Source organism: Mauremys reevesii, unplaced genomic scaffold, assembly GCF_016161935.1.
Source record: "Mauremys reevesii isolate NIE-2019 unplaced genomic scaffold, ASM1616193v1 Contig7, whole genome shotgun sequence".
NCBI lineage: Eukaryota > Metazoa > Chordata > Testudines > Geoemydidae > Mauremys > Mauremys reevesii.
The window spans coordinates 295,280-432,889 of NW_024100884.1; the positions used below are offsets into that span (position 1 = coordinate 295,280).

The 137,610-nt window shown below is 48.7% G+C and overlaps 1 protein-coding gene across 1 annotated transcript; it reads right to left on the minus strand.

Annotated features, from left to right (window-relative positions):
• Positions 1-25,605: 25,605 nt before the first annotated feature.
• LOC120394601 (butyrophilin subfamily 1 member A1-like) lies at positions 25,606-91,913 on the minus strand. Its single transcript, XM_039518828.1, has 9 exons — positions 91,808-91,913; positions 84,478-84,825; positions 54,442-54,723; positions 43,742-43,774; positions 43,404-43,436; positions 36,283-36,303; positions 34,084-34,089; positions 33,955-33,981; positions 25,606-26,159 (listed from the first exon to the last, which is right to left on the minus strand). Exons 1-9 carry the CDS (start codon positions 91,911-91,913, stop codon positions 25,606-25,608), a joined length of 1,410 nt encoding a protein of 469 aa, XP_039374762.1.
• Positions 91,914-137,610: the final 45,697 nt, after the last annotated feature.

A 137,610-nucleotide genomic window follows, 5' to 3' on the forward strand; every position in this document is an offset into this window, starting at 1 on the left:
AGACCCAGCCGCCACAGAGACCAGACGTCTGTGACCGAGCTCCCTTGGGGGAGACAACAGAAAGCCGCCGATGGCTTTGTAATGGTTGTTTTTTTACTAGCTAAAACATTCTCATAAGGATTTTTACCTTTTAGTTACTCATTTGATTTCAACTTCCCTTTTATGAACTTGTGGGGTTTGTTTGACTGACAAGAACAGTAGAAAGAGAAGAGAGTTACACACCCCACACATATATCACAACATCCAACTAATAAGCAAAACTACAGTATTCTTACCTCCACTCCTTGACCTAATTAATAAATGTAAATTGCAAAAATTATCTCCCAATGGCATATAAATCTTCACTACCTGCTTTATAAAATTAATGAGCTCTGACATTGTATAATGCTGAAACAAGGTGAATGAGGTAATATCTTTTACTGGACCATCTTCTGCTAGTGAAAGAGACAAGCTTTCAAGCTACATAATGTTCAGGTATGAAGAAGATCTGAAGAAGAGCTCTGTGTAAGCCCGAAAGCTTGTCTCTTTCATTAACAGAAGTTGGTCCAATAAAAGATATTACCTCACCCACCTTGTCTCCCTAATATCCTGGGACCAACATGGCTACACAACACTGCAAACTACTCTATAATGCTGTCAGTTATTTTCCCTAGGAGATGATAATCTAGGGGTATGTCTACACTACCAGAGTAGTTCGATTCTACTTAAATCAAATTTGTGGAACCGATTTTACAAAGTCGAACGAGTGTATCCACACTAAGGACAGTCATTCGACTTTGTGAGTCCACACTAACGGGGCAAGCGTCGACATTGGAAGCAGTGCACTGTGGGCAGCTATCCCACAGTTCCCGTCGTCCCCGCTGCCCATTGGAATTCTGAGTCGAGCCCCCAATGCCTGCTGGGGGAAAAAATGTGTCGAGGGTGGTTTTGGGTAACTGTCATCATTCAACCATCACTCCCGCCCTCCCTCCCTGAAAGCGCCGGCGGCCAATCAGTTCGTGCACTTTTCTGGTGAGTGACAGCGTGGACGCCACAGCACTGCGAGCATGGAGCCCGCTGCGATCATCGCTGCAGTTATGACCGTTGTCAACTCCTCGCACCTTATCATCCACCTTTTTCACAGTCAGATGCTGAGAAATCGGGCAAGGAGGCTACGACAGCGCGGTGAGGACATGAAGTCTGAGAGTGGCACAGACCTCTCACAAAGCACGGGACCCCGCGCCATGGACATCATGGTGGCAATGGGTCATGTTCATGCTGTGGAACGGCGATTCTGGGCCTGGGAAACAAGCACGGACTGGTGGGACCGCATAGTGCTGCAGGTCTGGGATGAATCACAGTGGCTGCGAAACTTTAGGATGCGTAAGGGAACTTTCCTTGAACTGTGTGAGTTGCTGTCCCCTGCCCTGAAGTGCAAGGACACCCGGATGTGAGCAGCCCTGAGTGTGCAGAAGCGAGTGGCCATAGCCCTCTGGAAACTTGCAACGCCAGACAGCTACCGGTCAGTAGCAAACCACTTTGGCATGGGCAAATCTACCGTGGGGGTTGCTGTGATGCAAGTAGCCAACGCAATCGTTGAGCTACTGCTCTCAAAGGTAGTAACCCTGGGAAACGTTCAGGTCATCATAGATGGCTTCGCCGCGATGGGATTCCCAAACTGCGGCGGGGCTATAGATGGAACTCACATCCCTATCCTGGAATCAGACCACCAGGCCAGCCAGTATATTAACCGAAAGGGCTACTTTTCAATGGTGCTGCAAGCACTGGTGGACCATCGGGGACGTTTTACCAACATCAACGTCAGATGGCCGGGCAAGGTTCATGACGCACGTGTTTTCAGGAACTCTGGTCTGTTTAGATGCCTGCAGGAAGGTATTTTCTTCCCGGACCACAAAATAACTGTTGGGGATGTGCATATGCCTGTAGTGATCCTCGGGGACCCAGCCTACCCGCTAATGCCCAGGCTCATGAAGCCCTATACAGGCGCCATGGACAGTGACAAAGAACTCTTCAACTACTGGCTGAGCAAGTGCAGAATGGTGGTGGAGTGTGCTTTTGGACGTCTCAAGGGGAGATGGAGGAGCTTACTGACTCGCTCAGATCTCAGCAAAACCAATATCCCCATTGTTATTGCAGCTTGCTGTGTGCTCCACAATCTCTGTGAGAGCAAGGGGGAGACCTTTATCGCGGGATGGGAGGTTGAGACAAATAGCCTGGCTGCTGATTACGCCCAGCCAGACAGCTGTGCAATTAGAAGAGCCCAGCAGGAAGCGCTGTGCATCTGGGAGGCTTTGAAAGCTAGGTTCCTCAGTGAGCAGAGTAACCTGTGACTATTAAGTTTGTTTACAGAGAAGCTGAACCCGCCCCCGTTTCTTTACCCAGCTAATGTTGACTATCTTCTGCAGTTACATACCCCGTTCACCCCGTTCCCCCCCTTCCAATGCACGCTTAAAAATAAAAAGCATGGAACTTTGTTAATTAACACCATTTTCTTTATTACTGATTTCGTGGTAAAGGGTTGAAACTGGGACGCAGACTGTGGTGGGTAGGGTGTGTAGTGATGTAAAGACCGCTTCTAAACTCGAGGAATGACAGGCTCCTGCTCCTAGAGCGGTCCGCAGTGGCGGACTGGTTGTTTCAACGGAGCCTGCCACCCCTCCTTTTCGGGACTCTGTGTGTGGTGGCTATGTGACTTTGTGGCGGGGGAGGACAGTTACAGATCCCCTGCTGCGTGGCTCTGTGATCCAGGATAAGGACCGATGCATAAGATCTCTAACCGCCCTCCCCCGCCACAAAGTCACATAGCCCCCCCCAACACAGAACATGAAAACCACCTCCCAGACTGACCAAGGTGCCTAGTGACTGCACTGTGTGTGTGACCTGCTACTGATCCTGCCCCCGTGTCTGTACCCTGGTAAAGGTGATTGTCCTGTGCAATTACCAACCCCCTTCCCCCCCTTCTAACACAGTCTCCTCTAAAAGAACATGACGGAAACAGTACTTAACAGAAAAGTATTTTTTATTATCAACTAGACAGTTAGGGGATGAAACTGGGACAGGGGCTTGGGTGAGGCGGGAAGGAAAGGACTTATCAAAATTTTGGGAATGAGAGCCTTCTTGTACTTGAGCACTCTGCAGGGGTGGATTGACAGTTTTCACGGCCCCTGCTGCCCATCCTTCTTGGTACTTTGGGTGAGGGGGGTATGGGACTTTGTGGCGGGGGAGGGCGGTTAGAGATAGCCTGCAGTGGGGCTCTGTCCTCCTGCCTGCGGTCCTGCAGAACATCCACAAGGCGCCGGAGCATGTCCGTTTGCTCCCTCATTAGTCCAAGCAGCGTTTGAATTGCCTGCTGGTCTTCCTGCCACCACCTGTCCTCCCGTTCGCTGTGTGAGCACTGGTACTGCGACATGTTCTCCCTCCACTGGGTCTGCTGGGCTGCCTCGGCTCGGGAGCAGCCCATAAGTTCTGAGAACATCTCGTCCCGTGTCCTTTTCTTTCGCCGCCTAATCTGCGCCAGCCTCTGTGAGGGGGATGCTGGGGTAGGTCGGGAGACGGTCACAGCTGTGTGATGGGAAAAAGGGAGTGAATTCCTTACAAGGATACATTTTTGCGAACAATGAACATAGTCTAGTCTGTCTCTGTGAACAAGACCATGCACAGCACCTATCTCATGCGCACTCAGGACAAGTTCGAATTTTCGGATTTCGCATTCAGTGCCTAGGGTCTTGCAGTGGAGATCAGACAAGCGGGGCAGGACAGCAGAATTCGTGTAGCAGGGAGACATGGTAAGCCGTAGACTTTTGGCTGCTTAAAACTTAATTTATAGCAGTGCCCTCCTTTCACGGTCAAAGCAATGCTCCTAGCGTTGGCCAGTTCCTGCTGCCGGCAATCCGGAAAGCATGAACTCTGCCCCTGTCCCACCCTCTCGCGGCTGTCCCCGGGAAAGATCCCTGTATGCTGCCCCTGTCCCGCCTCCTCCAAGTGGCTGTAAATGGCCGGTTATAGTTATGTAAAGGAACAGGCAAGCAGTCCCAATACTAACATTCCCCTAATTCAAAGCAGGCCACCATGAGCGAGATAACCCTGATGAGGATCAGTGACACAGATAAAGACCGCATGCTGCATGAAAGCCAGCAAAAACCAGGGCCCTATGCCGCCATGCTCGTCAAGGCAATGATACCCGAGTACCTGATGATAGCCTGGCCCGGAAAAGTGTGCTACCACGGAGGACGCAATAAGGCCGCTCTCCCCAGGAACCTCATGCAGAGGCTTTTCAATTACCTCCAGGAGAGCTTCGTGGAGATCTCCCATGAGGATTTCTGTTCTATCCCCGTATATATTGACCTTCTTTTCACATAGTTAATATTCCTGTTCTGTTAAAAATAAATGTTTACATGTTTAAAGCACTTACCGACTGATCATTCCCCTGATTCAGGGTCCAGGATAACGGCTGGGGAGGGTTGGTAGGGGATCTCCGTGAGGGTGATGAAGAGATCCTGGCTGTCAGGGAAATCAACGTTGTAACCGCTGTCGACTGCCTCGTCCTCCTCATCTCCTTCCTCATCTTCCCCGTCTGTGAACATCTCCGAGGAACCGGCCGTCGACACTATCCCATCCTCAGCGTCCACGGTCTGTGGTGGGGTAGTGGTGGTGGCCGCACCTAGAATGGAATGCAGTGCCTCGTAGAAGCAGCATGTCTGGGGCTGGGATCCGGAGCGTCCGTTTGCCGCTTTGGTCTGCTGGTAGCCTTGTCTCAGGTCCTTGATTTTCATGCGGCGCTGCGTTGCATCCCGGCTATATCCTCTCTCTGTCATGGCTTTGGAGATCTTCTCGTAGATCTTCACATTCCGTTTTTTGGAGCGCAGCTCCGAAAGCACAGACTCATCGCCCCACACAGCGATCAGATCCAAGACTTCCCGGTCAGTCCATGCTGGGGCCCTCTTTCTATTCTGAGATTGCATGGACACTTCTGCTGGAGAGCTCTGCATCGTTGCCAGTGCTGCTGAGCTCGCCACGATGTCCAAAGAGGAAATGAGATTCAAACTGGCCAGACAGGAAAAGGAATTCAAATTTTCACGGGGCTTTTTCTGTGTGGCTGGTCAGAGCATCCGAGCTCGGACTGCTGTCCAGAGGGTCAACAGAGTGGTGCACTGTGGGATAGCTCCCGGAGCTATTAGCGTCGAATTCCATCCACACCTAGCCTAATTCAACATGGCCATGTCGCATTTAGCGCTACTCCCCTCGTCGGGGAGGAGTACAGAAATCAAACTAAAGAGACCTGTATGTCGAACTAAATAGCTTCGTTGTGTGGACAGGTGCAGGGTTAATTCGATTTAACGCTGCTAAATTCGACATAACCTCCTAGTGTAGACCAGGCCTAGGACAGAAACAATGAGGAGTCCTGTGGCACCTTAAAGATTAACAAATTTATTTGGGCATAAGCTTTCATGGGCTGGAACCCACTTCATGCATCTGACAAAGTGGGCTCCATCCTACGAAAGCTTATGCCCAAATAAATGTGTTAGTCTTTAAGGTGCCATAGGACTCCTCATTGTTTTAGCTGAAACAGACTAACATGGCTACCCCTCTGAAACTTGTCACCTAGGACAGTTGTGGCCTTTTCCAGCCTGACACAATGTACCCCTGCGTTCACACCCTCTACACTATTGTAATAATATTTGTACAAAAGACGTGTCTTCTAAGGTATCATTTGAAAACTCGTAAGATGTTGGTCAATATTGTCCTGATAAAATATGTGTGGCAACATTGTGTGAGAAGTTATAAGAGTCCCTTGTATGGTGTTATTAATACATGTTCCAAACCACAGCCCTGCCCAAAGAGAAGCTGGCAAAGTTTGGTCTATTCTAAACAAAGGAATTACACATAGACACCCTGTCTCCTGAATCTCAGCTGGAAATGCTTCTCAAAGGGGGGACAGGACTATCAAAAGAGGGAAACACCCCAAGACACCCACCTCTCTCTGCCCATCGTAATCACCAAACTGTAAACGCTGTATATGATGGAAACCATTTCAAGCCACAGGGTGCGGCAGCACCTGCAGTACCCCTCGTTCCAGCACATATGGCATGCTGGGGAGAAAAGATCTGAACTTGGGTCTTTCCCCATTTGTGTGAGTACCTTAGTGTCTGGTCTATGGGGCAGGTCTCTCAGTGTTTCACACAGCTGAAGCTGTTCCACTGTGTATGAAAACTGAAATAGTCCTTAGGCCAGGCAGAGAGTGAGACTGACTCTAGATCAGTGGTTAGAGCATCATGTGGGAAACCCAACATGCCATCCCCGTGCTCCAGTGCAAGGTGAATTATTGATACATCATGGAAGAGTTTCAACAGGAGAGACTGAGGGAGACCCACATCAGAGTAACCAGGCAACTCAGCCCTCTCTTGGTCGTCAAGTCCCTTCTCCACATCAGGAAGAGGGTAGAATTGAACCAGGCTCTCCTACGTGCTAGAGGAGTGCTCTAATCACTGGATTAAAGGTTGGGGGTGGGGAAGGTCACCCCCTTTTCTGTTTTTTGGGAGAAAAAGCTAACACCACGAAAGGGTGCACAGCTGTGAATCTCGCATGAGGAGAAATGCCTCCCTCCAGCCCAGACTCAGGCCTCTAAATCCCTTTGAGGGGCAGCGCTTAGGAAACCCCCCTTTCCTCAGCATTTCCTATTGGCTAATTTAGAGAGCTTCCTCCTCAGCATGTGGCTTTTGTGGATCCCATTGTCAGGCACCCATCTCTCCCCATGCAGTGTACATGGAGCTTGCACACCTCACTTGGGGCTGTTGTGGGTTCCATTAGGCTTCAGGGTGCCTATGCACTAGGTATTGCAATGCTAAGTCCAAGTCCCCTTTGTCCCTGTCCTGGACTCTGGGGAAGGCCTCACTCAGGGCTGGATTCAGGCAGAGAAGCTCTATGCTCATGCATGGGCTCTGGTTCCTTGGGACCATGGCAGAATCTCAGCTTGCATTTAAAAAAAGAATAAGTCTCTAGCTCTTATGGTTGCACATAAAAGCTTGAAAATGTGACTTGAATGGGATTGGGACTGACACAGTGATGCCTGCCTGAGTCTGCAGAGAGCCTGAATATAGCTATGAAGAGGGGAGCTGTCCCATACAGTGCAAGGGGAGTTAAGTCCCAGCTCCTCTGCTCTGGGGTCCTTGCCAACCCCTCCCAGCAGGGGGCTCTGTGTGTGCCAAGAGGGCAGAGCGCAGTGGGCCTGTCCCCCCACCAAAGAAGAGACACCCTGGCTGCTGGGAAAGTACTTGGAGCACTCAGCCACCCCCCCCCCACCTCTCTGAGTTCAAAAGGGGACCCTGCTTCTCCTGAGAGGGGCCCTGCTGCTACTGCTCAGAGAGGGAAGAACGGAGCCCCAGGGCCCTATACCTAAGGGATGGGTCTCTGTGCCACCCCCACTCCAGGTGGCAGAGCCATCAAGAGCTCCATGTTGTGGTGCCTAGATGAGACCCAGAGAGATTCAGACAGGAGAAAGACTGACCTGTGACTCCACCTTCCATGTTTCTGAGGCATCTATTCAATTTCCTTCATCTATAGTGTAAGCTGACCAGACCGTGATTCCGCTGCTCTCTGTGTAAAAGGTTGTGAAATGATGTTCCTCCATATTTCTGGCAAACGTTAGCTCTGTTTGTAGTGTCAAACCCTTGGGGCTCAATTCCTTTGTAGAAATAGCGTCTGCATTTACTGAAGGTGGGGACCAGTTCAGCCAGCGCCAGCCCAGCCCAGAGCGAGGCAAAGCCCAGCAGTGCGAGGGGCCCCATGGCTCACAGTGTCAGAGCCAGTCCCTTTGCAGCTGTTACTTATGTCATTCATCGGAGAGCCACCTCCACTACCCATCTTGGGCTGAGTAATCTGTGGGCTTCCTGCCATGGCCTTCCCAACGGCTGGGCTGGGCCACGCCGTGCAGTCACGGTCCTGAGCTGGCACAATGCCAGGCTCGACAAGGGCTGTGCAAATATTCAGTTCAGTTGAAGATCCCGCAAACAGAGGGAAAAGACTTATTTTGGGTCAAGCCCAAATGAAAATGTTTCAATTTTTTTTGGTGAAACTAAATGTTGCAAAATGTTTATTTCATATTGAACAAAATGTTTAATTTCAATTTCATGGTTTTAAAAATATATTTAAATAGTTTAAATAGTTGTTTAAAAAAGAACATTGACAGGAAATCCGAAACAAATGTCTGTCCAAAACAAAAAGTCGAAACAATTAGTTGCGTAAAAGTTCCGAAAGAAACTGTTCTGACATTTCCCCACAGTTGTTTTCTTTTTTCCTTTTTTTTTTTTTTACTGAAACAATTATACTACAGCAGCTCAGAATCTCAAATTGTTTTGGTTGACCTGGATCTGCATTTTTCGAGGAAAAAAGGTTTTGCATTACAATCTTCCCAGCACAAACCTTCCAGGAGCTGAAGGCCATGCAGGGAGCAAGCAGCTCATTTGCTCTCTGCAGCTGCAGGTTCTCTGCAATGGCTGACTCCTATGGTTGACGTGTGTTCAGTGGAGCCCAGGTCCACTGAAAATACAGTACTTTTTTGTTCATTTAAAGTTAAGATTTTTCTGTACATTTTTAAAATTTACATTTTTTTATACATTTTGTAAACTTTTGTATAAGTTTATAAAAGTGAAAGCATATAACATTTAGGAACTTACGTCACCCACCCCTGGGCCAAATGTTACAGTGTCTGTGCAAAACCACTAGAGGTGCAACAAACCAGAGTCCTGTGCCCAGACAGTTCCCCACAGCCAGTTAAGGAGAAATCATTCACTATCCCCACCACTGACCTACACCGATCACCCAGCAGTGGGTGCTATATACATCCACACAGACATACTCAGCCCAGCCGGACAAACACCCTGGGGGTACATCAGCACAACAATAAAACCCCTGTGGTCCTGAGGGCTTGTCTACACTGGCAAGTCACAGCACAGTAACTTGCTTGCTCAGGGGTGTGAAAAATCCACACACACACCCCTGAGCGCTGTAATACGCCAGTGAAGACAGGCTCAGAGCGCTGGGAGCTGCACTCGGAGCTAATCCCCGCGTGGAGGTGGATTACACAGAGTGCTGGGAGAGCTCTCTCCTAAGTGCTCGCGGGTGACCACACAGGCAGATCAAAGCGCTGCCACCGGAGCGCTCCCCTGGCAGCGCTTTGAGGTTTGTGGTGTAGACTTAGCCTGAGTCTCAGAGCCTTGGTCAGCTGACTCTGGCCATGGGCTTCGGCTGCAAGGCTAGAAACAGCCATGTAGATGTCGGGGCTTAGGCTGGAGCCCAGGTTCTGAGCCCTCCCGCCTCACCAGGTTTCAGAGCCTGGGTTCCAGCCTGATCCTAAACGTCTACATGGCTATTTCTAGTACTGGGAGCCCGAGTCAGTTGACCCAGGCTCTGAGACTCAATGCTGCGGGGTTTTTGCTTTTTGCTGTGTAGACGTACCCTGAGAATGAACACACGGTCGCCCAAACAAGAGACTCCCAAACTGTCCTAAGCTACTCACCATGAGAATTATGCACCCCATCAAGAGAGCATAACACACAGGCAACCCCTACCTATGTCACAGTTCCTAGTGGGCTGCACCATCCAAGCCAGCCCAGTTCCATGCACGTGGCATGAGAATGATGTTCTGGGAACATGGCCTTTAAGTGTTTAGCTGAAAATCCCCCCAAAATTCCAGCAAACTGAGAAGCTGACAAAAGTTTCATTTCGGGTTGACCTAAATGTTTTGGTTGACCCAAATGCACCTGTTCATTTAATTTCAAGGCACTTTTTAACATGAAAGCAAAGGAAATAAAGGGCTAAAAGAGATCCACAAAATGGCCTGAAGAGGAGCCTCCATTATAATGTTTAGGCCATTGGTTAGGGCACTCATCTGGGAGACCCAGGTTCAATTCCCTCGTTGCTTGACATAGAATAGGTGTTTGAACTGAGGTCTCCCTCGTTGCAGAGACTGCCTTAGCACCTGGGCTGTTCTGGTGGGTGGTTAGCGCCTAGTGATGCTGTTCCAGTGTAAAGAAATAACCGCTGGAGCAGGGACATGAATGTGGGTCCCCTAAGCATTGGCCTAGATTGTGATTCTCACTCTCTTGACCTGTGACTATTCAAACATTTTATACAAAGCGGAACAGCTTCAACAGGCAAGACTAAAATTAACCCACCCCAGAAAATCCTATAGGCCAGAGAATTCTTCTGCTGGGGGGGAAACCAGGGTTCAAATCCTGCTTTATTGACTAATCGTTTACACACATTGGAACAGCACCATCTCAGGCAGTCCCACAGCCCCATCACTAATGCACTCGCATACAATATAAGGGACCCACATATAAATCCCCACTCCACCTCAGACTGATGGGGGAATTGAAAGCTGGTTTTTCACATTCCAGCTGGGTGCACTAACCTCTGGGCTACACGTTACAAGGAAGGCCTTGTCTGCGCTGGCAATTTTCTGAATGGTGCCCTAAGTCCCCTTTTTTGGCCAAAAGCATTCAGCAAATCAATGTCAAATGTCTCAATATTTTTGGGTCAACTGAAACTTCATTTTTCAATGAACAAATGGTGCAAAAATTCCACCCAGCTGTAACGAGGAGCCTTTCCTTTTATTTCAAAGAGCTTTAGACAAAACCCTTGGACGTTTGATAATGACAATCTGGGTCAAAAGAAGAGATGGAACAAGCTTCTTGCACTTGTCTCTGAGTTTCCAGTGGCTGTAGGAACAGACTTTCTCTCCGTCCCACACTCCCCGGAGGGAGCTTTCTGATCATGCTACTGGTTTTGGCTTGTGCATTTTTTTTAGTTGATTGTATGCTCTTATCTAATGAAAGGGAAATACTCCTGCAGGAGACAAGAATTTACATAAGAGATTTCTAGCCCTGTGTTTAGATAGGCACAGGAGATCTCTCTCTAGTACAAACATAGTGTATGTTCCTCATGCCTGTTCACTTCGCTGTAATTCTGACTAACACAATAAGATAATACTTGTCACTGTTTCTTTCTCTCCCAAAATCTCGATTATTTGATTTTTTGGAAACAGCCCTGATCTTGTTCCTGAGTACACAGAGATGAAGAAGAGGGTTATTAACAGGCTCACTAATCTTCTTCCTTATCGTGACAATGACTAGCCTTCTCCTGAAGAAATTAGGGTACAACAGAGGGTAACGCAGAGCAGTGCAGCAGAGACTTACTGTTAATAGCTGGGAATCATTCATCACACATGTGATTTTCTTTTTTGTATGCATATGTCAGCTTGCCAGGATACAGGGACTCTCCTAGGGATGTGTGGGGAAGGGAACATTTGTGTCCTTCTGAACAAAGGCAAAGACAACAGAGATCTAGATCACAATCTGACTGAACATTTACACTGCCGATCCTTGTGTAACCCCTCTGGCAGGTGGGGTCAGCAGCAACAAGAGCCAGGTCCAGTACCTAGGAGTTCCTCTTAACAATGCAAAACAGAACTGGCTCTATTCTGGGAAAACTGAACTCCACCCCTGGGCGCCTCTAAGAAGCAATACTTCCCCTCTCACAAACACTGAGTGTGTGTATAACAAAAACAAAACCAACGATTTATTAAACGGGAGAGGGAACCTAGCAATTTGGGAAAACACCACAACCACAATTCAAAAGCAGGTAACCCTAAGTAAATACCCACCTCAGATTTCATTGGGCAGTGGTCTTTGCCTCAGTTTCCCACCTTGTGGGGTGAGAGTGTGACAAACAAACATCCCTTTATACACCACTCACTTTGTGGCACCCACTCACCGATGGTCAGTGAAGTCCCAGAATTCACTGCCACTGCCCCTGCTCATCTTTGCCACTGCTCACCCCTCCACTGCTCTCTGCCACCATTCTCTGCTGCTGCTTGCTTGATACTGTTAACTCTGCCGCTGCCTGCAGCTGCTCGCTGCCCTCTTTACCACGCTCACCACTGCTACTGCTCACCCCTGCTGCAATTACTGCTGCTACCGCTTGCATCTCGCTGACACCTCGGCACTGCCCTGCTCTGAGGTTCCACCACTTAGCTCAGTTCTTAGTGATTTCAGTAGGTAGTTGGGACCTCACTGCTACTGTGCCTCTGTGTTGGCTTTCACTGCAGCACTGTCCCCATGCTAGATGTAAGACTACTCCCTAGACCCCCATTCCAGATACTTACGTGTAAAACACAGTGTGAGGAGCTACAGAGAGATCTCACAAAACTGGGTGACAGGTCCACAAAATAGAAGATGAAATTCAATTCTGATAAGTGCAAAATAATGCACATGGGCAAAAATAATCCCAACTACACATATACAACGATGGGGTCGAAATTAGCTGTTACCACCCAAGAGTCACCATGGATAGTTCTCTGAAAACTTCTTCTCACTGCCCAGCAGTGGTCAAAAAGGCTAACTATGTTAGGAACTGTCTGGAAAGGGATAGAAAATAAAACAGAAAATATCATAATGCCTTGATAAAATCCATACTCCTACCAGACCTTGAATACAATGTCCAGTTCTGGTCGCTCCATCTCAAAAAGGGTAGAGTGAAACTGAAAAAAGTTCAGACAAGGGCAGCAAAGATGATCCAAATTATGGAACAGCTGCCATATGAGGAAAGACTAAAAAGATTAGGGCTGTTGAGTTTAGAAAAGAGACGACTATAGGGCTGCCAACTCTCCTGATGAAACTAACAGGCTGCAGAATTATTATAAGCAAGAGGAAGTATTTTTTCCACACAATGGACAATTAGCCTCTGGAACTCATTGCCACTGGATATTCTTATGGCCAAAAGAATAACTGGGTTTAAAAAGAATTGCAGAAGTTCCTGGAAAATAGGTCCATCAGGGGCTATTAGCCAAGATGGTCAGGGATGCAAACCCCTTTTCGGGGTGACCCTAAACCTCTGACATCCAGAAGCCAGGACTGGAAGACAGGGGTGGATCACTCCATAATTGCCCTGTTCTGATCACTCCCCCAGAAGCTCTGGTATGAGCTGCTACCAAAGAAAGGACACAGGGCTAGATGGACCATTAGTCCATGACCATTCTGATGTTCTTACAGTCAGCCCTACCCATGCTCTCTCCACAACAGGCCAGGAGCTATTTCACACTCTGCTGCTGACAGTGCTGTTGATGGAAGCCCTTTCCCCACCGTACTCTGCACCGTGTCCCCTGGCCCTTAGCTGTGATGATTTCTCTCCTGTATGGCAGCTGCTGCTGTTGGGAGCCAGTAGCCTGCTCCAGGGGCAAGCACATAGCTGCCTCCTGGGCTCTCTCTGACCAGGGGAGCCTGGCCCTTGTCCTCCTTCCAGGGGCATTCTCACTTGCAGTGCAGTGGGCTGCCACTGCCCGGCGCCCAGGTCCCATCTCACAGATCATCTCTCTCCCAGTTTCCCCAAGGCCAATTGAACAGCACACTCTGTGGGGCTGCTGCCTCCCCTCCCCACTGAACTTGCCAGCTCTTTCCATCTCCAGATCAGGAGACCGTGCTCCGTAACCCAGTCCTATCTCTCCTATGAACTGGGACTTCCTCCTCAGTTTCTCTCATCTCTCCTCTGGGGCCCTGACCTGCCTCTGCTCTGAGCACCCCTGTCAATTCCTCCTCAGTCTCACTCATCTCTCCTTTGGGCCGAGACCTTCCCAGTGGCTGCTGTCTTGTGTTCCCTGTGGTCCACTCAGTGGCCTGCAGGCTCCCTTCTGGTCTCCTGCCTCCCACAGTGCAAGAACTGTCTTCACTTCTGCTTCCTTCACTCTCCCCAGGAGATTAGAGCCTCCTCCTGTCCCTAGGGCATCCACGATCACAAGGGCTGCCAGTAGCACCTGGGCCCTGCGCACTCACAGCTGCACCTGGGGATACTTTAGCATCTGTCGACCATGACCAGCTTGTCCTCTGAGCCTGCATTCAGGGGAGGGGACACCCTGGTAGCTGTTAGCCCCCTGACCCATGTGGCCTTGCACCCCCACTGCCATTCAGCCCCTGACTCAGCACTGTCACCCCACTAATTCCTGAAGCTGTGCCCCAGTCAGTGCGCCCCACTTGCCATTCTGAACCCCAGTCTGTGACCCGCCCAGCAGCCCCATGTGCCCCGCTCTGTCTGTCCTAACCTGGCTCTGAAGGCAGGGTGCTGTGATTAACTTCTACTCCTGGGGGGATTCTGTGACACTGAGCATGCCCAGAATTTTTTTTTCCTGCAGAAAATACATTCTGCCCAAGACTCATAGAATATCAGGGTTGGAAGGGACCTCAGGAGGTCATCTAGCCCAACCCCCTGCTCAAAACAGGACCAAACCCAACTAAATCATCCCAGCCAGGGCTTTGTCAACCCTGACCTTAAAAACCTCTAAGGAAGGAGATTCCACCACCTCCCTAGGTAACCCATTCCAGTGCTTCACCCCCATCCTAGTGAAAAAGTTTTTCCTAATATCCAACCTAAACCTTCCCCACTGCGACTTGAGAAGTGTTGCAGTTCCACCTTTTGCCCACCAAAAGACACTGTGTTCCTAGAAAGCCAGCTATTATAGCCATGCTGCTGGACCATAGTGGCCTCTGGTGAGCAAAAGGCAGATCTGCAGCTGTCATAAACAGATAGTTAAGGGTTAAGGTCTCTTTTACCTATAAAGGGTTAACAAGCAGTAACCTGATGAACACCTGACCAGAGGACCAATCAAGGGACAAGATCATTTCAGATCTCTGTGGAGGGAAGTCTTTGTCTGTGTTCTTTGGTGGGGACTTTGTTCTCTTTTTGGATCTAAGAGAGACCAGACGTATATTCAAGCTCTCCAAATTTCCTGAAGTATTTTCTTCTATTCAGTATAGTGAGTATTAGAAAGGCGGACTAGTCTTATAATTAATTTATGCATTTGCAATTGTGTGTTTGCTGGAGGAAATTCTTTATTTCTGTTTGCTGTTACTTTGATTATTCTGAGAAAGGAGGGGGGAAGTCTCTCCAGGTTTATAAGTTAGACCCTGTAATTTTTTCCATCCTGGTGTTACAGAGATAGTGTACTTTCTTTTCCCCCCTCTTTTAATAAAATCCTTTTCTTTTTAGAATCTGATTGATTTCTTCCCTTATTTGGATTTTCAAGGGAAGGGAAGGGGGATAGGGAATCCCTCTTTGTTTGGTTCAAGGAATTTGAATCCAGGTATCTCTCCCAAGGACTAGGGGAAGGGAGGGGGAAGAAGGTGTGGGGGGGAGGAATGGTTTATTTCCCTTTGTGTTGAGATTCAAGGAGTTTGGATCTGTGTTCCCCAGGGAAAGTTTGGGGGAACAGTGAGTGTGCTAGACACTGGAACGTCTAGCTGGTGGCAGCTTTACCAGATCTAAACTAGGATTTAAGTTTAGAGGAGTCCATGCAGGTCCCCATCCTGTGAACGCTAAAGTTCAAAGTGGGGAATAAACCTATGACATGGTAGGCAGTGGTGGGATGTTTTAAGAGCCATTGAGAGCTGTTTTCTCCTTCTACAGCAGGAAATCAGGCTAGCAGGAGGAGATTTTTTTTAGAAACCAAAGCAAGAGATTTTTTTTCCCCTTTCTGGCTGCTTGGAAAAACAGCTAGGGAAGAGGTGTTAAGTTTTCTAACAAGGTTTGTTAGAAAGGACCCCAACTGAGAGAGCATTAGCAAGTTGCTAGAAACAGGACAAACCAGATTTTCTGGTTCTCTGTCAGCGAACAACCAGCTACACATTTGCAAATGAAAAGTTTTGTTTTCTTTTTATTCAGTCGGTGATAGAAAGGTTAGGAACTTGTAACCCAAGCAACTGAACAAAGCAACACAGTTCACTGACTGCAGAGGGGTGTGGCCAGCACCAGAAGGCACACAAACATGAGTAGCAGTGAAACACTTGACAAACTCAAACTGGCTAGACTGGAAGCCGCAGAGAAAGACAAAGAACATCAGAGACAAATGGAACTAATTAATGCACAAATGGCCAGGGCAGAGGCTGACCACAGGAGACAAATGGAGTTAAAAGAGAAAGAACTGGAATTAGAAAAGGCTAAGCAGAATGTTCCAGCCAATTCTATCAACCCTTCTCCAGGAACTGTTCCCCATCCCAGGAAATTTCCCACCTACATGGCAGGTGATGACACTGAGGCCTTCTTGGAAAATTTTGAAAGGACCTGCCATGGGTACCGCATCCCTGAAGACCAGTACATGATAGAGCTGAGGCCACCCTCAGTGTACCCTTAGCAGAGGTGGCAGCTGAAATGCCTAAGGAAAACATGAACAATTATAAACTGTTTCAAACAAAGGCCAGAATCAGGATGGGGCTAACACCTGAACATGCCCATCGGCAGTTCAGAGCCCTAAAGTGGAAACCAGATGTGTCATTCCCCAGACACGCCTTCTACATTAGAAGGAATTGGAATGCATGGATGTCAGGACTAAAGATGCAATCTCTAAAAGACCTGGCCCACCTGATGCAAATGGAACAGTTCTTAGATGGTGTTCCTGAGGAAATAGAACATTACATCCTAGATAGAGAACCCAAAGATGTAACAGAGGCAGGGGAGATTGGAGGCAGATGGGTGGACCTAGCAGAAAAGAAAAAATTACAGGGTCTAACTTATAAACCTGGAGAGACTTCCCCCACCTCCTTTCTCAGAATAATCAAAGTAACAGCAAACAGAAATAAAGAATTTCCTCCAGCAAACACACAATTGCAAATGCAGAAATTAATTATAAGACTAGTCTGCCTTTCTAATACTCACTATACTGAATAGAAAATACTTCAGGAAATTTGGAGAGCTTGAATATACATCTGGTCTCTCTTAGATCCAAAAAGAGAACAAAGCCCCCACCAAAGAACACAGACAAAGACTTCCCTCCACAGAGATTTGAAATTATCTTGTCCCTTGATTGGTCCTCTGGTCAGGTGTTCCTCAGGTTACTGCTTGTTAACCCTTTACAGGTAAAAGAGACCTTAACCCTTAACTATCTGTTTATGACAGCAGCACTTCTCAGGCAGAATATATTGTCTCTGGGGAAAAGAAATCTGCGCCAGACATGAATTCTGCACATGGGCAGTGGCACAGAATTCCTCCAGGAGTTGGAATTGGTAGTCTGCATTCTTAGCTCCCTTTTAAACTCCACCCTTGAGTTATCTGGGTGCTGTGAACATTTCAGAACTGCTCCCTATTGTGTAGAGAGCAAAAGACATAAAACTTCCCTTCCAGGAAATTCCTTGAGCTGGGGATGCTGTAACTCAACTTGCCAAGCAGGTCTCCATGAAGGAAAATGGCCACCTTGATCCATCGGAGCAGAGGATTATGAGATTTGTCTAAGAACTCCCAGAATTGCAGGTGGAAGAGGCAGGGCTTCATGAAAATCATCCAGGATGCTGTGCATTGTAATGGCATTCACTTTCTTTCTCTCCTTAGGAATCCACTATCTCTCTTTACCATAAGACAGTGTGACAAAGTTCCTCCTCTCCTCTAGTAGGTCCTGCACTTATTGGTGGATTTCCTCCCCTCAGTGGTTTTCCCCTTGGATGAAACCCAACAGTCTGGATCAACTCCTCCTATGTCTGATTAGGAGTAGCGAGGCTAGGGGGGAACCTGGGCCCGCCCTCTACTCCGGGTTCCAGCCCAGGGCCCTGTGAATTGCAGCAGTCTCTATAGTGCTACCTGTAACCACTGCTTGACCGCTACAGCTCCCTGGGCTACTTCCCCATAGCTTCCTTCAAACACCTTCTTTATCCTCACCATAGGATCCTCCTGGTGTCTGATACTGCTTGATTGTATGGTGTCTCCTCAATCCTCCAGTAGTAGCCCCTCTCAGTTCTTAGTTCCTTGTGTCTCTGGCTCCCAGCTCCTCATACACACTTCCTTCCTCTGGCTCCTCCTCTCTTGACTGGAGTGAGCTCCCCTTTTTTATACCAGGTGCCCTGATTAGCCTGCCCTGATTGGCTGCAGGTGCTCCAATCAATGTAGCTCTCTCCGGTGCCTTCTAGAAAGTTCTTAATTGGCCCCAGGTGCCTTGATTACCCTGGAGCAACTGCCATTTTGGTTCCCATGGTCCTAGGGATTTGCTTAGCCTGGGGCTAACATACCTGTTCCTCAGTACTTTCCTGTAGCCATCCGGCCTTGCTCCATCACAACAGTTACACACACACTTAATTTCAAATGCCTTTTTATGAATAACACTCCAAAAATAATCTGTTATATCACTGCAGTTACAATGCCCCCTAACTAGACCAACATCCCTAGCTAGAGATTTGTTATTTCCCTTCAAAAGGAAGACTATAACACAGGGTCTAGACCCAAAAATATATACAATAGCTTACAAAATAGGTACAAGGATTGAGACTTTCAACTATCAGAGATCTTCCGATTTCACATAGGCTCATCCTGGATATTATATTGACAATTGAATAAAACATTTAGATTATAGTACAACCCCGTGTTTCAGCACCCATACTATTGAGCACAAACACAGCTTTGAATAAATCAGATTTGACAATTGCAGTAGCTGTGAGGCTCATACACTGTGTTGGGTTCAGTGATGTGTAGGCAGGTCTGAATGAGCCCCCTCCCCCCCCTCCCAATGCAACATCTAGTGCTGAGCTGGGCGGGAAGACTTCAGGGACAGACTGCATTTGTATAAACACACCTACTCTGCATAGGTGTGCACCAGCGGGAACTGCTTCAACAAAGTGATCAATTATGGCTGTTTTTGGGTTCCAAATCACTTTATTACTGAATGCAGGGGTAGTGAAACATTATCCTTATTGTATGAGTAATGGGCAGTGAAGTTGTGCTTAGCCTGCCTGAATGAGGGGGGTCACCCTCAGCTACCTGAGGGAGGACAACTGCTAGTGTAACAGAAAAAAATAGATATAAGTAGGGTCTGCCCAAAGAATTTTTCTAGACATTATTTAACTCTTCTGTTTAAAAACAAAGCTGATTGGACTCAGTGGGGAATCTTTGTTGTGTGAAATGATCACTAGAATTAAAATGACTAATAACTGATAGCTGACAGTGTGAACACATAGCAGCGTTTCCCTGCGGTGCTCTCCGAGGAGTGCTGTAACTCCCGGCATTACAGGAGTTCATACAAGAAATTGTGCAAAACAAATGTCCTTCTTGGAATAGACTTAACTTTACAAGCCCTCCAATGAAGTGGACCTGAGTGGATGGCTCCCTCTTAAATCAAACACTTTGCATCTGTCCCCATGTTAAATACATCTGAAGTGTTTTTAAACATTAGCCAAGCGAATTGTTTATCATTTTCTGTATTTATTATTGCTGCACAATAAAGCCTCTGATGAACTATGACAAGTGCACATGTGAACTAAAGGATGACACAGGGCAGCAAAGACTTCTATTGCCCATTGTGCTGGAACACTGTATTTATGCAAGTTTTCAGCTGCAGAAGTTTGGCCTGTATTTATTTACTTGTGAAAAACACCAAAAGTTAGATTCTGACTGTGTGGAGACATCAACTACTATAGAAACCACATTATAAAGTTTACTTTGCTTACTATGTATGGGATTATAATAAAAATTTCATAAGAAAGATCCAAATGAAAATTCTAGCCTGTGTTCTTGCACATAAGTTGTTAAACCCTGGGAAGTTCTGGGAGAAGATTAATCAGGCTATATCCAGTCCCACAGATGGGATACCAGTATGTAGTGACAGCTACAGATGATTTTTCAAAATAGTGAGAAGAATTTCCATTTAGTAATTTGGGTTTGGAAGGTGTGACGTTATCTCAATGAACTATGACCGTATACATCATCATTGCAACCCCTGTCATATAGTTGCAACAAATCTTGTATAAAGATGGTCAAGTAAGATATTGATGAAAGGTTGTAGTTTGCCGATTGTGATTAAACTACTTGTATGTGTGTAGCATTTATGTATTTGAAGTGATGAGTATTGGCTATGTATCTGTATTTCAATGTGTTTGATTCTAAGTAGCACCAGTGAGGCATTTGGCCAGCTCATAGAGAAGGGACTATTCAGATTAAGTGCCCCATCAAGAAACACTTAACTGACAATGGACCCTATGAGACTCCAATCCACATCTGAGGAGCCTTCCTGGGAATGTTCAAAGTAGCATGTGAGCAGTGGCTGCCACCTGCAACTGAATCATGCATGGACATGTGACTTGCCCATGTGACTTCAAACTCCATCTTCTGCTGTGATTTTGCACAGTAAGAACAATGGGGATCTTCCACATGGTAGAGGATATAAAAAACAGGGCCGGCTCCAGACCCCAGCATGCCAAGCGTGTGCGTGGGGTGGCATTTTGCTGGCAGGGCGGCCGGAGGGTCCGGCGGACCTTCCGCAGTCATCCCTGCGGGAGGTCCACGGGAGCCGCGGGACAGCGGACCTCCCGCAGGCATGACTGTGGAGGGTGCGCTGGTCCCGCGGCTCCCGTGGACCTCCCACAGACATGCCTGCGGATACTCCACCAGAGTTGCCGCACCAGCGAACCCTCCGCAGCTGCGGGAGGTCCACTGGAGCCACAGGACCAGCAGATCCTCCACAGTCATGCCTGCGGGAGGTCCGCTGCTCCCCCGGCTCCGGTGCACCTCCTGCACGCATGACTGCTTGGGGCGGCCAAATTGCTAGAGCCGCCCCTGATAAAAAGGCCCTGGAAGTCCGCCCATGTTGTCTTCAAACCTGCTTCTGATCTCTGGAAGAACTTTGCTACAAACTGAGGCCTGGTCTACACTAAGCGTTTAAACCAGTTTTAGGAGCGTAAAACCAATTTAACGCCACACCCGTCCACACTGAGAGGCCCTTTATATCGATATAAAGGGCTCTTTAAATCGAATTCTGTTCTCCTCCCTAATGAGAGGAGTAGCGCTAGTATCGGAATTACCATATCGGATTAGGGTTAGTGTGGCCGCAGATCGACGGTATTGGCCTCCGGGTGGTATCCCACAGTGCACCACTGACCGCTCTGGACAGCAATCTGAACTCGGATGCAGTGGCCAGTAGACAGGAAAAGCCCCGCGAACGTTTGAATATTTCCTGTTTGCCCAGCGTGGAGCTCCGATCAGCACGTGTGGCGATGCAGTTAAAAATCAAAATAAAGAAAGAGCTCCTGCATGGACCATGCGGATGTGATTGCTGTAAGGGCAGGCAAATCTGTTCTATCAGCGCTCCGTTACAGAAGACGAAATTCAAAATCATTTAAAAAAAATCTCCAGACAGACGCCATAGCAGGGACTCAGCGCACTGCTGCGTGACAAGCGTAACGGAAAGCCAAAGAATCAAATGGACGCTCATGGACTGGAGGACTCAAGCTATCCCACAGTTCCTGCAGTCTCAGAAAAGCATTTGCATTCTTGTCTGAGCTCCAAATGCTTCTAGGGTCAAACACAGTGTCCGCGGTGGGTCAGGGCATAGCTCGGCAATTTACGCACCCCCCCACCCACCCCCAGAAGTGAAAGGGAAAACAATCCTCTCTTGACTCTTTTACATGTCACGCTATCTTTACTGAATGCTGCAGATAGACGCGATGCTGCAGCAGTCAACACCAACATCCTCGCTCCCACCCCCCCACTATGGGTGGCTGATGATGCAATATGGCTGATATCCACCATCATCATCAGCCTTATGGTGCAGTGCAAAAGGGCTGGTAACCATGCTGACTAGCATCAGTGAGATCAATCAAGGGTGCCTGCTCCTAATTTTTCCTGGAAGATGGTGCAGTATGGTTGATAACCGTCTTCATCATAGCAACAGGGGGCTGAGCTCCATCAGCCCCCGCCCTTCATGTGTAAAGAAAAGATTCAATTGCTCCTGGATTAGCAGCAGGATGCTGGGCTCCTCTTCTCCACACTGCTTAATGTCCTGTCTGGACTATCATAGCAGCTGGAGGCTGCCTTCCACTCATTTCTCACTAACAGGTCACTGTGTCTTATTCCTGCATTCTTTATTACTTCATCACACAAGTGGGGGGACACTGCTACGGTAGACCAGGAAGGCTGGGGGAAGAATGGAATCAACAGGTGGAGTTGTTGCAGGAGCACCCCCTGTGAATAGAATACAGCTCATAATTTCTGCAGGATCTGACACAGAGCAGCTGTGCTCTCTGGTTCTATGATACAGTGGTTCTCTAGTACACTTGCCCATATTCTAGGCAGAACTGATTCTATTTTTAGATACCAAAAAGGAGGGATTGACTCAGGGAGTCATTTCTAATTTTGGCTTTTGCGCCCCTGGCTGATCTCAGCCAGGGGCACTTATGACAACAGCAAATGGTGCAGTGCAAAAGGACTGGTAACCATGATCATCTTATTACCAATTTATGGTATGGTAGATGGTACAGTATGGCTGGTAACCATCTCTGCTGTCATGCAAAAGCAAAAGCATGCTGCTGTGTAGCGCTGCTGAATCTCCTCTGTCAGCGGCATCTAGTACACATACGGAGACAGTCACAAAAGGCAAAACAGGCTCCATGATTTCCATGCTATGGCATCTGCCAGGGCAATCCAGGGAAAAAAGCCGCGAAATGCTTGTCTGCAGTTGCTTTCCCAGAGGAAGGAGTGACTGACGACATTTACCCAGAACCACCCGCAACAATGATTTTTGCCCCATCAGGCACTGGGATCTCAACCCGGAAATTCCTAGGGGTGGGGGAGGCTGTGGGAACTATGGGATAGCTACGGAATAGCTACCCACAGTGCAATGCTCCAGAAGTCGACGCTAGCCTCGGACCGTGGACGCACACCACCGATTTAATGTGTTTAGTGTGGCCGCGCACACTCGATTTTATACAATCTGTTTTGCTAAACCGGTTTATGTAAATTCGGAATAATCCCATAGTGTAGACGTACCCTGAAACTCTAAACAAAGGACTGAAGGACTCATCCAAATTTGCGGGTGTACTCCAGAGACTTGATTTGAGGCAGCAGTTTATTCCATCACTGCTATAAGCCTGAACCAAGAACTTTTCAATTGTTGTATGTATTTGATTCCTTTAACTGATTTTAACTCTCATATATATTTCTTTCTTTTTATGAATAAACCGTTAGATTTTACATCCTAAAAGATTGGCAAAATTGTGATTCTGGGGTAAGATTTGATTTTTATATTGACCTGGGTTTTGTGGCTGGTCCTTTAGGATCAGGAGAACCTTTTAATTGGGGACACTGGTTTTCATAATCAGTCATCCCTATAAGGAGTGCTTCTGGTGGCACAAGGGAACTGGAGTACCTGAGGGAATTGCTTGTATGACTTCTGGTTAGCCAGTGGCATGAAACCAAAGTGCTCTCTGTTTGGCTGGTTTGGTGTGCCTTAGAGGTGGGCCTGAGGCTGTGACTGCCCTGTTTCTCAGCAAATTGCCCTGAATTGGTACTCTCAGAAGTGTCCCACAAGAGTACCCCCTGTTGCAGAAGGGCAGAGGGGATCACTTGCATCTGTAGGGAGCCTGATGAGGTCACTAGCTCAGCACTGAGAGGAAAACAGCAGTACAAAAGGCTGACTCAGGGAGCAGGAAGGGGGGGCTCTTCATAACTCCTGCTATTCTGTGATGCACCATAAAATGTAATAAAGACCCTTGGTGGCAGTTCCCTTGCAGCTTGGAGGCTGCTTACTTCACACAGAGGTCTGCTAGCCCAGGGTTGCTGGAACTGATGGGGGAGCCCATTCATAGTTAAACATTTAAAAATGAACATTGCCTGCAATCTCTTCATGACATTTCATGCTGTAAATTGTTAGTGACAACACATTATTATGTCTTGTCGGATAGTAAAAACCATGTTGTATATTAACCTATTTGTCAACATATTTTCCCATGTAATACCACAATAAGATTGGATAAGAAACCACAGTAATTACACATAATTCAGTGAGAAATAGGGAAAGGATTGCAGATATTTCTGAAGGAAATTTTAGGGAAAAATTATCTATTTTTAGATTAACATTTCCCTGTGTTAAAAACTAGGAAAAAACACATAGCTTCAGCAGCCCATTGCACGTAGACACCAGCAGACTGGATAAAAACATGAATGAATCCATCAAAAGATAAACTTAGAGTATTTATTTTAAAATAATCAAAGTAAGTTTAGGGCCCTCTGACATTGAAAATATTCATAACACATCACGTTTAAAACAAAAAGTAATCCTAGCAATGCCATGCAATGTGCCTCCCCTCATACTCTGCACAGCTAGCTCTTGAAGAAATTAGTTCAATGTCCAATTTGAAGGAATTAGATCAATGTCCCTATTTTTACAGAGTATGCCTGAAGATGGTGGACAGAACCAAGAGGAACTGAGATGAATTTCCTGGAACAACTTTATTTTCTTTGTACTCTAAATCTCAGATGACAACAAAATATCACCCTTTCAACTGATTTATGGCCGAGAAGAAAGCTTTCTTAATAAAGCATCACCAAATTTCATGTTATGTGTCATCAAGTGCCAGTGTCTTTAATACAATTAACTTAATTTGTGATGATTCAGTAAAGGAATACAACCCTGTCTCTATTTCTTTACCAAAATACATTTGTTTCATCCTTAGAACCAAGAACATAAAGAGCCCAGCAGTACATTGAAATCAACAGTGGACACTGACAGTACATTGCCTGCAAATAATATTTCTAAAGAAAAATAAACTAAGAAAAGGATATTGTAGAAGAGATTTCTACACATAGGAAGATAGTGTTTGAGGTTCAGGACCATGTTTTCTTAATTGATGTGAGAACAAGAAAAGAAGGGTCATATCTTGATTACCGATTATATGAAGCTAGAAAGTTAAAAATCACATGATTTAATACTAACAGAAGTTCAAAGACTATTTTATAATCTTGTGTGAGTTAACTTAAATATGTTGCTTAATTAATTCTATCATTTTTTCACCAATTAATTGTCAAAGGTGTAGTGAAGGAGGTGGGTGTATCTGCCCTGCCTTCCAGAGAGAACCAGTCAAGACAATAAATAGAGGAAAAGAGAGTGAGAGCAGCTGCACATGTGTGTAGTTGTGATGTTTATGACATATGTACATTGTAACTGAACAACCCAGTCTGACAATTTAATAATTGTTTTTGTTAAGATAAATATTTTGGATTTCTTCAAATTCCACAGCTGAAATACAAATTATACTATTTAGATTTGAGGGAAAATTAAAAAAATAAATGTAAATAATTCCATTTCTAAAAATATGTTTAGATGCTTGTTTTTGAAATGCTGTTGAAATGTAAATGAAAATGTTCTTGCATTTACACCTTGTGACAATAATATTTTCTAAATTAGAATAATCTTTTTTATTTCATATTTTACATTGAGATTTCACAGGGATAGAATATTCTGACAGGAGTGAATGATCCCCATCCACCACCATTTGCTACCCCTGGGCAGGGGATAGGGAAAGGTGAGGACAGCAAAAACTTACCGGCATCACCCTGTGCCAGGGGTGGAGCAAACACAGAGGGAGGGGGGGAAATCTGTCTTGCTCCTTCCAGCATGTAGGACACATTCACCCAGCCAGGGCTGAGGTTGCCAGGTGTTCAGTTCTCATCTGGAACCTCCAGTTGAAAAGGGACACTGGCAGCATGTGGTCAGCACAAAAAGTCCAGTTGTCTGCAGTAACTGGCCGCCACAACTGGGGGCGGAAAGAGCAGCAGTACTGGGAAGAGCCAGTCTGTGCTGCGGGGTCACTGTCAGGAACCAAGATTCTCTCCGTCCTGAGCTGGGACAGGGCAGATTTTCAGGGGAGCCGCGTTTGTACCCCAAACATAGTAACCAGGACTGAAATAAGGGTGGAGCATCCCGGAGAAGGTGCCAGTGAAAGAGAAGAGACGGGACCTGTCAGTCACATTGTAAAACGAGACCTCACCTGCCTCATAGTCCAGGAAAATCCCCACCCGGCTGGGCTTGATGCTGACGGGGAGGGAGGTCGAGGGGGAGGTGAGGGCCTGGTATACTCCACCTCTCAGCCACACGACCCAATATCCATCCTCAGGTGTGAGTGTGACCTTCCCCTTCCTGCTCACAGATTCCCTACAAACCCCCAGGTACCAGCCTATCTTGCCTCCCACCTCCACCTCCCAATAACGCCTCCCACCCGTGAACCCCTCAGTGCCCAGGACCCAGATATCATGCTCAGCTCCCTCAGACTTGTTGGGCGGATCCCAGTTTCCATGTGTCACATGTTTCCGATCCGCAGACAGGACGAGGTTGGGATTTGCTGTGTCTGGATCCAGAGTCACATCCACTGGGGAGAGAGTCACAGAGTCAGTGCCAGGGACAGGGGCTGGTCACTGAGATCAAAGAGAAATTAACCTGCGTCCCCATCACTCCCCACTGTGCCTGTCCCTTCCCTCGCACCCCCTCTCCCTGGCACCTTCCCCTTAGTTCTCCCCCCTGCCCTTCCCCTCGCCCTCTACCCCCCTGACATCAGCACCCCTCACCCCCCCTCTAGTGCCCTGGTGCCAGCCCCTCTGTTCACTCCTCTGCCCCCCGAGTCGCATCTCTAACTTTGCCCCCATCTGCCTCTATGGTGCCTGCCCTTCCCTTCCCCTCTTTGGACCCCTGGTGTAAGCCCTTTCCCTCACCTCATCTCTGCCCCACTGGTGCCCACCCCTTCCCTCACCCTCCCTCTGCCCCCCAGGTGCTCACATCCCCACACCCCTCTCTCTGCCCCCTGTGCTCACCTGGTCTTTTGCCCCTAATCTGCCCCCTGGTGCCCATCTGCTCTCCTCTCCTTGCATCTGCCCCTCTGCTCAGTTGCCACATCCCTCCTGGTGACTGCCCCTTCCCTCGCCCCCCCCCTCTGACTTCCTGGCACCCACCCCTCATGCCCTTCTCCACTTTTATGACTGCCCCTTTCCTTTGCTCCCCTTTTGACCACTGGGGTCTGCCCCACCCCTCACCCGCCCATGACCCTCTGGCACCCACCCTACCCCTCACCCCTCGGTCGCGCCTTGTCACCTGCACCTTCCCCGATCCTCTCCTTTCCCCTGGTGCCAGCCCCTCCTTCTACCCACCCTCTGCCTTCCCAGTGCCTGCCCATCTGTTCACCCCTTGTGTCCCCTGGTGTGAGCCCTGTCCCTCTCCTCCCGTCTGAGCCCCAGTGCCCGCCCCTTCTCCTGCCCCCCTTTGGCCCCTCGTGCCCTCTCCTCCCCTCATCTCCAGTACTGCCCCTCATGCATAATCTATGGCCCTGATGCCTGACCCTCCTTTTCCCTCTTAACCCCCTCCCTCCAGTGTCCATCCCTCCCATCATCCCATTCTTCCCCTGGCACCTTCCCCTCCTCTCACTTTCCTCCGCCCACTGGTGACTGCCTCTGCCCCAGCCAGCCCCTCTGCCCCAGCCAGCCCCTCTGCCCCCAGGCTCCGGCCTCACTCTGTGTCATAGAATCATAGAAGATTAGGGTTGGAAGAGACCGCAGGAGGTCACCTAGTCCAACCCCCTGCTCAAAGCAGGACCAATCCCCAACTAAATCATCCCAGCCAGGGCTTTGTCAAGTGGGCCTTAAAAACCTCTAAGGAAGGAGATTCCACCAATTCCCTAGGTAACCCATCCGAGTGCTTCACCACTCTTCTAGTGAAATAGTTTTTCCTAATATCCAACCTAAACTTCCTCCACTGCAACTTGAGACCATTACTCCTTGTTCTGTCATCTGCCATCACTGAGAACAGCCGAGCTCCATCCTCTTTGGAACCCCCTTTCAGGTAGCTGAAGGCTGCTATCAAATCACCCCTCATTCTTCTCTTCTGCAGACTAAATAACCCCAGTTCCCTCACCCTTGCCTCATAAGTCATGTGCCCCAGCCCCCTAATCATTTTTGTTGCTCTCTGCTGGATTCTTTCCAATTTGTCCACATCCCTTCTGTAGTGGGGGGCCCAAAACTGGATGCAATAGTCCAGGTGTGGCCTTACCAGTGCCAAATAGAGGGGAATAATCACTTCCCTCGATCTGCTGGCAATGCCTGTACTAATGCAGTCCAATATGCCGTTAGCCTTCTTGGCAACAAGGGCACACTGCTGACTTATATCCAGCTTCTCGTCCCTGTAACCCCTAGGTCCTTGTTCCTGGTGCCTGCCCATTTGCTCCCCCGTCCCATGATCCTGGCACCTGCCCCACTCCTCATCCCTTCCACCTCCTGGTGCCCACTTCTCTTGCCCCCCACATTGCCTTTGTGCCTGCCCCTCCCGTCTTCCCCTGCCCCCCTTCTGCTCCTGTCACCTGCCCCTCCCCTTTCCTCTCCCAGCATCATCCTGTCCTAAGGTGACCAGAGGTCCCAATGTTATAGGAACAGTCCCGATTTTTGGCTCTTTTTCTTACATAGGCTCCTATTACCCCCCATCCCTTCCTGATTTTTCACATTTGCTGTCTGGTCACTCTATCCTGTCCCCTTCACCCATCCCCCACTGACACTTTCCCACCCCTACCCCTGCTCCCCCTGCCCTTTCCCGGCTCATTGTCTCCTCACAGGCAGACAGGCCAGACTCCCCTCAGAGGTAGGGTGACCAGACGTCCCTTTTTCAAAAGGACAGTCCCATATTAAACTCTCCTGCCGGTCTCCCAGCTTTTTTTTTAAAAATGGGCAAATTGTCCTGTATTTTCTGACTCTGCCCCATCGGTATTTGTGGGTCCTGCTGCTGGCCATATCCCTGCTCACCAGACACCCACTGTCCACCCACCAGCAGTGGGGAGGAGGTGGCCACTGGCTGACGATGGGGGTGGGTTTGCAAGGCTGGTGGTGGGATGAAGATGCAGAACGCAGGGCTGGACTCTCCCCCTGCTGGTCCATTGGCGCAGCCCCCACTGTGTGCCAGCTCTGAGCCAGCAGGGTCCTGCCCCCTGTCCCATTTCCGGCTAGTGCTGGCTGCATGCTGTGAGCTGCAGTAGTTGGTGAGTGCAGGCAGGCACCAGGTGGCAGCTGGTTACATGTTGCCCCTGCTTCCCCCTTACCTCGGCCCTTTACCTGCTCCCCCTCTCACTGTCCTCTCCCTGCTTTGCCCCTTCCCGCCCCCCAGCCCCACTGCTCCTCCATATCTGCTCCCCCGCAGCGGGGCATATCCTCCTCCCAGCACTGTGTGAAGAACCAGCCCCTGACCCGAGTGCTCAGCAGCTCCCCAGCAGCCTCGCTGGCAGGCTCTTTCCTTCCCCCACTGCCTCTGGCTGGGCCAGCACTCAGGGAAAACCCAAGACCCTCCAGCTCAGGGCACTGGCCAGGAGGAGCCGAGCCCTGTATGTGCCAACCTCCCCTGCCCCCCCTGCCCCCCCAGCGCTGGCACAAGGAAGCCTCTTCTCTCCATGGTAAGCTCTGGAATGGGGCAGGGGAAGCAATTTCCAGCCTGTTCATGCCCCATACCTGCAGGCTCCACAGCAGCCCCCGGGTAAGGTCCTGCCCCCAGGGAGTGCGGAGCTACTTAATCCCTCAGGCACCCTCCCCTGCTGAGCCACCCATTCGCTGAAGCCCCTGCAATCAGATTCTCTGGGCCCTGGTGCACAATGCATCCTTAGGACTTAACCCCTTCCTGCCTGCGCTAAAGTCAGAGGAGGCTGGCTGGGTTATGTCGGTGGCCATCCCCTGCCGTAACCCCTTCCCTCACTGGGGTTATGGATGAACAGAGGCAAGGGCCAAGTGGTAATGTGGAGTCGCAGGCACCTGGGAAGCAGAGGCATACGAGGGATGGGGCAGACCCCAGGGAATCTCTGTTGCTTTGGAGGGGGGATTTCCTCACTTCCTGCCCCCTCCATCTGGGAGAAGGTGCATCGGGTGCCAGTCCCAGCCCATACCTGTGCAGTGCATCTGCACTAGGGGTTTGCACCAGGGCAGCTACATCGGTGCAAGGAAACCCCGGCAGACACAGCCTGAGACACTGCTGTGCCAGGGGCCGTAACCCCTCCCCTCACTGGGGTTATGGGTCAGTAATTACAGGAGCACTGGGGCAGGGGAGCTGGGCTCTGGGCTCCCTGGTGGGGGCCCACCACACTGGGCTGCAGAGTCATTCTCACTCCCATGCTCTGGTCCAGGCCCATGGCAGTGTTTAGACACAGGGAGCGTCTTCAGCAGGAGAGACTGAGGGAGCCCAACATCAGACACCCCGAGCCCACTGGTTCCAGCCCTCACCTGAGGGGAGGAGACCCACATCCTAATTCCCGCCTCACATCACACAGGGGGCACCTTTTCCTGTTCATTGAAACTAGTCAGCAAACTCAACATGGATTTGGGAATCGTTTCAATCGAAGCAAAAATATAAACTATTTCTCCCAGGCTCACTTCAAACTTGTCTGAGCAACTTAGGAGTCCAAACTCCAGAGATGTGCACTGTCAACATCCCCAGAAACACACAGTTACAGGCAGGCCAGTCTCAGGGTGTCAGCTATGAAACACTCCAGAGCTGCTGTTAAATTTGCCCTCGCTAGAAAAATTCCATCCCCAGTTTCCTGAGGGAACTGAGATTGTTTAGCCTGCAGAAGAGAAGAATGAGGGGGGATTTGATAGCTGCTTTCAACTACCTGAAAGGGGGTTCCAAAGAGGATGGATCTAGACTGTTCTCAGTGGTACCAGATGACAGAACAAGGAGTAATGGTCTCAAGTTGCAGAGGGGGAGGTTTAGGTTGGACATTAGGAAAAACTTTTTCATTAGTAGGGTGGTGAAGAACTGGAATGGGTTACCTAGGGAGGTGGTGGAATCTCCTTCCTTAGAGGTTTTTAAGGTCAGGCTTGCCAAAGCCCTGGCTGGGATGATTTAGTTGGGTTTGGTCCTGTTTTGAGCAGGGGGTTGGACTAGATGACCTCCTGAGGTCCCTTCCAACCCTGAGATTCTATGATTCTATGATCTCACCCCCACATCAGGCTGAAAATGGAGTCTTGATCCCAGCCTGAACTCTCTGCCCACAGCGATTTGTCCCCTGGACTCTGCCAGCAGCACAGACCCTCTGCAGCTTCACCTGGGCGTCTCCCAGAGTGGATAATCATCACAGAAACCATCTCAGATCCTTAGGGGCTCAGGTGTCTCCATCTAACGACTGCACCAGCCACCTCCTTCACTCTCATTAACCGGCCCTGGGTCAGACACGCTGGGAACTTTCACACCCAGACTCTGGAGACACTTTGGGTTTGTCTACACAGCAGCAAGTCTCAGAGCCGGGAGAACAGACTGAGGTTGGTGGGGCTCCTGCTATGGCACTAAAAAGAGCCGTACAGACCTTCTGGCTCAGTCTGAATTTCAGGTTCTTAAGCCCAGGAAGCAGGAGGGGCTTCAAACCTAAGTTCCAGCCCCAGACACAACATCTACACAGCTGTGTTTAATGCTGTAGCACAAACCCCACAAGCCGATGTCTGTCACCCCGGCTCTGAGACTCACCCAGGAGGGCTGACAGAGCAGCACACAGGGGCAGTGTAAGGATGTTTGCACCCTAGGCAAAACTTTCACCTTGTGCCCTCCTCCCTCCCGCCCCCCACCCTGAGGCACCCCCCCCAGTGGCAGCTCCCCCCTCCGCCCTGAGGCACCTCCCCCGCCCCAGCTCACCCCTGCTCTGTCTCCACCCCGAGCACACTGTTGCCGCTTCACTTCTCCCGCCTCCCAGGCTTGCGGCGCCTACCTGCCCCACCTCCACCCCAAGCACGCTTAGGCGCCGCAAGCCTGGGAGGCGGGAGAAGTGAAGCAACCACGGAGTGCTCGGGGAGGAAGCAGGGCGGGGGTGAGCTGGGACGGGGAGTTCCCCTGCGTGCCGTGCCCTCTCTTACTTGCTGCAGGAGGCCCTCCCCGTGCTCCCCTGCCCCAGCTCCCTCCAACTAAATGCTGGTGGCGACCGGGGTGGCCGAAGATCTGGCTGCCGTGGTCGCTGCCGAAGAAAATGGTGCCCCTCAAATCCTAGTGCCCTAGGTGCCTAAATGGTTGCACCGGCCCTGGCAGCATGGCACAGACACCTTCCATTCCGGAGGAACATTCACTCTCCCAAGCCAGCAACAGCCAAGGGTGTTCCAGCTCCCATTGCTGGAAGTGCCCAGGCACCCACAGTGACGCACTGAGGAAGGCCAGTGACTGGAAAATGTCACCTTAACCCACTGCAGACAGGGCTGGTCCAATGCTGTGCACTGACTGTGGGCAGGATGGGCACATAAGATGGGGCTGCCTCCAGGAGCAAGGATGGGGAGACTGGCCTGGTTGCCCAGAACACTCGGGGAACAGGGGAGTCCCAGGTTATTAAAGACACCTGCCATGGGGAGGTCAGGCCCAGGACTGTGGGAACCCCATTTTGGGCTGGAAAGAGTGACCCCCCCCAGGGTTAATTTATTTTGACTTCAGGGAAAAGGGACACATAAAAAGATGATGCTCTACAAGAACTTTGGATTTGGGGCAGAGAGGCTGTTGCTATGGGGCAGTGAGAGTTTCTAGTACTGATATAATGGGTTGTTAAGAAAGCAGGCCCTGGGGTAAAACCTTCAGAGGGAGAGGCCAGTCATGGGTTTCAGATGTCCCTCTGCTTACCAGGGATACCTTAGCCTCCCTCCCAGATTCAAAGCTTGGGAACTGGGGGTGTTTGAGCAGCTTCCCCCAAGAACCTGAAAGGACTCCCTTGGAAAATGATCCAACCAGCAGCTCTAGGGGACAGCCGGCTCTCTGGGCCAGGGGAGCTGGGGCAGAAGCAAAATGTGATGCAGCATTTCTGGTGGTCCCAGATGTTGGAGATAAAGCTCCAGCACCCATGTGAGCCAAGAACTGCTGTGATTATCTATATTCAGGAGAAACTCACAGCTGCTGAATGCACCAAGCACCAGGCACCACCCCACAGGGAGGAAGTGGCAGTTGGAATTGCCAATACCCCTGGTCAAGGAGCCCTGGCCCTAGAGGAGAAGCAGCACCTGGAGACCAGAATAGTTCAGCCAAGGGAGGAGCAAAGCAACAGGGAGCTGGGGAACAACAGTCTCAAGGCAGCCAAGGTGCCGGCAGCCAAGGTAGGAAATGATCCATGAAAGAGGAAAGTTACCCAGGAGCCAAAACTGAAAGGGCTTGAACAAGCCCTAGGCCCTGCGAAGGAGGGCCCCAGGAAGGTCTACAGTGAGGGGTGTGGCTGGGAAACTAGAGCAGGGTTTGCTGGAACACAGGAGCCTGCCACACCGGTTAGAAGGAAGAAAGTTGGAGAACTGGAAACAGAGGGTGTCTGCAACTGAGCTGGGAGGTGAGATTCCCAGCTCACGTAGACGTACCTGCACTAACTCTGCTCAGTCTAGCACACTGAAGATAGCAGTGTAGCCAGGGTAATATGGGCAGCTCGGGCCAGCTGAAGCTAAAGCTGCCACCTGTGCCATCCTGGCTTGTCTACATTGGGAAAAGCCCTGAGCAGCTAGTGCAGAACAGCTAATCAGCACTGGCTGCCTGTGCGGACACTCTGATTCCATGCTAAGAGTGCCCGTGTCTGCTTTGGGATAATCCCCATTGGAACTGAGTGCCCTCCCCCCTCTGCTGCAGACTGAGCTGGGATAATAGAATAATAGTGTCCACACAGGGAGTTAGTGCAGAATAGCTTTAAATTCACACCCTCACTATTATGGCACAGAACAGCGATTCCACACTAGCCATGCTGGGCTCTTCCCTGTGAATTCCCGACACCGACAAGCCCTCGGTGTGGAGAGAGGAGGTTTGAATTCTTTGTTCCTCATCCCAGCAACCCTTCTAGAGCCACTAGCTGCCCCTCTGCCCTCCACCCACTCTCTGCCACTGCATCCAGCAGGGTTGGATAAGCTCATCGACTGGATGTTTCTGCCAAAAATGGTGAGCAGTGAAATAAATAAATAATTGACTAGAGGCTATAACATAGCAACAGAGAGCAGTTAAACAATTGCCTGTGGCACCAGCTTCCCTCTCACAGCAGGTGTTGTGTGTGTGTGTGTGTGTATTCTCTATTCTCTCTCTCTAACTTTCACATGGACAATGACATCTTGCCCGATCCCTTAGTTACTGTGAGAGCTGTAAGAGGACTGAGCAGGGACCGAGTATCCCAGGGGAATGGGACTGAGAGGGACTGCAGCAGTATCAGCTTTAGTTACCTGCATATCCTCGGGCTCTGGAGAGTCCTGAAATAATCAGACATGAGAATTTACACAAACGAAATGCAGACTCAGCAAGTCACAGACTGAACAAGTCACACTGTGAAAAACAAACAACACAGAACTTACCCAGTTCTGCCAGAGGGTCCATGGGAATGAGAGGGGAGAAAAGGGAAAAAAGAACATAAATGAATCAATAGGAGAGATTCTTAGTAACAAAAGGGCCCAGTTCTAATCCCGCATTACATTGGCCTCAGTGGCAATTTTGCCTGAGTAAGGACAGCAGGATTGGGCTCCTAATCAGTAGTTAGGGCTTCTCCTTTATCGCACGTGATCCCGCAAAACCTCCCCCCAGAAATCAATGGGGCCGCACCTGTGGGGATCACTCATGTGAGTCATGGGGGAAGATAAAGGGCCCGGTTCTCTCCCTGCTCTGGTCACTGTGTGCTGGGATAGTGCAGACTGGCTGGGACCAGGCCTTGGACATCAGAGGATTTCCCTGGCGTAGGGAGAGCCCAGTTGGGGTAAAACAGTGTAACTGGCTCCTGTGCCAATTGCCCCCCTCATCCTGGTGTAGGGGGAGTGTCAGGGCCAGGACTGAGGGGCTGGGGTGTGTCCTGGGGCAGGGCAGGGCACATCACCAATTCTCAGGGACCACGGCCAGCTGGAGTGAATCAGAACAGCCCCTGGGGCAGCCTGAGAACCAGGGAGCCATAACCAGCTCCCGCCCTGCCCCCGTCCCCCACCTCACAAGTCCTGGCCCAGCAGAGAATCTGGGCCTGCAGCTCAGAGAACTCTTCCTTCATAAGTGTCTCCATCCTCTGGGTGATGCCGGTGACCCCAAGGGGTGCTGAGCGCCTACAACTCCTGCCGGCTTCAGTGTGATCAGACCCATGTGCCTGATCCTACAGCTGCTGTGTGTGGTGTGTGGAAACCAACAGGGCTCAGAGGGCCCGATCCTGCTCCAAGGGAACCTATGTGTGCGTGAGAACATCCATGGAGAGTTCTCAGGGTGGGCCCTATTCATGTAAACTAATTATTGTTCTCGTTAAAGGAGATCTCTGGTGTCAGTAAGGGAAGTGTGTTTGGTTGTGTTTACGACTGTATTTCCAAGGGTTAATGTGAAAAATAAAACTATTAATATTAGGGTTGCCAGGTGTCCAGTTTTTGACTGGAACACCTGGTCGAAAAGGGACCCTGGTGGCTCCAGTCTGCACTGCTGACCGGGCCAGTCGGAGATGCAGTGCGGCTAAGGCAGGCTCCCTGTCTGCCCTGGCTCTGTGTGACTCCCGGAAGCAGCCAGCTTGTCCCCATGGCCCCTAGGTGCAGGGGTGATCAGGGAAGCTCTGCACACTGTCCCTACCCTGAGTGGCGGCTCCACAGCTCCCATTGGCCGGGAACCAGGGCCAGTTTGAGCTGCGGGGGCAGTGCCTGTGAGCACTGAGGCACCTGGCCGACCCTGCGCCTAGGAGCCGGACATGCTGGCTGCTTCCAGGAGCTACGCAGAGCCAGGGCAGGCAGGGAGCACTGCTGACTGGGAGCTGCCTGAGGTAAGCGCTGCCAGGTTGGAGCCCGCACCACAAACCTTCTCCAGCACCCCCAACCCCTGGCCCCAGGTCAGAACCCTCTCCTGCACCCTAACTCCCTCCCAGGGCCCACACCCCAAACCCCTGCCCCAGACTTGAGCTCCCACCAGCACCCAAACTCCCTCCTGGAGCCCCCTCCTGCACCCCAAACCCCTTCTCCAGCTTTGAGCCCGCTTCCACACATCAAACCCCTGGGCTCTAGCCCGGACCCCCTCCTGAACCCCAAACCCCTCATCCCTGGCCCCATCCCAGAGTCTGCACCCCCAGCTGGTGCCTTCACCCCCTTCTGCACCCCTGCCCCAGCCCAGAGCCCCCTCCCACACCCTGAACCCCTCATTTCTGGTCCCACCCGAAAGCCCACACCCCAGCCAGAGCCATCACCCCCTCCCACACCCCAAACCCTTGCCCCAGCCCAGTGAAAATGAGTGGGGGTGGGGGAGAGCGAGTGATGGAGGGAGGAGAGATGGAGTGAAAGGGCGCAGGGTCTAGGGGAAGAAGCAGGGCAGAGGGTGGGGCAAGGGTGTATGGTTTTGTGTCATTGGCAACTGTAGTTAATATTCATATTTCAATACCACAAATTTTCCATTCATTATTACCGGGAAATATCTGGATTTCCCATTGTCATGTACTTTACCTGTAACAGTAACACATTAATTTTTACTCTAACATTTCTTTGCACACACAGCTCTGAGTATTCCTTTCCAATTTAAAGCATAATCAAAACTAGTAAAAACACACATACCTTTCACTGCCTCGTATTCGCCTGGAAAGTCAAAGACATCCTGAGTTAACGCTGAGTCTCAAAACTTAATGGGAAATAGTCCAGCGAAAAGCAATGTCTCCCTCACTGGTGATACAAATGTTTTGCAAGATTTGTCCATAAGACACTAGGCAGAGCACAGCACAGGAGCCGGCTTCTTATGGAGGCAGGGACCCAACCTGTCCTGCCCCAGCTGTTACATGTACTATGTTATACACCTCAGACACTGCACAGGTAAACCTGGACCAGAGAGCAGGGCTTCCTGGCTCCACATCACTACTCTCACTCCCTCCCATATTGATCCCGAAACCCTCCCCACCCACTCCTGTTCAGCCCCTGTTCTCTGCACAGACACACATGCCTTTAAGTAGAGTTGCCAATTTTGGTTGGATGTATTCCTGGAGATGTCATCACATGACATAATCTTTAATTAAAGATTGATCTTTAATTCCTGGATACTCCAGGCCAATCCTGGAGGGTTGGTAACCATACCTTTAAAGCCCCACCCAATGTCATGCCTGCATATCCCAGGGCCAGTCTCCTGCCCCACTCCACAGTGTTATTTGCATTCCAGTTGCATCTAGAGGTTACACTCAGAGCTGGGCCCCACTGTGCTAGGTCTATACGCACATACTCAGGCCTGAGCCCCATGGCACTAGGTCCTGTACAGGCCCCACAGCCAGGGCTGGATTAACTCTTCTGGGGGCCCAGGGCTAGTTGATTTTGGGGGAGGGGCCTAGGCTCCAGGGTTGGGCCAAAAATGAGGGGTTCAGTGGGTGGGAGGCAGTTGTTGGGGAGCAGGCTGGGGATGGGGGTCGGGTGGGAGGTAAGGTGCAGGAGAAGGCTGGGTCTGGGGGGTCTGAGAGGAAGGCAGGGTGCAGGAGCAAGCTGGGGGGTGGTGGTGTGGGGTCTGGGAGGGAGGAAGGGATGTAGAGTGCTGGAGCAGGCTGGGTGTGGGAGTGCGGGGTCTGCGATGGAGGGAGGTTCCAGGAGCAGGCTGGGGTGGGGGTGCAGGGGCTGGGAGGGAGGGATCTAGGGTGCCGGAGCAGGCTGGGGTGGGAGTGAGGGGTCTGGGAAGGAGGTAGGGTGCAGGAGTGGGCTGGGAGGGTGCAGGGTCTGGGAGGGTGTAGGAAGGGGCTGGCGGGCGGGGCGCTTACCTGGTGCTCCCACTTTGTGCGGGGGGTGGGACACCTGCAGGAACCACCTCACGTAGCTCCCATTGGCCCTGATTCCCAGCCAATGGGAGCGGTGGGGGTGGACCGAGCAAAGCACTGGGACAGGGAGCTTCCCTGCACTAGCGTTGTCATGGCTCCAGCCTGGAGCGGGTGTGGGAGAAATGGGTCAGCAGTGCACAGAGCCGCTTCCCCACCTCCAGGCAGAGCCGGCCAAGAATGCACCACGGAGGGGCTTTAGTGACTGCAGCCCAGGCCCCCCTGCTTAGCCCAGGGCCCTGGGCTACAACCCCTAAAGTCCCTTTCTTAGTCCGGCCCTGCCCACAGCGCTAGGACCTGTTCACACACACTCCAGACTGTAAGAGACACAATCCCTACTCCAAAGAGTTTACAGTCTTGGGGCCTGACCCTGCAAATATTTATGCCCAGGTCTAACTTTACCCACAAACCTCGTCCTCTTCCCCACCCACCCCTCTAACTGCTGCCCCATCTCCCTCCTCCCTTTTGTCTCTGAACTCAGTGAACCCAGTCTGCAAACACTGCTTGTGTCTCCAGCTCTCCTAGATCCCTTCCAGTCTGACTTCCCACTCCACTCGAACCGCTCTCACTGGGGTCCTTAGTGATCAGCTTGGCCAAATCTCAGTTCCCACAACCTTGTGGTTATTTTTGGTTCCTTCCTCTGCACACTCAGGCCATTTCCAAACACTGCTGCTGCCTCTTGAGCGTTATCTCCAGTATCTGCCCTTTTCTCTCCATCCCTGTAGCACAATCTCTCTCTCAGACCCTCATTATATCCTGCCACAACTAAAACAACAGCCTCTTCTATGGCTCCCAGACACACCCACTGTCCCCCTTCTGTCCACACAAACTGCATCTAAGAAAGTGACAGTCCCTGGCCCAGGGAGCTCACCCTCTGCGTGGCCGACCGGGTACAACAGGGGGATGAAATGGACAAGTGGGGTGTAGGGGTTGGAAGGGGGAGATAACGATAAAAACAAACCAAAGCCCAGCTCAGCAGGTGCCCAATGCCAGACAGGAGAGATTCCAGGGGCACAGCACAGCTGGGTTTGGAGGAGGGATTGAAGAGAGAAGGGGGCTTCAATTAGCTTTACTAATACTGAGAGGATGTTTTTCGGTACACGGAGCGGGAGGGGGAGAAAACACTGAGGTGTTTAAGGGAGAAGCAGACAGGTGGGTGACCCAGGCTGTGGGTGACCAGACACCCCAATATTATCAGGACCATCCCAATATTAGGGGCTTTGTCTTATATATGCAACTATACACCCTACCGCCAAAAAAAAAAAAAAGTCTTGATTTTTCACACTTGTTAGCTGGTCTGCCAGGAGCAAAAAAAAAAAAAAAGCCCAGCAGCAATACGGCTCCCCATGGAAGAGGTGCTGAGGGTGACGGCCCAGCACGTCCACCCATAAAACCGGCCCTGCAGGCTGCCATCACTGGCAGAGGGAAGGTGGCACCAGTTGCGCAGACAAGGTGGGACTAACTGGTGAGGGACCTAAAGGCAAAGACAAGGAGCTTGTTCTGGAGGGGTTCTCAGTGGAACTAAGTGGTGGAGATGGCAGGAGAGATGAGCCTGAGGGCTGAGCCTAGCAGCAGCCGTGCTTTGGGTGCAGCTGAGGGGACAAAACGGCTGGCGTCAAGGCTGGACAGGAGGAGATCACAGCAGTGGAGGTGTGAGATGAATGAGAGCCTGGGCTGTCAGAACAGACACAAGAGACTGTATCTGTGATGTGTTATACACGCAGGAGCAGGGAGACTGGGATGAGGTCAGGACATGTGGGCCCAGCGAGAGGCTGAGTCAGAGACGATGCCCAGATTTCTGGCCTGAGTGACTGGGCGGATGGAGGTGTTGTTAGGGTGGCCAACACTGTATTTAAAAAATACAGGACAGTTTTTTCTGCCCTGCCTCCTCTGTTCGCCCAACTCCCAACCCAGGCCAACATCATGGAATGGTTCTCCCAGCCAGGGCAGAGGAAATGGCCCCGGTCCCCTCCCATAAGGAGCCACCTTGAGCAGGGCTCAGACCCCAGGCCTCCCACTCTGCTCTGGGCTCCTTCCAGTCAGCTCAAGCTTCACACCTCACCTCAGGGCTACAATCTCTGGACCACATGAGAGGCAGAGATCCTGGTACCTAGCTCAGGGCAGACCAGTGTGCGGGATGGGAGGCAGGGAGGGAGGGGGAGCAGCCACAGTCCTTTGAGAGGGCTCATGGTGTTATCCAAAGAGATGAAAAAACTAGGAAGTGAGGAGGGCTCTGAGGGGTGCAGAAGAGATTAAACACTCAGCTGTTGAACCTAAGCTGCCCTCTGGACATTGATGAGGAGATGTCAGACAGGCTGAGATGTGGGAACAGTCTTTAGTGGAGAAGAAGTTTGAGAGACATTGGCACAGAGGTTGTATCTGAAGCTATGCATGTAGGTAAGAGCTACTAGAGGCAGGGTGTGAAAAGAGGAGAGCAGGAGGCCAAGTACGGGGCTCTGGGGGGCAGATGTTCTCTGAAAGAGGGAGACAGGAAGAGACCGACTCAACAAAACAGACACCAAAGAAGTGATTAGAAAGGCAGGAGGAGAACTGGGAGAGGAGGGAGCTGTGAAAGCCAAGGATTTAATGGAGAGGAGTGGTCTGTCAATGATGTCAGAAGGAGGAGCATGAAGCTAGCACAAGGAGAATGAGGATCACACAGAAGCCATAGAATCTTTCCAGGAAGGTCATTAGAGACTTTGGCGAGAGTGGTTTCAGGGGAGTGCAGGAGACAGAAGCCGGATTGGAGCAGGTCTAGGATGGAATTGGAGGAGAGGAACTCCAGACAGCGATTGTAGACGGAGCTTTCACTGAGCTTAGAGATGGACGGCAGAAGGGGCAATAAGTAGACTGAAAACTGGGATTGGGGATGGAAAGTGTGAAGATGGGTGAGACTAAGTGTCACGGGGTGTCTGTTCTTTTAAGAGGAGTTGGGCCCAGCCCCACCCTGTGACTAATCAGCTGATGTTGAGACCAGGGATCAGGTGACTGGCCAGCAAGTCCCTCAGCTAAGGAGAGCTTCAGGGAGCAGGAAGATACCTGCAGGACACCCTAGGACAGGGAAAAGAGCCCCGTTCATGTCTGATTGTAACAAAAGCATGAAAACAAAGTTTTAACAAGGTTTCAAACAGGAATTTGGATGGGCATCCAGATCTTCGAGGCAGCTTCGAAAGCCTCAGCCTCATTGGCTGGAAATTCGTAACTCCATTCCCTGCACCAGCCTTCTCACATCCACTGTGAGTAGAACTGACCAGGGGGTGAGAAATACCTTGTCAGACAGTATAGTGCCCTGCTAACAAGTATAGGCTATAGATTGTGTTTCTTATACCTGTAACTTTATGTTTCCAAATCTACACTTGCTTTTATTAGAGTCTCTGTCTGAGGCTCTATTAATTAAACTTCAAAAACTTTGGTTTTACTGTAGATGTGTCTAAGTGCCTGGTGCAAAGGAGGGTGTTGAACCAAGGGGAAGCCAGTAAGTGGGGGTGCACTGCTTCCACTTAGGCAGCAAATGGGCGTGCATTGCTGGTGTCCAGGAGAGAAGGGACTGAGCACACGAGTGTAACAACACGGCTGCTACTCTGAAAGCTGAGGTGTGAATTACTAGCCTGCAGAGAGACACGGCGGGGCTCATGGAGCCCAGAGCACAGCATCTCGTGTTGCCTGTAACCAGTAGCTTTGGGAGAGTTTCCCCCAGTGGGCACAGACAAGGCTCCCACACTGCGAGCAGGTTGCAGCAATTTACCCTGGGGAACTCATGTAATCCCAGAGACATCTCAGAGCTCCCGATACAATGAATGAGGAGAAGCAGGCGCCTTAGAATGGGATCCACAGAACTCAGTGTGTTAGGAGCCATGTAAGCCAGCCAATGGGAGAGGCTGACAAGAGGGGTATGTGCTAAGCCCCGCCCCTCTCCTGACGGTGGTGCCTTTCTCTGCCAGCAATCCACAGCCAGGAGCCCCTCTTCTGGAGCCAGGCAGATGAGGCATCTCCATGTGTCTGTGAGACAGAGTAAGGTGCGGGCCACGCTCCACACAAGATGGCCAAAAGGCAGAGGGGTGTTATAGAGTGATTCTGAGTTAATATTTAATTAAAATGTAACAACTTGAACAAAAGAGACAGAGGGAGCCTCACATGAGAATGTCCCACAGCCCAGCATTGTCCTGAGAGGTAGAAGATCCTTGTTTAAATGCCTTCTCCTCATCTGGCAGAAAGGGGGGACTTGAACCAGACTCACCCACATCCCAGGTGGGTACCCTAACCCCTGGGCTAAATGTTACATGGGAGACTCACACTTTCTCCATCTCCCACCTCATGCTGTGTGCTGTTGGGTGACCTCTGAGCACATCTACTGGATCAGGCCCCACGAGTGAGCTAGATGCTCCTCCCCTCAGTTTATGTGTCTCCAGGGGCACAGGTGGGAGATAGGTGCCTAAATGTCTATAGCAAGGCAGCCATGTGTTCTGTGTGCCCAGAGGCAGACACTGAGAGAGCTTTTACACCAGAGATTAATGCCCCGAGTCAGTTTAGGCACCTACAGGGTTGGGTTTCAACCAAGTGGGGTTTTGTGGACGATGGGGCCTAAAACTGGGATTGAGAGGCTTATGTCTGGGGTTTCTTTGTAGATCCGGGCCATAATGCACAATGCAATTCCCAGATAAAAACTACATTAAGGCTGAGGAGACGTACTTGTAACTTAAGGGTTAAACACATTATAGGAGGAATCTTTTAATTATTCCCAAACCAAGTGTTATACACCCAGCATATACAAATTGTGCTTAAATTATAAAAGAAATCTATGGTCTAGAAATGCAGCTGAGGCACCTAAACAACCTTAACTCTGCCCTGTAGTAAGATAATGAGGGGAAAACTGAAAAACACTGTGCCTTTAAAAATCAGTTTCATTCAATGTAGAACCACACACACTGCTCTGCACTGATCAGACCTGTATGGTTATTGTATGGAGTCACTGGAGGGTGGAGCTGAGGTTGTGGGTGTGAGTGGTTACTGAGATTGAAATCCTTTCCCCACATATCACATGGGCACAGAAGGGTCAGAACACAGGGGGTTCCCAGGTGAGGGATCCTGTCAAACACTGGACAAGTCTCTCCGGGTTCATCTACACTGCAAAAAACCATGTGTCAGTGGGTCTGAGCCTGAGGCAAGTGACTCGGGCTTGCAGCGCTCGCTCTACAGGGCTGAAAATAGCAGTGTAGAAGTTTCTGCTCGGGCTGGCACCTGGGTTCTGAAACCCAGTGATGGGGGAGGGTCTCAGAGCCTGGGCTCCAGCCTGAGTGGGAACGGCTACACTGCTAGATTTAGCCCTGCAGCACAAGCCAGTCAGTTGATCCAGGGTCTGAGACTCGCAGCCACAGGTGGTTTTTTTGCACTGGACACGTACCCACAGTCTCCAGCAATGAGACTGACCAAGCTGGGCTGGTGTATTTAGGGACCGGGGCTCAAGGTGCCATTTCTGTAATTCCCATGGGGTTTATTAGGGCAAATGGGCCCTTCACCCTTCAGAGCCTCTTTGTGTCAGTGTGAGCAGCCCTGAGCTCCCTGCTTGGGCTCTGGTGCCAATACAGAGACATTCCTTGTCACTCATTCAAACAGGCTGTAACTCCACTTGCTAAAACTCAGCTAAAGGTGTTAAACGGTGACTGCAATGGCAGTAAATGTGGCTTTCAATTGAGTTAAGTTGGCTCCACTGAGCTGACTTGACTGACTTCACATGAAATCTTCAACGCATCCCATTGGTCCCAGACACTGACCTTTCTGCCTCTTCATCTCAGATCGCAGAGCCTCTAGAGGGAGAAAAGAGGAAGAGGTGAGACTTCCCCCTGTCGTGTTTATGGGGATAATGTTAATTTTGTAACTGGCCCAGACACTGACCTTTCTCTTGTTCCCGTTCAGACAGCAGGGTCTCTAGAGAGAGAACAGGGTGAGAGATGATGCATCAATTCATAGATTCCAAGGCCAGAAGGGACCATTGTGATCACCTAGTCTGACCCCTGCATAACACACGCCCAGGGGCTTCCCGACAATAATTTCTAAAGCAGATCATTTAGAAAAACATCCAATCTTGATTTACAAACTGCCAGTGCTGGAAAATGCACCACGGCCCTTGGGAAATTGTTCCAATCATTAACTAATAATGGCGAGATTTCACCCTATTTTATTTATGGGGATAACTCTACTGCCAGCTAATGTGATGGGATCCAAACACTGACCTTTCTCGCTCTCCATCTTGGATCGCAGAGTCTCTAGAGGGAGAAAAGGGTGAGAGGTGAGATTTCACCATCGTGTTTATGGTGCAGTTCCAGATATTAATATAATTGTGCTGTAACTATGGAAGCGAGGCAGACAGACTGACAAACAGGATGCACAGACAGATCTGTCTCAACATCTTTGCACTGACCATCCCTCACTTTCCTCCCCCACTGACCATCACCTCTAGGAGCTGCTCTAAGTGTCTGCCCCAGGAGCCATCCCCGCTTCCTGGGACCCGTCACACTCCTGTCTGATCTGGCTGTTGCGGGGGAGAGGAGAGAAGGTCTCTTTTTTAATTCAATTCCCTGTTTGCTCCCCTCTATGCCCATCCCTTGAAAAGCCCCAGCTCTCCCCAGCTCCTGACTGTGGGGATGAGGGAGGGAAGTGAGTGATGGGAATGGGGCATTGACCTGAGCTGGATACGGGACAGGGTCTGATTGGCTCCATCATAGGTCAACTCCTGGCCATGTATCACTAGGGTCATGCCCATTGCCTGATCCTAGTGATATCTGGGACCAGTTCCTTCTAGGGCCTGGGCAGATGGGGTGCCCCAGCTAAGAATGGGGTGGAGGATGGGCTGTATGCTTGGGTCAGCATGAACTAGGGAGGGGTGTGTGGATGGGCCCTACAGGCATCGCCTCTAAGATCAGTTCTTTCCCACTGGGAGCTCGTCCCCTTGATGCATCAACCCTGAGGTACCAACACTGAAGGAAATGGAGGTAGCATCATGTCTGACAGTCACTGCTGAGCACAGACTGAGTGAAACCATCTTGTACCCCAGTGTGAGCAGCGTCTCAGAACAGCTGTGCAAGTCCTGAGTGTGTTTGTGTTATTACAGCATCCTAGCCACAGCTCACCAGTGCGGCTAGTGCAGAGAATTCTCTGCAAGGCCCAGGGAACAAGACAGTGATAGTTAATTTTTCTGATTTTTTTAGTGCTTGGAAATAAATGATAGAATCATAGAATATCAGGGTTAGAAGGGACCTCAGGAGGTCATCTAGTCCAACCCCCTGCTCAAAGCAGGACCAATCCCCAACTAAATCATCCCAGCCAGGACTTGTCAAGCCTGACCTTAAAAACCTCTAAGGAAGGAGATTCCACCACCTCCCTAGGTAACCCATTCCAGTGCTTCACCACCCTCCTAGTGAAAAAGCTTTTCCTAATATCCAACCTAAACCTCCCTGACTGCAACTTGAGACCATTACTCCTTGTTCTGTCATCTGCTATCACTGAGAACAGTCTAGATCCATCCTCTTTGGAACCCCCTTTCAGGTAGCTGAAAGCAGCTATCAAATCCTCCTTCATTCTTCTCTTCTGCAGACTAAACAATCCCAGTTCCCTCAACCTCTCCTCATAAGTCATGTGTTCCAGTCCCCTAATCATTTTTGTTGCCCTCCGCTGGACTCTTTCCAATTTTTCCACATCCTTCTTGTATTGTGGGGCCCAAAACTGGACACAGTACTCCAGACGAGGCCTCACTAATGTTGAATAGAGGGGAACGATCACGTCCCTCGATGTGCTGGCAGTCCCCCTACTTATACAGCCCAAAATGCTGTTAGCCTTCTTGGCAACAAGGACACACTGTTGACTCATATCCAGCTTCCCATCCTCTGTAACCCATAGGTCCTTTTCTGCAGAACTGCTGCCTAGCCATTTGGTCCCTAGTCTGTAGCAGTGCCTGGGATTCTTCTGTCTTAAGTGCAGGACTCTGCACTTGTCTTTGTTGAACCTTATCAGATTTCTTTTGGCCCAATCCTCTAATTTGTCTAGGTCCCGCTGTATCCTAACCCTATCCTCCAGCGTATCTATCACTCCTCCCCATTTAGTGTCATCTGCAAACTTGCTGAGGGTGCAGATGAGCCCAACATAGCTCTCTCTGGACACATAGACAAATTTTACATATGACTGAAAATGAGTGAATCCCGGTGTGATGAGGCGTATCAACCCTGCACTGGTCCAACAAGGGTTGAACACAGCTTATGGGTGCAAGAGGCCATGTTTCCTTGCCCCTCCTGGACACGCTCCAACTGGACGCTGGATATACAAGGGAGCAGTTCAGCCCAGTCTGGGCTGACAGTTGAAGAGAGCATATGCACACTCTAAGCTCCTGCAGTTAAAATAAGTTCTGTACATCAAAAGGCCATCTTTTCAGGTAGCTGCTAGAGCTGCAAACTGTGGCAGCTGAACACACCGATTCCATGGCAAGACCCTAGTTGACCACAGAGACAGATGAAGACAGATGGCTGTTTCTGGTGGAGGAAATACCGTCACTGGAATCATGGTTGGAATCTGAATCTGAAACCAGGGCTACTAGTTTCATAGGGCCTTGGGTTGGGACCCAGTGGAGCAGCGTGGGTCTGGGTCCCCCTACCCCTTCCTGCACCTACCACTGGGTGCAGGGGCCACCCCAGGGATTGGGTGTTTCTGTCCGAGATGGTGACTATTGGGCGCTGCTACTTGTTAAAGCCTCGGATTGATTGACTTTCACTGCTAGGCCTCGCTGCCCTGAGGCTGTATTGACTCTGGCCATGGGGCATTACTGCCTTGAGAGTGAGGGCAAGGGCAGCCCCATATATTCTGGTCACAGGGCCTCTCTGCCCTCCACACCCACCCTGCCTAGGTGCACAGCATGATGGGATTGCTTGCCCAAATGATCACTTTTGGCTGACGGATTTAGTTGGGGATTGGTTCTGCTTTGAGCAGGGGGTTAGATTAGATGACCTCCTGAGGTCCCTTCCAACCCTGAGATTCTATGATTCTATGTGGGATCCCCCATCTCCTTGTTGTTGGGGCAGGAGTAATAAAGAGTTATTATCTTGGTGTGTGAAACAAGGGCAGCAGAACTGTTCTTGACATAACTGATTGAAGGATTCACCTTCAACTAAATGGCACTTGCTAGTCAGGGGACATGGGCTCCAAAGTCTAGGGAGGCTGGCCAGCCAGCCACCCATTTGATCCTATACCTCTGCTGTGTAATAGCAAAGTTAATTTGGACTCAATTGAGAGTTTTGTTACACACTCCAGAGCTGAAATCACTGATATCTAGGTCTAACTGTTAGACCTGCTTTGGGACAGTGTCTCTGATGTAAGAGACTTCCTAGTGTGCACCAGCCACTAAGGCTCCCACACTCTAACAGCTGAAATCATGAGAGCTCTATTAAGCGGGGGGGACCTGAAAACATCCTGGTGGATTGGGGTAGTAATTGGCCAGGCGGGTGTCCAGGGAAGAGAAGCAGAGGGCCAATTGTCTGGCAACGAGGAGTGGAAAGCAATTGCCTGGGCAGCAGAGTTACTAATGTGCCTGCTCACCCCCTCTCCACCCAGGGTGGGAGGTGAACTCTGCAGATGCACCTCTGGACTCTGGGTCTGCGCTGACCCAGAGCAACTGTGAGTGGGGTGCAGAGAAGGGATGGGCATGTTAAAGGGACATTTGGCTGCTGGACTTAAGAACCTGAGGGGAAAGGACACTGCCTAAGTCTTTGGCTCATTGTTTATGTTTATGAACCCTGTTTGTGGTGTTTTCCCAAATTAATGCTGTGTTATTTCCCTCCTTTTATTAAAAGTTTCTTTCTACACTGAGACTTTGTGCTTGCAAGAGGGAAAGTATTGTCTCTCAGAGACACCCAGAGGGTGGTATATAATTGTCCCAGTTTACTGGTTTTGTGTTGCATTGATGAAGAGAAACCCCTAGATATCGCACCTGGCCCTTGTTGCTGCCAGTTCCAAGAGGCAAAAGGTTTACAGGTGACAGTTCTAAAGGTATAACAGCCAGTTCCAGCTTTCACAAGTACAAAGCACAGCTCCTCTCTGCTTCTCTGAATTACCTGCTTCTGTCCTCACTGGGAAATCATTGTAACAGACATTTCCTCTTCCAAATTCTTCAGATAGTTGTAAATTCCCACACAGCACTTCAGGTGAGAAAACCCTGACTGGGATGTTCACAGCTGCCTTGGGGAGTTGCACACTTGGTGCCCATTAATTTAAACAAAAGTTGAGTATTCAGATCCCTTAGGCAGCTTTGAAAACCCAGCATTGCTAGAAATGGCCAGATCACTGAAGGCCAATTTCTGCCCCTTGTGATCAGAGGAAAACCTACAGCTGAGCACTTGTATAACGACAGAGAGTTTATTGCCCTGTCCCTGTAGCAGGATTTCAGGGCCTGTCTACACCTACAGCACTGCAGCTGCACCAGTACAGATGCGCCGCTGGAGCGCGTAGTGGAGATGCTACCTACGCTGACAGGAGAGCCTCTCCCATTGGGGTAGGTACTCCACCTCCCCGAGAGCTAGGTCAGGATCACTGAGTTGCTCACGGGTGAGGATTCCTCACACCCCCGAGTGAGGGATGTAGTTCTACTGACAGAAGTGTGCAGTGTAGATCCACCCTCAGGCTGAGCACAGCAAGTTTCAGCGCAGTAACTTGCCAGTGTAGACAGGCTTCCCCCACCAGGAGCTACGCCCCTCATGGAGTGGTTTTCCTAGAGCACAGGGAGAGCTGTCTCTGGGCACTGGCACGTGACCACACTGTAGAGGAGGTAACCTCTCCATTATCACTGCTTTCCCATTCGCAGCTCCTACTCATCTAGATGGGGAGGGGGAGGGACAGGCACAGACCAGGGGAGGGGCAGAACTGGAACCAAAGAAATCCCCTCTCTCCTCCTCCTTTCTTTCGTTTTTTCTTGCCAAGTTACAAATGTCAGCGCTCCAAGCCCAGCTCACTAAGCCCCCCACGGGTGTTTCAATGTAAGCAGGGCTGATCCCCACAGAATAGTTCAGAATCCCATTCAATTGGGATCCTTTCGTGAGCTTTGAAGGAGTGAATCCATTTGACACTTCGCAGCTCAAATGTGAAGTCATCGTTCACCCTTCTCCTGCCACCTGTTGCCTGAAACTCTCCTGAACATGGAATCAAAGCCCCTTAATCCTGGTATCTTTACTTTTGTTTTTCATTTTTATCTCTCCCCCCACCCCAAATTCCCCCCACCCCTCGTTACTTCACCTGTTGCTCTGTGTCGCCTCCAGAAGCAGTAACCGGCCAGGGCCATGAGAACAGCCTGGAGACCCAGGATCACGCAGAGAGCCACTTGCGAGGGATTGACCCTGGGGAAAAATGGCTCTGCAAGAGAAAGTGCCATTGACTTGGGAGCAAACATGTGCAGAATGAAGGCAGGACACTGCAACAGTGGTGACACTGAAGAATCTCACTGGGAAATATACCGTGAAATGTGGCTCCTTTGTGCTTTATTATTGAGTCAATGAAAGTCCAGGCTTTATTCTTCTTACTGATCATAGTTCGTTAATGGGAGGGGGCGTGTTGGAGGTAGGGAGGGAGTAGAGACAGGATGTGTTACATCTATCCCCCACTGGCATAAATTCAGGTATTCCTTAGGCTGCTCTAACTGATCCCCAAGCTGCAGCCAGTGCAGACTGGCCCTGAGAATCAGAGAGTTGTGACCAGCTCCCTGACACCCCCAACTCCCCTGTGCTCAGAGGGGCTCAGCCACATGAGAGAGTCTGGCCCAAAACATGTTTTTGCAGGATTTTAATACAAACAAAACTTGAGCCTGGAGAGTCAGATTAAAAATTCCTCCAGATTCCTCTTCTCTGGACCCTGGGGTGATGCTGATGACAGGGTCCTTGCTATGTGGTTAGTGTGATGTATTGAAAACTATGTAGAAATCACAAATTGTCACTCTGAATCCTGAGAGCTTTGCAGGCTAGAGGGCTCTGTAAGGAGCATGCAGTGTGTGGCCTCTGCAGTCACTCTGCACAGAGCCTGGTGGGCTGTGTTCTGCCTCCCTGCCTCAGGGAGCAGCCTGCTTTGTCTATCTCTGTAATTTGGCTGTTGTGTGTTAGAATTCTGGATTCCTGGATAAAAAGCAGCGTTACACTGCAACCTTCCAGGAAGAGTATTTGTTTTGTTTCTAACTCTCTGTTGGTATGCTGTGAACACAACAATCATGTGATACTGGACACACCATATGCTTATCAGCAGTGCAGCACTATGAGATCTCAGATGACTAGTGATTAACATATAAACATTGTTATTATTAGAGTGATGAACTACTCATTCTGTATTAACAAAGTTATTTAATAGATAATACAGAAAAAATATTTACCTTTTTTCTAGAAATCAAGATGCTTTTTAGCTAAAAGTTTGTTTCTGCATGTTTTGGGCCTGATCCTTTATTGTTAGCACTGCCAAAACTCTCATCAACCTGGTTATGCAGGGAAGGTAGGATCTGTCCCACTGTGACTGTGAAATAAAACCCCACAATGTACATTCATGGGCAATGCTGGCTGTGGAGCTCTCTGTTTATGGCCTTCTGAGCAATTAAGTACAAGTTATGACCTGATCCTCAGTTATGACTTGGGCAAAACTCTCATTTAAGATGATGGGATTTTGCTAGAGTCTGAACTGCAGGATGGGGCCCATAGCGCAGTTCTCACATCGATGTGGGAGCCTATAGATTCAAAGTAAAAATTCCTCCAAAGTCTTCTTCCCTGGGCCTTGTAGCAATGGCTGACTAGAGGGTCCCTTGTTAAGTGGTTAGTGGTGTATATTGAAAACTGTGTAAAAATTACAAACTGACACTTGAAATCCTGAGGGGATTCCTGGTCCTACTTGCAGGCTAAAGGGCTCTTTTGGGAGCATGCATCTGGGTCCTCTGCAGTCAGTCTGCAAAGAGCCAGCCTAGAGCAGAGTGGGTTTGGTTCGGCCCCGCTGCCTTAGGGAGCAGCCTGCTTTGTCTCTCTCTGTATTTGACTGTGGCATGTTAGAGTTCTGGGTTCTTAGAAGCAGAGCAGTGCTACATTGCAGCCTTTTGGGAAGAGTGTTTATGTGTGGTTTCAACTCTCTGTGTGTGTGCTGTGAACATAACAATTAGGTAATACTGGGTATATCATAGACTAACCAGCAGTGCAGCACTATGAGACCTCAGATGAATAGTGCTTTACAACGGTCTTACTATTACAGTGATTAAATATTCATTCAGTATTAACCAAGTTATTTGGTAGATAATAACACATAAAATCACAAACTTTTTTTTTATAAAAATTAAGGTGCTCCTAGGTAAGAATTTGTGTCAGCCAATTTTGGGCCTCAACTTTTATTGCTGGTATTTTCAGATATATTCTACGTAGCAATGCTCAGACCATATCCAGGGCTCTCTTGTGCTAGTCAGGAAAAATGACTTCATTAGCCAGATTTTCATAAATACTCAGCACCCAGCAGCTCTCACTGAGAACAAAGGAGAATTCCCTCCCCCACCCCCACTGAGAACTGTGATGGTCACAGCACACACAGAGAAGTTAGACACGGACATCAGTACTCTTGGTGGAAGGTTGCAGTGTAACGTGACTTTATTCCTTAGAATCCAGAACCTTAACCCACAAGAACCCCACAATGGAGTCTCTAAGGCAGCGGGCACAGTTCATCCCACCTTGTTTTACATAACACTGTGACACACTACACCCCATATAAAACACTGAACCCCCATGTTCACCACTGTTATATGGTTATGATATATTTTGTACAAAGTATGCCTTGTGAAGTATCATTTGAAATTCATAATTTACTGAATATCATTGTTCTGTTATAATGTGTACATTAACGGTGTATGTGGAGCTATGAGATTTTACTATGTTTGTTAGTGAAATATGTTGTAATTCTGGGGAATGTCCACAGACTAGCTCCTCAGAGACAACAAAGAACTGACGACAGGTGATGGAAAACTATTAACTGCTGAGGCAATCATTTGCCACCAGGAGGACTGTAAACAAAAGGTTTCATATCATCCCCAGTGACATCTCAAACGTCGCATACACAGATGGTGCAAACAAGAAATGTACAGTTCTCCTGATAGACTCTTTGAATCTCACATACACAGGGGACTGTTTTGTCTGCACCCCATTGGGAAGTAATCCTCGAAGAGAGGAGGGTATAAAATAATAGACAGTGATCTTCACATTACATCTCCTCCCCAATCTCTACTCACAACAATAAGATTGCTTGAAAGTCAGTTGGAGCATCATTGAACTGTGTGTGTGGAGGGCGGGGGAGAGTTGGTCCTAGCTGGAAGGTTTTCCAGTTAGTTTTGACCGCAGTAAGTTTTTGGGTGTGAGAAACCTTTTTGCTTTCAAATCTTACTTAGCTTGGTAAAGTTTAGGAATTAGTTTTTGGTTTTATTTTTTATTTCTTTTGTAACCAATTCTGACCTTTCTGCCTTATCCCTTAAAATCTATCTTTCTCTAGTTAATAAATTTGTTTTATTGTTTTACCTAAACCAATGTGTTTTGGTAGTGTTTGGGAAATCTCTACTCAGGTTAACAAAGGCACCAGCAGAATCATTTCCTTTGATTAAATGACTGACTATTAATGGGCTTGCATTGTTCAGTAGTGTGCTGGACACTACAGGATGCACATTTCTGGGTGCAAAGCTGGGGAATTTGCGAGTGTCACCCTATATGTAGTTCATAAGTGGCTGGGAAAGCATTAATGTAACTTTGCTGGGAATGACATTACATGGTAATGGCTTTGTGTGAACAGAGCCTGGGGAGGCTGCTTTTCACTAGCAAAGCCGTGTAACAGGCACCCTGGGCTGGAGAGTTAAAGGGACACAGCAGTTCAACAGTCCAGAATGTACCCTAGGGCATGTCACATACAGGACTTTACTTAGAATCCAGAACCATAACACGCAAGAACCCAAACCACAGAGGGAAGGCTGCTCCCTAAGGCAGTGGGCACCTTGCTTTATGTTGGCTTAGCTATAGGAACCATTAGTGTGCGGCAGGCTGTGATGTAAATCCACTTTGCACTAGCCTGCTGTGCACTAACTGGCTGTGTACACCCTGCAACTGTGCACTACAAGTTCCCTGGTGCATTTTGATCTGTTCCCATTTCAAAATGGAGTAGAACAAAGCACACTACGGAATTACTAGTGTACGTAGCAGGGTCCACATGGACAGTACAGTATGTGGCAGGCTAGTGAGAGGCAGATTTACACCCCAGCTTGCCACAAACTAACTGTTTCTGTAGACTCACAGGATTTTCTAAAGAGCCCTCTGGTCTGCAAACAGGACCTGGCAAACACCCCTCTCTTAAAGTGATAGCATGAATTCCAACACAGTCCTCACTACACCACAAGAACAAAGGAGAATTCCCCCCCCACCCTTACTGAGAAGAATGATGATTGCTGGTGTGACGTTACACTCCATAGTCTTTATGAAAATATGCTTATGACACGGATATGACATAACTGAGATGTACTTTATGCAAGATGGCCCCTGTGAGGTATCATTGGAAAGGTTATGATTTACTGAATATGATTATCCCATTTGTATCCATGTATCATTTTTGTATCTGAAGTTAGGGATATTGACTATGTATCTGTATTTCAACTATGCTACTTTGGGTGACAGCCACTGCTAACACTTCAGGTACAACAATGGAGAAGCCAGACAGGGCTGATGGCCCATCAGTGAGGACAATGGACTGTGAAAAGTCTTGGTCTTCCTGCGGATGCTCCATACTGCCACTGATGGATGCTGTGATGCTATAGAGTCAGACCTGGACACCTGATACTAACCTCCATTTTGGACTGCTGAACTTTTCCACTCGGGAGTGGGAAATAAAAAAAAAGGATTCCTGCCTTATCAAAATCCTATATAAGGTGGGGGATGGAAACAATCAAGGTTCTTGTCTCCTCTGCCTCCCCACCCAAAGAGACAGTGAAAAACTTCTGGAAACAAGAACTGGAGGGGCTGGGGAAGGGAAGAACTGCTTGACTCAGGCAGGAAAGAGTTCTGGCCTGTGAAGGAATCTACCTAAGACCTACCTCTATCTAGGGTGAGAAATTGCCATATGTAACCAATTTCCTTAGTGAATCTAGCTTAGTGTGTGCGCTTTGTTTTATTTTCTTAGTAATCTGCTTTGTTCTGTTTTCTACCTCTTTAACCTCTTAAAATCCATCTTTTGTAGTTAGTAAACATATTTCTTGTTTATAATATAACCCAGTTTATATAATTTTAACGGGGGGGGGGGAGTTGTGCATACCTTCCTCCACACTGAGGGAAGGGACGAATTTCATATAAGTTTGGGTTTCCACTCCAAGGGAGGTGAACACCTGGGGCTGTGGCAAGTACCATCACAGCTGGGTACTGAGCTATTATGAAAATGTGGCCAATGGTGTCCCAGACTGCAAGGTGCTAAACATCCTCAGCTCCTACTGGAGTCAAAGTTTATGTCTATATTGCAATTAAACACCCACAGCTGCCCCGTGCCAACTAACTCAGGTGTGCTGGGCTCAGGCTAAGGGGCTGTTTAATGGCAGTGTAGATGGACTTAGGCTGAAACACGAGCTCTGAGACCCTCACAGCGTTCTAGAGCCTGGTCTCTAGCCTGATCCTGAATGTCTGCACTGCCATTTAACAGCCCCTTAGCCCAAGCCCCTTAGCCTGAGCCAGCTGGCACGGGCCACCAGCAGGTGTCTAATGGCAGTGCAGATATATCCAAAGAGAACTGAGGGTTGTTCAGGACTTTCCAAGATGTGCTCAGCACCTTGAAGTTTCAGGCAAATACATAGGAGACACAATGATAAATACTCTCCGCTCATGTCTGCAGCATCTTGGTCTATCCATGTGTGGCACGGACGGGCACTGACCTGCTATGGAAATCACTGATTCTCTCTCCTGGTTGAGACGGGGGTTCCTGACAAAGCAGGACACTTTCTGGTTGAACTCTTCTTTTAGAACAATGGCAATCTCTGCTTGAAACAGGCCATTGGCTTCTGGGGTTATTTTTTCAGAGGTTGATGGTAAGAGCTGGCCCTGGTGATCTCTCCACTGAGCCTTGGGCTGTGGGTACCATCCGGATGATCGACACACCACCCAGATCCCTCCGTCCTGATGTCCCTCCACAGAGATGACAGGAGCAGACCCCATATCTACAGAAGAAATAAATGAACTTGTGATAATCCTAGAGTGCCCAGGAATGAGCCAAAAGCTTTATTACACTGTTATCAAAAGCCATTTATTTTTAAACTAATAATCAGATGTGAGTTCATGAGTGTGGTTGGTCAGTTAATCTGGCCAGATTAATGTTTGATATAAAGTAAAAATAGTATTATAATAGGGCTTTTTTACGCACAAATTTGCTCCAGTTTAGTTAAACTTGTTTAGTTAATCAAGTGCAAATTCTTGTGTGGACACTCTTAAATCAAGAAGGAATTGACTCAAGATAAATCAATATCCGTTGGGGTAAATTTGTTGTCTGTAGTGTTTGTATTTGTGGTGTGCTTGCTGCTTGACTGAAATATACTGTGTGGTCTGTTTGTTTGGGGGACCATATGTGTGTGCTGAGCCTAGCGGCCTGCTAGGTAAGGCTGAGAGCTAGGAGCTTCTTGACGAGGCATCCAATCAACCCTTAACCGGGGGGCGGGGCTATTCAGGAAGAGTAGGGCTTTAAAAAGCCTGCCCCTTAGCGACCAGAGGAGCTAGCAAACAGGGGAGTTTGGTGAGGGAGTTTACAGGGAGAGTGTGAGCAGGGGCTAGTTACACCTAATATTCTTTGCACTTAAATGTCAAATCATGGCTTGATAAAAACAAAGCACCAGCAAGGGAACAAGCTTTGGAAGTAAAAAAAGAATGCAGGCAGAAGTCCAGCAACAGAGTGGGAGCTACCTAGTTTATTGCACCCAATGCAGCATGTATGATTACCTGCCCAATGGGCTGGTGGTGTATGTGTGCGTTCGGTGCAAGGAGCTCCTGGCCCTCAGAGACCATGTACAGACTTTGGAGACCAGGGTGGCTGAGCTGGAGGAGCTACGAGAAACAGAGACGTACACAGATGAGACTTTCCAGGACACAGCAGAATGGTCCCATCCCCGGTCTGACAGCCTGTATGCTGTTGAGGGGGATGAAAGCCTCAGGGAAGGAGAACATCCAACTGGAGCAGAGGGAAATGATCCCATAGTTGGGACCCTCCTCCCAGATGATGTTGTGGTATCCTCTCGTACTGAGGCTACTTCTCCAGGGGAGGAACTCCAGTTATTAGGAAGAGATAGGTATTAGTAGTGGGTGATTCAATCATTAAAAACATAGATAGCTGGGTTTGTTATGATCGGGAGTACCGCATGTTGACTTGCCTGCCTGGCGCGAAGGTTGCGGATCTCTCGAGACATCTAGGCTTATGTGTAGTGCTGGGGAGGAGCCAGTGGTCATGGTAAATGCTAAGTAAGAGATTGAAGTCCAGGACCTCCATGGTAGCTCTCTCTGAAATGCTTCCAGTTCCATGTGCAGGGCCAGTTAGAAAGACAGAACTGCAAGATCTCAATGCTTGTATGAGACGATGGTGTAGGGAGGTGAGGTTTAGATTTATTAGGAACTGGGGAAGCTTTTGGGAGAGGGGGAGCCTCTCCAAAAAGGAAGGATGGGCTCCACCTAAACCAAAACGGAATCAGATTGCTGGCACTTAAAATTAAAAAGGTCGTAGAATAGTTTTTAAACTGAGGGCTGGGGAAAAGCTGACAGGTGTGGAGTAGCATGTGGCTCAGACATCCCTTAGGGGAGGATCTATAAATAGAGATTCCCTATGTCCTAATAAGGAGGAGAGAATAGAAGATGGTAAAATACAGGGAGGATCTGATGAGAAACAGTCAAATGAAAAAACAGTCAAATGGGAGAAACAGTCCCATTCAATTATGTCATGCAATAGGGGACAGCCATAAAATGACAATTTTTTAAAATGCTTATATACCAATGCTACAAGACTAAATAATAAGATGGGTGAACTAGAGAGCCTTGTGCTAAAGGAAGATATTGATATAATAGGCATCACATAAACCTAGTGGAATGAGGATAGTCAATGGGACACAGTAATACCAGAGTACAAAATATATCGGAAGGACAGAACAGGTCGTGCTGGTGCGGGAGTGGCACTATATGTGAAAGAAAGCATAGAATCAAATGAAGTAAAAATTTTAAATTAACTAAATTGTACTATAGAACCTCTATGGATAGTAATTCCATGCTTGAAAAATAAAAATATATCAGTAGAGCTATATTACAGACCATCTGACCAGTTAGTGTTAGTGACTCTGAAATGCTCAGGGAGATTAGCGAGATTATTAAAATAAAAAAACTCAGTACTAATAATGGGGATTTCAACTATCCCCATATTGACTGGATACATGTCACCTCAGGAAGGGATGCTGAGATAAAGTTTCTGGACACCTTAAATGACTGCTTCTTGAAGCAGCTAGTCCTGGAACCCACAAAAGGAGGGGCAATCCTTGATTTAGTCCTAAGTGGAGCACAAGATCAGGTCCAAAAGGTAGACCGCTTGGTAATAGTGACCATAATATAATTAAATTTAACATCCCTGTGGTGGGGAAAACACCCCAGCAGCCCAACACTGTAATTTCAGAAAGGGGAACTACTCAAAAATGAGGAGGGTAGTGAAACAGAAAATAAAAGGTATAGTGCCAAAAGTAAAATCCCTGCAAGCTACGTGGAAACTTTTTAAAGACACCATAATAGAGGCTCAACTTAAATGTATGCCCCATTTTAAAAAAACATAATAAGAGAACCAAAAAAGAGCCACCGTGGTTAAACAACAAAGTAAAAGAAGCAGTGAGAGGCAAAAAGTGGAAGATAAATACTAATGAGAAAAGTAGAAAAGAGCATAAACTCTGCCAAATGAAGTATAAATATATAATTAGAAAGACCAAAAAGGAATTTGAAGAACAGCTAGCCAAAGACTCCAAAAGTAATAGTAAGTTTTTTTCAAATACATCAGAAGCAGGAAGCCTGCTAAACAACCAGTGGGGCCACTGGACGATCGAGATACTAAAGGAGCACTCAAAGACAATAAGGCCATTGCGGAGAAACTAAATGAATTCTTTGCATCGGTCTTCACTGTTGAGGATGTGAGGGAGATTCCCAAACCTGAGCTATTCTTTTTGGGTGGCAGATCTGATGGTATTCACCCAAGAGTTCTGAAGGAACTCAAATGTGAAATTGCAGGACCATTAACTGTCATCTGTAACCTATCATTTAAATCAGCTTCTGTACCAAATGAGTGGAGGATAGCTAATGTGACACCAATTTTTAAAAAGGGCTCCAGAGGTGACCCTGGCAACTACAGGCCAGTAAGCCTGACTTCAGTACCGGGCAAATTGGTTGAAACTATTCTAAAGAACAAAATTGTCAGACACACAGATGAACACAATTTGTTGAGAAATAGTCAACATGTTTTTTGTAAAGGGAAATCATACCTCACCAATCTACTAGAATTCTTTGAGGGGGTCAACAAGCATGCGGACAAAGTAGATCCAGTGGATATAGTGTATTTAGATTTTCAGAAAGCCTTTGACAAGGTCCTTCAACAAAGGCTCTTAAGCAAAATAAGCAGTCATGGGATAAGAGGGAAGGTTCTCTTATGGATTGGTAACTGGTTAAAAGATAGGAAACAAAGGGTAGGAATAAATGGTCAGTTTTCAGAATGGAGAGAGGTAAATAGTGGTGTCCCCCAGGGATCTGTACTGGGCCCAGTCCTATTTAACATATTCATAAATGATCTGGAAAAAGGGGTAAACAGTGAGGTGGCAAAATTTGCAGATGATACAAAACTACTCAAGATAGTTAAGTCCCAGGCAGACTGCAAAAAGCTACAAAAGGATCTCACAAAACTAGGTGACTGGGCAACAAAATGGCAGATGAAATTTAATGTTGATAAATGCAAAGTAATGCACATTGGAAAACATAATCCTAACTATATATACACAATGATGGGGTCTAAATTAGCTGTTACCACTCAACAAAGAGATCTTGGAGTCATTGTGGCTAGTTCTCTGGAAACATCCACTCAATGTGCAGCGGCAGTCAAAAAAGCGAACACAATGTTGGGAATCATCAAGAAAGGGATAGATAATAAGACAGAAAATATCATATTGCCTCTATATAAATCCATGGTACGTCCACACCTTGAATACTGCATGCAGATGTGGTTGCCCCATCTCAAAAAAGATATGTTGGAATTGGAAAAGTTTCAGAAAAGGGCAACAAAAATTATTAGGGATATAAAATGGCTTCTGGATGAGGAGGGATTAATAAGACTGGGACTTTTCAACTTGGAAAAGAGGCGACTAAGGGGGGATATGATAGAGGTCTATAAAATCATGAGTAGCATAGAGAAAGTAGATAAGGAAGTGTTATTTACTCCTTCTCATAATACAAGAACAAGGGGCCACCAAATGAAATTAATAGGTAGCAGGTTTAAAACAAACACAAAAAAGTATTTTTTCATGCAGTGCACTGTCTACCTCTGGAACGCCTTGCCAGAGAGTGTTGTGAAGGCCAGTACTATAACCAGGTTCAAAAGGGAGCTAGATAGATTCATGGAAGATAGGTCCATCAATGGCTATTAGCCAGGATGGGCAGGGATGGTGTCCCTAGCCTCTGTTTGCCAGAAGCTGGGATAGGGTGACAGGGGATGGATCACTTGATGATAACCTGTTCTGTTCATTCCTTTTGGGGCACCTGCCATTGGCCACTGTCAGAGCACAGGATACTGGGCTTGATGGACCTTTGGTCTGACCCAGTATGGCCGTGTTTATGGTCTTATTTAGGATTGTCCACACAGAGCTTTGCACTAGTTCATCAAAACCAGTGCACATGTATGTGTAGACAAGCATTAAATTAATTCACAAATCAAAAACTTTGTTATAGGGGATTTCAGGTTGCTTGGCAGTGCCATGTATAAAGATGTGAATAGCAGAAAACTGGTACAACTGAAAGCCAGGAAATACACTCAGGCCATGTTTACACTGCAAGTTACAGCTCAGTAGCTTGCTCGCTCAGGGGTGTGAAAAATCAAACCCTGCCAAGCGCAACAAGTGTTGATGCTGTAAAGCTCCAGTGAAGACAGGCTCCGAGCACTGGGAGGCACCCAGAGCTATTCTCCTCATTGAGGTGGGTTACAGAGAGCGCTGGGAGAGCTCTCTCCCAAGCGCTCGCGGATGAGCACACAGTCAAAACAAAGCATTGCTGCGACAGTGCTGCCACAGCTGCGCTTTGAGGTTTTTAGCACATGTCTACACTGGCAAAGCGCTCCAACTTGCTGGCTCAGAGAGGTGAAAAATCACTCCGCCAAGTGAAGCAAGTTTGAACACTTTAAAGTGCTAGTGTAGACAGGCTCCAAGCTCTCTCCCAGCACCACAGCACGTCCACACTTGCACATCAAAGCACTGCTGCAGCAGCACTTTGAATTTATGAGGGTAGACATAGCCTCAGTGTAGACATAGCCTCAGCAAACCAGAAAGACAAACACTCAACAAGAAAACGTAGGATTTAAGGTAACACCTCCCACACCTGATCACACTTGGAGGTTTTTTTTTTTGATGAGCTAAACTGAAATAAAATTATCTTAATCTGAAACAAGAGTCTTGTACCTGAATCAAAGGTGTGAATTCAAACTGATTTCATTATTGTGGGGTCAGTGTGTATGTGTGCAGAGATGCCTTTAGGTTGTTTGGAAATTTCACACAGACCACCCTAGAGAGGGGAATGACCTACAAAGAGAGGATGTTGAGACAGATCTGTTAGTGTCACCTGTGTGTCAGTCTGTCTGCCTCGCTTCCATAGTTACAGCACAATTACGTTAATAGCAGGAACTGCACCTTAAACGTGATAGTGAAATCTCACCTCTCACCCTTTTTTCCCTCTAGAGACCTTGCAATCGGATAAGGAGAGCGAGAAAGGTCAGTGTCTGGGCTCATCACATTAGCTGGCCGTAGAGTTATCCCCATAAGCACAACAGGGTGAAATCTTGCCAGGCATTATTAATTATTAATTAATCATTGGAACAATTTACTGAGGGTCATGGGCAGTGGGTGGAGACTCCCTTTGGGGAAGCTAGCCCCAGCTGTGCCTCTTTCACCCATGCTCCCCCTCCGCAGCCAGAGCCCCGAGACCCCCTGTCCCGCCCCCACACCTGGAGGAGCCCCAAGTGCCCCCTCCCTCAGATGGAAGAGCTCCAGCATGCTTGAAGTCCCGAGCCCTCCCACTTCCCACCTGCCCGAAGCTGCCCCGGGTCAGCTGCAGCTGTGCTGTGCCTCCCCTTCCCAGTCCCCAAGCTGCCTTGGGAGAAACATCTCTCAGGTCTGGAAGATGCTTGTGCTATGTCCCATGCTAGTTCCGGGGTGGCTGAGGAGGTGGTATGTGCTACTCAGCTTCCTGGGTTCCACAGTAATCTCCAGTCCAGGGAGATTACTGATGAACCCAGGAAGCTGAATAGCACATACCACCTCCTCAGCCACCCCGGAACCTGCATGGGGTGTAATAAATCAAAACCTTCCCCCCAAAACCCCACAAATGGGGTCTGGTGGCCACAGCAGTGGCAGGGGAGGCTGATCATCTCCTAGCCTATTATACCCACTGCCCATGCCAAGGGTCATGGTGGATTCTCCAGCACTGGCAGTTTTTAATCATGGATATATTTACACTACAAAATTAGGTTGATTTCATGAATTTTTAGAAATCGATTTGATACAGTCTATTGAGTGTGTCCCCACTTAAGACCATTAAGTCGGTGGAGTGCGTACAGAGTACTGAGGCTAGCGTCGACTTTCGGAGCATTGCACTGTGGGTAGCTATCCCACAGTTCCTGCAGTCTCTGCCACCCATTGGAATTCTGGGTTGAGCTCCCAGTGCCTGATGGGGCAAAAACATTGTCATGGGTGGTTCTGGGTACATGTCGTCAGGCCCCGCCTGTGAAAACAATGGCAAAAAATTGTTTCTCACCTTTTTTCCTGGGTTACCCATGGAGACGACATACCACGGCAAGCATGGAACCCGCTCAGTTCACTGTCACCATATGTCCCCTGGGTGCTGATGACAGATGCGGTACTGCATTGCTACACAGCAGCAGCTTCTTGCCTTTGCAAGTTAGCGAAGATGATTAGCAACTGTATTGTACCGTCTGCTGCTGTCTCCTGGTTCCTCCTGGCTGGCCTCGGTGAGGTCGGTCAGGGGTGCCTGAGCAGACATGACCTCACCAATGCTGGTCAGGAGCACCCATGTCTGCCCAGGCGCCCCCGACCAACCTAACTGAGGTCAGCCAGGAGCACCCACAGGGCGACGACGATAGCCAGCAGTCGTATTGCACCAGCTGCTGTTTGCAGGGCAAGGCAAGGGGATGCTGCTGTGTAGCAATGCAGTACTGCGTCTGCCAGCAGCACCCAGGAGACGTACAGTGACAATGAGCTGAGCAGGCTCCATGCTTGCCGTGGTATGGTGTCTGCACGGATAACCCAGGAAGAAAGGCGAGAAACAATTTTTTGCTGTTGCTTTCATGGAGGGAGATGTCGGGGGGGCTGATGACATGTACCCAGAACCACCTGCGACAATGTTTTTGCTCCATCAGGCACTGGGAACTCAACCCAGAATTCCAATGGGCAGCGGAGACTGTGGGAACAGTACAGTAAGCCAACCCTATAAGGCGTGTCGTCAGTCGCCCCTCCCTCAGTGAGAGCAACGGCTGAGAATCGTTTCGCGCCTTTTTTCCACGCAGACACTGTACTATGGCAAGCATGGAGCCCGCTCGGATTGCCGCAGAAATTATGAGCACTGTAAACACCATGCGCATTATCCGGCAGTGTATGCAGCACCAGAACCTGAAAAAGCAGGCGAGGAGGCGATGGCAGCGCAGTGATGAGAGTGATAAAGACATGGACACAGACGTCTCTCAAATCGCATGCCCTGGCAATTTGGCCATCCTGGTGGCAATAGGGCAGGCTCATGCCATGGAACACCGATTCTGGGCCCAGGAAACAAGCATAGACTGGTGGGACCACATAGTGTTGCAGGTCTGGGATGATTCCCAGTGGCTGCAAAACTTTCGCATGTGTAAGGGCACTTTCATGGAACTTTGTGACTTGCTTGCCCTTGTCCTGAAGTGCAAGAATACCAAGATGACAGCAGCCCTCACAGTTGAGAAGCGAGTGGCAATAGCCCTGTGGAAGCTTGCAATGCCAGACAGCTACCAGTCATTCGGGAATCAATTCAGAGTGGGCAAATCTACTGTGGGGGCTGCTGTGATCCAAGCAGCCAACACGATCAGTGAGCTGCTGCTCTCAAGGGTAGTGACTCTGGGAAATGTGCAGGCCATAGTGGATGGCTTTGCTGCAATGGGATTCCCTAATTGTGGTGGGGCAATAGATGGAACCCATATCCCTATCTTGGCACCGGAGCACCAGGGCACCCAGTACATAAACCGCAAGGGGTACTTTTCAATGGTGCTGAAAGCACTGGTGGATCACAAAGGACGTTTCACCAACATCAACATGGGATGGCCAGGAAGGGTTCATGACGCTCGCACCTTCAGGAACTCTGGTCTGTTTGAACAGCTGGAGAAAGTGACTTACTTTCCAGACCAGAAAATAACCACTGGGGATGTTGAAATGCCTATAGTTATCCTTGGGGACTCAGTCTACCCCTTAATATCATGGCTCATGAAGCCATACACAGGCACCCTGGACAGTAGTCAGGAGCTGTTCAACTATAGGCTGAGCAAAGGGGTGAGAGGATCGTGACAATTAATAGTTGGCTGAGGGAGTGGTGTTACAAGGAGGGCTTTGGGATGTATGGGCACTGGGAGGCTTTTGGGGACAGACAACTGTTCTCAAGGGATGGGCTCCACCTAAGTAGGGAAGGAAGTAGACTTCTAGGAGGGAGGCTGGCTCATCTGATTAAAAGAGCTTTAAACTAGACACTGGGGGGAGATGGTCGGGAGAGGTCCTGGTGCTCTCCACGCCAAATTTATACATTGGGAGTGAGGACAACAAGATAACAACAGATATAGCCAGAGGGGGGCGGTTACGTGTAAGGAAGAGGGGGGGGACGGATACTAGATCTATAAGTCATACTGGAAGTACTGTGTCCCTACCGAGTTGGGTGAAAAGAGTGAGAGGAGCCCAACAGGGAAAATTAGGATGTTTGTTCACCAATGCGAGAAGCTTAGGTAACAAAATGGAGGAACTGGAGCTCCTGGTCCGGGAATTGAAACCGGATATCGTAGGAATAACCGAAACATGGTGGAACGGTAGCCATGACTGGAGTACAGGTATGGAAGGGTATGTGCTGTTTAGGAAAGACCGATGCAAAGGTAAAGGTGGGGGAGTAGCACTGTATATCAATAATGAGGTGAAATGTAATGAGATAACTAGCAATGCAATGGATAATACAGAGTCTGTTTGGGCAATGGTCACATTGGGGAAGAAAACTACCAGAGCCTCACCCGGGATAGTGATTGGGGTGTGCTATACACCGCCGGGATCTAGCTTGGAGACGGATAGAGAGCTCTTTAATGTTTTTAAGGAGGTAAACACTAATAGGAACTGCTTGATCATGGGGGACTTTAACTTCCCGGATATAGATTGGGAAACAAATGCTAGTAATAATAATAGGGCTCAGCTTTTCCTAGACGTGATAGCTAATGAATTCCTTCATCAAGTGGTTGCTGAACCGACGAGGGGGGATGCCATTTTAGATTTGATTTTGGTAAGTAACGAGGACCTTGTTGAGGAAATTGTTGTAGGGGACAACCTTGGCTCGAGTGATCATGAGCTAATTCGTTTCCAAATAAATGGGAGGATAATCAATAGTGCATCTGAGACTAGGGTGTACGATTTCAAAAGGGCTAACTTTACTAAATTAAGGCGACTAGTTAGGGAAGTGGACTGGGCTAACATATTTAGGGATCTAAGGGCAGATGACGCCTGGGGTTACTTCAGGTTGAAGTTGCAGGAGTTGTCAGAGGCATGTATCCCGAGAAGGGGGAAACGGCTCATAGGTAGCAGTTTTAGACCGAGCTGGATGAGCAAGCGTCTTAGAGGGGTCATTAAGAAAAAACAGAAAGCGTACCAGGAGTGGAAAATGGGAGGGATCAGCAAGGAAACCTACCTTATTGAGGTCAGAGGGTGCAGGGAAGCTGTGAGAAAGGCAAAGCGACGAGTGGAGATGGACCTAGCGAATGGGATTAAAACCAATAGCAAACGGTTTTTTAGCCATATAAATAGGAAGATAACCAAGAAAGAAGAAGTGGGACCGCTTAAAACTTTAAACGGAGTGGAGATTACGGATAATCTTGGAATGGCACAATATCTGAACGAATATTTTGCCTCGGTCTTTAATGAGGCTAATGAAGGGCTAAGGAATAGTGATAGAGGGACCGATGGGAATGAAGATATGGGGGTAGACATTACGGTATCTGAGGTAGAAGCCAAACTTGAACAACTTAACGGAAGTAAATCGGGGGGCCCGGATAATCTTCATCCTAGAATATTAAGGGAATTGGCGAGTGATATTGCTAGCCCGTTAGCGATAATTTTTAATAAGTCTCTAAATTCGGGGGTTGTACCGTTTGACTGGAGATTAGCTAATGTAGTTCCTATATTCAAGAAGGGGAAAAAAAGTGACCCGGGTAACTACAGGCCTGTTAGTTTAACATCTGTAGTATGCAAAGTCATGGAAAAAATCTTAAAAGAGAGAGTGGTTCCGGAGCATGAGGCCGATGGCAACTGGGATAGATTACAGCATGGATTTACGAAAGGTAGATCGTGCCAAACCAACCTGATCTCCTTCTTTGAGAAAGTAACAGATTTTTTAGACAAGGGAAATGCGGTGGATCTAATATATCTGGATTTCAGTAAGGCATTTGATACGGTACCGCATGAAGAATTACTGGTTAAATTGGAAAAGATGGGGATCGAAATGAAAATCCAGAGGTGGATAAGGAGCTGGTTAAAGGGGAGACTTCAGAGGGTAGTATTGAAGGGGGAACTGTCAGGTTGGAGGGGGGTTACCAGTGGAGTTCCTCAAGGTTTGGTTTTGGGTCCGATTTTATTTAATCTATTTATTGCTGACCTGGGAACCAAGAGTAGGAGTGGGCTGATAAAGTTTGCGGATGACACCAAGTTGGGAGGTATTGCCAATTCGGAAAAGGATCGGGATATTCTCCAGGGAGATTTGGATGACCTTGTAAACTGGAGTATTAGTAACAGGATGAAATTCAATAGTGAGAAGTGTAAGGTTATGCATTTAGGGATGACTAACAAGAATTTTAGTTATAAGCTGGGGACGCACCAGTTGGAAGTAACGGAGGAGGAGAAGGACCTAGGAGTCCTGGTTGATCGTAGGGTGACTATGAGTAGGCAATGTGATGTGGCCGTTAAAAAAGCTAATGCGGTCTTGGGATGCATTAGGCGAGGTATTTCTAGTAGGGATAAGGAGGTGCTAGTCCCGTTATATAAGGCGTTGGTGAGAGCTCATTTGGAGTATTGTGTGCAGTTTTGGTCTCCCATGTTTAAGAAGGATGAACTCAAACTGGAACGGGTACAAAGAAGGGCCACTAGAATGATCCGAGGATTGGAAGGCCTGTCGTATGAAAGGAGACTTGAGGAGCTCGGTTTGTTTTCCTTAACCAAAAGAAGGATAAGAGGAGATATGATTGCACTCTTTAAATATATCAGAGGGATAAATACCAGGGAAGGAGAGGAATTATTTCAGCTCAGTGCTAATGTGGACATGAGGACAAACGGATATAAATTGTCAGTCAGGAAATTCAGGCTTGAAATTAGACGAAGGTTTCTAACCATCAGGGGAGTGCAATACTGGAACAGCCTACCGAGGGAAACAGTGGGGGCGAAGGACCTCCATGACTTTAAGATTAAGCTAGATAAGTTTATGGAGGAGATGGTATGATAGGATAACGGGCTTAGTCAATAGGTCAATTAAGTGCCACACTGGTAAATAGTATAATGGGTCAATGGTATGATATAATCTTTTCCAGAGGGTTTGGCTGGAGAGTCTTGCCCGCATGCTCGGGGTTCAGCTGACCGCCATATTTGGGGTCGGGAAGGAATTTTCCTCCAGGGAAGATTGGCAATGGCCCTGGAGGTTTTTCGCCTTCCTCCGAAGCATGGGGCAGGGGTCGCTTGCTAAGGAGTGGGTGGATCGGATTATGTGGCCTGCATCTTGCAGGAGGTCAGACTAGATGATCATAATGGTCCCTTCTGATCTTGAATTCTATGATTCTATGATTCTATGATTCTATAAGTGCAGAATCGTGGTAGAATGTGCATTTGGACATTTAAAAGCATGCTGGTTCAGTTTACTGACTCGGTTAGACGTCAGCAAAACCAATATTCCCATTGTTATTGTTGCTTGCTGTGTGCTCCACAATATCTGTGAGAGTAAGGTGAAGACGTTTATGGCGGGTTGGGAGGTTGAGGCAAATCGGCTGGCTGCTGATTACACGCAGCCAGACACCAGGGCGATTAGAAGAGCGCAGCAGGATGCACTGTGCATCAGAGAAGCTTTAAAAACCAGTTTCATGACTGGACAGTCTAAGGCGGAGAAAGTTCTGTTTTTTTCTCCTTGAAAACCTGCCCCGTTGGTTCATTCTACTTCCCTGTAAGCCAAACGCCCTCCCCTCCCCCCTTTGATCACCGCTTGCAGAGGCAATAAACTCATTGCTGTTTCAAATTCATGCATTCTTTATTAATTTGTCACACAAATGGAGGTATAAATGCCAAGGTAGCCCGGAAGGAGGGAAGAACCGGGTCGGGTGGGGGAGGAGGGAAGGACAAGGCCACACTGCACTTCAAAACATATTTGTTGAATGCCAGCTTTCTGTTGCTTGAGCAGTCCTCTGGGGTGGAGTGGTTGGATACCCGGATGCCCCCTCACCATGTTCTTTGGCATCTGAGTGAGGAAGTTATGGAACTTGGGGAGGAGGGCGGTTGCTTACACAGGGGCTGCAGTGGCTGTCTGTGCTCCTGCTGCCTGTCCTGCACTTCAGCAATACACTGGAGAATATCAGTTTGATCCTCCAGTAGCCTGAGCATTGCTTCCTGCCTCCTTTCATCCCACTGACGCCACCTATTATCTTGATCACGCCACCTTTCCTCTTGCTCCCACCACCTTTTCTCGTGTTCATTTTGTGCTTTCCTGCACTCTGACATTGTCTGCCCCCATGCATTCTGCTGGGCTCTTTCAGTGTGGGAGGACTGCATGAGCTCAGAGAACATTTCATCATGAGTGCATTTTTTTCTCCTTCTAATCTTCGCTAGCCTCTGGGATGGAGACTATACAGGGAGCATTGAAACGTGCAGTTGTGGGAGGGAAAAAAAAGGGAGAGTACTATTTAAAAAGATACATTTTAGAGAACAATGTGTAGACTCTTTCATGGTGAACCAAGCTGTTAACACTACATAGCACGTATGCTTTCTTTACAAGGTCACATTTTGCATCTTATATTGAGGGCCTGCCGGTTTGGTGTGAGAGATCACACACGTAGGACCGGTGGGCAACAGAATTCGACTTGCAGGCAGACATGGTAAGACAGTCTTTTGGCTTCTTTAATCTTCATAACATGTGGGGATGGTTTCGAACAGCAGCATCCTCATGTCCCATACCAAGCACCCGTTGGTTTGGCCATTTAAAAGGAGGGGCTGCAGTTTTCGGGTTAACATGCAGCACAAACCCAACTAAACCCATCCACCCCACCCTATTCTCTGGGATGATCACTTCACCCCTCCCCCCACCGCATGGCGCACAGCGGGGATGATTTCTGTTCTGCCACAGGCAAACAGCCCAGCAGGAACAGCCACCTCCGAATGTCCCCTTAATAAAATTCCCCTATTTCAACCAGGTGACCATGAATGATATCACTCTCCTGAGGACAACACAGTGAGATAAAGAATGGATGTTGCTTGAATGCCAGCAAACACTGAGACCATATGCTGCCATGCTTTGTTATGCAATGATTCCAGACTACGTGCTACTGGCCAGGCATAATGGAGGACGGAATAAGGCTGCCCTCCCCAGAAACCTTTTGCAAAGGCTTTGGGGGCACATCCAGGAAAGCTTCATTGGGATGTCCCTGGAGGATTTATGCTTCATCCCCATACATGTTAACAGACTTTTCCAGTAGCTGTACTGGCCATGAATGCATCCCAAGTCTTCAGGGCAAATTAATAATTAAAGACGCTTGCTTTTAAACCATCTACAATATTTACAAAGGTACACTGACCAGAGGTTCCTTCTCCGCCTTCTAGGTCCAGGAGCCCGCCGTCGGTGGGTTGGAAGGTTACTAGATCCAGGGTGAAAAACAGTTCCTGGCTGTCGGGGAAAACAGTTTCTCCACTTGCTTGCTGTGCGCTATCTTCAACCTCCTCCTCCTCCTCATCTTCCTCGTTCCCAAAATCCACATCTCTGTTGCATGAGAATCCATTGACGGAGTCTATGCACAGGGCTAGGATAGTTGTAGGGGCATAGAAGCGGCATGTCTGGGGCTCTGACCCAGAACACCCATTTGCCTGTCTGGTTTTTTGGTAGGCTTGCCTCAGCTCCTTAAGTTTCACGCTGCACTGCTGCAGGTCCCTGTTATAGCCTCTATCCTTCATGCCCTTGGAGATTTTTTCAAATGTTTTGGCATTTCGTCTTTTAGAATGGAGTTCTGAAAGCATGGATTTGTCTCCTCATACAGTGATCAGATCCAGTACCTCCCATTCGGTCCATGCTGGAGCTCTTTTGCGATTCTGGGACTCCGTAGTCACCTGTGCTGATCAGCTCGCCACGCTGGCCAAACAGGAAATGTAATTCAAAAGTTCGCGGGGCTCAACTCAGATGCCAGTGCATCTGAGTTGAGAGCGCTGTCCAGAGCGGTCACCATGGAGCACTCTGGGATAGCTTCTGGAGGCCAATACCATTGAACTGCGTCCACACTACCCCAAATTCGACCCAGCAGGGTCAATTTCAGCGCTAATCTCCTCGTCTGGGAGGAGTACAGAAATCAATTTTAAGAGCCCTTTAAGTTGACAAAAACGGCTTTGTCGTGTGGATGGGTGCAGGGTTAAATCGATCTAATGCTGCTAAATTCGACTTAAACTCGTAGTGTAGACGAGGGCTAAGAAGCTAAGAGTGTCTGGAGCCTTCCCCATATGGGATTCTTGACCAGAAGAGCACAGGCTACAGAGTGCTCTCCCAGAAGGGGTATGATTCACAAGGATTTGGTCTGACAGACTTATAGGAAATGCCCAAGAGCCACAGACAAGGTTAAAGTGCCTAAGGTGAAAATTCAGTGCAACCCCCCATGTTTCTGTTGCTGTTCCTTTTAAACAGCCCACTGACTGCAGCTAGCTGGGGACTAGCAGGTAAACAAAGGGAAAAGTTCATGAGCCCTTTCAGCAAGCTCAGTAGGGCATCTCCAAGGGTGGGGGCCAATTCCACTCCCAAATACAGTAAAAGCTGTTTTATCCGGCATGTTGGGGCAATGGGGGGTACTGGTGAGTGAAAAATGCCAGTTAACTGAGAGGGAGGGAGTTTGGGTGCAGAGTTGGGGTTTGGGGCACAGGAGGGGGTGTGGAGTGCAGGCTCTGGGAGGGAGTTTGGGTGCTAGAGGGGGCTTGGGGCAGGGAGTTGGACAGCAGAAAGGGGGGTGGGGTGCCAGATCCTGGGGCGCTTACCTCAGGCCACTCCCTGCAAGTGGCAACGTGTCCTGCCTGCTCCTAGATGGAGGCATGGCAGCTGGCTCTGCGCACTGCCCCCACCCCACCCTGAAGGAACTGCAGCCAATGGGAGCTGCGGGGGCAGCGCCTGTGGGTGGAGATAGCATGCAGATGCTCTTGGCCACCCCTCTGCCTAGGAGCAGCAGAGATACGTCACTGCTTACGGAGAGCTGCCCAAGGGTAGTGCCCCACAAATCTGGCACCCCACACCCTTTTCTGCCCCACAACATCCTGCCTCAAGCCCCCTCCTGCACCCAAACTCCCTCCCAGAGCCTGCGCCCCAGCCAGGGGCGGCTCCAGGCCCTAGCACACCAAGCGCGTGCTTGGGGTGGCATGCCGTGGGTGGCGCTCTGCCGGTCACCGGGAGGGCGGCAGGCAGCTCCAGTGGACCTCCCGCAGGTGTGCCTGCGGAGGGTCTGCTGGTCCCATGGCTTCGGTGGAGCATCCGCAGGCACATCTGTGGGAGGTCCACCGGAGCCGCGGGACCGGTGACTGGCAGAGCGCCCACTGCGGCATGCCGCCATGCTTGGGGCAGCGAAATGGCTAGAGCTGCCCCTGGCCCCAGCCCTGCACCCCAATCCCCAGCCCCACACACCCTCCTATACACAAACTCCCTCCCAGAACATGCACTCCACAATCCCTCCTGTGCTCCAACCCACTGCCAGCCCTGCGCCAAGTGGACCATAAACTGGAATTTCAATAATGATCAGAAATGCCAGTTTATAGAGCTTTCTGGTGGTGAAGTGCTGGATAAAACAACTTTCAATGTATAAAGAAAAAAATTGCCAAAATCTTAAGTTATTTCAGCCAGACCAAGAGGAAGATAGACACATCAGATCTTCACCCTGAGCACTGATAGTCAGAGGCCTGTTTTACCCATTGCAGCAAGAAAATAGCCACAAGGAGAAGGTTACTAGCCTATTTGAAGAACTGGATGCTTGCTGCTTATGGCTCATGGCTTTATTGCTCATGGCGATGTGGTAACATTAATGCAACATCAGTAGTGCATGTTTTAAATGCAGGATTTGTGGCCTGTGAGCCATTTGGTATTGAAGAAATCTGTATGTTTGATGCTAATTTTATTGTTGTTGTTTGCAAAGTATTTGCTGTATGGATGTCAGGATAAGATTGTGTCTAGATTTATGAGAAGCCTCAGTTAACTCTCAGATTGTCCTCTTATGAGCCTAATGATTGTTTTAGCTTGAGCAGCTTTATTCCATTGTGGTGTCTTGGGGCATGTCTACACTAGGGGCTGGATCGACATGTGGCGATCGATCCCCCAGAGGTTGATTTATCGTGTCTAGTGTAGATGCAATAAATTGACAGCTGAGTGCTCTCCCATTGCCTCTGGTACTTCACCAGAATGAGAAGCACAGGCAGAGTTGACAGGAGAGCGTTAGCTGTCAAATAACCACTGTGAAGACACTATGGTAGGGAGATCTACGTCGACTTCAGGTAAGCTATTCACGTAGCTGAAGTTGCGAAACTTAGATCGATCCATGCGGTAATGTAGACAAGCCCTTGCTCCAGTTTGGAATAAATTCAGGCTATGAGCATCCATGACTGTCCAAATGTGCATATTTATCCCTTGTTGTTATCCGTGGGTGGGAGTTCTGCTGTCCAATCAGATTGAACGTGGGCACTCTCCCTGCAGTAACATGGAATTATAGTGGGTGCTTGTTTAACCAAAGTTTGGTGGGTTACATGTACAGTACAGAAGGGAATGACCTTGTTGTGGTTATAAAGTGAACTCTGTGTAATACCCAGTCGTGGCTATGATCAGAGGTGAAAGTGGGCTGGTGCGTGCTGGAGCAGCACTCTGGCAAGAACTGGCTGCCGCTCTGGCCTGCACACGGCCAACTTTTTGCTGCCCCCTGTCGGTGGATCTGCCGGTACAATCTGGCAGTGTTGCCGCACTGGTGAGTGGGGGTGCGGGCCCAACCCCTGCTGCCGGCTTCAGGCCCCCTGCTAATCCCCCAGACTGTGTCGCTCATGGGACGGGGCGTGGGTGGAGTGCGGGCACACAGGAGCAAGGTGGGGCTTCCCAGCCCTGCCCCTTCTGCCTGAAGCCCCACCCCTTCTGGGGGCCAAATCTGCCCCCCCCCCATTACGGATGCTGGCCTCCACTTTCGCCCCTGGCTATGACTGGCAGCTCAGGTTACCCGCAGTTGACAGTTATGTGCAGGCAAGATGGACAAAGGGTGAGAGAGGAAACAGAGACTTGCTCAAGTTCATGCACAGCTCAGTGGTAAAGGCAGGACTAAAAGCCCTGTCCCTTGACACTCAGTGCACTGCGCTATCCACCCGGCGATTGTGTCTCTCATTTAGTGCTGTTTCTAGCTTATGTGCACATGCTTCATATTCTCTACCAATAGTGGGGAGCTGGTGCTGCTACATAATCCTGCACTTTCCTGAGCAGGAACAAGAGACTGGCTTTCCCTTCGATGAACACAGCCAATGCCTCTCAGCAGGGACAACGGGTTGAATCAGAAGAACCATTGGAAGGAGCTGAGCACTGCTTAACTGATGGGCAGGGAGGCTAAAGTCTTCCACTACTTCTACTTAGTTACAAAGATAATTTTACAAATATTTGTGACCCCCTGGGGGCTTAGAGAGCATGGCCCCTTCAAACCTGCCCAGGGGCAAAGGAAGTGCTGGGTGTTCTGGGAGGAGGAGGGTGAAGACAAGGAGAGAGACAGCAGCCAAGAACCTGCCCAAAGCCCAGGAGTGACAGAGCGGCTGGCTGGGGACACCCCAAGATGGTAGCGAGGAGGAGCACTGTGCCAGGGAGGAATCACCTGAGAAGGACAAACCAGAGCCAGACCCAGTTTTGCTGTCACTCAGAGCTGTATGGGGCTGTGAGGACTTGGGTTTGTGACTCTGCATTGGGAATAAGGAGGGATGCTGTTAGCCAGGTAAGTGGGGAGGTTGTCACTCTGTGTGGGTTTGCAGAGAGCGTCAGAAGAGGGCACTGGACAGGTTTGCTGTGGAAAATTAATTGGTGTCAAAGACAACCAGGAGCATCCCAGACTCACTGCTGCACCGGAACTCGACCCAGGACTCCTGAACTGTGAGTGTAGATGCAGTGCTTGGCATCTCCCATTTTTAATTGTGGTATCACTGGTCCCGTGGTCCCTTGGGTTGACTGTAACCTCTTTTACCGGTGCTCCCATATTTCCCCCTGTTGTTTTTCTATCTTCATCCCTCAGTAAATAGATATTTCCCTGCCATAGGTCTCACCCCCACTTGGAGCTATTGGGTTCACAAGATGGGGACCTGCATGGATCCTTCTAAACTAAAATCCTAGTTTAGATCTGGTAAAAGCTGCCACCACCCAATAATGTACATGTATTGGGACACAGTCCTTCCCCCAAAAGCCTCGGGGATCCCAAGAGCCCCAAATCCATGGAGTTCTTACACCTAGGAGAAATAAACCATTCCCCCCTGCTTCCTCCCCCCTCCCTTTTCCTAGGAGAGATACCGGGATTTAACTACAGAGGGATGCCTCCCTCCTCCCCTTTCCCTGAGAATTTACCCAAGGAAAGATCAAACAAGTCCTTAACAGAAAAGATTTATTAAAGAATAAAAAGAAAGTAAACTATCTCTGTATTACCAGGATGCAAAAATACAGGGTCTAAACTTATCAATCTCTGGAGAGAATCCCCCCTCCTTTCTTTCTCAGTAAAAGCAATAACAGTACAGAATTAAAGAAATTCTATAGCAAAACACAGAATTGCAAATACAGAAATCAAATTATAAGACTAATCTGCCTTTCTAATTAATACTCACTATTGGATAGTAGGAACTACTCCAGGAGAACTTGGAGACATGACTGGCCTCTCTTAGATCCAAAGAGTGAACAGAGCAAACCAACAAAGAACACAGACAAAGGCTTCCCTCCACAGAGATTTGAAATTATCCTGTCCCTTGATTGGTCCTCTGGTCAGGTGTTTCTCAGGTTACTGATCTTGTTAACCCTTTCCAGGTAAAAGAGACCTTAACCCTGATCTGTTTATTTATGACATTCCCTTTCCTATATTCACTGATCTATTCTGGTGTGTGTGTATTTACACCAGTGGGGTTTGGAATGGATGCCTCTGGGGTGGAAGGGAGTTACCCCGCTGTGCTCCAGTGTGCGCCTGTTCTTGGCCAGAGCCGCTCTGCAGAGCAGATTCCATCTTGGCCATGAGGGCTCTAAAATTGGAACATCTGATTACCCCAGGTCTGTAGGCTGTGTCAATAGAAGTGCACAGAGGTATTGCTATGTAAGCAGAGTCAGGATGAGCTCTACTCTGACATCTGGTGGTGAGCTGTGGAAAAGGACTTCAGGGGTGGATCTTGTTTTTGCATGGGCACACCCAGCCTGCCTAACATGAGAGACTGCCTGCCCAAATGGTCACTTTGGCTGCTGTGGGATCCCCAGTCTCTTTGTTATTGGGGCAGAGGTAATAAAGGGTTGTTATCCTGGTTATGTGAATCAAGGAGAGCAGAACTGTACTTGGCATTTTGTGATGGAGGGACTTGCCCTCAACTACAGGGCACTTGCTAGGCAGGGGACATGGGTTTCAAAACACAGTGGATTGAGAGAAAAAACATGGATAGATATGTGTAATAGACAGTGTGAGTGGCTTTTGAAGCTCCTAAATACTATTTTGACCCTGCTTCTCCCCGCTGTGTAATAGCAGAGCTAATTTTGACTCCATTAGGAGTCTTGTTACATGCTGAAGAGCTGAAATCTCTAATATTTAGATCCAAGTATTAGATCTACTTTGGGCTAGTAGTGTACCAGTACTGAGGCTCTCCTGCTACTAGCTAAGCTCACTGAGTGCTAAAGTAGCTGAGAGCTTTGTGAAGTTGAGGGAGGTTGAAGGCAGGTTGGTGAGTAGCTAGCAGAGAGGCATGGAGAGTGGAGCAGATAGCAGGGCAGCTGGTGGAGAGCAGAATGGATCACAGGGTGGCTGGCAGAGAGGAGTGGACCACAGGATGGCTGGCAAAGAGGTGGTGAAGGTTGCAGCAGAACCCCATGGAAAGGCATGGCACTCGGCTGTTGACCTGAGCAGCAGAGCATGTAAGATGCCCACCCCCCCACATACTTCCCTTCACTTCCACCCAGGATGGGAGGTAAACTCTGCAGATGAAGTTCTGAACTCTGGGGGTTGCACTGACCAAGGACAGAAACTGTGGGTAGAGTGTCTGTTGGGTTGCTGGACTTAAGACCCTGAGGGGAAAAGGACACTGCCAAACTCACTTTGGGGTGGGTCATTTGCTCATGGTTTGTGTCATGAATCCTGTTTGTGCTGTTTCCCCAATATAATGCCGCATAGTTTCCCTCCTTTATTAAAAGGCTTTTGCTACACTCAGACTCTGTGTTTGTGAGAGGAAGTATTCCCTCTTAAAGGCACCCAGGGGCGTGGTATGTAGTTGTCCCAGGTCACTGGGTTGGGGCTTGAGCCGGTTTTGCCTTGTGTTATTTAAAAGGAACCCCTAGATACTGAATCTGGCCCTTGTTACTGCCAACTCTGATGGGCAGAAGGGTTACATCTATTAGTGTTTGTATTTGTATTTGTAGAGGCTGGTAGGGGCAGTGTGCTGGGAGAGAAGCTGAGCCCTGATTGGCGCAGGGCTTCTCTGAGTAGGGGTCCTATAAAGGTAGCCAGCCAGTCAGGCAGCGGCATAGACAGCTGCAGTGGCACAGGAGCCAGCAAACAGAGCTGTAAACAGGGGAGTTTGAGGGGAAGACTAAGAGAGCCAGGCTAGTGAAGGGTGTGTGTGGTGGTCTGGCAATGTTTTGGTGCTTGTTGGGGGTTTGTGTGGCTGTGGGTGGTGGTGCTTTGGTTTGGTTTGTGGTTCCTGGACTAACAGGACTTAGGTGAGAAGGCTATGACAGATACAGAAGCAGCAGTGATAGTGACCCAAGCAGTGAAAGACACTATGAAGATGACTGGATGTGGAAGCTGCGGCATGTACATGATCCTGGTACCTGAAAAGAGTTTTGTCTGCATGACGTGCCGCCTGGAACTGAGCTGATGGAAGAAAAGATCCGAGGACAGGAGATGCAGGTGGAAACTCTGGTTGAGTTTAGAAGGGGTTCGAGCAGATGATGGAGCAAAGACATGAGGAGGCTGAAGGGAAAAGCTCAGACTTGCAGATGGAAGCAGGACCAAAAAACTCTGAGGGTAGACTGCTGGGTGAGGAAAGTGGACAGTGGAAGCATGTGACTAAGGCCTGGTCTACACTGGGTGGGGGTCGATCTAAGGTACGCAACTTCAGCTATGTGAATAGCGTAGCTGAAGTCAAAGTACCTTAGCTCGAATTACTTACCCGTCCTCACGGCACGGGATCGACGTCCGCGGCTCCCCCGTCGACTCCGCTACTGCCACTCGCTCCGGTGGGGTTCTGGAGTCGACGGGAGCGCGTTCGGGGTTCGATATATCGTGTCTAGATGAGATGCGATATATCAAACTCCGAGAAATCGATTGCTACCCGCCGATCCGGCGGGTAGTGAAGACGTACCCTAAGAGAACCAGGCAGAGGAAAAGACGGGCTAGTGAAGGAGAAATAGAGCTCAGGAACAGGTTTGCGGATTTGGAAAATGAAGAATCATAGAACTTAAGATCAGAAGGGACCATTATGATCATCTAGTCTGACCTCCCGCAAAATGCAGGCCACAAAAGCTGACCCACCCACTCTTGAAATAATTCTCTCCCTTGACTCAGCTGTTGAAGTCCCCAAATTCTGGTTTAAAGACTTCAAGTAGCAGGTAATCCTCCAGCAAGTGACCCCTGCCCCATGCTGCGGAGGAAGGCGAAAAACCTCCAGGGCCACTGCCAATCTACCCTGGAGGAAAATTCCTTCCCGACCCCAAATATGGCGATCAGCTGAACCCCGAGCATGTGGGCAAGACTCTCCAGCCAGACACTCAGGAAAAAGACTTTCAATATCCCAACATTGACTCTCGGTACTAATTACCAGTGGCAGCACGTTATTGACCTATTGACTAAATAGTGTTATCCTATCAAACCATTCCCTCCATAAACTTATCAAGCTTAATCTTAAAGCCAGAGAGGTCCTTCGCCCCCACTGTTTCCCTCGGTAGGCTGTTCCAGAATTTCACTCCCCTGATGGTTAGAAACCTTCGTCTAATTTCAAGCCTAAACTTCCCGACTGCCAATTTATATCCATTTGTTCTTGTGTCCACATTAGTACTGAGCTGAAATAATTCCTCTCCCTCCCTGGTATTTATCCCTCTGATATATTTAAAGAGAGCAATCATATCTCCTCTCAACCTTCTTTTGGTTAAGGAAAACAAACCGAGCTCCTCAAGTCTCTTTTCATACGACAGGCTTTCCATTCCTCGGATCATTCTAGTGGCCCTTCTTTGTACCCGTTCCAGTTTGAATTCATCCTTCTTAAACATGGGAGACCAAAACTGCACACAGTACTCCAAATGAGGTCTCACCAACGCCTTGTATAACGGGACTAGCACCTCCTTATCTCTACTAGAAATACCTCGCCTAATGCATCCCAAGACCACATTAGCTTTTTTAACGGCCACATCACATTGCCGACTCATAGTCATCCTGCGATCAACCAGGACTCCGAGGTCCTTTCTCCTCTTCCGTTACTTCCAACTGGTGCATCCCAGCTTATAACTAAAATTCCTGTTAGTCATCCCTAAATGCATAACCTTACACTTCTCATTATTGAATTTCATCCTGTTACTAATACTCCAGTTTACAAGGTCATCCAAATCTCCCTGGAGGATATCCCGATCCTTCTCCGAATTGGCAATACCTCCCAACTTGGTGTCATCCGCAAACTTTATCAGCCCACTCCTACTCTTGGTTCCCAGGTCAGCAATAAATAGATTGAATAAAATCGGACCCAAAACCGAACCTTGAGGAACTCCACTGGTAACCCCACTCCAACCTGACAGTTCCCCCTTCAATACTACCCTCTGAAGTCTCCCCTTTAACCAGCTCCTTATCCACCTCTGGATTTTCATTTCAATCCCCATCTTTTCCAATTTAACCAGTAATTCTTCATGCGGTACCGTATCAAACGCCTTACTGAAATCAAGATATATTAGATCCACCACATTTCCCTTGTCTAAAAAATCTGTTACTTTCTCAAAGAAGGCGATCAGGTTGGTTTGGCACGATCTACCTTTTGTAAAACCATGTTGTAATTTGTACCAATTGCCATTGACCTCAAGGTCCGTAACTACTCTCTCCTTTAATATTTTTTCCATGACTTTGCATACTACAGATGTTAAACTAACAGGCCTGTAGTTACCCGGGTCACTTTTTTTCCCCTTCTTGAAAATAGGAACTATATTAGCTAATCTCCAGTCAAATGGTACAACCCCCAAGTTCAGAGATTCATTAAAAATTATCGCTAACGGGCTTGCAATTTCATTCGCCAATTCCTTTAATATTCTAGGATGAAGATTATCCGGGCCGCCTGATTTACTACCGTTAAGCTGTTCAAGTTTGGCTTCTACCTCGGATACTGTAATTTCCAACCCCGTACCTTCATTCCCATCAGTCACTTTGTCACTATTCCTAAGCCCTTCATTATCCTTATTAAAGACCGAGGCAAAATATTCGTTTAGATATTGTGCCATGCCTAGCTTATCCTTGATCTCCACTCCGTTTACAGTTTTAAGCGGTCCCACAGCAGGGGAAGAAGGGGCACAGCAGGTGGTCGCTGAAGGTGAGAGGGCAAGGAAGAAGAGAAGAGCAACTAGTCCTACAGGAATAGGGGAAGAGTCAATGGAGACAACACCAAATATGAGCCCCAGGAGGATACGGGATGGGTTGCAGAGGATTGCAAGGGAGAATAGGAATCAAGAGGACTTGCAGCCAGAGGGAACAGGGGATAGACCTGAGAATCACACCATCACCAGGAAAAGGCAGAGCTAAGTGATTGGGGACTCCTTACTGAGAAGAATAGACAGGCCTGTAACTAGAGCTGATCTGGAGAACAGAAAGGTGTGCTGTCTGCCGGGTGCTAAGATATGGGATGTGGACCTGAGGCTGAAGAGGATCCTAACAGGAGTGGGAAAGAATCCACTGATTGTTCTTCATATGGGAACAAATGATACGGCCAGATTCCTGCTGGAACGTATCAAGGGAGACTATACCAGACTGGAGAAGACGCTTAAGGAAATCGAGGCTCAGGTGATCTTCAGTGGGATTCTGCCTGTTCCTACAGAAAGGCAACAAAGGTGTGACAAGATGCTTCAGGCAGTGGTGCTATAAGGAGGGCTTTGGGATGTATGGCCACTGGGAAGCATTCATGGACAGAGGACTGTTCTCTCGGGATAGACTTCACCTGAGTAGAGAAGGAAATAGACCTCCAGGAGGGAGGCTGGCACAACTGATTAAGAGAGTTTTAAACTAGGAATTTGGGGGAGATGGTTGGGAGATGTCCAGGTAATCTCCATGCCGGATTTTAACATTGAGAGGGAAGAAAACAAAGTAACAAAGGATACAGCCGTGGGTAGGAGAATGGACATAAGGAGGAAGGCTAGTGTAGATACCAGTCTAATAGATAATACTGGCGGTAGAATGTTTATGCCTAATCAGGTAAATAATGTGAGAGAAGCCAAACAGTAAAAATTAAGATGTTTGTACACTAATGCGAGGAGCCTAGGTAACAAAATGGAGGAACTAGAGCTACTGGTGCAGGAAGTGAAACCAGATATTATAGGGATAACAGAAACATGGTGGAATAGTAGTCATGACTGGAGTACAGGTATTGAAGACTATGTGCTGTTTAGAAAAGATAGAAATAAAGGCAAAGGTGGTGGAGTAGCATTGTATGTCAATGATGAGGTTAACTGTAAAGAAATAAGAAGTGATGGAATAGATAAGACAGAGTCTGTCTGGGCAAAAATCACATTGGGGAAGAAAGCTACTAGAGCCTCCTCTGGGATAGTGCTTGGGGTGTGCTATAGACCGCCGGGACCCGATTTGGATAAGGATAGAGACCTCTTTAATGTTTTTAGTGAAGTAAATACTGATGGGAATTGTGTGATCATGGGAGACTTTAACTTCCCAGATATAGACTGGAGGACAAGTGCAAGTAGACATAATAGGGCTCAGATTTTCCAGGCTGTGATAGCTGATGGATTCCTTCACCAAGTAGTTGAAGAAACACCAAGAGGGGATGCCATTTTAGATTTGGTTTTGGTGAGTCGTGAGGACCTCATAGAAGAAATGGTTGTAGGGGACAACCTTGGTTCGAGTGATCATGAGCTAATTCAGTTCAAACTAAATGGAAGGATAAACAAAAATAGATCTGTGACTAGAGTTTTTGATTTCAAAAGGGCTAAAGTTAAAGAATTAAGGAAATTAGTTAGGGAAGTAGATTGGACTGAAGAACTTGGGGATCTAAAGGTGGAGGAAGCCTGGAATTAATTCAAGTCAAAGTTGCAGAAACTATCAGAAGCCTGCATCCCAAGAAAGGGGAAAAAACTCATAGGCAGGAGATGTAGACCAAGCTGGATAAACAAGCATCTCAGAGAGGTGATTAAGAAAAAGCAGAAAGCCTACAAGGAGGGAAGTTGGGAGGGATCAGCAAGGAAAGCTACCTTATTGAGGTCAGATCAAGTAGGATAAAGTGAGAAAGGCCAAAAGCCATGTAGAGTTGGACCTTGCAAAGGGAAATAAAACCAATAGTAAACGGTTCTATAGCCATATAAACAAGAAGAAAACAAAGAAAGAAGAAGTGGGACTGCTAAACACTGAGGATGGAGTGGAGGTTAAGGATAATTTAGGCATTGGTTAATATCTAAACAAATACTTTTCCTCTGTCTTTAATGAGGCTAAAGAGGAGCTTAGGGATAATGGACGGATGACAAATGGGAATGAGGATATGGAGGTAGATATTACCACATCCGAGGTAGAAGCCAAACTCGAACAGTTTAATGGGAATAAATCGGGGGGGGGGGGAGGCAAATAATCTTCATCCAAGAATATTAAAAGAACTGGCACATGAAATTGCAAACCCATTAGCAAGAACTTGTAATGAATCTGTAAACTCAGGGATTGTACTGTATGATAAGAGAATTGCTAACATAGTTCCTATTTTTAAGAAAGGGAAAAAAAGTGATCCAGGTAACTACAGCCCTGTTAGTCTGACATCTATAGTATGCAAGGTCTTGGAAAAAATTTTGAAGGAGAAAGTAGTTAAGGACATTGAGGTCAATGGTAATTGGAACAAAATACAACATGGTTTTACAAAAGGTAGATTGTGCCAAACCAACACGATCTCCTTTTTTTGAGAAGGTAACAGATTTTTTAGACAAAGGAAACACAGTGAATCTAATTTACCTTGATTTCAGTAAGGCATTTGATACAGTTCCACATGAGGAATTATTAGCTAAATTAGAAAAGATGGGGATCAATATGAAAATTGAAAGGTGGATAAGGAACTGGTTAAAGGGGAGATTACAATGGATCATACTGAAAGGTGAACTGTCAGGCTGGAAGGAGGCTACTAGTGGAGTTCCTCAGGGACTAGTTTTGGGATCAATCTTATTTAATCTTTTTATTACTGACCTTGGCACAAAAAGTGGGAACGTGCTAATAAAGTTTGCGGATAACACAAAGCTGGGAGGTACTGCCAATATAGAGAAGGACCGGGATATCCAACAGGAAGATCTGGATGACCTTGTAAACTGGAGTAATAGTAATAGGATGAAATTTAATAGTGAAAAGTACAAGGTCATCCATTTAAGGATTAATAACAAGAATTTTTGTTATAAACTGGGGACGCATCACTTGGAAGTAACAGACGAGGAGAGGGACCTCAGAGAAATTGGTTGGTCACAGGATGACTATGAGTCACCAGTGTGATATGGCTGTGAAAAAAACTAATACACTCTTGGGATGCGTCAGGCGAGGTATTTCCAGTAGAGATAAGGAGGTGTCACTACCATTATACAAGGCACTGGTGAGACCTCATCTGGAATATTGTGTGCAGTTCTGGTCTCCCATGTTTAAGAAGGATGAATTCAGACTGGAACAGGTACAGAGAAGAGCTACCAGTATGATCCGAGGAATAGAAAACCTGTCTTATGAAAGGAGACTCAAAGAGCTTGGCTTGTTTAGTCTAACCAAAAGAAGGTTGAGGGTGGACATGATTGCTATCTATAAATATATCAGAGGAATAAATACCAGGGAGGGAGAGGAATTATTTAAGCTCAGTATCAATGTGGACCCAAGAACAAATGGATATAAACTGACCATCAGGAAGTTTAGACTTGAAATTAGACGAAGGTTTCTAACCATCTGAGGAGTGAAGTTCTGGAATAGCCTTCCAAGGGGAGCAGTGGAGGCAAAAGACATATCTGCCTTCAAGACTAAGCTTGATAAGTTTATGGAAGGGATGGTATGATGAGATAGCCTAATTTTGGCAATTAATTGATCTTTGACTATTAGTGGTAAATATGCCCAATGGCTTGTGATGAGATGTTAGATGGGGTGGGATCTGAGTTACTACAGAGAATTCTTTCCTGGGTGTCTGGCTGGTGAATCTTGCTCACATGCTCAGGGTTTAGTTGATTGCCATATTTGGGGTCGGGAATGAATTTTCCTCCAGCGCAGAGTGGCAGAGGTCCTGGGGGGTTTTCGCCTTCCTCTGCAACATGGGGCACGGGTCACTTGCTGGAGGATGCTTTGCACCTTGAAGTCTTTAAACCACAAGTTGAGGACTTCAATAGCTCAGACATAGGTCAGGGGTTTGTTACAGGAGTGGGTGGGTGACATTCTATGGCCTGCATTGTGTAGGAGGTCAGACTAATAATAATTGGAGATATACCAATCTCCTAGAACTGGAAGGGACCTTGAAAAGTCATTGAGTCCAGCCCCCTGCCTTCATAGGCAGGACTAATTTTTGCCCCAGATCCTTAAGTTGCCTCCTCAAGGATTGAACTCATAACCCTGGGTTTAGCAGGCCAATGCTCAAACCACTGAGCTATCCCTCCCCCCACTAGAAGATCATAATGGCTCCTTCTAACCTTAAAGTCTATGAGTCTCTGAGTCTTCCAGCTATGGGGCTTGTCAGCAGTCTGGTGCTTGCTGCACCTGCCCTAAGCCTCATGTCATGGTTACAGAACTAGCTACACCTGTGCCCTGGCTGGTCTGTCTGGCAGCACCTTCAGCGGTCAGGCCTCCTGCCTTCACCTGTCCTTCAGGGTTGGGGGAATTCTTCAGTTCTCCCACGCTTAGACTAGACTCTGGGTAATGGGACCCTGTGTATCAACCACTGTTACCCTGTGGGCACCAGACTCAAGCCGAGAATCGATCCCAACTGGTCACATCGATCCCAACTGGGGAGAATCAGCCATTATTTGCCCCAGGTGTGTAATAACCACAACATATTAATATCACCTGACTTTCTATTGGTGTTTGTGTATCTTCTTAATCCCTTGTTCTAATGCAGTGTCTTTTACCCTTTCCAGACTACTGTACCCCTTTCATGAATCTGATTTGTCTTGCATACCCCCAAAGTTTCACCTCCCTTTAAAACAACTTGCTTACAAAATCAGACATAAAAATACAAAAGTGTCACAGCCACACTATGACTGAAGAATTGCTGACTTCTCATTTTTACCACATAATTATAAAATAAATCAATTGGAATATAAATATTGAACTTACATTTCAGTGTATAGCATATAGAGCAATATAAACAAGTCATGGTCTGTATGAAATTTTAGTTTGTACTGACTTCACTGGTGCTTTGTATGTAGTTTGTTGTAAAACTAGGCAAATATCTAGATGAGTTGATGTACCCCCTAGGAGCTCTCTGTATACCCCAGGGATACATGTACCCCGTTTGAGAACCATTGCTCTAATGACCTCCAATTTAACCTACTAACCCTATCCCAGACTCCAGTGAGTCACAACAATTTTCAAGACAATCTGAGTATGAGTGTGAATTTTAGAGCCCTTGAGAGGGGGGGGGAAATTGTTGTTAAACAGTAAACTAGAACAAACCTTAACCAGAGCAGAGCTACTGACCCACTATAATGAGAAAAATCAGCTATCATCTCACAATGACCCCTCTGACTCCACTTATTACTGTGCTGAAGACATCAAAGTACCACAAGTCACTGACCTGCCACCTGCAGTTCCAATAAAGCTTCTTCATAAGAGACACCGGACTGAAAAAAACACGTGTACAGCCCATCATCGGAGGGTCGGACATTGCGTATTCTCAGGAAAACTCTCCCATTGGTGATGTCGTCTTTCAAGAGCGCAGTTCTTCTTCGATATTCCGGCATCTCCTCTCCATACTGGTCCTGCCCATCATGGTACAGATGCACGACTTCAGAGTACTTGGATCGGAACCATCTCACCTCCATGTTCTCAGCGCTCATCCTGGGGGAGAGGTGGCAGGGCAGGATGGCCTCACCCCCTAGGGAGGCAGTGACTGGATGGTCAGGTCCAGTCACTGTGAACTGTGCTGTGAAATGTACAATGAAAAATGGAAATTAAATTGGCGACAAGCGGCATTAATTCAGCAGGAAGACCCACAGTGAGAGCACACCCTGCATTAGAAGTGAACATCATGTCCCCATGCAGTGCCCTAGACATGTCTATCAGTGCAGAGAGTCATAAGCTTGGGGTAACTGCACCTCTGACCCCTCTGTGGTCTGCTCAAGGAATGGCCTCTTAGGTCTCAGCCCTCCAGCTGTCATCTCTCTCTGGGCAGGGACCCACGTCCCTCTCCCTCACACTGGGGTTTCAGGCAGTAGCATAGCTAGGGGGTGCAGGGGAAGCAGCCGCTTCCCCTCAGCACATTTTCTAAAAAGTGGGCCTTTGGCATGGTTACCATGGCGCCAGGGGCGGAGCCCACACTCCGCTCTGAAGCTTGGCCTGCCGGGCTTCCCCCAGCGTGCTGGATTCCCTGCCGATCAGCTATGTCTCCCAGCAGAAACTGGTCCTATAAAATATATTACCTCACCTACCTTGATATATATTACCCCCCCCCATATTACCTCACCCAGCTTTCCAGGAGTGAGTTTTCATGATGACATGGGAAGTGCTCTGACTGGTCCTGACTTCTCTGTATCAGCCCCTCTAGCTTGCACTGCATCCCAGTACCTGGGGGCTGGGTGCCTGCAGCGCTGAGACTCTGTGAGATCAGGGACTCACAGACCCAGCTGGGAGGGGAAGGTCACTTCTCCTTGGCCTCTTTCTCTTGCTGCCTCCTTTTCCCGAGTGGCCTCATGATGCACACAGCCAGCGTGGCTAGGTGCTGCATTGGAGATCTCCCAGTGCAGCCCCCCCACCCCCTCTCTCCCATGCGAACCCCCAACAGACCCTGCCCACCTCTGTCCAATTGTTTCTCTCATGCGGGGGACTATGCCCCCGCCCCCTTGCTCCTGTGTGCTGCCTGCTTCCAGGGGCCACAGATTGCAGAGCAGCCCCCTCAGGAGAGATGAGAGGGGCTGTCCCACCAGGTGCGTGCGCAGCCCCCCAGAGCACTGCTATGCCCCATTATATCTGAATTTGTGTTATATTGAGTCACGTTATATAGAGGTAGAGGTGTAATTTGATATGTTGAGTGGCACCTTTTTTTATGTGTTCACTTCCCCTGATGTTAGAGCCTGGCTATGCCACTGGTTTCAGGCCCTGCAATTCACTGTGGTTTTCCCAGCAGGCCTGACCAAATACCAGCTCCTGTGCTTTGCTTTCTGTGACAGGGGTGTGAAATGGCAGTAACCAAACAGCTCCTGCACTTAGGACGGAAGAATCCCATGCACCGCTGGGAATCAACCGGCTAAGCAGCAGTTCTGCAGAAAAGGATCTGGAGATTACAGTGGACAACAAGCTGGATATGAGTCAGCAGTGTATCCTTGTTGCCAAAAAGGCCAATGGCATATTGGGCTGCATTAGTAGGAGCATTGCAAGCAGATCGAGAGAAGTGATTATTCCCTTCTATTCGGCACTGGTGAGGGCACACCTGGAGTATTGAATCCAGTTTTGGTCCCCCCACTACGGAAAGGATGTGGACAAATTGGAGAAAGTCCAGCGGAGGGCAAAGAAAATGATTAGGAGACTGGGGCACATGACTTACAAGGAGAGGCTGAGGGGACTGGGGTTATTTAATCTGCAGAAGAGAAGAGTGAGGGGGGATTTGATAGCATCCTTCAACTACATGAAGGGGGGTTCCAAAGAGCATGGAGCTAGACTGCTCTCAGTGATAGCAGATGACAGAACAAGGAGCAATGGTCTCAAGTTGCAGTGGGGAAGGTCTAGGTTGGATATTAGGAAACACTATTTCACTAGGAGGGTGGTGGACCACTGGAATGGGTTACCTAGGGAGGTGGTGGAATCTCCCTCCTTAGAGGTTTTTAAGGCCCGGCTTGACAAATCCCTGGCTGGGATGATTTAATTAGTGTTGGTCCTGCTTTGAGCAGGGGATTGGACTAGATGACCTCCTGAGGTCTCTTCCAACCCTAATCTTCTATGATTCTATGAGCTCTTCCAAAGCAGATAACATTTAAACACAAAAGCCTGACAGAGAAAAGTTACCATAAACCCATCAAAGGTCTGAACACATGTTACACGTATCCCAGAGGATTCTCATCTGGCACATGGGACTCCCTGGTAGGGTTCAAAGTCTTTCAAACCTTTCTCTTAAGGTCACCTCCTTGGTTAACAGGTCATGTCACTTTGTAGCCCAAGATCTTGGGCCTCTGGTAAGTTAAAATCCAGCTTTTAAACCAAAAATCTTTGTTCTCTTAGACTTCTGGACCTGGTCTCAGGGTTAACCTTAGGGGAAATGGTGCCCTGGGCAAACTTGTATTTCGGTGCCTCCCCCATCACCCTTGGCACCCACAGTCTTCCCACTTCCCCATCACCTCCTTGCCCCACTGCTTCCCCCCAGTGCTTAATTTATATTGAAAGAGGTGCTAGAGCTCAGACCTAGCACAAATTAAGCACTGGCTGGGTGGTCTGATAGTCGTGGCTGCTGGTCAGGCACCCAGCTCTGAAGGCAACATTGCCGCCAGCAGCAGCACAGAAATAAGGGTGGAGCGATATAGGGTATAATGCTACCCTGACTGCTGCTGTGACTCATGGTACCTGGCACTCAGCCTGCAGCTCAAGGCAGGCTTTACACTATCACACAGGGGTTGCATCTTGCCAGAGCCCGCAGCCCTGTGGGCCACTCCTGGCTCACTGGGTGCCATTTCTGATTTTGTGGAGTGGGGGCAACTTTAACTGTGATTCCACGGGCTATATAGGTACCTGAAAACTCTAGGGTGTTTTATTTTATATAACTTAGTAATTAGCTGACAGGAGCACTGTATCTATTCCCTAGATGTAAGCAGGGTCTGAATGAGCTCTCCCCTGACATCTAGTTGAGAGGGGGAGAGACTTCAGGAGCAAACTGTATTTACATGAACACACCTACTCTGCGTAAATATCTAGCAGACAGGAGCTGTGTAGCTCCAAGTTTGGCTGGTGCTGGGTTATAAATCACTTTAGTAATGAATGCAGGGGTAGTGAAATGCTGTTATCAGTGTTGTCTTTATTGTCTGAGTAGAAGGGAGCAGAACTGTGCTTAATTTGTCCCAAATCAGAGGTCACCTCGCTAAGCCAAGGGCTCAAATGCCAGACCCCCCCTGAGAAAGCAAAGAGGGGGTGGGGACAAGTGTTTTAGCAAGGAGATGTGGATGCTCCCAAGGGGCTCTGGGCTGGTTTAACTTGTTCCTCCCCATGGTTCAAAGGTAGAGTTAAATAGGCTCCATCAGTACCAGATTTACCATGGTGCCGCCATAGTGCCAGGCCTAAGTTCAGAAGTGGCCCTGTAACACTCACTTCCTCCCCTCTCGCAGCAGTGCAGAAGCAGAGCGTTGGAGCAGCAGGGATCCAGCATAGGAGCTGAGAACTCACGGGGCCCTTGGCCAGCTCTTGCATCCGAAGAAGTGGGTATTCACCCACGAAAGCTCATGCTGCAAAACATCTGTTAGTCTATAAGGTGCCACAGGATTCTTTGCTGCTTCTACAGAACCAGACTAACACAGCTACCCCTCTGATACTTGACTCTATGTGTTGAGTGAGATCTGCGGTTACATACCCCGTTCTCCAAGTTTCCCCCACTTCCAAAACACGTTTTAAAACAAATTAAACGGAACAGTTATTGTTAATTAATCTTTCTTTTACTTTGCATTTCTGTTCAGGGTTTGAAACATGGATGCATACTGTGCTGGGTACGGTGTGCACTGATGTACAGACCGCTTGTACAATACAGGACGGACAGCCTCCTGCTCCTACATAGGTCTCTGGGGTGGGGACGGTTTCAAGTGGTTGTGCATGTAGGGGTGGGTTTGCAGGAAGGGGCGAGTGGGGCCGTCTTTGGATAGGGATTTGGATGCAGGCTCTGGGCTGTGGGTTTGGGCGTAGGAAGGGGTGAGGGGTGTGGGGGAAGGGTGAGTATCTGTCCGTGGATGAGGGCTCTTGTTGGGGCTCAGGGCAGCGGAGAGGATCGCGCCTATGGTGGAAGTGCATGGTAAGGGCAGCATGCCTTAACATTAGGGGGTGGCAGGCGCTAGGACCGTGGACAAGCGTACACATCACAGAATGACCCGGGGCAGCATACACCACACAGAGTGACCCTGGTGACTACTGACTGCAGTCTGTGTGTGCCCTGCAGTTGATCCTGCCCCCGATAGTCTGTACCCTGCTAATGTAGGCTATCCCGTGCAATTATAAATCCCCTGCCCCCCCCCCCACATACACAGTCTTCTGACACGAAAGACGTGACGGAAAGAGTGAACAACAGCAAACAGCTTTTATTAATCTACTACATAGTGGGGTGATGAAACTTGGATTTGGGACTGGGTGATCCTGTAAGGGAAGCGCTTCTACACAGTTATAGCGTCAGAGGTGTGTGGTACATTAGCGCTCAGCTGTGGTGCAGTGACAGTTCTCACGGCCCCTACCGCCCCTCCGTCTTGTAATTTTCGGTGAGGGGGGGACAGGACTTCTTGGCGTTGGAGGGTGGTTGCAGATACAGTGCAGGGGGGCTCTCTCCTCCTGCCTGCGGTCCTGCAGAACATCAACAAGGCGCCGGAGCGTGTCCGTTTGCTCCCTCATTAGCCCAAGCAGCGTTTGAGTCGCCTGCTGGTCTTCCTGCCGCCACCTGTCCTCCCGTTCGCTGTGTGAGCGCTCCTGCTGAGAGGGTCTCCCTCCACTGGCTCTGCTGGGCCGCCTCGGCTCTGGAGCAGGCCATCAGTTCCGCGAACATCTCGTCCCTAGTCTTTCTCTTTCGCCGCCTAATCTGAGCCAGCCTCTGCGAGGGGGATGCCGGGGCAGTCCGGGAAAGAGCAGAAGCTGTGTGATGGGAAACAGTAAGTGATTTCCTTGAACAGATACATGTTTGCGAACAGTGAACACAGTCTAGTCAGTTTCTCTGAACAAGACCATACAGGGCACCAAGTTCCACGAGATCTCAGGACAAGTTCGAGATTTCGGAATACGCTCTCATTGGCGGTGCCATTGCACAGGAGAGCGGACAAGCGGGGAGAGACAGCTGAATCCGTCTTGCAGACAGTCCTGGTAAGCCTTAAAGTAGATAATGCTTATCAGTTAGTGGATAGCTGTGCTCTCCTGCTAAAGGCAATCTGGAAAGCAGAAAGGCTGAGCCTTTTCCAGCCCCTCCCGCCAGTGCACGGGAAAGATCAATGTATGCTTGTTCTCTGTGGCCTCCAGCACGTGGCTGTTAAGCGAGGGTCGTTGTTATGCAACCTAATTTTAAACCATTAACAATAGTAACAATACACTAATTGCCCTACTTAGATGCAGCCTTTCCAGAACGACATCACCCTGAGGCGGGTCACTCGGAGTCAGAGAGAGCGGATGCTAAGGGAAGCCCTGCACAGACCAGGACCATATGCAGCAATGCTGGTGGAGGCGATGATTCCTCTCTACATTAGGATGTCCTGGCGCGGAAGAGTGTGCTTCCATGGAGCACCCAATAAGGCACCTCTCCCCAGGAACCTCCTGCGGAGGCTTTTCGAGCAGCTCTCTGAGAGCTTTGTTGAACTGTCCCAAGAGGATTATTGTTCAATCCCTATATGTGTGGACCTACTATTTATATAGTTTGACATTGAAAATTTTTTATATAGTATTTCTAATTTTTCTATACCTGTTTTAAAAAAAATAAATGTTTCCATGTTTATAGCACTTACCGCCTGATCCTTCCCCTGATTCTGAGTCCGGGTTAACGGGCGGGGACGGTTGGTAGGGGATCTCTGTGAGGGTGATGAAGAGATCCTGGCTGTCAGGGCAAGCGGTATTGTGTTCGCTGTCGCCTGCGCCGTCCTCCACAAACCCTTCCTCATCTTCCCCATCGGCAAACATCGCCGAGGAACTGTCCAGGTACACTATGCCATCCTCAGAGTCCACGGTCACTGGTGGGGCAGTGGTGGCAGACCCACCGAGAATGGCATGCAGTGCCTCGTAGAAGCGGCATGTCTGGGGCTGTGCTCCGGAGCGTCCGTTTGCCGCTCTGACTTTTTGGTAACCTTGTCTCAGGTCCTTGACTTTCACGCGGCACTGCATCGCATCCCGGCTGTATCCTTTGTCTATCATGGCTTTGGAGACCTTCTCGAAGGTCTTTGCATTCCGCTTGTTGGAGCGCAGCTCCGAGAGCACAGACTCCTCGCCCCACACAGCGATCAGATCCATGACTTCCCGGTCAGTCCATGCTGGGGACCTCTTTCTATTCTTGGATTGCCCGGACTCCTCTGCTGGAGAGCTCTGCATCGTTGCAGGTGCTGCGGAGCTCGCCCCGATGTCCAACCAGGACGTCAGATTCAAAGTGCCCAGACAGGAAAAGGAATTCAAATTTTCCCGGGTTGTTTCCTGTGTGGCTGGTCAGAGCATCCAAGCTCGGACTGCTGTCCAGAGCGTCAACAGAGTGGTGCAGTGTGGGATAGCTCCCGGAGCTACTAAGTTCGATTAGCATCCACACCTAGCTTAATTCGAGCTAGCCATGTCGAATTTAGCGCTACTCCACCTGTCGGGGTGGAGTACCAAATTCGAACTAAAGAGCCCTCTAGTTCGAATTAAATGGCTTCCTGGTGTGGACGGTTGAGCGGTTAGTTCGAATTAACGCTGCTAAATTCGACTTAAAGTCCTAGTGTAGACCAGGCCTGCTCCAGCCCAGAGCCTGCACCCAGCATCCAAACTCCATCCCAAAGCCTGCACCTTGCACCCCTCCTGCACCCTAATCCCCAGCCCAGGATCTGCACCCCAGACCTCCCCCCCGAGCCCCCTCCCAGAGCATTAGGCAGGTGGGGGCGGAGTTTGGGGGGGCGGAGTTGGGGGGCAGGTTCTGGACACCACCAAAATTTCTACAAACTTGCCACCCATGCACTGATGACCAGCAATACCAACAGCAGCAAACCCAGCGAGGAGGCCAGAGCTCCTACCTGACACCAGCCTGTGAACCTGTAGAATGAGGCAGAGAACGACGTAGCTGGGCAGAGCGGAGCTCACTGTGTAGCCGAGTGAGAAGGAGGGAACCTTCCCCGTCATCATAGCTTGGTCTGTGAAACAGGAGAAATAACAAACCAGATGGTGAGTGAGTGGGATGCAGTGACAGTGCCACGGTTGTCAGACTTTCGTAGTCCTGGTCCATGGATCAGTTACGTTTACATGAACGCACTTCCCAATATTCATAGACTAAGGTCAGAGGGGCCATTAGATCATCTAGTCTGACCTGTGCCATGGGCCAAACACTCTCACCCATTTACCCCTGTACTCAGCCCAAACTTGTGTTTGACTAAAGCATCTTCCAGAAAGTCACTAATCCTTGATCTGAAGACAGCAAGAGTTGGGCAATTCACCACTTCCCTGGGTAGTTTGTTCCAATGATTAATCACCCTCAGTGTTACAATTCTGTGCCTTATTTCTAATTTGAATTTGTCCAGTTTTAACTTCCAGCCTTTCTTGTTACGCCTTTCTACCCTATATTAAAGAGAACTTTAGTACCCTGTATTTTCTCTATGAAGGTGTCATGGAGTGTGGGGGAGTCCAGGCCCTGCACCCCCAACTTCCTGCGATTCACCGTGACTCTCAGCCAGCCAGTAAAACAGAAGGTTTATTAGATGACAAGAACACAGTCCAAAACAGGGCTTGTAGGTACAGACAACAGGACCCCTCAGTCAGGTCCATCTTGGGGGCCTGGGAGCCCAGACCCTGGTCCTGGGCCTCCTTTCATTTCCCCAGCCAGCTCCAAACTGAGACCCCCTCCAGCCATCTCACCCAACCACCCCTCCTCCCCAGCTCCTCCTCCAGCCTTTGTCCAGTTTCCTGGGCAGAAGGTGTCACCTGGCCCCAACCCCCTCCAGGGCTCAAGTTACTTGCTCATGTATCATCCCCCAAGTGAAGTCACACCCTGATATCACACCACCATCCAGCATCAATGCAGACAGTACCAGTAAAACTCCCACACAACATTCCCAGGTCAATACTCCCCACTCCCTGCTCCATCACAGAAGGTGTGACAGATAGGGAACTTTACTGAAATATTTTAATGAACTATCAGTAGGACTCTCTACCAATCCCCTTGGCATCGCTACTGCTTTAGGGGAAAGAATTGCTTCTCTCGCTGGGACTAGGCTGAACAGGCCAGATATCTGAGATGTAGAGCCACTCAGAGTGTCTGGGCTGGAATCATCACATATCACTCCCTCACTCTCTCTCAGGCCCTATGCTACCAGCACTCCTAGCTATCTTCGAGACACCACTGACTTCCTGAGGAAACTACAATCCATTGATGATCTTCCAGAAAACACCATCCTGATCACTATGGATGTAGAAGCTCTCTACACCAACATTCCACACAAAGATGGACTACAAGCCGTCAGGAAAAGTATCCCCGATTATGTCACAGCACACCTGGTGGCTGAGCTTTGTGACTGTGTCCTCACCCACAACCATTTCAGATTTGGGGACTATTTATACCTTCAAGTCACCGGCACTGCTATGGGTACCCGCATGACCCCACAGTGTGCCAACATTTTTATGGCTGACTTAGAACAACGCTTCCTCAGCTCTCATCCCCAAGTGCCCCTCCTCTACTTGCGCTACACTGATGACATCTTCATCATCTGGACCAATGGGAAGGAGGCCCCTGAAGTATTCATCGGGACTTCAACTGTTTCCACACCACCATCAACCTCAGCCTGGACCAGTCCACACAAGAGATCCACTTCCTGGACGCTACAGTGCAAATGGTCACATAAACACCACCCTATACCAGAAACCTACTGAATGCTGTACTTACCTACATGCCTCCAGCTTTCATCCAGAACACATCACATGATCCATTGTCTACAGCCAAGCCCTAAGATACAACCGCATTTGCTCCAATCCTTCAGACCGAGGATCCCTATCAAGTGTTCTTAAAACTACAATACCCACCAAAGGAAGTGAAGGAACAGATTGACAGAGCCAGATGGGTATTCAGAAGTCACCTACTACAGGACAGGCCCAACAAGGAAAGTAACAGAGCACCACTGTCCATCACCTACAGCCCCCAGCTAAAGCCTCTCCAGCACATCACCAAGGATGTACAACCTATCCTGGAAGATAAACTCTCACTCTCACAGACCTTGGATGGCAAGCCAGTCCTCGCTTACAGACAGCCCCCCCAACAGACAACCTGAAGCAAATACTCACCAGCAACTACACACCACACAACAGAAACACTAACTCAGGAACCAATCCCTGCAACAAATCCCGTTGCCAACTCTGTCCGCATATATACTCAAGTGACACCATCATAGGACATAATCACATCAGCCACACCATCAGGAGCTCATTCACCTGCATATCTACTAATGTGATAGATGCCATCATCTGCCAGCAATGTCCCTCTGCCATGTACATTGGCCAAACCAGACAGTCTCTACGCAAAAGAATAAATGGACACAAATCAGACATCAAGATTGGTAACATTCAAAAACCTGTTGGAGAGCACTTCAATCTCCCTGGACATTCAGTAACAGACTTGAAAGTTGCCATACTTCAGCAAAAAACCTTCAAAACCAGATTTCAGCGTGAAACTGCAGAGCTGGAATTCATATGCACTATAAGACTGGGTCTGAATAGAGACTGGGAGTGGCTGGCTCACTACAAGAAGTCATTTTCCCTCTTTCGGTATTCTCACCTTCTCATCAACTGTTGGGAGTGGACCACATCCACCCTAATCAAATAGACCTCGTTAGCACTGGTCCTCCGCATAGTAATGTGGAATTGTGTGGATCGTGGGGTCCACCACAACAGAAGGTCACTCCAAGGGACTAGCTGAAGGCCAGGGCATAGATCAGACCTAGTGAATCCATGACAGAAAGTCACCTCTCAATCTTCTCTTTGCTAAAGTGAACAGATTGATCTCCTCCAGTCTCCTACTGTTAATCATTTTTTGTGACCTGTTTCTGCAGTGTCTGTGATAATTTGGGTGCAATCCAGACCAGTGAGGGGCTGTGTCACCGCCTGCTCTGCCCTCCCAACTGTGATTGCTCAGAACTGCAGAAATCTGCCCTGTCACACAGGGAGCAGTTCAGAGCTGAGCTCTCTTGGAAACGTGGCCCTAGGCCTCTATGGCCTCCAGTGCCTGCAAGAGGCTGCGTGGCAGTGAAGGGCAGTGGGGGGCTTCCGACAAGGGCTGACTTCACTTGGGGCTCACACCACATAGCACTGATGGAAGCTCTGGCTGGGTCTGGACTGTGACAAGGGGAAATGGCTGTAACTTGCCTCGGGCCAGGATGGCTGCAGGGTCTGGCATGGTTCAATGAGCAGCCACACGAGGGGGGAAGTAGGTGAGAGCAGGGCTGGTACTGAGCACCTGCATTCAGTGGCAGCTGCTGATAGATGCCAGTGAGAGGTAAAGCTCCCCGCTCCCTGCCAGAAACCCCCTGAGGGCAGCAGCAGCCACAGACAGCTGCAATTTATACTCAGAGGGGGAGATTTTTACAAACCCAGAGAGTTAGGATCAATGGGCCTTGTGCTCCTAAATCCCTTAGGAGCTTTATAAAATCCCCCCCTCCCTGCATCAGTTGCTTCCAGTCTGGCCCCCCTTCCATCTTTCACCCTCTCACTCTGGAGTGTCCCATTAGTGAGCTGAAGATGAAAACACCCACACACTCCCAACAGTGCTCCACGGGAACATTACACGGGCGATCGGTGCCTACCCCTGTCTGTCAGTAAATGGAGCAGAACAGCAAACAAATGCAAACCTGGCAGTGGAGAAGGGACTGGGCAGGTCTCTGAATCTGTGTGGGCATTTCTACAGCCACAGCTGAGTTCCCAGTAGGAAAGTGACAGTTTCTCCCCCAGATCCCAGGAACGAGGCCCGTTGATGGCAGCAGCTCGTCTGACTAATCAGCCTGGAACTATCCAGGGGAGCAGTTCAGCTGGGGTTGCAGTGAGTGACTCCCTACCTGCAGTGTCCTGTGGAGTCGTTTCTGAGCCGTTCCAGTCTCTCCAGGGGGCTCCCGGCTTCGCTAGCACCCAGAGCCATTCCCTCTAGGCAGAGCTCCTGCTCCCAGGGACTGGTTCCCTTTCCCAGGCTGTGACATCCATCCTGCCGGAGGGGTCAGGGATCCGCAGGGGTTAACTCCAGCCTGCCCCTGAGCTTTTCAGTCAGTTAATGCATTTTATATTGAACGGAAGCCCCGTCCTCTCTTGGCACATCCACCAGCTTCAAAAGTGAAAGAAGGATCGAGGCTGGAACGTGATTGTGGCTGGATCCACCTCACAGGATGGTTGTGGCACAAAGATCAGATTCCTGTGACACACCCACAGGGCTAGGGAGAGAGCAGCTTCCGTGCCAGCAGCCTCAGCTCTACAGGTTGCCTGGTGACGGCCAGTTCTGCAGGCTGTTTGTCCCGTGCTCTATGAATCTCTGTAATTACTTCAGCCCTGTGTAAAGAATGGGACCAAATCCTGCTGCAGCAGCCCCTAGACTCAGTGGCCATGTTAATTCATTCCAGTTCCCTGATGTAAAATTAACCAGTGATTATTTGGGGGGAGGGTTTTGCTCTATGCTCTCCAGTGGGCCAGCCCTACTCCCTGGGCCTCCACTCCTGTGGTGTTGTTCAGACAGCCTGGCCCAGATCCTCTTTTCTGGGCCCTGGCTGCTCTGCTCTTCCCCTAGAAACAAGTGCCAGCAGGGCAGGGAGACATGATATAAAATGGTGCCTGGCTGAGTGCAACAAACCTCCTGAATTCTGTGGGATCTTGGAAAATGCTGAATTCCCTCACTATTTAATGTTCTGATAACTGGGCCACACATCTACCTGAATTGTGAGCTGAGCTGTGAGAAGTGAGAGAAAGTTGATAAAATATCACAATAGCTGATTGCAGCTTTTCCTATTAGCATTTATTGCTAACAGAGCCGGTGCTACCCCATTGGGGGCCCTAAGAGAGAACAGTGTGTGTGTGTGGGGGGGGGGTGGTCTTTACCCACCCTTGAGAATACTAACTGCATTATTTCCAAAAATGAGGGCCGCCTGAGCTGCCCGAGGCCCTAAGCAATTGCATAGTGTGCTTACGCCAAGCACCAGCTCTGGTGGGAGAGAAGCCCACTGAATTAATCCCCACAGACAGACTCCTGGTTTAACTCCAGGACTGTGTTCAGATCGTGTCTGGTTAACATGAGGAGGGTGGGATGGGAAATCAATGGAGCACAATGGGTGTGTCTGAAATTAGGCCTAGCTGGTGAACAAAATAATGAGGGGATGGGCTATTCCACCCACCGATCCCCCTGGGGACCTCTAGAGGAGAATCTGGGTGGGGAATTAGCTGACACTGGATGACTGGGATTCGGGTGGGCCAGAGAGAGCGAGCTCCACCGTCATGGCTGCCACCCCCACCATGTGTTCGGCCCTCAGAATCCACCATTACGCAGTTGGGCCTTCATAGCCCTGATCCAGAGGGATGTGCTTACCAGATCGAGCCAGGGAGGGTCCATCTCCACTGTCTCTGGCTACATCCCTGGGATAAGAGACTTACACACACACACACACATACACACCCCCTTCTGTGTGTCCTTTTCCTTCTATCATAAACATACAGCTAAGGGTAGAATAAAATCCCTCCTTTACCTGTAAGGGGTTAAGAAGCTCAAATAACCTGGTTGGCACCTGACCAAAAGGACCAATGGGGAAAGAAGATACTTTTAAATCTCGGGGGGAGGGAGAGGGGGAGGTTTTGTTTGTGCTCTCTTTGTTGTTCTCTCTGGGGACAGAGGGACCAGGAAGGAAAAAATCATCTCCTAAACCCTTACCTGAAATAAGCATCTAAGATTTTTTTTTAAGAACCTGATTATTTTAGTGTCCCAAAAGTCAAGGGTCTGCTCTGTAAGGTTGGTATATTATTCTCAAGCCTCCCCAGGAAAGGGGGTGAAGGGGCTTGGGGGGATATTTTGGGGAAATAGGAACTCCAAGTGGTCCTTTTATTCATAGATTCATAGATTCTAGGACTGGAAGGGACCTCGAGAGGTCATCGAGTCCAGTCCCCTGCCCTCATGGCAGGACCAAATATCGTCTAGACCATCCCTGATAGACATTTATCTAACCTACTCTTAAATATCTCCAGAGATGGAGATTCTACACTCTCCCTAGGCAATTTATTCCAGTGTTTAACCACCCTGACAGTTGGGAACTTTTTCCTAATGTCCAACCTAAACCTCCTTTGCTGCAGTTTAAGTCCATTGCTTCTTGTTCTATCCTTAGAGGCTAAGTTGGACAAGTTTTCTCCCTCCTCCTTATGACACCCTTTCAGATACCTGAAAACTGCTATCATGTCCCCTCTCAGTCTTCTCTTTTCCAAACTAAACAAACCCAGTTCTTTCAGCCTTCCTTCATAGGTCATGTTCTCAAGACCTTTAATCATTCTTGTTGCTCTTCTTTGGACCATCTCCAATTTCTCCACATCTTTCTTGAAATGCGGTGCCAAGAACTGGACAAAATACTCCGGTTGAGGCCTAACCAGCACAGAGTAGAGCGGAAGAATGACTTCTCGTGTCTTGCTCACAACACACCTGTTAATGCATCCCAGAATCATGTTTGCTTTTTTTGCAACAGCATCACACTGTTGACTCATATTTAGCTTGTGGTCCACTATAACCCCTAGATCCCTTTCTGCCATACTCCTTCCTAGACAGTATCTTCTCATTCTGTATATGTGAAACTGATTGTTCCTTCCTAAGTGGAGCACTTTGCATTTGTTTTTGTTAAACTTCATCCTGTTTACCTTGGACCATTTCCCCAATTTGTCCAGATCATTTTGAATTATGACCCTATCCTCCAAAGCAGTTGCACTCCCTCCCAGTTTGGTATCATCTGCAAACTTAATAAGCATACTTTCTATGCCAATATCTAAGTCATTAATGAAGATATTGAACAGAGCCGGTCCCAAAACAGATCCCTGCGGAACCCCGCTTGTTATACCTTTCCAGCAGGATTGGGAACCATTAATAATGACTCACTGAGTATGGTTATCCAGCCAGTTATGCACCCACCTTATAGTAGCCCCATCTAAACTGTATTTGCCTAGTTTATCGATAAGAATATCATGCGAGACCATATCAAATGCCTTACTAAAGTCTAGGTATACCATATCCACCGCCTTTCCCTTATCCACAAAACTCGTTATCCTATCAAAGAAAGCTATCAGATTGGTTTGACATGATTTGTTCTTTACAAATCCATGCTGGCTATTCCCTATCACCTTACCACCTTCCAAGTGTTTGCAGATGATTTCCTTCATTTCTTGCTCTATTATCTTCTCTGGCACAGAAGTTAAACAAACTGGTCTGTAGTTTCCTGGTTTGTTTTTATTTCCCTTTTTATAGATGGGCACTATATTTGCCCTTTTCCAGTCTGGAATCTCTCCAGTCTCCCATGATTTTCCAAAGATAATAGCTAGCGGCTCAGATACCTCCTCTATTAGCTCCCTGAGTATTCTAGGATGCATTTCATCAGGCCCTGGTGACTTGCAGGCATCTAACTTTTCTAAATGATTTTTAACTTGTTCTTTTTTATTTTATCTTCTAAACCTACCCCCTTCCCATTAGCATTCACTATGTTAGGCATTCCTTCAGACTTCTCTGTGAAGACCAAAACAAAGAAGTCATTAAGCATCTCTGCCATTTCCAAGTTCCCTGTTAGTGTTTCTCCCTCCTCACTGAGCAGTGGGCCTACCCTGTCCTTGGTCTTCCTCTTGCTTCTAATGTTTTGATAAAAAGTCTTCTTGTCACCCTTTATTCCTGTAGCTCGTCTGAGCTCATTTTGTGCCTTTGCCTTTCTAATCTTGCCCCTGCATTCCTGTGTTGTTTGCCTATATTCATCCTTTGTAATCTGTCCTAGTTTCCATTTTTTATATGACTCCTTTTTATTTTTTAGATCACGCAAGATCTCGTGGTTAAGCCAAGGTGGTCTTTTGCCACATTTTCTATCTTTCCTACCCAGCGGAATAACTTGCTTTTGGGCCCTTAATAGTGTCCCTTTGAAAAACTGCCAACTCTCCTCAGTCATTTTTCCCCTCAGTTTTGATTCCCATGGGACCTTACCTATCAGCCCTCTGAGCTTACCAAAATCCGCCTTCCTGAAATACATTGTTTCTATTTTGCTGTACTCCCTTCTACCCTTTCTTAGAATTGTAAACTCAATGATTTCATGATCACTTTCACCCAAGCTGCCTTCTACTTTCAAATTCTCAACGAGTTCCTCCCTATGTGTTAAAATCAAGTCCTGAATCTTTGTCTAAATTACTTAGTGGTGGCAGGGGCGGCTCTAAGCACCAGCAAAGCAAGCACGTGCTTGGGGCAGCCCATTTTCAGGGGTGGCTGGGATCCAGCATGGGAGCTGAGAACCAACAGGGGGCCCTGGGAGCTGTAGTTCCTTGGTTAGCTCCCTGCCTATAGAGCCAGCCCTGGAATGGGGAAAGAACTACATTTCCCAGCATTCCCTTGGCCACTACCAACTGGAAAGGAAGGGGGGGACCTCATGTTGCAGCGAGCTGTGAGTGGAGAGTTGCACTGTGGAGGGTAGGGAGACCATATTTTAACGTTCAAAAAACAGGACACTCCACAGGAAGGGAGGGTAGCCCCAGCCTGCCACCATCCACTCCCTCTGCCCCCCACATAAACCCCAACCCATCCAACTCCCCCCCGCTCCCTGTCCCCTGATCACCCCCTCCTGGGACCCCTGCCCCTAGCTGCCCCCCAAGACCCCACCCCCTATCAAAGCACCGCTGTTCCTTGTCCCCTGATTAAACTGTTGCCGGCTCAAAGAGCCCGAGGCGGAGCAACAGCAGGGTTCGTTGCCCGGTGTGCGTCGCACTAATTATCACACCAGGGTGGAGAAGCAAAACCAGGTTTATTTGGGCCCCAAATATGGTGCCAGGGAGAAAAGCATTCTCAAATCCTGCACACCCGCTCACAGGCGGGGTCCCAACATTTATACTCCCCTTGTTTGTGTAAGCCTTTTGTTCGTTTTTCCCCCTCACCCCTCCCTTCCCAGCAGCAGTTACTTAAAACATTACATTTCAGCGTGTTAGAAAACGTTCTCATCCATAAGCTTATCTCTGGCCTTCACAGAACAAACGCATACAGATTTTCCTTCCCCCTCTCCCCCTCCTCCCCGCCGCTTCTGCTGTTTCAAACTCCTACATTTGCAAGTGGAGATTGCTGACAGCTACACATTTTGCTTACAGTCTGTTAGCATCTTAGGCTGGTTAAAGTTCACAGCATGTAAGAACTTTGGTTCACTTCAGGCCCAAAGTCACAACTTTGGTTTACTCAGGCCTAGTGGCACCAACAGCCCCCTCCCGGGACCTCTGCCCCTAACTGCCCCCCAGGGCCCCACCCCCTATCTAAGACTCCCTTCTCCTTGTCCACAACTGCCCACAAAGGACCTCACCCCCTACCTGTCCCCTGACAAACCCCTGCAACTCCCATGCCTATCCAACCGCTACCTGTCCCCTGACTGCCCCCCCGAACCCTTGACCCATCTAATCCCCCTTCTCCCTGCCCCTGACTGCCCCCAAACCTCCGCCCCATCCAACCCCCTTCTCCCTGCCCCTCACTGCCCCCGAACCTCCGCCCCATCCAACTCCCCCGGCTCCCTGTCCCTTGACTGCACCCCTGAACCCTCTACCCCTTCTCCAACCCCCCAACCCCCTTACCATGCCACTCAGAGCAGCGTGTCTGGCTCCGCGCAGCACCAGACATGCTGCTGCATACATGCTGCCATGCTCCCCCGTGGAGCCACAGCCCCCCCGCACCCCACACCTGCCTTCCAGATTTGAACACCTCAAAAGTCAGGAGTGCTCAAGCTCAGTTTGGGCAGCTGTTACTTCATTTCTCCTAAATCAAATATACTGATCCACTGTAACTTGCTGTAGAAAAAGTAGGATAAAATTGAGCAAGAAATGCTTCCCAGTGGTTATTAGGACTGGAATTGCTATTTTCAACAGCCATTGCCTTTTTTTTTGTTTGTTTGTTTGTTTAAAAGGAAGACAGTGATACTGCATTGGCAAATTCTCCATAGAAAGAAAGAGTGGAACAAAAGAATAATAAAGGCACCTCAACTTTTCCTCATTTATGGAGGCCAGTCTTATAATATGCATCCAGATAATTTTACTAAATTAAGGCGACTAGTTAGGGAAGTGGACTGGACTAACATATTTAGGGATCTAAAGGCAGATGATGCCTGGGGTTACTTCAGGTTGAAGTTGCAGGAGTTGTCAGAGGCATGTATCCCGAGAAGGGGAAAACGGCTCGTGGGTAGCAGTTTTAGACCGAGCTGGATGAGCAAGCGTCTTAGAGGGGTCATTAAGAAAAAACAGAAAGCGTACCAGGAGTGGAAAATGGGAGGGATCAGCAAAGAAACCTACCTTATTGAGGTCAGAGGGTGTAGGGAAGCAGTGAGAAAGGCAAAGCGACGGGTGGAGATGGACCTAGTGAAGGGGATTAAAACCAATAGCAAACGTTTTTTTAGCCATATAAATAGGAAGAAAACCAAGAAAGAAGAAGTGGGACCGCTTAAAACTTTAAATGGAGTGGAGATTAGGGATAATCTTGGAATGGCACAATATCTGAACGAATATTTTGCCTCGGTCTTTAATGAGGCTAATGAAGGGCTAAGGAATAGTGATAGAGGGACCGATGGGAATGAAGATATGGGGGTAGACATTAAGGTATCTGAGGTAGAAGCCAAACTTGAACAGCTTAACGGAAGTAAATCGGGGGGCCCGGATAATCTTCATCCTAGAATATTAAGGGAATTGGGGAGTGATATTGCTAGCCCGTTAGCGATAATTTTTAATAAATCTCTAAATTCGGGGATTGTACCGTTTGACTGGAGATTAGCGAATGTAGTTCCTATATTCAAGAAGGGGAAAAAAAGTGACCCGGGTAACTACAGGCCTGTTAGTTTAACATCTGTAGTATGCAAAGTCATGGAAAAAATCTTAAAAGAGAGAGTGGTTCCGGAGCATGAGGCCGATGGCAACTGGGATAGATTACAGCAGGGATTTAGGAAAGGTAGATCATGCCAAACCAACCTGATCTCCTTCTTTGAGAAAGTAACAGACTTTTTAGACAAGGGAAATGCGGTGGATCTAATATATCTGGATTTCAGTAAGGCGTTTGATACGGTACCGCATGAAGAATTACTGGTTAAATTGGAAAAGATGGGGATTGAAATGAAAATCCAGAGGTGGATAAGGAGCTGGTTAAAGGGGAGACTTCAGAGGGTAGTATTGAAGGGGGAACTGTCAGGTTGGAGGGGGGTTACCAGTGGAGTTCCTCAAGGTTCGGTTTTGGGTCCGATTTTATTCAATCTATTTATTGCTGACCTGGGAACCAAGAGTAGGAGTGGGCTGATAAAGTTTGCGGATGACACCAAGTTGGGAGGTATTGCCAATTCGGAAAAGGATCGGGATATCCTCCAGGGAGATTTGGATGACCTTGTAAACTGGAGTATTAGTAACAGGATGTAATTCAATAGTGAGAAGTGTAAGGTTATGCATTTAGGGATGACTAACAAGAATTTTAGTTATAAGCTGGGGACGCACCAGTTGGAAGTAACGGAGGAGGAGAAGGATCTAGGAGTCCTGGTTGATCGTAGGATGACTATGAGTAGGCAATGTGAGGTGGCCGCTAAAAAAGCTAATGCGGTCTTGGGATGCATTAGGCGAGGTATTTCCAGTAGGGATAAGGAGGTGCTAGTCCCGTTATATAAGGCGTTGGTGAGACCTCATTTGGAGTATTGTGTGCAGTTTTGGTCTCCCATGTTTAAGAAGGATGAATTCAAACTGGAACGGGTACAAAGAAGGGCCACTAGAATGATCCGAGGAATGGAAGGCCTGTCGTATGAAAGGAGACTTGAGGAGCTCGGTTTGTTTTCCTTAACTAAAAGAAGGATAAGAGGAGATATGATTGCACTCTTTAAATATATCAGAGGGATAAATACCAGGGAAGGAGAGGAATTATTTCAGCTCAGTGCTAATGTGGACACGAGGACAAATGGATATAAATTGTCAGTCAGGAAATTCAGGCTTGAAATTAGACGAAGGTTTCTAACCATCAGGGGAGTGCAATACTGGAACAGCCTACCGAGGGAAACAGTGGCGGCGAAGGACCTCCATGACTTTAAGATTAAGCTAGATAAGTTTATGGAGGAGATGGTATGATGGGATAACGGGCTTAGTCAATAGGTCAATTAAGTGCCACACTGGTAAATAGTACAATGGGTCAATGATATGATATAACCTTTTTCAAGAGGGTATGGCTGGAGAGTCTTGCCCGCATGCTCGGGGTTCAGCTGACCACCATATTTGGGGTCGGGAAGGAATTTTCCTCCAGGGAAGATTGGCAGTGGCCGTGGAGGTTTTTCGCCTTCCTCCGAAGCATGGGGCAGGGGTCGCTTGCTAAAGGAGTGGGTGGAGCGGCTTATGTGGCCTGCATCTTGCAGGAGGTCAGACTAGATGATCATAATGGTCCCTTCTGATCTTGAATTCTATGATTCTATGATTCTATGATCCTCCAATCACACAAACTGAAAATTGTTCCACTTTACTGCAGTTCTGTAACCATATGGGAACCAATCCTGTCTGTGTTCTGTGCACATCCCAAATTCCTGCTGAATGACCTGCCCTGGGAGAGAGTTACCAGTGACCCAAGGCTGCAGCGGAAGGAGGGTGCAGGTGTGGGGTGGGGGAGCCCAGAGCTGGGGCAGCAGGGGGTTGCGGTGAGGAGCCCAGGGCTGGGACAGCAGGTGAGGGGCAGCCAACATTTTTTTTGCTTGGGGCGGCAAAAAACCTAGAGCCGGCCCTGGGTGGTGGTAGCAATACCGTCCAAGGACAAGGAAAGGATTTGTGCCTTGGGGAAGTCTTTAACCTACGCTGGTAGAAATAAGCTTAGGGGTCTTTCATGCGGGTCCCCAGATCTGTAGCCCAGAGTTCAGAGTGGAGCGGGAACCCTGACACCTTCCCTACCTTATTTTTATTCTGTCCAGTCCCTTTCCTTTTGCCTTCTGTATATTTTGCAGTGGAGGCACTAAAAGCAATGACCTAAACATCTGGATGCTGGTACAAGTTCGCTCTGTCCTGCGAGTGGCTGATCAGACCATGTGCTGTGATTCTCCAGCAGTGAGGCTGCGAGTCAGAGTCAGACCCACAGACAGAAGCTGAATTTTCTCTCTCTGCTGTTCTTTTCTCTCCTCCTCCATGGGACCTTAGCGCAGATGTCTGAGGCATTTCACTCCTCTCAGAGCTACTGTTTCAGGCTGTCTGCAGACTCAGGCAGTCATTGCCTGTTCACATTTTCAAGGTTATTGCTTAAAAGTCTTTAAATCATGACTTGAGAACTTCAGTAACTCAGGCAGCAGTTATGGGTCTATTACAGGAGTGGATTGATGAGGTTCTGTAGACTGTGACGTGCAGGAGGTCAGACTAGATTATCACAATGGTCCCTTCTGCCCTTGAAGTCGATGAGTAAATGAATTGGGTGCCCAATTCTCATTAATTTTAAAAGGGAGCTGGGCCTCCAGATCTTCTGTGGGGCTTTGAAAATCCCACCCGTGATTATTGAAGATGCAGATGGAGATTCTGGAGCCCAGTTCTGCAGCAAGAGGTGAATTCTGCAACCTGAGAATTGAGGAATTCACTGGGCCCAGGTGTAATTAAGGAAATAATGTTTATGTAACACCCACCTGGCCAGGCTTCCTGCCGCACTAGAGAGAAACCCCGACACAGGTCTGGTTGTGAGGAGTGTGACAAGGGCCGGCAGCTTGGCAGGAGCTCAGCAGCCGCCCAAGATAATCAGACAAAACCCCGCTCCACGGTGTCAGTTTCATTCATAGATTTCCTGGTGTAATTAAATAAATCAATGTAGCAGAGTCTGTGGCCAGGTTCCCTTCATGGAGCTGCACAGGCTGAGACCCCATGGGTAGGGCCCCCTCTAGGGATCTGAGTCAGTCACTCTCCCTGTCCAGTGGTTGTTTCACCTCTCTGCTGAGACTCCAAACAGCGTCTGTGTTGGTGCCGATTGTGAGGGTGGATGAGGCAATGTGGGGCCAGTTCCCTATGAAATAGACTAAGACCCAGCAGCTCACTTTGCACAGGTCACCAGATATCATCCACGTATTGCCCTGTGCTATTACTGACTGACTGTACCAGTGCCCCAGCAGTGAAAGCCAGGTGTGGGCCAATGCCCAGCCACCTGTCTGTAACAGAAACCTTTTTGAAGGATTATTGGATTATATTTGTCCTTCTAGCTGCTTTGATTTATGGGTTTGATACCTCAATATCTACCCTGCATTTCTCTAGAATCTTTTGTACGAATTATTGCTGGGAACATTTGTATTTTACTTTTCCATAAGGTTGCTTTCTTTTTCTTTTTTAAATTCTTCCAAAATTAATGAAAGGCTAAATATATAAATTATAAGGTCTCAGAGCGCACAGGGATGGGTGCAGTATAAGAACGTGACTAGAGCAGGAGGGATCACACCCCTGCTGTGGTAACACATACTGGAGGGGTTGCAGCTGCAGGATGTCTCCATGGGGCTCCCATACAGGAATACCCTTCGCACAGCTCTGTCAGTGGGTGGGCTGCTCTCCCACAGACTGAGCCAGAGACTTGTCCCAAAACTGGCCGGTGCTGAGGGACCAGCAGGAAGTCAGGAGGCCCTAAGTCCCAGGCAGTGCCCACTATGGCCAACCCTGGGAAACACAGCACCTAGGGAGCAGCACTAGCAGGAAGTCTCCTGTGATCACAGCTGCCCCTGGGGAACTTCATAAAGGGGGAGTCCCACGATGAATGGGAAGGTGCAGAAAATATCATACAGCCCAGGGCCGGCCCACAACATTTTGGGACCTGAGGCAGGGAGCTCAAATGACACCCCCATGCCCCCTTGCTTGGGCCAAAATTTTGAAGCTCTGGGTCCTAGCAGTGCCCCCCCGCCACAGTCTGGCACCTGAGGTGGCCGCCTCAGTTTGCCTTATGGTAAGGCCAGCCCTGATACAGCCCCAGGTGATACTGCCTTTTCCAATGGGTCTCCACTAGGCTGAGAGAGGGATGATGGGTGTCCCCAGCTATGGCCCATCCATTCCCTTCACCATCTGCTGTCGGATCCATGGAGCACACTCTGCAGGGGGGGCAGTGCCACGGAGACCTCTGAGCCCATTCACATGGGAGTAGGGGACCCTGGTGCAGAGGTTTCCTGTGAGAGCAGATCTGGGCAGGGGGACATGAGTCACCTCTGTATTTGGTAACTTTTCTTCACACCAGTTTGCATTGAAAGGCTCCTTATCTCTGGAGGCAGGAATTGTTGTAACCTTCAGACTTTACAGCAATAAATAATACGGGTAGCACCATAAAACCGTTCCCTTATCAGGTCGACAGTTGCTTGATGGCCAGGGACACATTAACTATCTGATTCTTGGGAAGTTTAATTCTTAAGAAGAGAAGGAAGAAAAGTTAGAAAATTTCATCTAACGTTGAACAATGTAACAATAGCGGCAGATACTGGCTCACACAGGGGACAGGATAAAGGTACAGAACCCTTCATGGGGCAAGCTCTCACCTTGCCACACCCACCCCCTTGTGCCCCTCCCAGTGTTCCACCCTTCTCTTAGCTTGTTCCCTTCTGTCCTTGGCAGATCCAGCCTCAGGATCTCTCTCCCCCCCCACACACACACAGACGTGGTCTGTCTGTTCCTGATGCTGGGAGAGGGAATCAACACTCCTCAGCTCGATGCTTCAAACCTGTGAGCCCCCATCCCGCTCCCATTGGGTGAATGGTTATAATCCCCACTGAAGGCAATGGGGGCTGCAGCTGGGCCCCATGTGATTGCCAGTGGCTCAGTATCACACATGGCACCAGAGAGATGTCAGGCAAAATCCAGTCACCTTAGCATGTTTGCCCCAAACTCTCCTTCCTCTACAAGGGCAGAGCCAGGCTTTTAAACCTGGTGATTAAATGGGGATGTCCCCTCCACACTGTGTTTATACCATGTTAGCAGCTCGGTGACATGCAGGTTACTCCTCAGTGTGGAAATACCCTGATTGCCAAGCAGGAGGACACGAAACCTTCACTGGCTGCTATTTCTCCCAGTGCCTGGTAAATAATTTGCCTGACTGATCTGACCCCACCCTGTTTAATAGCAGGAGAAGGGAGCAGGTGATGAAGGAAGGAGGGCGGACAATGAGTAGAGAGGTGTAAAAGCTGAATATACTCTCTGGCTCAGGACCAGAAACGAATGCATAGCTCACATTCACCAGTGAGTTAAAAGTACACTGGGAAGATTTCAGGAGAGGCAGGAATATTACAAAGCTTATGTAGGCAGTCAGGGTTAGAACATATAAGAACATAAGAACGGCCGTACCGGGTCAGACCAAAGGTCCATCTAGCCCAGTATCTGTCTACCGACAGATGTGGTGACTTTAGAACCTAAACCCATGTAAGATGTGACTCCACTCTAGTGTAAAAAAAATTTGGGGCACTACTTTTTGGCACCCCCAAATCTTGGCACCCTAGGCGGTCACCTAGTTCACCTAGTGGTTACACCGGTCCTGACAGTATCCCCAGCCCAGGTGACGTGACAGTCAGTGGTGGATTTAGAGTTAGTGGGGGCCTCCCAGCCCTGCACTCAGCTTCATTTTTGGGGATCCTCCTTGGGACCCAGCCAAGAAAAGGAGCATTCTCTTTTATCTCCCCCCACCCCTGTTTTTCATTCTTTTTTTCTTCATCCTCCTCCTATAAGAAATAGCAAGTAAATGAAAATAAAGTGAGGTACCTTCATTGTTCTTGTAGTCTAACTTATTTTTCCACAGACCACTTGAAAATCATGGAGGGTCTCGATGGACAACTTAATGATCTTTCCAAATATTGTAAAAAAATGTTTGGGTTCAGGGTCTGGCCAGGAGCTAGGGTGAGGGAGGGGGCTCAGTGTTGGGGCAGGAGGTTGGGGTGTGGAGCGCTTACCTGGGGCAGCTCCTGTTTGGTTCTCAGGATGGGGGTGGGGATGTGGGGTGTGTGTGCAGGAGTCAGGGCAGGAGGCTGAGTGTGTGTGAGGGGGGTGCAGGTTTCAGGACAAGGGCTGGGGGGCGTGAGGGGTGATGCAGGAGTCAGGACTGGGGGAGGTGTGGGGGGGTGAAAGGGGGGTGCAGGGGGCTGGGGAGGTGTGAGGGAGATGCAGGAGTCAGGGCAGGGGACTGGGGAGGTGTGGAGGTGCAAGGGTCAGGGCAGGGGACTGGGGAGGTGTGGGGGTGCAGGGGTCAGGAAGGGGCTGGGGGTGTGTGAGGGGTGCTGAGAAGGTGTGCGGGAAGTGCCGGGTCCGGGCAGGGGGCGCAGGGTGTGTGAGGGAGTGCAGGGGGATGGGTGTGTGTAGGGGGTGCAGGAGTCAGGGCAGGGTGCTGGGTGTGGGAGTGGGTGCAGGAGTCAGGGCAGGGGGCAGTGCAGGGGTTAGGGAGGGCAGGGGGCTGGTGGGTGCTCATGCAGGGGGCTGGAGGGGGTATGTCCCAATTCCAGCTCCTTCCCCAACACCTCACTCCTGCCTCTTCTCCTCCTCTCCAGAGTGGCGTGCTGCGGCTCCCTCCTCCCCACTCCTGCCAGCAAGGAGCTGATCGGCAGCAGGGGGTGGGGGGGACATAGCGCTGGGGAAAGAGGTGGGGGAGAGGCCTCACCCCCGCCTCTTCTCCTCCTCCTCCCCAGAGCGATGTGCTGCCACTCTGTCGTCTCACCTCCTGCCGGCAAGGCTGATCCAGCTGATCGGTGGGGCGGGGGATGTAACATGCTGGGGAAAGGGGCAGGGCAGGAGCTAGACTGCAGGCAGAGGCTGCCACGGAGCCGCAACAGTGGCAGAGTCAAGCTGTGACCCCACAGGAGAGAGCGGGGGGAGAGGGGGAAGTGCAGAGAAGAGTGCGCCGGGGCCCCTTTTGACCGTGGGCCTGGCGCCAGTGGCACCATTATAAATCCGGTATTGGGTCTGGGTTTTGCTGTGCTCTTCCACAAAATGCATGTGATCTTCAATTCTCAACACCTGTAGATCTGCTTTCACTGACTTAATCCAGTCTTCTATCGTGATGTCCCCTGGCTTTGTTGGCAAGCTATTGAACTCAGGTATCTTCCAGTCTCATCGAACATAAATGGTAGGAGGCTTCTTAGCTGCATCAGCATGCTGGTCTGTCACCACCTTAGCCAATGATAACGCTTCTTGCTGCTCAGTTCTAGCTTGTTGTTATATACACACACACACACACCTCATAGAGCTGGAAGGGACCCTGAAAGGTCATCAAGTCCAGTCCCATGCCTCTACTAGCAGGACCAAACACTGATTTTGCCTCAGATCCCTAAGTGGTCCCCTTAAGAATTTGGCTCACAACTGTGGGTTTAGCAGGCCAATGCTCAAACCACTGAGCTATCCCTCCCCCTAATGCTTCAGCCTGTCCACTAATGTGTGCTGAAGTTCAGAAAACTGCATGTGTAGTTTTTCAATTCCAGCCTTTATAGATTTCTGACCCAGACCTGGACAGTACTACCAGAATTCAACCAGTAAACAAATGGGGCAAATCCTATGGATAGGATCCTGTTTGCGATGCCAATTATGTAAATGGGGAATGGTCCCACTATTGTGGGGAACTTTCCTGGCTTCTGCACTACCCCAGTGGTACCGGATAGCGCGAGGATCCGAGTCCTCACTCCCACTCCCTTTACTTGGTGTTATAAGAGGCAACAGTCTGTAACCCACTAATGCCAGTTTGACTGGCAAAGTGTTAACAGGCCACTTATCCTTGATTGGTCATTGTAGCAGGGTGGACCTCTGCTCCTGCCCTGAAGGGGATAAAAACAACCCTGGGAAGGGGCTGTGGCTGGAGAAAGCAGCCTTTAGGCTGGGCTGATTGGGGTAAGTGGCTGCAGCTGGGGCCATGCCCCAAACTGAGCCCCAGGGCCTTATAAGAAGGCCAGGGAAGCCAGAAGCCTAGTCAGTCTTCCTCTGCCTGAAGAGGGAGAAGGGCCTGGCTGCAGGGAGCTACAGACAAAGTACCTGAGGGGAGCAGGGCTGGGGACAAGCTGGGGAGCTCCAGCCTGGAAAGCCCCAGGATGCGGCCTAACATTAGGCCAAGAGGTACTGGGGGTTGCAGAGGGCAGCCCAGGGGTAGGCCAAGGCAGCAGGCCCAAACCCAACCTTGCCAATGATGAGTGGCTGATACTGCAGTCTGCCCCAGGGCATGGGGCTAGACAATGACTGGCAGTAGCCTTATACTGAGGCAAGGTGGGGATGGAGGGTGGGGGTTCCCTGGGGAGGGGAGACCCAGAGAGAAAGGGGTTACTGCCAGGGGGCAGCACCCCATGTAAAAGGGCACTAGGTCCAGGGAGGGACATGGGAGCCAGAGGACAGGCAGATCACCTGCCTGCAGAGGGTGCTCCAGAGCTGGAACGGAGCTAATTCCCAGGAGTCACCAGCAGGAGGTGCCGCCGGGGTGAGTTGGCCCGTCTACAGTCATCTAGTCCATTCCACTGTTCTGAGGCAGGTCTAAGGTCTTGTCTATATTATTGACCTAACTACGAAGCTGTACGCACTGCAATGCTACTCCCACTCATTTAACTCTCATTTAAAGCCATTTCACAGAAACTAGATTAATTCTTTGCATGGGTCTTCACGGCTGAGGATGTGAGGGAGATTCCCAAAACAAGGCCATTCTTTTTAGGTGACAGATCTGAGGAACTCATCCCAGATTGAGGTGTCATTGGAGGAGGTTTTGGAACAAATAGCTCCATTAAACAGTAATAAGTTACCAGGACCAGATGGTATTCACCCAAGAGTTGTGACCAAACTCAAATGTAAAATTGCAGAATTACTAACTGTAGTCTATAACCTATCATTTAAATCAGCTTCTGTACCAAATTACTAGAGGATAGCTAATGTGATGCCAATTTTTAAAAAGACCTCCAGAGGTGATCCTGGCAATTATAAACCTGTAAGCAGGGCTGGCTTTAGGCCGATTCCCCCGAATCAGGCCCCACGCCCAGCCAGAGTACGGCAAGCCCCACAACCCCACAACCCCGGCCTGAATGTGGCAAGCCCCGCAGCCCCACTCCCACTGCCGGAGTGCTGGCTGGAGCGTGGCAAGCCCATGGCCCCATGCCCCCAGCCAGAGCGTGGCAAGCTTGCGGCCTCTCTCCCCAGGCCGGAGCGCCAGCCAGAGCACAGCAAGCCCCGCTCCCTTGGCCGGAGCCCGGCAAGCCCCACGGCTCCACTCCCCCGGCCAGAGCGCGGCAATCCGAAGTACCGCTGAAGACTTGGAGCGCCGCCCGGTGACTACAAGCCCCACGAATTGAGTCCTGCACTTGCTAAAGCCAGTCCTGACTGTAAGCTTGACTTCAGTACTGGGCAAACTGGTTGAAACTGTAATAAAGAACAATATTATCAGACACATAGAGGAACATAATTTGTTGAGGAAGAGTCAACATGGTTTTAAGTAAAGGAAAATTATGCCTCACCAATCTACTAGAATTCTTTGAAGGGGTCAACAAGCTTGTGGACAAAGGGGATCCTGTCGATATAGTATACTTAGATTTTCAGAAAGCCTTTGACAGGGTCCCTCACCAGAGGCTCTTAAGCAAGGTAAGCTGCCACAGGAGTGCTCTCGTAGACTGGTAACTGATTAAAAGATAGGAAACAAAGGGTAGGTATAAAGGGTCAGTTTTCAGAATGGAGAGAGGTAAATAGTGGTGTCCCCCAGGGGTCTGTACTGGGCCCAGTCTTATTTAACATAGTCATAAATGATCTGGAAAAGGGGGTAAACAGTGAGGTGGCAAAATTTGCAGATGATACAAAACTACTAAAGATAGTTAAAACCCAGGCAGACTGTGAAGAGCTACAGAGGGATCTCACAATACTGAGTGACTGGGCAACAAAATGGCAGATGAAATTTAATGTTGATAAATACAAAGTAATGCACATTGGAAAGCATAATCCCAACTATATATATAAAAATTATGGGGTCTAAATTAGCTGTCACCACTCAAGAAAGAGATCTCGGAGTCATTGTAGCTAGTTCTCTGAAAAACATCCACTGTGCAGTGGCAGCCAAAAAAGCGAACAGAATGCCGGAAATAATTAAGAAAGGGATCGGTAATAGGACAGAAGCTATCATCTTGCCTCTATATAAATCCATGGTACATCCACATCTTGAATACAGTGTGTGCAGATGTGGTTGCCTCATCTCAAAAAAGATATTTTGGAATTGGAAAAGGTTCAGAAAAGGGCAACAAAAATGATTAGGGGTATGGAACAGTTTCCTTATGAGGAGAAATTAATAAGAATGGGACTTTTCAGCTTGGAAAAAAGAAGGGTAAGGGGAGATATGATTGAGGTCTATAAAATTATGACTGGTATAGACAGGGCCGGCTCCAGGATTTTTGTCGCCCCAAGCGACAAAATAAATTAATTAATTAATGAATTAATCCACCATCGTGATCGGCACCTGCTCCACCGTGCCACTTTCTTCTTCAGTGGCAATTCGGCGGCTGGTCCTTCACTCCGAGAGGGACCGAGGGACCCACCGCCAAATTGCCGCCGAAGAGCCCGACATGCCGCTCCTTCCCCTTAGCCACCCCAAGTACCTGCTTGCTGAGCTGTTGCCTGGAGCCGGCCCTGGGTGTAGAGAAAGTAGATAAGGAAGTGTTGTTTACTACTTCTCATAACAGAAGAACTAGGGTCACAAAATGAAATTAATAAGCAGCAGGTTTAAAACAAATAAATGGAAGTATTTCTTCACACAACGCATAGTCAACCTGTGGAACTCCTTGCCAGAGGATGTTGTGAAGGCCAAGACTTTAACAGGATTCAAAAAAGAACTGGATAAATTCATGGAGGATAGGTCCATCAATGGCTATTAGCCAGGATGGGCAGGGATGGTGTCCTTAGCCTCTGTTTGCCAGAAGCTAAGAATGAGTGACAGGAGATGGATCACTTGATGATCACCTGTTCTGTTCATTCCATCTGGGGCACCAGCATTGGGCACTGTTGGAAGACAGAATACTGGGCTAGATGGGCCTTTGGTCTGACCCAGTCTGGCCGTTCTTATGTTCTCCTGCAGCCCCAACATAATAAAACCACCTTGACAAGAGGTGTAGCACTTACGGCGATCTAGTTAGAATGACAAAGTTGTCAGTGTAGACCAGGAGTGGGCAAACTATGGCCTGCAGGCTGCATCTGGCCTGTCAGACCTTTTATTCTGTCCCTTGAGCTCCATTGCCCCGCTTCGCGTGCCTGTCGCTTCCGCGTATTCCGGACATGCATGACGGGTGTGAGGGCATGCATATTACTCTAGCTGTACAACCCAAATGCGCTTCATGCACAGAGTCTGGAACGTGCAAGCCCACGTGCCTGCTACTTGTTCACTTAGGTGACTCTGATGTTTTAGTAATGTTAATTTTCCATTGTTGAGGATAAAACAAAGGGTAGATGGCCAGGGAGTGCTCAGTGGCAGTTTTCAAAGTTGTGGGCTGTTAGGACCTACATGGAAGGAGATTTCTGAGAGCAGGGGGTCTGACGAATCTCAATGAATTCCAGTAACTGGAGCTGACGTCTGGAAAGGTGCTGATACCAGAGATGCTGGGGGTGTGGCAGGAACCCCTGACTTGAAGTGGCTTCCATCATATAGAGGGTTTACAGTTTGGTTCAATGACTCTCAGCACCCCCATTATACATTTTGTTCCATCATCTCTGCTTGCCCCTTCCCTGCAGAGAAAGGACACCAAAATGAGTGATACTCTAATAGTGGAGAAGGGAATGACGATCACTGTGTGGGAGCTGGCAAGTCCAGGCTGCTACCAATCAGTCGCAAATCAGTTTGGAATTGGGAAGTCCACTGTGGGGGTTGCAATGATGCAATTTAATCACCTCCTGCTTGTCTGCTTGTTAATCACCTCCCCCAAACTTTAATCACAAAGGACTGTGACTCTGGGTAATTTACGTGAAATAGTAGATGGTTTTGCAGCAATGGGATTTTCTGATTGCTATGGGAGACAGATTGAACACATATCCCCAGACCCACCTTGTGATGGAGTACGTATCCCCAGACCCGCCTTTGGCCCCAGACCACCTTGTGATGGAGTACATCAACACAAAAGGGTACTTCTCTATGGTATTTCAAGCACTGATGGATTACCAGGGTTGTTTTGTGACAGATTTTTGTTACCAATTTGCCTGAGGCATTAGGTCATTAGGCTGAAGCCACAGGATTGTTTGGGAGCAGATGACAAAACACAGTAAGTGTTTAAATTTTAAAGTTTTATTGATAAAATAATAAAGTAATAGCGGAGAGTGATGGGTGCTTTTTACGTCACTTAGAGGAAGGAAGAAAGCGTTAGTGCCCCGAGCCCTAATCCACTTTTATACTTATACATTTACTACCTGAGGCTGGCCAGGCCTGGGTGTAACGTAAGAAAAAGAGGGGGAAGGATGGATGGGAGTTTTGTTTTGTGCACCTTGGTTGTTTAGGATTTGCTGCCAAGTGTTGCCCTTTGCAATTTATATGTGCTGATAGAAGATGTAGTTAGCACATACCACTTAGCCATGTTATTGGGGGGCGGGGGGGGAGCCACTTTTTACACATTGTGATGGACCACCTACTTTTAGATAATACGTGATGCCACATTTTTAGGATTCTAAACTACAATTCCCGCCCCCCTCCAATGGATAATTGATTTTTTTTTTTTTTTTTACCGTGGCCAATTTTGAATAGTGGTAAAATTAACAAGGGAGGACAAAAGTGTTGGACACCCGAGGATTTTTGTAGATATGTGCCACCATACATACATTGTATTACATCAACAAATTTTGCAGGCCTGAAGCAGCAAGAGTGGTTTTACCACTTTTGCTTAGGGTATTTTGGGGCTTTTGCTATTACTGCCTTGTTTTAACAAAGCAAGAGGAGGAAAAAGAGAACAACACAAATGCACCTATTGGGGAAACTGAGGCACAGATTAAAAACTTTTAAAATTATTAGTAGTTTTGTTACAGCCCTTTTTGGCTTGTGTTATGGATGTTGTTTGCCTGGTTTAGGAGGTTATAACAACAATATTACATTTTGAGATTAGTAATTGCTATTGCTTGCCAAAGGGCTTTTTATTTTACTTCCACTCCAGGCCACCACAGGAGGAACAGGGTTTGTTTTTATGGGATTTAGGGGAGGTTTGGGGCCACTCACCGGGTAATTTGCTGTGGCACTGCTGTGTTTTTTTGGACTATGCACTGTTTTTAAGGCACCCCCCTTTAGCCTTCCACCACATTGTGGCTTGGAACCCTTTGGCCACTGGAGCTAGGGAGAGACTTTGGAGGCCTTTTTTTTTTAATATGATTATTTAGATAATTTTATGGACAGCTGGAAACTCAGAGGGTCCAGGGAGATGGCAGGTTTACAATCGAGGCCCATGACGCCATGACCAGAATCCTAGGGAGAAGCATATTGTGACAAAGTTTCTCCTCTACCTTGGTGAGTCGTGCACTTATTGGCGGATTTGCTCGCCTCACAGATTCACCCTGTGGGTCGGGAAACAGCCCAGAGACCTTCCCCTCTGGTAGAAGCCACAGTCCAGGTCAATTCCACCTGTGTCTGATCAGGAGTTGGGAGGTTTGGGGGGAACCCGGGCCTGCACTCTACTCCGGGTTCCAGCCCAGGGCCCTGGGGACTGCAGCTGTCTAGAGTGCCTCCTGGTACAGTTGCACGACAGCTAAAACTCCCTGGGCTACTTCCCCATGGCCTCCTCCCAATACCTTCTTTATCCTCACCACTGGACTTTCCTCCTGATGTCTGATAATGCTTGTACTTCTCAGTCCTCCAGCAGTGGGCCTACTCACGCTCAGCTTCTTGCGCCTCTTGCTCCCAGCTCCTCACACACACTTCCTCTCCTCTGGCTCCCTGGCTCCCTTTCGCCTGACTGGAGTGAGCCCTTTTATAGTATCAGACGGGCCTTAATTAGAGTCAGGTGCTTAACAGCCTCACCTGACTCTTAGCAGGTTAATTGGAGTCAGGTGTTCTTGTTAGCCTGGAGCAGCCCCTGCTCTGGTCACTCAGGGAACAGAAAACTGCTTATCTGGTGGCCAGTATATCTCCCTTTGACTACTCTGCTGTTCCCAACTGGCCTGGGTCTATCACAATATGTTTTGTGCCAATTGGTGTGTGCCCATTTGAAGCTGGTACACTACCAGGGAGATGCAGTTTATGATGGAGTATGGACCCACCCACTTAGCGTTTAGAGTGTGCGTTGCCTTCCCCAGCTTTTGCAACATTACTGTGTTTTTAATTTGCCATTTTTGGATGTTGTTAACGACAAATTTTTTATGCTTGGCCTTTTTTGTGGGTTTTTACATAGCTCCTCCCTCCACTGGGCAAAGCTGAGACTTTTTGGTTGTGGCAAACAGTAAATGCGATTGTTGGTAAACACAGTACTTATATCACATTTACATTTATTTAGTAGAGGGTTGCTAACACTTTTCTTTTTTAAAACATTTTTTTTTTTAGGAATTAACAAATACACATTGACCATTATACCATACTTTGGTTTTATTATTTAATTTATTTTACACATAGGATTTTAGTGAAATGTTTTTACTACAGGACTTTGGAGCAACAGGCAAGGACAAGCGCACCCACTTTTGAGGAGTTTACTTGGTACAACCTTTGGTGTTGAAAAGTTTTTCCTTTCTTTTTTAAAATTTTTTTAGCCCACTGGTTTGAGGTCTGGGGTAGCCAGAAAGATTGTATGTGCCATATGAGGAGTGGGCTAACATTCCATATCCTTGCTTGTTGCTGTGTGTTTTTAACAACAATTTTTTTAATTAAAAGGTGTGGCTTTATTATGCTAGAAACATACTGCATTTATTTGTATTGATAGATATTAAATAGTGATTTTTTTTTTGTTTTTGCTTTAGCAAATATATTAAAACTTTAGTGTTTCCTGATATTACCCAAAACATTTTGTGTTTTAAGGTGAACAAAGCAAGTATTTGTATTTTAGTACATTCCATAGCTATAACAGTATGTTTTTTTATTTTTATTTGTTTTTGTAATAGGCTGTTTTGTAGCTGGGGCAGAGAGCTTAATTTATTCTTAATTACCTTTAGCTTTACAATATTTATGATTTTTGCTTTAAAACCAATTTTTTTAGTATGGTGTTTGCTACCTGGAAGGTTTTTTTTTTTTTACAGCATTTGATAAACAACGGTGCTAGCAACAAGACCAGGGGCAGCTCTAGGTATTTTGCCGCCCGAAGCACGCAAGCAGGCTGCCTTTGGTGGCTTGCCTGCAGGAGGTCTCCAGTCCTGCAGATTCAACAGCACGCCTGCGGGAGGTCCACCAAAGCCGCGGGACCAGCGGACCCTCCGCAGGCATGCCGCCAAAGGCAACCTGCCTGCCACCCTCACGGTGACCGGCAGAGCACCCCCCGTGGCTTGCCGCCCCAGGCACGCGCTTGGCGTGCTGGTGCCTGGAGCCGCCCCTGAACAAGACAAACGATACAAGACAAAATATAGAACACAAAATATAATTTTTATTGTGACAGTAAATTTATGGTTTTTTGAGTTGCTTTTTGGCTGGTATTAGCTTTTTTGTTGTTTTGAAAGACAAGAAAAACATATTTTTACCCCTTTGGGGATGGCAGATTATTTTACTGATTGCAGGCAAAACAGAGGAACTACCCCCATATTTTTTGTGTTTGTTTTATAGGCAGGCCAGGTTTTAATGTCTTTTACCTTTTATTAGTTAAGTAATTTGCATTAACACAGATGCTTTTTGACTTGCTTTTGGATTTAAAGCCATTAGCAGTTTGGAGACTCTCTTTTACAAGGGACACAATCAACTTTCACCAGAGTTTTGATTACTGTTTACTTTTAACTTTTGCTTACTTTTTTAAATACATTTGGGGCAGTTATGTTTTAATAGAACCCCCTTATATTTTTTTTAGCAAATTTGACTACATTGTTTATAGTTAAATGATTTTAATTAGTTAAAAGCAGCAAAGAATCCTGTGGCACCTTATAGACTAACAGACGTTTGGGAGCATGAGCTTTCGTGGGTAAATACCCACATTCACCCACGAAGGCTCATGCTCCCAAACGTCTGTTAGTTTATAAGGTGCCACAGGATTCTTTGCTGCTTTTACAGATCCAGACTAATATGGCTACCCCTCTGATACTTTAATTAGATAGTCTCTTTGCTTGGATTATTTACAGACTTTTTTTTGGAAAAGGGCCCCCTTTTTTTTTTTAGAATGGCTGTAAAGAAACCAAGAATTTTTTTTATAACACTTTTCCTTTTTAACACTGTTACCACGTTTAACTGCTTAATTCCCTCCAGCCTCTGCAGAGTTAACTTTTTACTTTTTAAAAAAAATTACTTGCTTATTTTTTAAAATTACACCTTTATTAACTTAGATTTTACCATTTCAAGTACTATTTTAGGGATCTGAATTTCCCATGCCTGTACTTACTGCTTTCTTTACTTTTGCTACTATGTCCTTAAGGCCTTCAACCCGTTTTTCAATATTTTATCTGCTGCCTGACTGCTTGTCTGGGCCCAATTTTTTTTGCTGCACCGTCGCTTTCCATGGGCCCAGGCTTTGTTCTACTACCAATTTAGCAAGGAAGGTGGGCTCCTTAATTAGCCCCCACCCCTCCTGGTCCCTTTCCTCTTCATAATCACCTCCACGGTGTGCTCTTCTTGTATTTGGGGGTACCATACGTACGACCTTCTCCCCCCTCACCCCCTGGGTCTCTCCTCAGTCTTAATGAGCGCTGCTATAGGGATGCAACAGGGTTCCACCCAAAATTGAGGATCCTTACAAAGGGAGAAATTAAGGCCCTAACACGTGTTACCCAAATCATCCCCCTTAAGGCTTGCCACCTGGACCGAACACACAGTCAACTGACGTTTTAACTGCTTAATTTTCTTTTTATGGCGAGCACACTGCCGTTGTGGCATATGCTGAGCATGGAAGGTCAAGTTTTTAACGAGTTCCTGAAGGATGGGTACTTGCTTAGCCAGTGCTTTCAGGCGGCTGCGTTTTGCTTTTTCCACCTGAAAGTCCTGTCTTAAGGCCTGCAATTTGTCCTGGGCGTAGGCTTGGGTTGCTGCCTGCTTAGTATTTTGTGCTTTTAGTTACTCAATTTCCACTAACTGTCGGGTATACACCTCGTCCCTTCCCCCCAACTTCTCTTTTTGTTCTGACAACATTTGATACCACATGGCCACTACAGTTCAAACTAATCCTACAGCTGCCCCTAGGTTTTTGCCCTTTTGCTTTTCATACTCGGCATACAGGTCTAACAAATCCTGCCAAGTCTGCACTTTTTTCTGAAGCTCTGCCACCGAACCCCAGGGATTGAATCCCACCTTGGTGAGAGCCCTCTCCAGCTTGGAAAGGTTCTCACCCACCTTTGAAAGAAGCAGCAGGGTCCCGTCCCTCTTTACTGCCTCTCCCATGGCTCGGGCATCAAGTCCACCTGCCTCCCGTGACGCCAGCTGACTGGGCAGCCGGACCATCGTGTTTGCACTCTCTAATGCCCATATGTCCGGCCTTGAACCCCTCATTGATGCCATCGCCCATGACTGCAGGAGTCTCATGTCCGCAGCTGTACCCTTCTGGTTTTTGAACATGTTGTTACAATCCCTTAGTACAACTCTTAAGATTTTTTAATTACTTGAGTTTTTACATGCCCATGTTGACATCAATGTTCACCTCCCTGGGCCAGAGGGAGAAACGCTAAGCCTCCCTCCATATTACTTGGTCCAATACCACCGAGGATCCATACACCAAAACCCTTCCTGGGCAGAGCAAAACACTCTATGTTCTTCTCTTCAACTCAGCCATACTACAACTGAGGGAGTGTGCACCGAGGATTATATGGCTGGAGCGAGATTTCCTGAGTCCTCTTGCTACTACCCCAGACTTCTACAACTGGGAGTATACCCACCTGCAACCTATCCCTGCCAACCAGGGTGGAGAGAGAAATGCTAAACCTCTTTCTTGTTCTCAGACCTACAACAGCTGAGAGTGGGCACACCTTTAATCATAAAATCTTTAACATGCAATACCAAAAGTGCTGGACAGAGCAAACATGAAATACCAAGGGCAAAGCAGTTGGTGCACTCTGCAAGGCTCCCCCCCTCCGCAGTTCTCCACCAAAACTGTGACAGATTTTTGTTACCAATTTGCCTGAGGCGTTAGGTGATCAGGCTGAAGCGGCAGGATTGTTTGTGGAGAAGATGATGAAACATACCAAGCGTTTAAATTTTAAATCTTTATTGATAAAATAATAAAGTAACAGCGGAGAGTGATGGGTGCTTTTTACATCACTCAGAGGAAGGAAGAAAGCATTACTGACCTGAGCCCTAACCCACTCTCATACTCACACACTCACTACCCGAGGCTGGCAGCCCTGGGTTTAACATAAGAAAAAGAGGGGGAAGGGTTGACAGGAGTTTTGTTCTGTGCGCACAGGTCGTTCAGGGTTCGCTGTGATCTCTGAATTACTCCAGCTCTCAGGAGGGTTTTAAGTTGTGGGGTCTCTTGGGGGTGTCTTCTTTAGAGATCTTTGTTCCCCTTGCTCTGTGTACCAGTTTAAACCAGCCTTTTATGGCTTTTTCAGCTTTCCCCAAAACAAACCAGTTTCAGGGCCATGAGACAGTCGTGTTTTTCCCTTGCTGGCCTTCTGTTTTGCTTTTTTTGGCGTCCCCTGTTCAACAGTTTTGTTCAACAATTCTCCTTTCTCACGGCTGGTCAGCGGCATGACTTGGCAGGTAGCAGAGTGTATGCAATGACCTTGGGCTGGAGTCAGCTCCTTATCTTCGGGCTGAGCTTGGTAGCTGCAGTGTTGAGTTACCCCGTTTTCTGCTCTCTTCCTCCTTCTCCTTTGGCCTCTTGCAGCCTACAAAGAAACTTTCCACTTCACACGCACACCTTTGACCCTTCCCAAAATGCCCTGCAATGCTTGCAACAGAGTTAGCAATATACAATATATAATACATATACAATGCTGATCTGCCTCCCCCAGGGGGCCCCCTGAGGAAGGGGGCTCTTGTGGTGTGACAGTTTCACCAACATCAATGCAGGCTGATCTGGGAAGGTGCATGAAACATGCATCTTCAGGAACACTGGCCAGTACAGGGACTGCAAACAGGGACTTTCTTTCCAGACCAGAAGACTTCCATTGGTGATATGGAAATGCCAATAGTGAACCTTGGAGACCCAGCCTACTCCTGCTCCTGTGGCTCATGAAGCCTTACAATGGCAACTTTGAAGTCTGCAGCAATGAGTGCTTCAACAACAGGCACAGCAGGTGCAGAATGACTGTTGAATGTGTCTTTGGTCGCTTAAAGAGGCACTGGTGCTGCCTTTTTGGCAGGTTAGACTTCAGTGAGAAAAATATTTCCATTGTCATAGCACCTGTGTGCTCTGCATAACATTTGTGATACTAAGAGGGAGAAGTTTCCTTCTGTGTTCCTGCCTGTTTCCTATCTTGACTATCCATTCACAGTTTTTCATTGCCAGCTTCTCCCCATGCTTTCTGCTTACAATCCTAAGCACCTGAGAATTGCAGCACCTCCCGGAACATCATTTCCTTACTTTTCTTGTTTTGTATGCTTATCAGATGGAGCCGCTCAGCTGGTGAGTAGGAGGAGACCTCAAGGACACATGTACATATGCTAAAGAAACAAGACACAGAGGCATTATTGTGAGTTAATTCTCACCCTTGATTCAAATGAGCTAAGAAGACAATTTTATCACTTTCCCTTGGCTGGCACACGGCACGGTGGGAGCCCCAGGCATGATGAGTTTGGCCCCAGGGGGACAGGTAAGATAAGACAAAAGGGTGGGGGGTTTCAGAGAGGTATCACTACAAGACACTGTTCTGAATACTGGCACTGTTTTCCAGTAGCTTATTTCACTCATGAGAGTCACTGAGGATGCAAGGGCGAAGCGCCTCTGTACGTGCAGCTGCAGGCTGGATCCATATGCTGCTTGCCTATGTGCTGCTATGATGCCTGCAGTAGTATTTGCCAATTGGCGTGGCAAGTTTCCTATCATGGGGGAAGAAACAGAGCAGCCCTCCCAAGAAACCTTTGGCAGAGGATTGCCAAGTACCTTCTTACTAGTCTTCCTATCTTTCCTTTGCTTTGGGATAGTTTGAATGGGTTCAGTTGCCCTAGCCTGCGATAACACAGCCCTTCATTATAAATGATCAGTGACTCAGCACAGTTAATCAGTGGAGCTTAGTCTACCTAGGGAACTGGTGTCCACCATCATGACTAGTGCTAGTGCAGGTGCTTTCTGGAAGTCTCAGCAGACAAGCCAGGCATCCCCTGGACATGGAGTGTGAGAGAACTCTCACCCCCAGAGGCCCTGCCAGACCAGCAATGCCCCAGACTGTGCAGCTGCATGAAGGGACAATGGCCTGGGGCTCGGATAATCTGTTGTATTTTGGTTGCACAAGAAAACTCATCAATTACCCCAAGTATCTAGCTGAGAGTCCGTGCAGCCCCTCGCTCTGCCATAGTCCTCACAATCAGGAAAATGTTAGGCTTTCTTTCCCTCACCCCCAGGAGATTGAAACCTTGGAGGACAGAGGTTTTACATACAATTTGCTTTTTATGTTACTGATTCTCAGAGAGCAGGAAGAAACAGCCCAGAGCTGAGTGTCACCTGCCAAAGTGAGTGGGTCAGCTCCAAATCTGTCACTCATTGGCACTGCTGGGGATGTTTCTTTAAGAGGACTTTGATCCTTGTACTTTACTCAGCATGTGACAAGGATTCCTGTTACGATAACTTCCCAGCTACTGAGTTACTTTCATTTCTGTAGCTGGTGGGAGAAGCAGAAACGGACAGTGATTCCATTCAGTTACAAATGCAGTAAATTAATGAACAGGACAGAGTGAAACTCCCTGGCTGTGACTCCTGTGCTGAATGGGTGAAACCACCTCAGCAAAGGAAGGTTTCACAGGAAGTGCAAACTCATGGATGCTAGAAAAACTGAGAGCTTTGCAGGACCCTGAAGCTGATTGGAGGAAGTGTCCCTGCAGGACTCAGCAGGTAAGGGATCTTCCAGCGCTAGAACTACAGACTAGCTTGATATTTCCTCATCCACACACATTCAGATGAGCTGTCAGTGTCACAGGGCCCCTCTCCCAGGTTTGTCAGGAGTAAACTGCTGCTCCCACACTTTGAGTGTAAATTTGGCTGCAGAAACGCACACACATGATGATCAGTAACTGTTTGGTTTTGGTAACACCACAGTGTGCTGAGTCCATTCCAGTCACACAATGAGGCAGAGTCTCTGCCCCACAGATCTTCTAGCCTGAAGGCTGCAAGAAGGTTTTCCCCTTTGCTGGTTCATTGGGCTTTAGCAGAGTCTGGGGCTTTGCAGTAGAGCTCATTTGCTCCTGCTGTTTTGCTGCCTGATGGGAGCTGTAGTTAGTGAATCGCTTCCTTACATGATGTTATTGGCTGTGTGTGGCTCCCCTTCCTTACCACTGGATGGATTCATAAGAGGACTTAGGTTCCTGCCACTTTAGGTACCTACAAAAAAATCCCAGAATCAGGACACACTGGGATTCACAAAACCCTGCTCGTCTGCGGCCAAACCCTGCAGTGCCTACAATCACTTGGTGCCTAAATGTTTGCAGTAACAGTTTCCAGGTGCTTAGTTTTCTGCCTCTGAGCATTTTCTCTACTCCAATCCTCCCAAATGCTCAAAGGGTCACTCCCTACCCCAACCAAGGTGTAAAGACACCCCAAGACTGTGGCCAAGTCAGCTGACATATGGAGGAAGGTGGGTTCACGGCCCTCCTCACTCTCTGGAAGATGAGTGGGAGGGGGTAGTGGCAGGTTTCCATCTCGGTTTCAACCCTCACGGCACTGGGGTGGCAGGAGGCACATGAAAACTCCCCATGTGCACCCTGCTAGCGTCATCCAAAAGATAAGACCCAAGGGAGGGTGTGAAACTGCTCTGAACTGTGTTATGAAAACGGTCTGTTTGAGTAATGAAAGTCTGTGCTCTAAGAATCTTGAAATTGCCCGGTAGAAAAACTACCAAGTGGATGGGAAATTGGTTTTGGCCTGCATGGAAAACATCTGTTATTTTACCTGAACTTAGAAGGCATCTGAGTCCCAAGGTAGCAGGAGATTTGAACACTCCCAAGTCACTGGTTGAAGAGAGCTCACTCAGTTTGATGTCAAAGGGGAAAAAGATGTGACAAAGTGGGTATTCTCTGTAATATTTTTATGAACTATCTATGATTCTGTATCTATCACCTTGGCAGCGCTATCCATTGGGGGAAAGAATTGATTTTCTCCCTGGGACACTGGAGATGAAGGTAGGCATCTCAGACATAGAGCTGCTTGGACTTTCTGGGCTGGAATCAACACACTGGAATGGCATAACCTATAGAGACAATGAAAACCACAATGATTAAATGTTAACACCTCGCTGCAGGGGCAGCTGCACATGGGAGCACAACATGGCTATGTCTGGAGAGCAAAGAGGAGAGGTGTCAGGGTTAGGTTAGGAAGGGCAGGGTATGCAGAAACAGAGCACTTTTGGAATGGAGAAACAAAGACAGAGCAGGCAAGGATGGGCCCGGTGACAGCCTGGTTTCCAACCAGAGAAATTAGCACCCCCAACTATCCCCACCAGCGCCCCTGGGGGAGACCCAGTTCCCCCTGCCCCATCCCCCCAACCAGCGCCCCTGGGGAAGACCCTGTTCCCCCTCCCCCATCACGCCCACCAGCACCCCTGGGAGAGACCCAGTTCCCCCTCCCCCATCATAGAATCATAGAATATCAGGGTTGGAAGGGACCTCAGGAGGTCATCTAGTCCAACCCCCTGCTCAAAGCAGGACCAACCCCCAACTAAATCATCCCACCCAGGGCTTTGTCAAGCCTGAACTTAAAAACTTCTAAGGAAGGAGATTCTACCACCTCCCTAGATAACCCATTCCAGTGCTTCACCACCCTCCTAGTGAAAAAGTTTTTCCTAACATCCAACCTAAACTTCCCCCACTGCAACTTGAGACCATTACTCCTTGTTCTTCTTTGAGTGATTGCTCATATCCATTCTAGTTAGGTGTGCGCGCGCCGCGTACACGTTCGTCGGAAGACTTTTACCCTAGCAACACTTGGTGGGTTGGCTGGGCGCCCCCTGGAGTGGTGCCGCTATGGCACTGGATATATACCCCAGCCGACCCAGCCACTCCTCAGTTCCTTCTTGCCAGATACTCCGACAGTGGGGAAGGAGGGTGGGTGGAATGGATATGAGCAACACATCTCACACGAACAGGAAATGCCAAGTGTTCTGCTCCTTCCAGATTCTTTCACCAGGATCGATCTCGGATGCATTCCTCATGTCGTGGAAACACCGGTTGCTCTATGCCTTCCCACCGTTCCCGCTGGTTCACAGGGTCCTGTTAAAACTCTGCCAGAACAGAGCGCATCTAATCATGATCGAGCCAGTGTGGCCCAGACAGCACTGGTACACCACACTGCTTAACCTCTCCATAGCCAGCCCAATTACTCTGCCACTCCACCCGGACCTCATAAAGCAGGACCACGGCAATCTCCGCCACCCAGACCTGCAGGTCCTCCACCTCACGGCGTGGCTCCTGCGTGGCTAGACAAATCAGAGTTATGCTGCTCTGCTCTGGTACAGCATATACTCCTGAGTAGCAGAAAGCCTTCCACTCGGTCCACATATCTGGCCAAGTGGAAGCGTTTCTCCTGCTGGTGTGAGACGCAGAATGCTACTCCCTTGGAGGTCTCGATCCCCACTATCTTGGACTACCTCTGGTCCCTCAAGCAGCAGGGCCTGGCGATATCTTCTTTGCGGGTGCACTTGGCAGCCATCTCCACATTCCATCCAGGAGAGAGTGGCATCTCCGTGTTTTCCCACCCCTTAGTTACTCGATTTTGCAAGGGCCTGGAGCGCCTCTACCCCCAAGTACGCCACCCTACCCCTACCTGGAACCTCAACCTAGTCCTAAACAGACTTATGATTCCACCATTCGAGCCGTTGGCAACTTGCTCACTGTTATACCTGTCCTGGAAGACAGTTTTCCTAGTAGCCATTACATTGGCCAGATGGGTCTCTGAACTTCGAGCGCTTACGGTGGACCCACCATATACTGTCTTTCACAAGGACAAGGTACAGTTGCGACCACATCTGGCTTTCCTCCCTAAGGTGGTGTCGGCCTTCCATACCAATCAGGACATCTTCCTTCCGGTCTTCTTCCCGAAGCCTCATTCATTCCCACAGAAGCAGCAGCTACACTCCTTAAATGTCCGTAGGGTGCTCGCTTTCTATATTGATCGGACAAAGCCCTTCCAAAAATCTCCCCAACTCGTCGTTGCAGTGGCTGACCAGATGAAAGGCCTACCTATCTCCTCACAGAGGATCTCCTCTTGGGTAACGGCGTGCCTACGCACATGCTATGCCTTGGCTCATGTTCCCTCGGGCCATTTCACTGCACATTCTACCAGAGCTCAGTCTTCATCAGCCTCCTTCCTGGCCCATGTACCAATCCAGGAAATATGTTGCGCAGTTACATGGTGATTGGTTCACACCTTTGCTTCGCACTATGCTCTGGTCCAACAATCTAGAGATGATGGAGCCTTTGGCTCGGCGGTTCTGCACTCTGCCACATCTCACTCCGACCCCACCGCCTAGATAAGGCTTGGGAATCACCTAACTGGAATGGATATGAGCAATCATTCGAAGAAGAAAAGATGATTACTCACCTTTGTAACTGTTGTTCTTCGAGATGTGTTGCTCATATCCATTCCACCCACCCACCTTCCCCACTGTCGGAGTAGCCGGCAAGAAGGAACTGAGGAGTGGCTGGGTCGGCTGGGGTATATATCTGGTGCCATAGCGGCACCACTCCAGGGGGCGCCCAGCCGACCCACCGAGTGTTGCTAGGGTAAAAGTCTTCCGACAAACGTGCACGCGGCGCGCGCACACCTAACTGGAATGGATATGAGCAACACATCTCGAAGAACAACAGTTAAAAAGGTGAGTAACCGTCTTTTCTGTCATCAGGTACCAATGAGAACAGTCTAGATTCATCCTCTTTAGAACCCCCCTTTCAGGTAGTTGAAAGCAGCTATCAAATCCCACTTCATTCTTCTCTTCTGCAGACTAAACAATCCCAGTTCCCTCAGCCTCTCCTCATAAGTCATGTGCTCCAGGCCCCTAATCATTTTTGTTGCCCTCTGCTGGACTCTTTCCAATTTTTCCACATCCTTCTTGTAGTGTGGGGCCCAAAATTGGACACAGTACTCTAGATGAGGCCTCACCAATGTCGAATAGAGGGGAATGATAGTGTCCCTCGATCTGCTGGCAATGCCCCTACTTATACAACCCAAAATGTCATTAGCCTTCTTGGCAACAAGGGCACACTGTTGACTCATATCCAGCTTCTCGTCCACTGTAACCCCTAGGTCCTTTTCTGCAAAACTGCTTCCTTGCCATTCGGTCCTTAGTCTGTAACAGTGAATGGGATTCTTCCGTCCTAAATGCAGGACTCTGCACTTGTCCTTGTTGAACCTCATCAGGTTTCTTTTGCCCAGTCCTCTAATTTCTCTAGGTCCCTCTGTATCCTATCCAACTCCCCCAGGTTTAGTGTCATCTGCAAACTTGCTGAGAGTGCAGTCCACGCCATCCTCCAGATCATTAATGAAGATATTGAACAAAATCGGCCCCGGGACCGACTTTTGGGGCACTCAGCTTAAAACCGGTTGCCAACTAGACATGGAGCCATTGATCACTACCCGTTGAGCCCAATGATCTAGCCAGCTTTTTATCCACCTTATAGTCCATTCATCTAGCCCATACTTCTTTAACTTGCTGGCAAGAATTTTGGGTTAAGCACCCAATGCCTGATGGGGCAAAAACATTGTCGCAGGTGGTTTTGGGTACATGTCATCAGGCCCCCCTCCCTCCCTCCGTGCACGCAATGGCAGACAATCGTTTTGCGCCTTTTCTTCTGGGTTACCATACCATGCCATACCATGGCAAGCATGGAGCCCGCTCAGCTCACTATCACCTTATGTCTCCGGTGTGCTGCTGGCAGACGCAGTACTGCATTGCTAAACAGCAGCAGATACTTGCCTTTGTGGCAGATGCTGCAGTAGGACTGACAGCCATTGTACATCTCCTGGGTGCTCCTGGCAGACCTCGGAGAGGTTGATCAGGAGTGCCTGGACAGACTTGGATATCCTCCTCTTAGAGCATCGAATGAAAGCCAGATACTCCAGGTCATTCTCTTCATTAAGTTTTGTCTCATGGAGATTCAGTCCTGCCTGGAATATCATGCGAGCTAGAAGCTTCTGCCTCAGGTTGCTCTCCCAGCCGGCAGTACCATTGGGTTGCACATACCTCAGCCTACCCCTTGCTCCCATGGCTCATGAAGCCTGGAGCAGTTCAACTATAGGCTGAGCAAGTGCAGAATGGTGGCAGAATGTGCATTTAGACATTTAAAAGCTCGCTGGTGCTGTTTGCTGACTAGGTTAGACCTCAGCGCAACCAACATTCCCATTGTTATTGCTTCTTGCTGTGTGCTCCATAATATCTGTGAGAGTAAGGGGGAGACGTTTATGGCAGGGTGGGAGGTTGAGGCAAATTGCCTGGCATCTGATTTTGAGCAGCCAGACACCAGGGCGATTAGAAGAGCACAGCAAGGCATGCTGCGCATCAGAGAAGCTTTGAAAACCAGTTTCATGACTGGCCAGGCTTCAGTGTGACAGTTGTGTGTGTTTCTCCTTGATGCCAGGGCCGGCTCCAGGCACCAGCCGAGCAAGCTCATGCTTGGAGCGGCAGATTCTACAGGGCGTCATTCCACCCAATCACAGGGCAGCACAGCAGATTTGGGGTTTTTTGGTTCTCCAATCCGGCCGCCCTGTAAGGCACGGAGGAGGGGAGCGCCCTGTAGCAAACTCATCAGGGCAGCCCGCGTCCTTCCCTCCCAGCTGATCAGAGCGGCGCAAAGCCCTCCCGGCAGGTGGCGCAGCGGTTGTGGCCGTGGGGCAAGCGCCCTGCTGAAGCCCTGTCCGCCCTCCTTCTCTCTCTCTCCCCCCTCCCTTCCCCTCCCCCCATTAGACCGGGCATGCACTCTGCAGCACAGGGAGTCCCCCTGCGCCCTGGCTCCGGCCACCCTGTAGGATTTTTTTATTTTGTTTTTTTCCCCTGCTTCGCCGGCCGTGCTGTTTTTTTGTTTTGTTTTGTTTTGTTTCCCCTGCTTTGCCACTCTGGCCGCGCTGCAGGGGTTTTTTGTATTTTTTTTCCTTGCTTTGCTGCTCCAGCCGTACCCCCACCATTTTTTTTGCTTGGGGCGGCAAAAAAGCCAGAGCCAGCCCTGCTTGATGCAAAACCTGCCCACTTTGTTGATTTTAATTCCCTGTAAGCCAACCACCCTCCCCCCTTCAAAATAAAATAATTATCATTTTGAAACCATGCATTCTTTCTTTATTAATTAAAAAAAAGGAGATAATGGACAAGGTAGTCGGGGTGGGGTGGGGGAGGAGGAAAAGACAAGGCCACATTGCTTATTGTAGCAACACTAAAAATCAAACTGTTTGAATGAGAGCCTTCTGTTGCTTGGGCCATCCTCTGGAGTGGAGTGGCTGGGTGCTCGGAGCCTGCCCACTGTGTTGTGGGGACTCTGTGTGTTTGTGTGTGTGTGAGAGTGAGAGAGTGAGAGAGAAACCAACTAACAAAGCTGGCCAACACACCAGTCATGTGCTGCCCCCACTAAGAGGGAACCAACCCATTATCTCATCCGTCACATTTCCAATAGGAACTAACGGCTTGAATTACATTTTTGCATGAAACTGGGGTGAAATTAAAATTAGGATCAGGACCAGCCATGCCCCCAAAAGACCAGGCCAACACTCCAAACTGGACCTGACCCACATCCCTCCCCAGACCAAACTGAACCTGACCCACAACTGTCCGCAGACTAAACTGGATCTGATCCTTCCTAAAACAGGGGTGCTGGTCGGGGGAAAGGGCTGGGTGAACTAGGGGAGATCCAGTCTCCCCCATTGGTGATAGTGGGGGGACAATGGGGCAGTGGGTGGTGCTGGGGGGGTGGGTGGTGCTAGGGGGATGGCTCAGGGGGAAATGGGTCTCCCCCAGGGGTGCTGGTGGTGGTGATGGTTCAGGGGGAACTGGAGGATGGTGCAGGGGGAACTGGGTCTCCCCCGGGGGTACTGGTGGGAGTGATTCTTGCCAGCAAGTTAAAGAAGTATGGGCTAAATGAATGGACTATAAGGTGGATAGAAAGCTGGCTAGATCATCGGGCTCAACGGGTAGTCATCAATGGCTCCATGTCTAGTGGGCAGCCAATATCAAGCGCAGTGCCCCAAGGGTCAGTCCTGGGGCCGATTTTGTTCAATATCTTCATTAATGATCTGGAAGATGGCGTGGACTGCACTCTCAGCAAGTTTGCAGAGGACACTAAACTGGGAGGAGTGGTAGATACGCTGGAGGGTAGGGATAGGATACAGAGGGACCTAGACAAATTAGAGGATTGGGCCAAAATAAATCTGATGAGGTTCAACAAGGACAAGTGCAGAGTCCTGCACTTAGGATGGAAGAATCCTATGCACTGCTACAGACTAGGGACAAAATGGCTAGGAAGCAGTTTTGCAGAAAAGGACCTAGGGGTTACAGTGGATGAAAAGCTGGATATGAGTCAACAATGTGACCTTGTTGCCAAGAAGGCTCACGACATTTTGGGTTGTATAAGTAGGGGCATTGCCAGCAGATCGAGGGACACTATCATTCCCCTCAATTCAACATTGGTGAGGATGTGGAAAAATTGGAAAGAGTCCAGCGGAGGGCAACAAAAATGATTAGGGGACTGGAGCACATGGCTTATGAGGAGAGGCTGAGGGAACTGGGATTGTTTAGTCTGCAGAGGAGAAGAATGAGGGGGGATTTGATAGCTGCTTTCAACTACCTGAAAGGGGGGTTCCAAAGAGGATGGATCTAGACTGTTCTCATTGGTACTGATGACAGAACAAGGAGTAATGGTCTCAAGTTGCAGTGGGGGAGATTTAGGTTGGATATTAGTGTAACCCCTCTGCCAGGCTGAAACGATAGCAGCAAGGGCCAGGTTCAATACCTAGGGGTCCCTTCCCCACAACGTAATGCAAACCAGCTCGAGCCCCCACCCAGTGACCTGGGAAAATCTTACACACACCCCTGGGCGCCTCAAGGAGGCAATACTTCCCCTCTCGCAAGCACAGACTCTTGGTGTAGCAGAAAAGGTTTAATTACATAAGATAAACAACAACAAGCATTAAATCTGGAAAATACCTTAACTAGAGATCATGGGTCAAACCGTGAGCAAAGACCCACCCCAGCAAATTGGGCCGTGTCCTTCTTTCTGGGCCCTTGAGTCCAGCAACCCCCCAAATCACCCACAGTCCCCAAAGTCCCACAATCCAAAAGTCTCTGTCCCGGGTCAGTGCAGCCCCAGAGTTCAAGAGTCTCTTTGCAGAGGTCCCCCTCCCCAGCCTGGGTAGAAAGGGGCACCTTACGTGGTTCGGGGCCAACTGCCCTGCCTCTTCGTGGGGTTCTGCTTCCACCAGCCATCCCCGCAACCGCTCAGCTCCGCTGGCTCTGTGGGCTGCTCTGCTCTGCCAGCTGCTCACCAGCTGTCCTGTGATCTGCTCCGGCCGTCCTCGCGAGCTGTTTGGCTCCACTCACCCAGGGCTGCACAAACTGCTCCACTCCACGGTATTGCTTCAGGCTCCCCCACTCATAAGCACAGTACTCAGTGCTCTCAGCTCAGCAAGTCCAGCTCTTTAGTGATTTCAGCTCTTAGAGATTCCAGCTCATAGTAGGGGAGCCCCAGTGAGTTCAGCTCAGTAACCTGTATCTAGATTCTTAAGGGAATCAAACATTAACTCTGACATTCTACAGTGGAGAGAGGCACAGGTAGAACTAGTACATCTGGCTCACACAAGAAGCCTGCACCACCCAGTACAGATCTCTGTCCCCAGCCTCTCTCTTTTCAATGGGTTTTGGAACCCATGTGCCCCATCTAGCAAGCGCTATCAAGCTGACAATGAAACCCCCCATCACAAGACAATTTTGTAGTTCCCCATTTACCCAATCAGGGTGACAACATTTCATTCCTCCTGCCCCAATAACAATGAAATTGGGGCTCCCACAGCTGTGAAAATAACCATCCCATGCTGCTTTGCGGTATGCTAAGTGGGGTGGGAGTGCCCATGCAAATAACCAAAATACCAATGCAACACTTTCCGCACTCCCCATAATTTACCACCAGATGTCAGGGTGGGGCTCATCCTGACTCTGCTTACATTAGGAAAAACTTTTTCACTCAGAGAGTGGTGAAGCACTGGAATGGGTTACCTAGGGAGGTGGTGGAATCTCCTTCCTTAGAGGTTTATAAGTTCAGGCTTGACAAAGCCCTGGGTGGGATGATTTAGTTGGGGTTGATCCTGCTTTGAGCAGGGGATTGGACTAGATGACCTCCTGAGATCCCTTCCAACCCTGATATTCTATGATTCTATGATTCTTTGATAATTCCAATTGGCAGCGAAGACTGCAGAAACTGTGGGATAGCTACCCACAGTGCACCGCTCTGTAATTCAGTGCTAGCCATGGTAGTGAGGATGCACTTAATGGCTTAGTGTGGACATATGCAATCGACTGTATAAAATCAGTTTCTAAAAATCAACTTCTATAAAATCGACCTAATTTCGTAGTGTAGACAATGGGATAGCTCCCGGAGACCAATACCGTCGATTTGCGTCCACACTACCCCAAATTCGACCCAGCAAGGTCAATTTTAGTGCTACTCCCCTCGTCAGGGAGGAATACAGAAGTCAATTTTAAGAGCCCTTTAGGTCAATGGAAGGGGGTTGGTTGTGTGGACGCAGTTCATGCTGCTCTAACAGGGAATGAACATTCAAAAGTTCCCCAGGACTTTTCCTGATCGCCTGGCTGAAGAGCATTGGAGTTCAAAGTGCTCTGGGTCATCACCTGGAGGCCAGTAATTCCGAATTACAATACACATTGTTTACACTCCCCTTAATTAGAGGCATGTATATTGCCTCTGGCTTTACTCCACTCATTCAGATGGAGTACAGGAGTCCATTTTAAAATCCTTTAGGTCAACGGGAGGGACTCGTCAGTGTAAACACACTCATTATAAATTTCACCTAATGCTGAATACTTCGACCTAAGCTTGTAGTGTAGACCAGCCCTAAGAGGCTTTTTCCTTTTAAAAACTCTCTCCAGCTAAAGAGAACGGAAACCAGGGATGTTGTTAAATGAAAGTCTAATTTAATATTTTATATTTCAAATGCTTTAACTGTTTTTCCTTCTTTTTCGATATCTTTAATAAAAGATTGAAAACATTTGTTATGGTGCATTTGCCATGGTGCTAAACAGGCTGAGGTCTCTGTGTACCAAATCCAAGCCCATTTTAACTGTTTAATGTTGAACAGTGACTGAGTCATGTTAACACCTTTCGCTCTTTGGGCCCCTATGGGTATGTCCACACAGCAATAAAAGACTCGCATCAGTAAGTCTGAGTCTGGATCAACTGAAAGTGTAGACACACCCTATTTTACAGCTACATTTATACAACGCTCTTATTCCAGAAGACAAATGCATTGTTCCTGTTTACCCAATGCACTGCAGAAGTGGGCGAACACACAAACAAGGCATTCTTGCTCCGAAATTAATGTCCACATATGGATTTATTCTGGAATAATCATGAATCTTAGCACAGGTGCAGCTCCAGGGAGCAAGTGCTAGTGCAGACAGGCTGCCAGCTACTGCTGGCATTTTAACCTCAGTGATGTTTGACCCTGCTTAGAGCTAGTGCAACTAGAGCTACGGGGAGAATCCCTTCCCAACTCCAGGCATTGCACACCAGGCTCAGCTAACCCTGCCAGTCACTGCACGTCTGATTTTGTTTCTTTCTTCTGATCCCAGACCCAGTTATGATGATGGGAAAGGTTCCCTCGTTCTCCCCTGGCTCCACAGTGAGCTCCACTCTGCCCGGCTACATCACTCTCTGCCTCACTCTACAGGTTCACAGGCTGGTGTCAGGTAGGAGCTCCGGCCTCCTCGCTGGGTTTGCTGCCTGTTCTCACAGAGCTCTGCTGCCCTGCAGCTCCTCACACATACAGAGAGAAGTGACCATGTCAACCCTTCCAGGGTCACCCCCACTGGACACCCCCACAGCTCAGGGCACACCCAGAATATCCCTCCTCCTAATGCTGTCTGGTGGACTCCTGCCATCCAAACCCCTGGGTGAAAACTCCCATTGACTTCAGTGGGGCCTGGATTTCTCCCCTGGATTTGGAGTCTCCACTTCCCTTATGGTCCTTGCTTTAATCTATCACCAGCCTCCTCTCTGCCCCTTCCTGCTAGTGTGAGAGTGTTCCCCCCCGCCAGGCCTCCCCTCCCCCGGTCTCCTCCTGCCACCTGGCACATTCACTGACAAAAACCTTCATTGATGCAGAGTGAGGGTGAAGAGGCTGTTAAAGAGGATGAAGGGCTTGTAAAATGTGACAAGTGTGGGTCTGTTTCTGGGCAGTAGTTCACTGTAGAACAGGGTCAGTAGCTCCTGTTCAGAGCAACACCCCTAAAAACAAGTTTCCCCTTAGCAAGGAGAAGGCGTTTGACTCTGTGCTACAGTTGTCATGTGCCCTGATCCCTGAGTAATGTGCTTTATCTGCGCAGGCAGAGTGTGGGTCTGTGTGAGGTGTGTGTATTGGATCATCTCTCAGAGAGGGCAGAGTTAAGGTAGCTTTGGCCTGTACCTTAACTTTGCATTTGCTGGTGCTCAGAGCCTTGAGTTTTGCTGAGCTGTTTTCTGGAAGGACCTGAGATACCTCTGGGAACCTTAACTCTGCATAGGCAAAGATTTTTGTCAGTGTCTTTCCAAGTTTCTTGAACAGAAAGAGGACTCCTTGTAGTAGACATTAATGGTCATTTAGGCAGTTGTAGTCCTCACTTAGATTTGCAGTTGATACATGACTATGGCTAGATAATAACACAAACCCCTACCTTTATATAGTAGTTTTCACCAGTAGAGCTCAAGGAACTTTATTCATTATACCCATTTTACAGAGGCACAGAGCAGTGACGAGACTTGCCCAAGATCACCGAGCAGGCCAGTGGCAGAGCCAGCAATAGTTCCAGTCCAGTGGTCTCTCCACTAGGCCACACAGTTGCTGTGTCATTCCTCAGCACTCCTCACCCTGCCTGTACATTTTGTTACAGTGCAATGGGGATAATGGGGTTGTGCTTTGAAGGGTTTACAGTGTGTAGTTGCTAACCGAGAAATTTGAGACACAGCCCATGTCCCAGCATCTCGACAGTTCCCTGGTGCTTACAGTCACTGTAAGTGTGAGAGAAAACTGCTGAGTCTGACTCCTTCTACATCCTCTGCCCCACCATCCCTCACAACGTGTAGCCCCCAATTCCTCCTCCAACATCCCAGCTCTCCCTTCCCTTCCCTCACCATGAAGCCATTACTTAGCACTGTGGAACCCTTTAATATGTAAGATGTTGTTCATTGCTGTTTCCAGATGGGGTGGACGTACCTGTGTTAGCTCTGATCAGGCTGTCGTGCTATAAATGGCAGAGTAACCACAGTGGCACGAGCAGCCTCCCTGAATATGTACCTAGGGTCCTGGGCAAGATCAGTGGTGAGTTGGAGCCGGTTCCCACGGGTTCCCAAGAACCGGTTGCTAAAATTAGACCTCCGTGGAGAATCGGTTGTTAAAGGGCCAGGGGGTGGGCAAAGAACTCTGGTCTGTGGTCCGGACCATCCTGTTGCTCCCAGGAGTCCCAGCTAGGGAGGCTGAGGGTCCCCCGGCCCTTCCCCCGCTTCCCCCCATCTGCAGCGTGGCCAGCCACTGGCACCAGGTGGGCAGCTCAGCTGAGCTCCGGAGTCGTCCTGGTGCCGCTTTTTGAGCAGCCCGGCAAGGTGTGTGGGGGGGTCCTGCTGCAAGCTCCAGGGCTGGCCAGAGGGGAGAGGAGGGGGCAAGTGGGGCAATTGGCCCAGGCCCTGCAGAGGCCCCTGGATCCATGAGGATGTCTCCCCTGGGCCCTCCCCCGCTTCCCCCACCCCAAAGAGTTGCAGCATGGCCAGCAGCTGGGCAGCTCAGCTGAGCTCTGGGCTGCTGGCAAGGTAAAGGGGCTGCAAGCTCCAGGGCCGTGGGTGGGGGGAGGGGGCCTGGAGCTTGCCCCATGAGGATGTCTCCCCCCAGCCCTCCCCTCCGCAGAGCTGCAGCATGGCCAGCAGCTGGGCAGCTCAGCTGAGCTCCTGAGTTGTCCTGCTGCTTTGAGCTGCTGGCTAGGTAAGGGGGGAGGGGGTTGCAAGCTCTAGGGTTGCCTGTGGGGGAGGCAAGTGGGGCAATTTGCCCCAGGCCATGCAGGGGCCCCTGGCCCCACAGGTATGTCTCCCCCTGTCCCAGCTCTCCCCTGTTCCCCCTGCTTAAATCAGAACTTTTTATAAGGAACCAGTTGTTAAGATTTTGGCAGCTCATCACTGGGCTGCAGGATCATACCTGGGGAGCTAGCCCATCCCCCCTCTCACACCACCATGGCTACGCTTTCTCATGCTAGCTCAATCAAAGCTAGTGGGTGCATGTCTCCGCAA

Excerpts from the sequence above, each read along its gene's own strand:
- LOC120394601 (XM_039518828.1), bottom strand. The coding sequence starts at position 91,913 with ATGACGGGGAAGGTTCCCTCCTTCTCACTCGGCTACACAGTGAGCTCC. Across the intron at positions 54,724-84,477 it reads ATTGGAACTGCAGGTGGCAG|ATATGGGGTCTGCTCCTGTC; the intron begins GTCAGTGACTTG and ends TTTCTTCTGTAG. Across the intron at positions 36,304-43,403 it reads TGAACGGGAACAAGAGAAAG|GCGAATACGAGGCAGTGAAA; the intron begins GTCAGTGTCTGG and ends TTGACTTTCCAG.